The 143,861-nt window shown below is 40.6% G+C and overlaps 3 protein-coding genes across 8 annotated transcripts in view; 2 read left to right on the top strand and 1 right to left on the bottom strand.

Moving 5' to 3' along the window:
* Positions 1-26,539: 26,539 nt before the first annotated feature.
* On the bottom strand, positions 26,540-40,701 carry NTAQ1 (N-terminal glutamine amidase 1). Of its 2 annotated transcripts, XM_079796499.1 has the most exons (6): positions 40,477-40,701; positions 35,834-35,933; positions 35,081-35,131; positions 30,747-30,895; positions 29,776-29,900; positions 26,540-27,197 (listed from the first exon to the last, which is right to left on the bottom strand). In XM_079796499.1, exons 1-6 carry the CDS (start codon positions 40,563-40,565, stop codon positions 27,088-27,090), a joined length of 624 nt encoding a protein of 207 aa, XP_079652625.1. In that variant the 5' UTR covers positions 40,566-40,701; the 3' UTR covers positions 26,540-27,087. The 2 variants fall into 2 exon arrangements, with proteins under 2 accessions (XP_079652625.1, XP_079652626.1); XM_079796500.1 differs by lacking the exon at positions 35,081-35,131.
* Positions 40,702-48,117: 7,416 nt separating this feature from the next.
* Positions 48,118-103,046, top strand: ATAD2 (ATPase family AAA domain containing 2). 2 transcript variants are annotated; one of them, XM_079796262.1, is made up of 29 exons: positions 48,250-48,579; positions 56,976-57,124; positions 58,193-58,242; positions 61,223-61,388; positions 61,710-61,812; positions 62,060-62,147; positions 64,092-64,241; positions 64,845-64,962; positions 71,591-71,698; positions 72,433-72,541; positions 72,792-72,907; positions 75,729-75,903; positions 76,760-76,848; positions 84,994-85,153; positions 86,730-86,820; positions 87,433-87,747; positions 88,226-88,358; positions 88,966-89,152; positions 89,901-90,086; positions 91,412-91,547; positions 92,529-92,725; positions 93,290-93,449; positions 95,521-95,643; positions 95,769-95,912; positions 98,076-98,465; positions 100,039-100,172; positions 101,002-101,130; positions 101,805-101,856; positions 102,711-103,045. In XM_079796262.1, exons 1-28 carry the CDS (start codon positions 48,412-48,414, stop codon positions 101,847-101,849), a joined length of 4,119 nt encoding a protein of 1,372 aa, XP_079652388.1. In that variant the 5' UTR covers positions 48,250-48,411; the 3' UTR covers positions 101,850-101,856; positions 102,711-103,045. The 2 variants fall into 2 exon arrangements, with proteins under 2 accessions (XP_079652389.1, XP_079652388.1); XM_079796263.1 differs by having other exon boundaries at positions 48,118-48,579; positions 101,805-103,046.
* Positions 103,047-121,215: 18,169 nt separating this feature from the next.
* Positions 121,216-143,861, top strand: part of ZHX1 (zinc fingers and homeoboxes 1) — a 24,338-nt gene continuing 1,692 nt past the window's right edge. The window contains exons 1-5 of one of the 4 annotated variants that reach the window (XM_079795960.1): positions 121,216-121,239; positions 129,332-129,445; positions 131,143-131,209; positions 136,839-139,760; positions 143,826-143,861. The exon at positions 143,826-143,861 is cut by the window's right edge and continues 1,692 nt beyond it. In XM_079795960.1, coding sequence (XP_079652086.1) covers positions 137,064-139,757 — 2,694 coding nt within the window. In that variant the 5' untranslated portion in view covers positions 121,216-121,239; positions 129,332-129,445; positions 131,143-131,209; positions 136,839-137,063 and the 3' untranslated portion in view covers positions 139,758-139,760; positions 143,826-143,861. Of the gene's footprint in view, positions 121,240-121,453; positions 121,835-129,331; positions 129,446-131,142; positions 131,210-136,838; positions 139,761-143,825 lie in introns of those variants that run through there. The other 3 variants (XM_079795961.1, XM_079795962.1, XM_079795959.1) reach the window with 3 other exon arrangements.

Below are 143,861 nucleotides of genomic sequence, written 5' to 3'. Positions count from 1 at the left end.
ATGACATCTTAAACTAGACTGGGTTCTCACTCAACGCTGTTCCTTTGAGCAGATGGATCCGTCTCGTGGGAGGGCCAGTGGCAGAAATTTCACGGTGTCAGTTGTGCGGTGACATTTGTTTCATGATGGTCAATTTTATATTGAAGTGGCTCAGAGCAGATATTTTAGGTGAGCTGGGTTTACACTGCAAAACTCAACACAAGCACGGGCTTTGCTTGGCGGTGGTGAAGTAAGGCAACGAGTGTGTATTGCATTATTGCCACAGCTGTCATCTTTTGTGGATTCAAAAACTTTTTCACAACGAGCTTGCTATTAACACAGGCTCCTTGTTCCCGTTGTTTTTGTGGGCGAAGAGAAAGAGTTTGGAATTTCATTTGTCTGAGCAAGGGGTATGATGTACAAGAAGGTCAATCATTTCAAGACGTGTTCAACGGTATATCATCCTTAGCGCTCAATACAGAGTTTATCATAAAATATGCACCTGAGTTTATATTTTTCTGCCAGGCTGTAGGGCAAAATGTCTTCCTATGCAAATACTCTATTTTATGTGTGAATTTTTTAAACTGTAATTTTATGTGTGAATTTTTTTTCTAACTAAACTATATCATCAGTTTCTATGTCGACATCTGTTGTTTTGTGTGTGTTTTTAATCTGTTTCCAACTCTCTGAGTCTGTGAACCATCCCTCTGACTGGATGCTGGCCTAAAATCCTATTAGTGTTTAAACAGACCTCAGAGATACCCTGAACCTCCAGGCAAATGCAGACCCGTGACTCTGATATATCTTGGGCCCTTGGTGTCTTCAACAAACAAGATTGTAATCCCTCTAAATTCGTTTTCTGTAGATGCTTTCTTCTCTGTTTTGTTAAGGAAAGTAAACCCTCCATGGTTTTCCAAGGGAAGGAAAGTCTTACCCCAGACTTCAGTGCTGGAAGGGAGGTTAGAGATGTTGAAGTCTGGTCCTCCCTTTGCCTCAGCCCCCCTGGTACTCAGTGACAGACCTGACCATAAACCTGGGATGTTCTGAGGCCTTGACCTTTCTGTGTGGCTGGAGACACGTGAAACCAACATGAGTCTTCTCAAGACCTTCACTGAGGAAGGCAAGCATGAGGGTCCAGTGTTAGGCATCTGGCTGTTACTTTTCCAAACATTTTAAGTCCCTGGTTCTTCCTGGAGAAATTCAGGAGCCACTTAAAATTTTTACAGACCTCTAACTCTGTTGTGAGTACAGCATTCTAATGAGTGCAACCTGCTGGCCACAAAGTAAGCAGCATGTTTTGGCAAATTCATTGTCCCTGGGTACTTGCATTTTAATTATAAAAGTGGCCCTAAGACAGATCATAGCTGAGCAGTCAGCTTGCCTTCTAGAAACTGAAGTTCTGATGATTGCCAAGCAGGCGTTTCCTCTCTCCTTAAACTAAGAGGTATATCTGGTACATTTAGTCCACCCCCTCCACCTCCCTGTCCTCTGGTGCCTGCTGTGGAGCCCATCCTGGGAGCCTCTATCCCCGTGGAAGTTTGCTCTCTGCTAAACCTCATCTCTACTAAGCAAGGGGGGGTTGTTCCATGAGGCAGCAAGGAGCAAGGAACCACAATATTCAAGTCTTTGTCTGCTGGACATTTTTCAAAGTGTCCTTGAACTCAACTCAGCAAACAAAACTTCCTGAAAAACCTCTCAAAACTTAGGCCCTGCTCCATTTGGCCAAAAATGGATGGCTGCTCCAAAACTCTGAACTTTCTTGAAACTCCATCTGCTACAACATTACTTCTGGAGTTTGAACGTGACTTTTTCTGTCTTCGAGTATAGAAACGTTTGTTTAATTAACGATACACAAGTCTGTTAAGCAGAAGGCTCCAAGCGGTGTTCTACACTTGAGAACTCCTGGCGCCATCTTTATTCTACCAAGTGCCAATCACCCTGGCTCAAGGGGGAATATTCAAGTCCATGTCCTGAGCTTAGACACTTTTCTTTTTTAATGACAAATAGTACAGGGGGTTGAACATTGTAACTAAAAGGATAAGGTTAGATCAATTACATGCAAAGATGTTCATTTAATATCGTGTGAGCTGAGTCCATCTGTATAAATTATTTGCACCCTTTTCTTGCATGATGAACTGACTTTTTTATAGTTTGTACCAGACGGTGGCATATTTTTGTAAAACTTTTTGACACTGAATTGCAATAAATGTTTTTCCAACAACACACACTGGTGCATTTTTGGTATGTATCAATTCAAGTTGGCTTTTTATCATACTGAGTGTGTTTATCTTTTGCCTTGCTAGGCTTATACGCCTTCTCCCAGAAACTTCTCATTGTTGTAAAATTTCTAGGAATACATAGGAAAAGAAGCTCGCTGCTGGGTACCAACCTGAGTCAATAATACAGCATTATGCTTACATGGGATATTTCTACTTGCTGTTTGTATAGTACAAAGATTAGGGAATAATGAACTTTCAAGTCGATATCCATTTACTCACCAACATCTAATGAATAACTACTATATGCTAGACTCTGCCAGGCACTCGGAATAGGAAGATGAACAAGACTCAGATGGTCCCTGCCTTAATGGAATTTAGGTTCTAGTGAGAAAGACAACAAAAACAAATAGGAAAAAATTAAAATTTGTAGTAAGTTCTATGAAGGGAATAAAGAAGGGGCTGAGGCCTGAAAAGTGAGAAGGACTTGGCCCTAGAAAAACAAGGGCATGAGCATTCCAGAAAGAGGAAATGGCTTGTGCAAGGTGCAGATCATGGCCCTGCCAGACAGAGACCACACTTACCCCTGTCTCAATCTCCTCAACTCCAAGATGATGATAATCACTCATTTCTTATGGTTGTGGGGGTCAAGTGAACTAGTACATGTAAAGTACTTGGAGCCAGGCATATGATATGGGTTCAATTTACATCAACAATTATTATTCCCTGAGTCTGAAAAGGGGGTAAAAATTACACTGTGTTCTAAGTTGGGTGTGATTTGCTCAGGTGACTTACTTGTGGGTAACTGTCTCGGTACATTCACTCTGGAACGTACCCTGATCCTGCCACTAACTCTCCACCACAAAATGACATAAGATGTTCATGAGAGGTAATTTTTTTAAATTTCCACCAGGATCACAAAATTTCACCATTTCAGAAATAGGCCATGCATTCTTTGCTCAGGCTGTTCCAACGTGCCTAGAATGCTGTTCCCCTCCCCTCTGTCTGGTAAGCTTCTATTGCTTGTAGGGCCACCTCCTTGCTGAAGCCTCCTCCAAGTAAATCTAATCTCACATAACATTCTAATCCTTTTTGTGGCTGTGTCTAGTACCTAGCACAGTGCCAGCGCAGAATGAATGAATAAACCACACATCATATATTCATTAAATGCTTTTAAAGTCTCAGTTATAACCACACACTTACCTTTGGCTAGAATGAGAATCAGCATGAGTTTATGTATATAGCTCCTCAGTTAAAAACTAATAGTAGTTGATAAAGTAACAAGTGTAGAGACTCAGTATTCATTAAAGTTTCTTTTAAGTGCAACCAAGTCTTTACAAGTCTAGTAAATTTTCATACAAAATAAGAGGGCCTTCTTTTACTGTTTGAAAAACTCAAGTTGAACAAACCAAAGTTTCTTAAAAAAAAAAAAGTCCTTTAACAAACTTAGTAAAAATTCCTTTAAAAATTTTAAAGCTGCAATTATAAATCTAATGAGTTTGCTTTTTTTTATAAGCACTTCAAATACCTGCTCAGAGAAGCTTTAACCCTAATAAGTAAAACACTCCCAAATAAAATTCATAATTTATAAATTTAATAGCTTAAGCATAAATATATCTCTAATTTTCTTTAAAAAAAAACCTCTAACAAGGTAAAATTAGTAAAAGTATTATACCTTTCCACTTAAAATCACATCTTACACTAATTATTATTTTAAATGGACATAAATCATGCAGCTGTGGTAGGCAGAACAATGGCTACTGAAGATGGCCACATCCTACTCCCCAGAGCCTGTGAATGTTAGGTTACATGGGAAAGGGGAAGTGCAGGGGTGATTAAAGTGGGCACTTTGAGATGGGGAGATCAGCCCGGCCTATCTGGGACGGCCCAATGCAATCACAGGGTCCTTAAAAGTGGAAGAGGGAGGCAGAACGGTTTAAGTGATGCAATGTGAAAAGGACTCATCCCACCATTGCTCCCTTTGAAGATGGAGAAAGGGGACCACGAACCAAGGAATGAGAGCAACATCTGGAATCTGGAAAGCGCAAAGGCAAGGACACGGCTTTCCCCTAGAGCCACAGAAAGGAACGCAGCCCGCCCAACACCTTGACCTAAGTCCAGTGAGATCCTTGTCAGACTTCTGAACTTCTCGTGCATTTGTGTTCTTTCAAGCTACTAAATTCCATGGTAATTTGTCACAGCGTAACAGGCAACCAAGACAGTGAATCTGACAGATTCTGCAGGGTGCCCAGCAACCCATCTCTACAAAGCTTTTCTCTATCTATTCAAATTTCCTTTCAGACAAATTCCCACTGGCCAGAGCTCTGTAGACACATGATAGATAGATAGATAGATAGATAGATAGATAGATAGATAGATAGATAGATGACTGATAGATAGATGGATGATAGATAGGGATAAACATGCTGTTGATTCTATTTCTCTAGAGAACCCTGACCAATATGAGCTCCTAGAAAGAGAACAAGGGCAAGGACAGGCTAGAGGAAGGCTTCAGAGGGCGGAAGGGAACACAAGAAAAACCAGAGGGAGAGCAGAATCCAGTGGCTGTAGGAGGCCGTCAGCCAACTACCACATCCTGAGAAATCACATTTGGCAGATGCCAAAGAGTAAGTACATCCAAACAGTCCTCTTAAGCCACATGCAAGTGTTTGAGTGGCTCCCCTTCTTCGTACTTTTCAAACTTGCATTCAATTGTTTTGTTTACGTCTAACTATTCAGTTTTTCTTTATTGCAAAACTATTCCCAGGAGCCCTGTTCCCTTCAAAGAGGCAGCACAGCACGGCACGGCGATCAAGGGCACAGAATCGAAGGGGCCAGTGAAGGCGGAGGCAGAGGCTGACGTTACGCACCACAAGCCAGGAACCCCACGTCCTGCCAACAACTACCAGGAGGTGGAAGAGGCCGGGAAAGACTGCCCTACGGGCTTCAGAGGGAGCATGGTCTGCTGGCACCTTGATTTTGGACTTCTGATCTCTCGAACAGAGAATACATCTCTGTTGTTTTAGGCCACCAGGACTGTGGTCATTTGTTACGGCAGCCCTAGGAAATACTATCCTACGCCACAGTTTGGGGACTTAAAACAGCAGTAATTTGTTATTTGCCCTGATTCTGTGGCAATTGGGGTTGGGCTCAGTGAGGTAGTTCTGCTGGCCTTGCTTGTGTGTGGTCATTCATGTAGCTGCAACGACCTGGTGGCTCGCCTAAAGCTAGAGTGGCTAACATGGCCTCACTCGCATGTCCCAGCCGTGGTGCTGGCTGCCCCTTTTCATGTGGTCTCTTGTCCCTCAGTGGTGTAGCTTGGTGATCCTTATGTGGTGGAGGCCACATTCTAAGAGGCTAAGCTGGAAGCTGCAAGGCTGCAGGAGGCTTCATCTGAACGCATACAACGTAAGTGCTGCCACGTTCGTTAGTCAAAGCAGGTCACACGGCAGCCCAGCTTCGCAGAGGAGGGAGGTAACCTCAGGCTCTTGATGGGAGGAGCTGCAAAACACTGGGCCATTTTAATCTGTTACAGCATCCAACAGAAAAAGTAATCCTATCCTCTTCAATCTTCACATATTTAAGCAGAAGTCTTGTCATTCCCAGCTAAAAAAAAATACCCATTTTACTGGCAGAGAAACTGAGACCAGATTAAATTGACTCCTTCAAAAAAAAAAAAAGAGCAAAGGCTCTGAAGCCAACCTGCCTGGGGTCAAACCCTACTCCGCCACTTCCTACTTGTATTGGACACTGTGCCAAACCTTGACACCCCTTATGCCCCTTATCTGTAAAACGAGGATGATGACAGTGCCTGCATCGCAGAACTGCTGTGAGGAGTAATAGGGTTGACGCAGTTCATGTGATTAAATACACTTTGTGTGGTGAGAGCAGTGGTTAACACATAGTAAACTTGACAAAAACATTTCTTACATGGATCACAAGTCCACTTTCCATTTTATTTTTGCATCATGTGCTCTAGGCAGAAAAACCATGTAAAAATCACTGTCTATAAAAAGAAGCATAGTGAGTAAATCCATGACCCCCTCAAATTGTTTAAACCAGTGAGTGGTCTCTGACCATCCCATCAGTAAATAATTTTTAAGCATAAACCCAATATTTGTATATTTATTTATCTATGCAGTATTAACTAATTATTAACTAAATATTAACTAATATTTCAAAGCATAATGAACACTTAAGAGTCATTATTAGTAGTGATAAATATAAATCCACATTTCAAATAGTTGTGATCATTTTGAACTTGCTGGCCAATTTTTGGTCAGATCTCATTAGCTTATCATTCACACCGCAGCCAATGAGGAGGCGAGCTACAGATCGGATCTGAGCGAGACCTTATAAAATAAACCAGGCTGAGGCTTGGGTACTGGGGTGAGACTGCTAATAACCAATAGGAGCTGAAAAGCTGCTGCAGAATTTGACCTGAAGGTCATCAAGAAAGCCGTTCCCATGGAAGCCCCAGGAAGAGCCAGATAAGATTGGGAGCCAATACTGAAAAAAAAATTTTTTTTTCATGTTTACACCCCAAACTGAGATTTCCCAGTAAGCTAGTTAGAGCCATCATATTTAAGAAACCTACACATTAATGGGGAAGAGGCAGGTATATAAACCAATTAATTTTCATATTCTATAATCAGGTATACATGAGTTTCAGCAGAGACACAATAATACTTAACTTATATCGAATAGACTTTTCTGTGTTTCAATTTCCTCATCTGTAAAATGGGAATAATACCAGCACTGACCTCATAGGATGGTTGGTTGAATTAAATGAGCTATTTTCTAGAAAACTGTGCCTGGTGCAGAAGAAATAGGACACGTGTTAGTGTTCAATACTGTAGTTATTATTGTTACTTTTATATTGAATAGGTAGGCACTGTGCTTGATTAACCCAACAATCCTAGGAAAGTGTACTATTTCTTATTCCCAAGTTACAGAAGAGGGAAGTGGGCACAGCAGCAGAGGGATTCAAAATTAGCCTGTCTACATCCAGAGTCTGGGGAGCGTAGGGGTTAAGAGTGGCCAATTTTGCTGGGCACTTCCGGGAATGCGAAGGCGAAAGTACTTTTTCCAAAACAGCAACCGATAAAATGGTAGTCCTAAAATAACTTGCAACCCAAAAGCCCGGCTCCACGCTTTTTTAAAACATTTGCATGAATTCTTCACTCCTGTCACAATTAGAAAAGACAGAAATTCATCATGAGGCCCTGGGCATGCAGCTGTGAGCTCGCTGGCCGGTGCCACTGGCCCATCCTGACGTGTTGGTCCTTCAACCCCACAGCCCGCTCTCCCACAGGAAGCTGTGTCCTGCTCCTCGGCCCAGGGCCTGGTTTGGTTTTGGATGCCATTCCCTCCCAAGAGGAATTTCAGGTCCTCAAAGTGTAGCCTGGGCAGGCTATGCCTGCTCTCCGTGTTTATATAACCATCCATCCCAGCTCCCAAACAAGGGATGCTGGTGATGAGTAATTACAGGCTGGCTGGCCCGTCACAGGGGAAAGAAAACACGGGTAATAGCTCCATCTGCCTGTGAAATCCAATCTCTCTCTAGAATCCCAAGAAAGCTCCTGGAAAAGGAAGCACCCGGCCAGGTCCCCTAGCACCACCATTCAAAACATCAATTTTTATTAAATTAACAGAATTTGGCTGCCCCCAAACTAAGCATGACTATGGCCTCATGAATGACATCATCACATCTGGGTAGCATTTTGTTAAATGGAGTGCCTCCTATAAAGTCCCCAGCCATATCAATAGCTCCTAAACGTGTTCTTGAATCAAGAACAGTTAGAGTTCAACTTGAGAAGCATAAAAAAAGGCATGTTCGCTAATCCTTATTTGTGCATCAATCAGGATTTCAGACACCAAAACCATGCTTCTCTTTCACACACTAATAAATTGTGCGTTCCTGCCCACTGTTCTCATGGGGGGAGGAGAAGGTTCCAGTGAAAGGAGTTAACGCAGAATTAGGTAGACAGGGGGCAAGGGGTAGAAGAAGGAAGAATCCTGGAGCTAGCTGAACCCATACCAGCTGTTAATTCAACTGCATTTTATCAATTCTAAGATGAACATTCTTTTCACACATTTATATACATATATAATTTTTTAATTGATTTCAGAGAGAGATAGAAACATCAATGATGAGAGAGAATCATTGATCGGCTGTCTCCTGCACGCCCCACACCGGGGATGGAGCTTGCAACCCGGGCATGTGCCCTGATCAGGGATCAAACCGTGACCTCCTGGTTCATAGGTTGACGCTCAACCACTGAGCCATGCAGGCCAGGCCTCTTTTCACTTTCAATGCTTGAATTCAGACTGCATCTTACAATCCATGGCATCTTAGATTCAATGAAACACAGACTCATGATTGAAACACATGTAGCCCATCAATCCTACTCTTAAGTCTCCCCCTGATCGGTCCCCTCCTCTCCTTCTCCACTGCTTTCTCCTCAACCAGAGCCCTCAGCATCGCTTGCCTGGAAGTTTGCAAGAGGTGCATAACCTGTCTCCCTGACTCCTTATAATTCTCAGACCAGAAATAAAAATCATAGTGGTATCCAATTCACATTTCCTAAACTGGTATTCCATGGAATACTTCCCTGGGAGGTATTAATGAGCCTGTCATGATGGAAGACCTCTGTGGTCCCATAACTTTGGGAAACTCAGCATAGTATATCCTCACCCTGTGTAACACTGCCTATGGATTGTTCAGGGACTTTTTAAAAATGTGTTTTCAAAAAAAAAATTATATGTTCAAAAGAAAATATCAGACAACTTTACGGAAGCAAAAGATAGACCAAGTAAACATGTCAAATCTATATGCATTTTTTGTCACACAAATTTATTTGGGACTAAATGTTGATCAGAGCAATAACCTGAAAACTTTGAAGTGTGATCACATTCCTTGTTAAGAGAAGCTAATATAATACATGTTTTCAAGTGGCCTTTAAAATCTAGGGGGAAAATTGTGTTAACTTTACCAAGGGGCAAATGTATTCTAAAGAAAAAAAGGATCTTTCTTCCTGCCATTGAAATATAGCTTCCCAGCATTTCTGGAAAAGCTACCAACAAAGACAAAAAATTAGGTTTCAAAGTAGTCATTTTGTGGATGAAGGTAGAAACCTACAATCTTTCCTTCGCCACATTTCATATTTAAACCTTCTATTTTTAACCTGATGGTGGGATTCATGGCTAATGCTTATGAGATCTGTGTCTAGACAGTTGAGAAAAACAGGAAATGAGTTACATTGTTGTAGCTTTAGAGAATTTAACCTTTTGTCTTCTAGCTCCAAGCTCTGCTTGGAGAGAGAGAGAAAAAAAAAAAGCCTCTCTCCTGAGAATTTCAGGGCATTTAAGGAACTATAATCATCCAGGGCCTCTTCAGGGAGCAGAGATGGCTATTTTGGTGGAAAGGAAAATAGAACATGGGTTTACTGTGCTTGGACCATAAAATGAGCGTGGCCATTTGGAGGACCAGGTTTACTGTCTGCTTTTGAATTCTAAGTATGTGCTTGCAGCTCTCTCTGATCATGTGCGCAAGGGCGGGACAGCCGGAGAAGGCACGCTCCCTCTGTGCTGGATGCACAGTTCGATGCTGCAGGACTTCAGATGTCCCGCAGGCGCACAGTAAAGAGAAGCAGCTGGCATTTATGGAACGCTTTCTATGGGCCAGGATTGAGGTCAGCGTGTCGCATATATTATCTCATTCAATCCCTGCAACAACCCAAAGGTGTGGTTAGGGTTATCACTCCCATGTCACCCATGAAGAAATGGAAGCACACAGAAGTTTAAGGAACCTCACAAGAGGAGCAGAACTGGCATTTGAACCCAAATCAAAAAAAATTCTAGAACCTCTGCTAAACTGGCATGCTCTACTGTTGTAGAGCTGTTGTCAAGATTAAATGAAACGATGTATGCAATAAACTTATCACAATTGCTAGCCCATAATAAGCCTCATAATTACTGCTGTTATTTACATGTGTAAGTAAAATAATGCTGCCCTTCAGTATTAAGTAGATGCTGGGACTCATCCCCCTGTTGTAAGATACACAGCACTTAGTGCTCCTAAGAAGCTATCAAATTGAAGCAAATTGAATAGTGGGGATCTGACAACCTCCGCTATCTGAATCATAACATAAAACTGAAAGCAAACAAGTCCTATTGACTCTGCAATATTGTAATGAACCTGTTCTCTTTGTTTTGGAAGACAAACAGAAGCCTGCTTAATGATACATGTGCATTTACCTTTTTTTCATTTATTGCATTCATTTATTCATTCCCTTCCATTCATGTATTCATTCTTTCAACAGATATTTATCATGTACCTACAGTCTGCAAGACAATGAGCCGAGTGCAAGAGAAATAATAATGAACAACAACAAACAAAAAGTGCCCGACTGGTGTGGCTCAGTGGTTGAGCATTGACCTATGAACCAGGAGATCTTGGATCGATTCCCGGTCAGGGCACAAGTCTGGGTTGCAGGCTCGAACCCTAGTCGGGGGCTGCCTCAGGGTTTGCAGGAGGCAGCTGATTAATGATTCACTCTCATCATTGATGTTTCTATCTCTCCCTCTCCCTCTCGGAAACAAAAAAAAAAATTTTAAAGAACAAACAAAATGTAAAAAGTTAAACAATTTGAAAAATCAACAATTTTTCTCAGATCCATTAGAAAAGTGAAGACACAGGGCAAAGGGTTGCCCTGAAAATTGAAGAGACAGATAGACAGACACAGAGAATCATAAATGACCAGAGCAGCAATCAGGAACTGGGGTAAGAAAACTTGACCAATCACTGATGAATTGCTACAGCTCAGCGTACACATGTCTGAGAGACACAAACTTTAGGAGGCGCTAGTCACCTTCCGGTGAGTTTTACCCCCAGGGGTAGTATCAGGTCCTCAAAATGACTGGAGAAATATCAGCTCCTGCTTCCAGAAAGAGAGGGAAAAAGAACTCACCCATTTTAAACACATCAGAGCACCCAGTTCTTCTAAACAAGGCCTGCCCTCAGGAGAAACTATTACAGAGCTTAAAGTGAAGTGTTATCAGAGCCTAACATCCCTGGAGGCAGGGAAATACCCATCTCCAGGCTCCTCCAGCTGCTCTGCTTCACCGAGCAGGGTGGGTACATACTGAGAAGCGCTGAAGTTCAGAGACTAGGGTCCCAGGCTCCCCAAAAGACAGATCTAATCACAGGATCATAAAATGCTTCCCCTCGCCCCCTCACATTGCATTTACCTTAAAATGAATGTATGCACCATGGCTTTTTATACAGATACATATTGAAATAAATGCATACATTTGTCTATATACAGATATTTCTTGTCCACTGAGAAGACCTAAAAGCAATGATGCTCCAGGAGCAATGAGCACACCCAGCACCAAGATCTTGATTTTAAATCCATTCTCCAATAAAAGAAACTAGTGATTTGGGCGGGGGGGGGGGGGGCGGGGGGGGAATGTTGCTTCCAAGGTCAGGGCAAGGAAAGTACAGGAAGTGCCCCCCCCAAAAAAAAAAAAGAAAGAAAGCACTAAGTTAAATAAGCCAGTCGGAGAAAGATAAATATCACATGATCTCACTCATTTGTGGAATATAATGAACAACATAAACTGATGAACAAAAAATAGATCCAGAGACAGAGAAGCATCAATCAGACCATTAAACCTCAGAGGGAAGGTAGGGGAGGGTGGAGTAAGGGGGAGAGAAATCAACCAAAGGACTTGTATGCATGCATATAAGCCTAACCCAGTAGTCGGCAAACTCATTAGTCAACAGAGCCAAATATCAACAGTACAACGATTGAAATTTCTTTTGAGAGCCAAATTTTTTAAAACTTAAACTTCTTCTAACGCCACTTCTTCAAAACAGACTCACCCAGGCTGTGGTATTTTGTGGAAGAGCCACACTCAAGGGGCCAAAGAGCTGCATGTGGCTTGAGAGCCGCAGTTTGCCAACCACGGGCCTAACCAATGGACACAGACAACAGGGGGGTGAGGGCATGAGTGGGGGAGATAGGGGGAGTAATGGAATAAGGACACATATGTAACACCTTAATCAATAAAGAAATTTTTTTAAAAAAAGAAAGCACTCAAGAATGATGGGGCATGTTGAAAGGATACAGGAGCCAACCTGATTAAGTTCCCAAGGGGCCCACCTTCTCATCATTTGCCCCAACAAACCCAGGGAGGGCAGAACTAAATCCCACCCTCGGTAATCCACTGTCACAGGACACTCTAGGCAGTTCTCTTTGCCACAAACTATAGGAACTATTTTTCAAGCTCAATCCATAGTCCTAAGGAAGTCCCCATCACACACTGTCAGGGGAGGGCAAGCACCCCAGCCTTTCCCCTGGGCAGCGAGGGAGGAGTCACAACATGCCATGCTCTCTCCAGTAGCATCGCCCCACCTCCCACCCCTGCTTGTGTATTAAGTCTAAGTCTGGCTTCAGGGCAGGAGGGGATGAGGAGGGGGGAGGGGCGCCAAGCCTTCAACAACAGGTTCAGGAGAGTGCCCTGTTGTAGTGGATGCTGTGGTCTCTGCCCAGATCTGCCCTCAAGACTGAGGCCCACATTGCCTCCGTGCACCTCTGAAATTGCTCTAAGCTGGAGAAAACTACCTCACCCAAGGTCATGTCCCCTTCCCAGGGGCAAGGTGCATCCACGACTGGTCGGTCCATGTAGAGGTCTAACGACCCGGCCTCCTTGCCTCAATAGGGGACAACTCTGCAAAACCACCTCAGCTCCAAAGCTAATGGAGGGCCTTAGTGGTGACTGCGTTGAAGTTCAGCCAGCCCAGTCCTACTTCCTTTGTTCTCCCACAGGTGCTGATCCCCAAACACTCCCGAATAAACCCCCTTACACAAGTCTCCATCAGAGAGTCTCTTCCTGGGAACCTGGCTTCTAACACTTGGTGTATTCCAAAGATGATGGTCAGTCTCACTCTCACTTTAGAATCTGATAACTACTGAATTGGTACCCGAGTCAACATTGAGGGGAAAGAAGTCCCACTTAGCACCATGTTATATTTATGAGAGTAACAACCAAAGAGAAATTGATTAATACATCATGGCAAAACAGCTTCATGAAATATCAAGTATCCAGCAAAAACTGTAAACATTTTATAGCAAAAAATTCCAGGAAAATGACCATGATCTAATTAATATTAAGAGAACACAAAATTGATTCCGGATTGGGGAATAAAGCAACAAAGAACATCTTTGGAGAAATTTGAATATATTAGATAATATTGTTGCATCAATGCTAAATTTCTTGGACATGATCATAATATGGTCAGGCAGAAATGTCTTTTGTTTTTAAGAAATCCTGCTGAAGTACAGGTAAAATCTTGTGATGCCTGCAACTTGTTTTCAAAGGGTTCAGCAAACAATCATGAGCAAGAGAGAGAGAGGGGGAGGGAGAGGGAGAAGGAAAGGAAGGAGAGAGAGAGAGACCAAAGAGCAAGAATATTCACTGCCTAGTGATCTTATTCCCATTCCTGTGCTAAATGCTCCCCCTTGTGTACCAACAGAGCAGAATGCAGTCATCAAAATGCATTTAAAAACTCCCCTGCACAGTGGGAATGCAAGATGCCAAGATTTAAAGGAGGCCATCAAAGTGTGGCATGTTTTAATGTATTCTTTCCCAATCCCCAACCAACAGTGTAGCTCACGTCATCCCCCAGTTTGCTCTCCATGATGTCAAACTCTGACCTTCAGTTCTGGTGGAGGGAGGGCAGGGTTGGCAAAGGGGCGGGGAGAAGAGTACCGACAGCCTTGCCTGTGAAGGGCACAGGCTCCGGAGTCAAAGAGATCAGGGGCTGAATCCCACTTTGTCCACTTATTGGCTGGGCGACCTCTTGGAGCATCAGCTTCCTCAGGAGTGAAGCAGGAATGATAACAGTACCTCTATGAAAGGGTAACTGGGAGGATTAAATGAGACCATGCAGACCAAGACACAGCATAGGGAGTGCCCCTGGTCTAATTAGAGTTCAATAAGCATTAATCAATTATTATGACCTATTAGCCCCTTAATAGGTCATAATAATTGGAGGAGGCTTCGAAACAAGTTCCTTAGTAGTCCTAGTGCCTTGTAGAGCATAATTTGAAAAATACTTTCCTAGAATATCTGATCTGTAGATTTTACTCTTTGGTGAGAATCCATCCAGTGTTTTTTGGACAAAACTATTACTAATGACATATTAAAGACAAAAAATAAATTTAAAATTACCCTTCAGGGATACATGCTCTGAGAGGATTATTTCATTGGATTTATCTTCCCTCATAAGTGATTTCCAAGAAAATAGACTCTTTGAGTTCTCCACCAATTTTGCTGCTCAACATTGTGTCTCCTCTGGGTCTTCAGCTTTTGACACTCTAATCATGGTCTCCTCCAGGCAGTCACTCTCACACCCATATCAAGATGCCCCCCGCAACCTGCCAACCACAGTGCAAGGACACTCCACGCCTGCCCTTTAAGAGCTTGCCACCAAAGCCCCCTTTTCCCTACAAGAGTAAGCCCTAATTCTCACCTGGTGGTTCAAGGCTCTCGGGTACTGAAGAAACCTGCATGCCAAGATAGGCCACCCATTTCTGTGCTAGGTGCTCACTTCTATATCCACCATGTTCCTCAGTCTCGAGACCAGCATGAGAAGTAAGGCCCTGATTTCGCCTTTGCTCTTATTCCAGTGTGTCTGGATCTATGATGATGTGGTCCTTCTGGAGTCAGACCCATGTACAAATCCCATTCCTCTATGTATTAATTGCATTCCTTTGGAAAAGTCGCCCATGCCTGTTTTCCCATCTGAAAAACAGAGATAATCATAATCCCTACCTCATAGGGTTGTTGTGAGGATAATAACTTTATACACAACAAGTAGCTTTGAGTAGTGCCTGGTCCAAAATGAGTGCTATCCTTATGGGTTCCCACAAGTTGTTATTTTCAGATTCTTAAAAGAAATCGAGAAGTAGCTACTAAGGTTTTTCTCCCTTTGCATGAGCTTGTGGACTTTCTGAACCTTTCTGCACCCAAACTGCAGCCCAAAGCCACATATGGCCCAGAAATACACCCCTTACCAGCACACACAGCTCCTGGGCTGTTTAAAGCTCTCACTCTTACTCACAGCACCGAAACCAAAGGTGAGAACTGTTGAACAAACAGCTAAGAGCAGTATAACAGAAAAATAACTTGGGGCATTTTTTCTCAATCCTCAGTCTCTCCTCACCTGAACATTACCTTCAAGTTCTGTCAGTGTGGCCCTGGCCGATGTGGCTCAGTTGAGTTGAGCATCCTTCTGTGTACCAGAAGATTGCCGGTTCGATTCCCAGTTGGATCTCCAGTAAGGGGTGTGCAGGAGGAAGCTGATTGATGTTTCTCTTTCACATTGATATTTCTCTCCTCCCCCCCCCACGCCCCCACTTCTCTCTCTCTCTAAAAATTAATTTAAAATCTTAAAAAGTTCTGTCCGTGTGTATCACACATCCTGGCTTTTCCTGCTGCTCAGTGCAACTTGAACTGCACACAGCCTCTGAAGCTGTACCTGTAAAAAACTGTGTTTGTTAAAAAAAAAAATTAAGTTGTGTGGGTAAATGTGTGAGGGGAAGGTGTGATTTATTCACTTTTTACTTCAATCCTATTTTTAATAAGTAATATATCCACAGGGCTCACAACTCTTAAACACACAGACGAACATGCAATGACATTTTCCTCCCCTCTCTGACCTCAGCTCCCCAGTTGTCTCCAGGGGCAACCAATGTTACCAGTTTCTTTGGGATATTGGATATTCTTTTAGATATTCTATATAAATACAAGCAAATACATTTATATTATTTCTCTTTGTGTGTATGTATAAGAGATATGGTAGCTTTATCCTTTTTTATTTTTGTTTTTTATTGAATTTATTTGGGTGACTCGGGTTAATAAAATTATATAGATTTCAGATGCAGAATTCTATAATACATCATCTGTACAGTTTTGTGTGTTCGCCACCCAAAGTCAAGTCTCCTTCCATCACCATTTATCCCCCTGTACCCTCTTCTACTTCCCTCCCATTTCTCTTTTAATACGCACTCTCTCACTTCCTTTCTAAACTTAACTTTACTAACTACTTAGCACATGCAAAAGAATCTAGCATAAGCTTAAGATGAGAGAATAAAAACGTCACTAGTTAGCTTAAGAAATATAACCTTCTTCATTTATTTTCATAGTTTTATATTTTCTTCTCCAGTTGTATCATAATTCATTCCATCATTTCCCATGGAGGACCCCCTAGGTGATTTCCAATCTTTTGTTATCCACAATCCTATATTGACTAACCCTGTTTGTCCATCATCCTACATATGTGCAGTGTATTCATAAGATCCAGTCCTACATGGGAATTACTAGATCAAAGGGTATGGTCATAGGTCACTTTTAGAGTTAAATATCTGGATTTCCCTCCATAGAGATAGCACCAAATTGATTTGTTCATTTTTATGTTGCCAAAAAGCCTCGAGGTTCAATAGCTGGCAGTCATTTAAGTGACAGAGCTAAGAGGATTTGGAAAACAGAAAGGATCTCTTTAAAATGATATTTATTGGGTTGTACACTTGAAACCTGTATGGTTTTGCAAACCAATGTCATTCACAATAAATTCAATTTTAAAAAATTACATTTCAAAAATAAGCACTATCTTTTTTTTTTTTCTTTTCTTTTTAACCATGAGGTAATCATATCAAACAACTCCTGGCTTCTTCAGGAATTGTTTGACTTGGTGAAGAGTCCAAATATATGCTTTTATTCTGGTTTAATTCCTACAAGGATTGATATTGCTCGGAACTGCCAGAAGAATTCTTTCCTGTTATGAGGTAATTATTGAATCAAGTTCCGCAATACTCTTTTGCAACTTTGTTTACTCTAAAATGCCTAATGCCTTAGATATTTAAGATGTGTATCTTGGGTTCCAAGTTTTGAAATAAAAATCCCGGCCATATGTAAGATCACTCGACACACAAAGGCATTAGGAATAAGCAGGGTGGTTATGTACTGAAGTGCTTGTCCGGTAATATAGCCACTGTCGGATTATAGGAAACTCTGAAAGGGAACGTCACAGCCCCCGAATCTGGCGTTGAAGACTCAGTAACTCAATACAGTGAGTGAGAGTGACATTCCCAAAGCCAACGTTGCTTCTGATCATGAGCCTATTCACAGCCAAGGAAGTGAGTCCATGTGCTGGTGGTGCCCCGGACGCCCTCTGGTCTGACCATGTCCCCGTGACCTAGAGTAGCTGGTCGTCTGGATGGCAGAATGCATGGCCCATGGAGGCTGAGGCACAGCACCTGCTTGGGGACACCACCGGTGACACCGGGGTTCTGTCCTATAGGATATGCTTTGAGCCAGTGACGGTGCTGCCAGAATTCATGGGTCTGGGCACCGAGGGACAGCAGCCAGGCATCTCTGGCTGCTAAACGCACTGACCCCTCTCCAAATGTTTGCTTCCCTTCTCGGTGACTTTGAACCAAATCCCCTTCAACTTCAAGTAGCAAGAGTGACTTCTGCGATCTGCAACTGAAGTCCCAACGGTGTGCTTCTGAATTAGCATCTCTCAGGGAGGGGTCTGAGCATCTGGTTTTTTGTTGTTTGTTTGTTTGTTTGTTTAAACAAACTCTCCAGTGAATCTCAAATTCGCAAAGTTTGAAGTTCACTGATGAACGGTTCTTTGCAGTAACTACAAGGTAGGTTACTTCGGGTGAATAGCTTTAAAGGACACTTCGCCCAGGCCACGGGGAAGCTGGATGCTCCACTCCTGCTCCACAATAGGGAGCACCTCTCTAGTGATGGGAATTTGACTCAGAATGTGTGTGTGCGCGCGTGTGTGTGTGTGTGTGTGTGTCTCTGTGTGTGTGTCTCTCTGTGTGTGTGTGTGTGTGTGTGTGTATGTGTGAGTGATGGGGGAAGGGCGACTCTGGGAACTGGGTAAAATGAATGAAGGCAACTGGACCAAGACTGGGATGACCTGGATTCAAATCCTGCCTCACTAGCTATGTGGCTTTGGGTAAGTTATTTTAATTCACTGTGCCTTGATTTCCCCACCTGTAACATGAAGAGAATCTTACATTGTTGTTTTGAGGACTAAGCAGGTTAATACATAAAAAGGGTTAGAAGGGCTATCTAGCATATATTAGTGCTAGCTACTTAAAAACACTTTACCATTCGGAGTATAAAATATTCTCTCTTTCACACACACACATACACACACACACACACACACACACACACACACACACACGCAATCTCATTTGAACTCTTTCAAAATAACTCTTGCCTAAGCTCAATTGGTTAGAGCCGTGGTCGGCAAACTGCAGCTCGCGAGCCACATGTGGCTCTTTGGCCACTTGAGTGTGGCTCTTCCACAAAATACCACGGCCTGGGCAAGTCTGTTTTGAAGAAGTGGCGTTAGAAGTTTAAGTTTAAAAAATTTGGCTCTCAAAAGAAATTTCAATAGTTATACTGTTGAAATTTGGCTGTTGACTAATGAGTTTGCCGACCACTGGGATAGAGCATCATCTCAATATGCTGAGGTTGGGGGTTTGGTACCTGGTCAGGGCACATACAAGAATCAACCAATGACTGCATAAATAAGTAGAACAACAAATCACTCTCTCTCCCCCCTAAATAAATCAATAAATAAAAAAAATTTAAAACTCTTAAGGCAACCAAGGCCCAGAGAGGTTAAGCGAGTTCCCCAAGGTCACACAGCAATTAATTAACAAAAGCATGTCTGTAATGGGGACTAAGGACTCAAACCTGATTTTTCCTGTATTCTGAAGGCAGGGCCTAAGCCACATCTGACCCCAAGGACGTCACACAGAGCTCTGCACCCTGTGGGCCTTGAGAGGGAGGTGACTCGTCCATCACCCATAGTTCTAGAAATGGTGTGTGCTAGAACAGTGTGGCTGTGTTGACATATTGCCCCTCAATTTCTTCTTAATGTTCTTCCCCGAAATTGCTCTAAAACTCCAGGTCCCCATGGAAACCTCAGGAAAGACTGCCTGCTGACTCTAAGTGAAATTCAAATTCTATGACTGCTTCCTTGATAACAAATGGATGTTATTAAAAGCCTGGCCCCAACAGACGCCTGCTGTAGCTCATGGCAAAAGCCACATTTTCCTTGGACTGCGAGGCGGAAAGAGACAGTTCACTCCCTAGCGCTAGGCTACTGTAAGCTTGGAGGGAAGGGCGGAGAGGTAACCTGAGCCCCAGCTGTCACAATCACACACAGGACCGGGTGCTTTCCATACATGTTCACGACAGGATGCTGGAGAGAGGTGTCCACGGAGTGTGAGTGACACTAATTAAATCAACTCGTGATCATCTCTGCTATCTGCAGAAGTCATCTGTAATGTGCTTTCCAGACCAAAAGGTGAAAGAGTGGGGCTTGGAGTTGAGGCTTGAAAGATTGCAAAAGAAACCTGTTTGGAAAAAAAAAGGACAGTGTAATCTAAAAAAAGAAACTGAATCAAAGGGATGAATTCAAAGAGCAGGAATTTAGCAGCATTTTTCCAGCATGATCCAGAGATCCAGGGGAGGGAGGCTGGATCTTCCAAATTCCTTTGGGGACAGGAACTGCTTCTGCAGTAAATACTTGAGGGCTATTTGTTGAGTACCTACTGTGTCACCCTGTGCTGGGCAGCAGCATTAGAGAGGAGAATACGGCAAAGAGAGAGTTCACAGTCTAGTGAAGGGAGATTTTTTTTTTAAAGGCTTTTAAAAAAATAAATATACAAGATAATTTCAGTTAGTGATAACTGCTATGAAGTGGGGTGGGGCGGGGGGGGGGGGAAGTAGTTAAATATCCTGATGTTGATTTGGGGCAATCAGCTTTCGATAATTGATCAGGGAAGGATTAGTTCAGTTGGAGATGAGACCTGAATGTCAGGGAGATGTCAGACACAAGAAGATATAGGAAAAAAGGGACTTATTGTTTCTGAACCCTGAATAAGGACAAAGTTCACTTGGCTTATTTCCCACAAGGCTCCTGAACCTCATGCAAAACAAGAGACATAAATGGACATTTGTTTTCAGGGTTCCTGAACATTCTGTGAAGGGCAATAATTCCACAAATATTGTGGGACACTTAGGGAGGCTTGCATAAGCATAGAGAATCTAACTTCACATGGTACATCACAAAGTCTTATTTCTAACCCAGTCAAAATACCATTACAAATGTTTGAGTGAGCACTGTATTATTTAGAGAGGGAGCACTGTATTATTTAGAAGAGAGCTGAATCAAGAGTCATCAATGATTCTGTGACTTAAAAAAACACACTTTTGCCTCTGAATGAACAGTTAGTTCCACACTATACTTTTCAGGCAGGTATGCAACTCGGCTCCACAGGATGATTCAGGAATCCAGGCTGATGGTGGCTCTGCTATTTTCAGTAAATAACTTGTGAGGTCATTCTAGTCATCACCATTCCATTCAGTAGAAAAGAGAGTAAAGATAAGAGGAGCAGGCAGGCAATGGCTTTCACAAGCCAGCCCTGTAAGTGGCCACATCTTGCCCCTTACAATGGTGAGAACCTGGTCACATGGCCATACCTAACTGCAAAGGAGACTGGGAAATGTGGCACAGCAGCCATAGACCAGTATAACTCTTTTACTCTAAAACAAGGACAGCAAATTATAGCCAAAGGGTCAACTCCTCAAACCCCCTGGTTTTCTAAACAAAGTTTTACTGGAGCACAGCCACACCCACTCATTTTCATACATTCTACAGTGGCTTTACCTGCCACAGGTAGAGTTAAACAGTCATGACAGAGACCTTAAGGCCCGCAAAGCCTAAAATATTTACTCTATAGCCCTTTATAGAAACACTAGAGGCCCAGCGCATGAAATTCGTGTGCGGGTATGGTCCCTAGGCCTGGCCTGCGATCAGGAACACCTTCCCCAGCTGCCTGCACCCACCCCCAGTTCCCCATTGACCATCGGGTGATCAGTGCCTGACAGTCGGGGGAAGGGACCGAGAGGTCGGCTGTTCCTGCCCGCTCACCAGTCCCACCCCGCTGCAGGTGGCCATCAGGTGATTGGAGCCTGCCGGCCAGGGAAAGGGACCAAAAGGTGGTGAGTGCGCCTCATAATGACTGGTCCAGCAGATGTTCTGGTCGTTCTGCCGTTATGGTCAATTTGCCTATTACCCTTTTATCATATAGGATTTGCTATCCCCTTGTCTAGGAAAAAATACAACCTAGAATGGATTCGGTGGGACAACTAGCAGTCTACACTTTCAAAATATATCTCAGAAATTGTTATAAAGACACAAGGACGCCCTAGCTGGTTTTGCTCAGTGGACAGAGCATCGTCCTGAGGACTGAAAGGTCACGGGTTCGATTCTGGTCAAGGGCACATGCCCAGATTGCAGGTTCTATCCCCAGTGTGGGGAGTGTAGGAGGCAGCCAATCAATTCTCTCTCATCATTCATGTTTCTATCTCCCCCTTCTCCCTCCCTCTCTGAAACCAATAAAAACCTATATAATAAAGAGGTGATATGCAAATTGACCCTCATGCCCTCACATCAAAAGATGGCTGCCCCCACGTTGTCACAAGATGGGCACCCCCATGTCTTCACAAGATGGCAGCCCTATGTCATCACAAGATGGCCACCACAGATGGCAGCCCCCACATTGTCACAAGATGGCCAGCAGGGGAGGGCAGTTGGGGGGGACCAGGCCTGCAGGACAGGGCAGTTGGGGGCAACCAGGCCTGTAGGGGAGAGCAGTTGGGGGGGCACCAGGCCTGCAGGGGAGGGCAGTTGTGGGTGATCGGGCTGGCAGGGGAGCAGTTAGGTGTCAATCATGCCAGCAGGGGAGCAGTTAGGGGGCGATCAGGCTGGCAGGCAGAGTGGTTAAGGGCAATCAGGCAGCCAAGCAGGCGATTGGTTAGGAGCCAGCAGTCCCAGATTGTGAGAGGGATGTCCGACTGCCAGTTTAGGCCCGACCCCCTGAGGGGTCCCAGATTGGAGAGGGTGCAGGCTGGGCTGAGGGACACCCCTCCAGTACACAAATTTCGTGCACCGGGCCTCTAGTGTGTGTGTGTGTGTGTGTGTGTACACTAAAAAATGAAATTGTTAAAAAAAAAAGACACAAGGACAAAAATATTCCTTGAAGCATTTCATGCCATATCAAAAGGCTAAAAACAACTTATAAAGAAAGGACTGTTAAATGAAGGACCTGCATACCACAGAATACTATGTAACTTTTTTAAAGAATGAGGAAGTTCAGCATGTACTGATTAAAAAAATACCCAAACATACTAACTTTAAAAAGTAAAATTCAGAACAGTTTATTTAGAATGTTACCATTTGTGGGGAGAATAGAAAAACAGAACTTGGTACAGAATAAAAAATGCTTACATGGGCATAATAGAACTCCTGGTACGATATAAATGAAACTGAAAACGGAAGTTGTTTCTTGGTAGCAAAGTCAGAAAATTGAAGGACAGAGTGGAGGGAAGTTTACTTTTCACCATATACCCTTTTATACATTTGAATTTGTACAATGTGTATGTACCATCTATTTTCCAAGTAATTAATTAAAAATTATCCTGGCCCATGTGGCTCAGTGATTGTCAACCCATGCACCCAGTCAGGGTTTGATACCCAGTCAGGGCCACGACCGGGTTGCAGGCTCGATCCCAGTGGGGGGGTGTGCAGGGGGCAGCGGATCAATGATTCTCATCATTGATGTTTCTCTCCCTCTCCTTTCCTCTCTCTGAAATCAACAAAAATATTTTAAGAAATTAAATGGAGAAAAACCACAACCACATACACAAAGGAGTTTGTCATTATGTCCATCCTAATCAACCCCTCTTCTGAAAGGCATAATCTTTCTTAAAAGGCATGGCAATGTCTTCAATCAGGAAGTCAGTGCTGACTAGGGAAGCACTTTATATTTCTATATTTGCATCCCTGTTACACTGTATGTCAGATGTTCAGATATACTTTATTTCTCTTATTTTCATAGTCAACTTACACATTGTATTTCAGCCCCCTGCTTTCTTGAAAGTCCCTCTTTCCAGGCAGTATTTATTCAGTTCACTCACATATCCTACCTAATATAGACAAATATGCAAATTGACCGTACCTTCGCTATGCCCGCGATTGGCCAGGAGGCGCGGGGGGGCGGGACTCGGGGTGGCCAGGGTGGCCGATTGGGCCGGCGGGATGCTGAGCTCGTGTTGCCAGTGATAGCTCGAGCTCAGCGTCTGCGCCATGGCTGTGCTGCGGCACAGAAGGGGCCTCTGGGGCAGCGAGCTCACGTCCCACCGCGAACCATTAAAAGCCGGGGAGCTGGGTGCCTGTCCGCTCAGGCACCAGGCCTTTCAGAAGCCTCCGGCGCGCTGGACGCTTCTGAAAGGCCTGGTGCATCAGCGGACAGATACCCAGCTCCCCTGCGATCGAAAGCAAAAGCGTGTAGGGGACCCTACACGTGCATGATTCAATCATGCACTGGGCCTCTAGTGTTGAATATAAAAAGAAACAAATCTGACCTCAGAGAAAAATTAAGCACAGAAAGACAAAAGTAAAAGTTCCTAAGTCTGATAAAATAAACAACTTTGTAGAAAAATCCTGTAAAGGAACCAACCCACCTTTCAGTTCAAACTGACAGTGATCCAATTCACACACGCTGAAGAGAGAAGGGAACCCACAGGTTTACGTCACTGAATAGCTCAATAGTTGGAATTGGCTTGAAACACAGACAGATCTGGGCACTCGGAAATGTCCTTGGAGCTATGGCTCTGCTCTCAGTACTGCCGGGTTGCACTCTGCAGTCTGGCCCATGTCTGTGGCAGCAAGATGCCCACAGAGTCCCAAACCCCCAGGTCCCTAGCTTAGCAATCCTGATGGAGAGAGAATGTCTCTCTCTGAACTCAGCACAGCACATCTGGAGAAGACTGTACCAGGTCATTCTTAGACTTGTCCAAGGCTGTGTTCCAAGCCTGGCCCAGTTTAGGCTCTATGTCTTTACCTATAGGCCCCCAGAACGACATGAAATGTGCAAAGAGGGGTTCCCCAAAGGGCACTGTAGGAGTGCTAAGTAAAAAGAAGCAATAGCCCTAACTGGTTTGGCTTAGTGGATAGAGCATTGGCCTGCGGACTCATGGGTCCCAGGTTCGATTCCGGTCAAGGGCATGTACCTTGGTTGTGCACATCCCAGTGAGGGGTGTGCAGGAGGCAGCTGATTGATGTTTCTCTCTCATTGATGTTTCGAACTCTCTATATCCTCTCCCTTCCTCTCTCAAAAAAATCAATAAAATATTTTTTTAAAAAAAAAAAGAAGCAATAAATGTCCTCTATTGCTACTCACAAGTTAAGACTATGGCCCCTGGATATATTAACAGGCTTAAAATGATACACCTTGCTCCTCCCTTGGTTAGGAGGCAGGGTTTTTCACCTTCAAAGCAAGGTAGCAGAGAAGGTCAAACTACCACACACACACTGATGTGTCTGCACTGGACATAATTTTGAATACCATAGAGAAAGCCTGCTTATACTCTAGCAAAAAAGGAAAAAGGCAATTTGTACATCAGATGACCATCCTTTGGTCCTTCTGAAAACATTTCGTTCAGGACCAAGTATTTCCATGGTGCAGCCTGCCAAATTTTATCTTCTTCACTTTGGCCACATTTAAAGGTCAACAAGATATACAAGTTAGAGGTCTATATTTAGCTCTAAATTATAAAATAACTTAAGAGGTTGTATTTGTATTCCTCTTACAAACATTCATTCCCTTTCTCCCAGAAGCTTCCTGGTCAGCTGAACCCAATGGATACCTGATATTTCCTTAGATTGGTTGATCCTTGAGTAAATCATTTCAGTTGTCCTTCCATAGCACAAGGCAGGAAGTTTATATTAAACTAGTGACCCGGTGCACAAAATTCGTGCACATTAAAAAGAGATTAATTAGAGGAAATAATTTAATATTGCTATTTGCCCTTTCTCTATAATAGAAGTGTCAGAGATTAAAGAAAATTAGTAAAATGTATATGAAAACCTTCCTCCTGTCAGAGTCTGGGCACACCACGGGACCCAGAGTCAAGTCCCCGCCCACCCACATGCACCTCAAAATCATGTAAGACCCAGACCCGGCCACACACACCCCCCGCATTGGGCAAGATCCAGACCCAGCCAGTCCCACCCTTGTCAAGCCCTGCCGGACAGGGGGCATAGCCTCAGGTCCCCTGGCCCGGCGCCAGGATGGGGGGCATGGCCTGAGGTCCCCCAGCCCAGACCAGGGCAGGAGGCGTGCCTTGAGGTCCTCCATCAAGCCCCGCCAGGTGGGGGACATGGCCTGAGATCCCCTGTCAAGCCCCACTGGGTGGAGGACATGGCCTGAGGTCCCCCGTCAAGCCCCGCCGGTCGGGGGGCATGGCCTCAGGTCCCCTGGCCTGGCACTTGGGCAGGGGGTGCGGCCTGAGGTCCTCCAGCCTGACGCCAGGGCAGGGGGCGCTGCCTGAGGTCCCCTGTCAAGCCCCACGGGGGCGGGGGAGGGCGTAGCCTCAGGTCCCTGCTGATTGCTCGTTAAGGCTCCTAATGGGAACTTGGCCTCAGCTGTGGGTGCAGCCATCTTTGTGATGGAGTGATGGTCAATTAGCATATTCCCTCTTTATTAGATAAGATTAAAGTTTTTTTTAAATATATTTTATTGATTTTTTACAGAGAGGAAGAGAGAGGGATAGAGAGTTAGAAACATCGATGAGAGAGAAACATCGATCAGCTGCCTCTTGCACACCCCCTACTGGGGATGTGCCCGCAACCAAGGTACATGTCCCTGACCGGAATCGAACCTGGGACCCTTGAGTTCGCAGGCCGATGCTCTATCCACTGAGCTAAACGGGTTTCGGCGATTAAAGTTTTTTAATAAGCAGAAAACTCATTTAAGATCAAAAGCTTGGGTATCCTTGCTTTAAGAAATTACTTATTTTTTTACAGGAGAATCAGGAAAACATGAATGAGGGCCGCCGCTATATGCTGGGTTAACGAAACAACTTTTATTTGGAATTATATGATGAAAGCCAAATTTCTAACACATCTTCAAGAAGGAAGATTGGTAAATGTATTTTTTTTTAATTTTTTTTTTTTTAGGCTAGTCAAGTGAAGCAGTAGGAGTGGAGAAGGAACAAAGAAATCTGTAACTGGCTGTGATCAATTAGTTGTAAGACACCACTGCACTCAGACCAGCCGGTAAATGTATTTTAAAGCCACAGTTCCCATCTACAAATCAGAATATTCTTTGGCATCTCTCAGGTCATCAAAAATGACACAAAATCTTTAAAGTCAAAATTAATTTTAAATAAATTTTATTTTTTTAAAAAAACAACACATACAAATAGGCCAAACTACATTCAAACCTGAGCAAGCTGTCATCTTTTTAAAGAACTTAGGAGTCCAAAAAGACTAATACTTACTGCTGATTCAGCTCACAGTATCAGCCCTCTTCAAGCAGCCACACAGTCACAAACATCATCTGGCCACCTTTCACGGGTACTAGAGACCCACAGTGCAGTGAGCCACACAGCCCTGCCCGCCAGGAGCTTACAGGGTAGCTGGAGAAGAACGCAACATCCAGAACAGACACGAAGTCTACACTCTATCACAAGGAAAGCAATCACTGGCATACGTCATCACATGTTTTAACCAATGAGCCGTTAGGACTCTCTTGGCAAACATACACGACATCTCGTTTCAACCTGACACATGGAAAGAAAAACGTTTTTCTGTTTTTGCTCACTCACGTTGCAAGTGAAATGACTTAAAAGAAGAAAACACAGTTGCAAACCAAATGTACCAGGAGGTTGACTGTTCGTGTCCCCGCACTGCTCCATGGTTCTACGTCCGGTGTCAAGTTCAGCAGCTTTGACTGCCAAAACGATGTACGAACTCAGACAGCGAGTACACAGCTCCCCACCCCACCTTGGGGTCCATACTGATAAAATCATTCAGGTTCATTTTGGAATCTAAAAAAGGACATGAGAGAAATGTCCACTGAAAACACAGTTTTGGTTTAACAGCAATAAAACCACCCAGAAGACCAAAAGTAGGGGGATTTATTCAAATGGATAAAGAGTTCAATATCACTGCTGTGGTATTCTTGTCGCAGATGTGAAACCTTGATCTACTCAGGACAAAACATCACACAAACCCAAACTGAGGGATACCCTACAAAATAACTGACCAGTACTCTTCCAAAGTTTAAAAGTTACAGCAGAAAGAAAGAATTTGTCACAGATTGAAGGAGACCAAGGAGAAATGACAATGAAACCTACTAGCCTGGACCAGAAAAAACATCAGTGGGAAAACTTGCAAAACGTAAATGACGTCTCTAAGTTCATAGCATTACGTCAATATTTTATCAATTGTATCATTTTCTTGGTTTTAATGATTATACTATGGTTTACTCGGAATCTGAGTAAAGCGTATATAGGAACTTTGTTCTATTTTAGCAAATTCTCTAGAAGTCTAAAGTTATTTAAAACTGAACAGTTAATTCCATTGTGTAATGGTTAGCACTCTGGACTCTAAAACTAAACAGTTAAATGGGGGGAAAAATGCATGAATAACCAAACTGCCAATTTACAGGGAATTCAGAGGACACAAAAGAGACACCATTAGGAAAATCCAGACTGTTTCTTCAGCAAATAAATTACAAGAAAATAAAAGAACTGCAAAAAGAATCTGTATATTTAAAAAGCCCATCCTTACAACGAAAACAACTAGATCATCAGCAAAACCAGTAGTTTCACTGAAGTCATCAGAAAGCTGGGGATGCAGGGTGGCCAAGTGCCCCGAAATAAAGCAAAGATCGGAGCCTCCAAGGAGAGATGGGCAAAAGCTCTTGCTTACCTGGAATAGACACCAGGCCCCATGTAAGTCAGAGAGCAGGTCAGCTAACATTTTTAACAAATTGCTAATGGAAACCTCAACTTCTGAAATATAATAGGATTTGTTTTCTAGGCCCTTTAATATAATTAAGTAAAAAATTATTACTATCTTCAGGTATTCTTACTTAAAAATATCAATAGCCCAGCTGGTGTGGCTCAGTGGTTGAATATCAACCTATGAACCAAGAGATCATGCTTTGGGCTTGATCCCCAGTGCAGGAGGCAGCCAAGTGATAATTCTCTTTCATCACTGATGTTTCTACTTTATCCCTCTCCCTTCCTTACTCTCTAAAAGTCAATAAAAACATTTTTTTTAAAGTGTGTATAGCATTAAAAAAAACAAAAAAGACACCTCCTCCCCCCATAAAAAAAACCTTTCTTAAGCACCGTGTGCTGACCCTATCACTTTCTAGCCACGCACCTTAGGCAAAGGGTTCATGCATCTATCCAATGTGGAAAATAAAGCTGAACTCGTTGAGTTGTGGTGGAAAATAAATTAATATGTAAAGGGAATGCACAAAGCCTGACACAAAGCATCACTTATTACAGGAGAGTAGTCATCAAACCCTAAGGAATGACTCAAAGACCATCAGGGCTGATGAGGTGGTATTTCCCGAACGTCTACTATGCACAAGGCTCTGAGTTCACATCCATGAGATGGGAAGCTGCTGAAGCACATTGCCCCAGACCACGCCCCCTACAGCAGGTTGTCCAAGACTGAAAGGTAGACCTGTGAAGCCCTCGCCTAGCCAAGGATCGGTCCCAATTCCGATGCTGAGCCGGGAAAGCAGGCTGGTAGACCAAAAAGCGATCCCGGTATCAATTTTTTAAATTACGAGAGCTTCTCACAGAGACCCTCAAAAATCAGAGTTTGATTCCTCTCTTAGTTCCCGCCCTTCGCATATGCCAACTATGTTCCTACTTTCTTCCTTGCTGAACTCTGGATGCTTCTGCTCCCTTTTTCTGGCTGTTGCACAGCTTACAGAGCGCTTTCCACAGACAGTATCACCCATGTGAGGGGATGACCTCACCAATCAATGGCAAGGTTGTGAATTACTCTCAGCCATTAATGATGTTTCCACTCATGTGAATGCCAAGCAATAGTAATAGGGTGAAGAACTCTTCATCTACTCAAATCTCAAGGAATTATTAACTGGACTGATGCCTAAAAGCACATAAACCGGATGAGTGGGACAATAAAACCTGCGAGCTCTCCCCTCCTCCTAATGCAGATTTTGTTCTAGCGCCAGGGATCTGACACTTCATCCATCACAAGGATGCACTGGTGATTTTTTCCACCAGAACGTGAAACCCTACCACAGCAAGGTGCTACTAGCCCCAGTGTTAAATGGCACAAACATGCAGCTCTCCTAAAGGCCAGTGTGCCAGCAATAAGTACCTCCAATATTCTAGCAGGTGGCGCGGTCTACTCCCAACACTTTTCCTCTCCCATGAGGCCTTATGCCTTCCAGTCCTGTTCTCTGTGCCTCAATTTCTGAAGCTAATAAAAACACAGAACCACACTTCCTCTTCTTATCTCTTTACCCCTCAGAGGGTTTACCCAGAAAGCAATGAGATTTTTGTCCCTGATTAGGGGAAAAGGCTGATGTGCACAGGGACTGGAAATGCCTCCAAGGACGCGTGTTTGGCTCACCTCCAGTTTGAATGCAGGGATACGAGGGGGGAGGTTCTCTCCAGTTCCCACTGGAATCTTTCATGTGAGATCGGTCAGAAGCGAAGTTCTTCAAGTAAGAATCGGCGCGGATAACTCTAAATTTCCTGCAGATAAATCAGCATTAATTTACCACAGTTGAAATGAATCACAGTTGAAATTCTAACTCAATTTTTATAAAGACTCATTTTCTATGACATGCACAAAACTAAGCAGGCATTTTGCCCTGACTGGTTTGGCTCAGTGGATGGAGTGTCGGCCTGCGAACTGAAAGGTCCCAGGTTCGATTCCGGTCAAGGGCATGTACCTTGGTTGCGGGCACATCCTCAGTGGGAGGTGTGCAGGAGGCAGCTGATCGGTGTTTCTCTCTCATCGATGTTTCTAACTCTCTATCCCTCTCCCTTCCACTCTGTAAAAAATCAATAAAATATATATTTTTTAAAAAACTAAGCAGGCATTTTTGTACTATTAGTAATATGCAAATATGTGTGTGGCTTGTTAACTCTTAAAGAAGCCATGAGAAATGATCAAATGAAATCCAGAACTACAAAGGCACGAAATACATCTGGTATTGGAGGCAAAACACATTATTTTCAGGTGCTTCCATGACGGCCTTCTCAATTTTGGCATCATAAGGCATCCTATCCCCACACCACACACACCCCACCACCCCCTCAAAAACAAGAGTATGAGGGAAATCCCCCAAATGACTAAGAAAATGTTTGAGATCTTATCACACACATTTTTAAAAGACTGCCAACCTTTTATACAATGGACAAACTTTAAAACATTTTGAATCTTCTGTGTAGCACATCATTCTCAAATATCAACTCAATGGTGATGCCAAGATAAGCAATCTTTACTAAGCAAATGCAAAAAGAAACAAACCAACTCTATATAATTGTCAAGGTCTCACGTCAGAAAGTAGGAAAATTCATCCTGAATTTCCTCACCTTCTAAACTGGGGATGGATGTCCTCATCGGACTTAAAGGCATCTTCCACATAAGCATCAAAGAGGCAGGGAAATGGCAGGACAGTGTCGAGATCATAAATGAAGCTCTGTCCTCCACTTGAAACATGAAGCAAAACAACATGGTAATCCTGGAGGTAAAAGTTGCCCAAGTTAACCAAGTTACTCTATGATGGTGAATTCCAAGGCTGTCTGAGATATAATGCATACATAGCCCCAAGAGCAGACACAAGATGAATACAGCCCTCTTTATAAGAGCAAAATAAAATAAAGCAAACACAAAATCCTGAAAACAGACCAAATGTCCAGTGACACGGTAGACAGTGGAAATGTTCATATATATCAGAAACTCTTTGACCCAGCAATTTTACCTCGAGGAATCCACCCTAGAGAGAAATGGCAATACACAAGTAATGATATATATATATATATATATATATATATATATATATATATATATATATATATAATCTCTGCAGCACTGTTTATAATAGTGGAAATTCAGAAAAAAACAAAAGCCCACCATGAGGGGTAAGGTTAATAAACGATGACGCATGCAGCCATAGGATGGAGTAGCTGTTAAAAAGATTTTGGTAAATTTATGTGGAAAACAGAAAAATGTCCATGTTATATAGCTGGGTGGAAGAAGCAAATTGCAGAATATGCATAATATATTCTTTTAAAAAAGTTTATGTGGATACACATGCATTCAGAAGTACATATACATGCATATGAACACAGAGGATAGAGTCTGCAAGAATATCCTCCCACCTCTTAACAAAGGGAACTGTTTTATACTAGATTGGTAGCTAAAGGAAAGAAAAATGTTGGCTTTTGTTTTTGCTTTTGGTTTTGTTTTGTTTTAATCAGCTAAAACCTCATGTGTAACCATTAAGGAATAAAGAGAGCTTTGTGTGCACAGCTCGGACACTGTACGTGAATCCTCACTCTCACTCCCTGACACCAGGCACTGCTGGAAGGAATGTCAGGGTGATTATCAAGGAACATGAGGGCAGTCCAGTGCGTTGAGTTCTTCGAAGCAAAAACACTATCACAGAGAACAGCACTGCGAGATTAAAAGTTCAGTCATCTATATAATAAAACCCTAATATGCAAATCAACCAAATGGCGGAACAACCGGCAGAACGACCAGTAGCTATGACGCGCACTGACCACCAGGGGGCAGACGCTCAACGCAGGAGCTGCTCCCTGGTGGTCAGTGCGCTCCCACAGGGGGAGCAGCACTCAGCCAGAAGTCGGCTTATGGCTGGCAAGCACAGTGGCAGTGGCAGGAGACTCTCCCACCTCCACTGCAGGCGGGCGGTAAGGAGCAAGGGGTCCCAGACTGCGAGGGGGCACAGGCTGGGCTGAGAGACACCCCCTTCTCCCCCGAGTGCACCAATTTCATGCACCAGGCCTCTAGTATTAGGATAACATTCATAATATCATCTTACTTTTCTAGTACTTCAGAGCTTATAAAGCATTTTCTCAAATGTTATTTCATTTGACTCTGTGAGGTGGGAAAGGTAATTCACTTATTGAGACTCGCGATGTTGTACCGTTGGAGCCTGAAGTGCTTCCTCTGGCTCCAGTTCTATCTTAGGAAAGCAGAAATAGCTTCAGGAATGGATGCTCATTCCCTGTACTCCGCTCTTAATGCATCTGACCCTCCAGGTTTAAACGAAGAGTGCCTCCCCCATAACAGTCCAGTTTCCTTTCCCTGCGCTTGTTCATCTTATTCTCCCTCCCCCCCCCCCCGCCCCGCCATCTGAGGCAACCTTCCCCACGGTTCTCTCCACACCCATCACTCAAGCTCCAACTCAAAGGCTCTCTTCCTGTAAGTCCATGTTGTTGTTTTAATCTTCTCCCATCCCCTGCCAGAAGCAGTCTCTGCCGTATCCAAAATCTGTTTCTCAAGGCGTTGGTAGTATAGTGGTGAGCACAGCTACCTTCTAAAAATCTGTTTCTCTCTTGACATCTTAACATCTTAACTCGTGTTATGGTTGTTTTGCAGTACACACTCCCTTCCCTATCATTTGTGGGAAACTGTGCTGTTGAAATATAGATACAGAGGCAAGAAAGACAGCTCCTCACCCTCAGGGAGTTCTCAGAGAAGCGAGTGGGAAACACAAGTCAATGGTTGCAGGAGGCAGGGGAGCAAGCAGTAAGGGCATTCTGAAGTTTGCTCGCCTACTCGAGCCCTTCCACTTACCAGCCTCAGTTACCCTTTTATAAAATGAAGGTTAATATAGCATGTGCTTCAGAGTATACCGGGAGAACGAATGAGATTATGTATGTAAATGCCTTTTTATTTTATTTACTTATTTACTTATTTATTGGTAAAGGCTTTTAAAAAGAGGAACATGACCATAGGTCCTCGCCCTGCAAGTTACCTAAGATGGGAAGCAAGACCCTGATTCAAAATCAGCTGAGCGGGTCATTAATGAGGATGGTCATAAATGAGATGGACCGTCTGCAACAGGGGTTATGCGGTGTCGCTAACAACAATACTAGCAACTACCGCTTATCGAGCACAGCACCAGGCACTGTACCGAATACCTGGATAATACTTCTGCATTACCTCCTCGAAGCCTCCCAAACCCACTGACCTGAGAGGACACTGAAAAAAGAGGGTACATAACACGTCCAGTTTGCAGCCATCAACGAGAGACTGGGGCTTCACCCCACTGTGTCTGACTCTAAATCCGAGCCCCTGACCCAACACCCAACACTGCTGGATTTGGGCTTCAGTGTCAGAGCCGCACATCACCCGCTGGGGAACGGAGTGAAAACGTGAGCTCGGTGAAGCCAAGGACTTTAGCCTGTTTTGTGCCTGACATATAATAGGTACCCAATAAATATATGTTAAATGAAGCCAATTCAAATGATATCTTATTTTAAATAAATACCAGAAACTACATGTTCGTTGAATTATCATGAATGGCCCTAACTGGTTTGGCTCAGTGGAGAGAGCACTGGCCTGCGGACTGAAGGGTCCCAGGTTCGATTCCAGTCAAGGGCATGTACCTTGGTTGCGGGCACATCCCCAGAGGAGATGTGCAGGAGGCAGCTGATCAATGTTTCTCTCTCACCGATGTTTCTAACTCTCTCTCCCTCGCCCTTCCTCTCTGTAAAAAAAAAATCAATAAAATATATTTTTAAAAATTATCATGAATGGAGTTTTTCTTTTACTTTATCTTCATGGTTACTAGCATAAACAATTCTGTTCTTCACGGGGCCAGGTTAAGGTGACGCACGATGTGCACTGGAAAGGACCCAGGCCTGAGACCCAGTTCTGCACTGATCAGCTAGATGACCTTGAGCTACTCGCTTTGCCTTTCTGGGCTTGTTTCACCTGAAAAATGAAGGGGCTGGAACAGATGTGTTTTTCCAACACCAGTCACGTACACGCAGGAGTTTGCTAAAAACGCTAATTCCTAAATCCTTCTCTAGATCAACTACATCAGAAATTTGTACAGTATTTTTTTAATATATTTTTATTGATTTCAAAGAGGAAGGGAGAGGGAGAGAGAGATAGAGACATCAATGATGAGAGAGAATCACTGATCAGCTACCTCCTGCATGCCCCCTATTGGGGATCGAGCCCGCAACCCGGCATGTGCCCTTCACCGGAATCAAACCTGGGATCCTTCAGTCACCAGGCTGACGCTCTATCCACTGAGCCAAACCAGCCAGGGCTGTACAGTACTTTTAACAGTTTTCAGATAATTTTCATGTGCAGCTGGACTAGATATTTCTAAAGTCCTTCCCAGTGCTGAAAGGATAAGAGTCTGGGAGATAACAAATATATCTGCCACACAGACCATTTAAATTCATTCCTGTAATGCCTTAGGCAGTGTGGCTCCGTGGATAGAGCCCAAAGACTGAAGGGTCCTAGGTTTGATTCTGATCAAGGGCATGTACTTCGGTTGCAGGCTTGATCCCTGGCCCTGGTCAAGACACATGCGGAAGACAACGAATTGATGTGTCTCTCACATTGATGTTTTTCTCTCGCTGTCTCTCCCTCTCCCTTCCACTCTCTCTAAAAATCAATGGCAAAAATATCCTCAGATGCGGATTAATAAGAACAACAAAACAAACAAAAAATAAAATCATTCCTGTAATAATTTCAAAATTAAAATAAACATGGCTATAAGGGTTTCTACCTTAGGCCAACTAACATCTATTCTCAAAAGTCAATTTATAATTAGCCTTTCTCTACTGCCCTATCCTTTCTGCTCTACCAAAACTTAAAGGGCCCTCAGGGATCACCATACTAATAGTGCATCAGACACTCTCTGTGTTGACCATCTTACCCAAATCACAGGCCCATCTCCAGGTCTTGCCTGCTGTTTCCAGATAGGAATCTACAAAAACAATAAATTGCATAAGCCACCCTTTTAGCTAAACCACCACTAAATTCTTCAAAGCAACACATACACGAAAAATAAAATATTTCTAAGCAACCAACAATCCAGGTGAAAGAATGAATGGGTAAGAAATCCAAATACTACTTCTAAGTGTCCTTAAAAATGAAAAAGCAAAAATTAATTATACGATGGTCCTTGGAGAGTAGAGACCTGAATGAGGAATCAGAAGGCCTGGCAGGTTCAAGTCTTGCTTTCCCACTTCATTATTCATGAAACCTCCCTGAGTCTCTATTTCCTCACCTATAAAACGGAGACAGCTGTCTGAAACTGCCTAGTTCACAGGATTCCCATTAGGATCAAATGAGGCGATCCTTGCAAACCTGCTTTACAAAATAGGAAGGACTTACTTTTATTTAATACTCCATATATGTTCATTGTAGTTCTACTTAAACTCCTAGAGAAAAGGAATTTCATCTGTGTGAACACACCATCACATATTTCCCTACCTACAAATGAGAAACTAAACTCTCCTAACTCAACTGTACCCTAGAAGGTAAAAAAAATCTCATCCACAAACAAATGTTAAGATGCTGCTGTATTTTACAAAGCACATTTTAAAATAGTATTAAACCAACTCTCTATTTAGCATCTAATGTCCTAAATCTCTTGTTTTCTTTCTGCAGTCACTCACCAACTTACCATCTTCCTCTCATTCGATATGAAGACAGCATAGCATTCTTCTAAGGGATACTGGTCGTGGTTTTTGATGTATTCACAGAGCTTCCAAATATTTTCTTCACTGGAATAAAATAATTATCTAATCAGTATAATTAAGCAAGAACACTCTGTGTCTTTCAAATCTGAACAAAAGACTGATGATGACATGAAACAGTTGGAAGAGACCTTAAACGCCATCTCATCCGACAAGTCGCAAACATTTGAACCTCCTCTAAAACATCCCAACCAGCTGTTATCCAGCCTATACTGTGTGGACCCTCTGCAGACACAGAGCTCATTACCTCCCCCAGCAGTGTGTGTGTATAGAGGCATTTTATAACTGATAAAAAGCTGCATCAATATTCTATAAGCCCTGGCCAGTAGCTCATCTGGTTAGAATGTCATCCCAATATGCCAAGGTTGTGGGTTCGATCTCTGCTCAGGATATATATAAGAGGCAATCAGTGAATGCATAAGTAAGTGGAACAACAAATCAATGTCTCTCTCTTTCTATTTCTCTCCCTCCCTTTCTCTCTCTCTCTAAAAATCAATTAAAAAATAGAATGTCTAATATTCTATAAGCATTGGGTCCAGGGATGTGAGATACAGTTGGAATTCCAACTCAGACACTTAAAAAGTAAGAAACTTTAAACATCCTGAGCTGAGATGAACATCCTTTCTTGTCTGTAAAATGGGCATAATCACATTATATTAGAAATACTCAATACATCTTAGTAAGATGTATACCAGTTGCCTGCTCCTTAAGGAATGGGACAGGGTGGGTGTGTGGGGTGGCAGGGCTCCTGCGTGGAAAGGATCAGGGCAGTGATGTGATATGTCCAGGAATTCTTTGGAGGGAAGCCCCTGTGAGTGTGATTCCCCAAGTCCCTCTGGTACGGAGGAAGTCCTGACTTACAAAACATTCTTTCTCATACTGAATTGAAATCTACTTTCCTATACCTCTGCCCCAGATAAAACTCCCTTCTACAGGAGAGGCCTTTAACTATCTGCAGCAGCGGTCAGAGCCGCCTAAGTAACGCAATGCCCAGTGCGTCCAACCAAGCCACACTAGCGGCCACAGTCACACTCCTGCCCAGGCACGCACAGCCCCTGCTGGCAGTACCCTCAGGTCAGCTCTTGGGCTCCTTTCTCCAGGGAGCCACACAGTGCCTTTGCTCAAAACGAACCACACCAACACTCTGTTCACGCACGTGACTCAATCTGTCAAAGCCGAACTTCCAGCCACCTACACCATGCTACCCAAAAACAAAGCAAGGCCCAAGCGGCTTGGAGGGCTGTCACCATTTTATGGAAATAAACACTTTTTTTATTCACGAGTCTTGCCCTTGTCTACCTGTCTCAATGCTACGTAAGACTGGGCTTAAAGCACCGAAGTTGAGCTTCTGTGTTTTTCTCCTGTGATTTTGTTTTTAACTAAAATACCTAAGAAACCTTATGGAAAAAGAGGTGGTAGAGGTAACAGCAGGAGATTGTTACTAACTACTTCCATAGGCTATGACGTATGGAGCAATAAACATGTACTGTTTCAATGGGACATATAACATGTAGTATCTAACATTGTTAAAAATCTGGATGTTTTGAGACCAAGTTTTGAAAAGACATTTGTCTGTCTTGCCTATAGACATTTTGGAGAGTTGGCCACAAACATCTTCAAGAGCCTGTGATATACAAAACGCTATGCTAAGTGCTTGGAAGATCTGATAAATCAGAGCTTACAGACAGTGAGAGGAGACATACAGATCCATAAATAAGCAAGCATCCAAGGCCATGAAAGATGCATAGAGAAAGCACAGAAGAGGGAATCACTAACTCTAAGGGATAAGGGAAGATGGAGGAACAGGTCAGTTGTTTTTTCTTGTTTGTTCCCCTTAACCTCCTCCCACGGATGTGCACAGAATGCAAAAAGTTCATGAATCCATATGTACCATAAGCAATACTCGTAGGCTGAACACACATGTGGTTTGGACATATTTGGCCTAATTTTTCAAATACGTGTGAATGTTACACAGGAGAAACAAATTTAAGAGATACTGAACTTATAGTCCATTTCTATTGTCCTTTTTCTTTCAAGAGTGCAATTAATATCATGTAGGAGGATTTCATGAAACTTGTGATGTTAATAAAACTAAGGGCCTTATATACTGGGAAACACTGGGATGGAAAGAGCCCTTGATTTAATGTGAGTCCTGGCACCCACTTAACTGGTTTAGAAAAAAGTGGGGAGTGATGATAATTTCTCAACCTGTCGGTTGATTATTTTGGCAGCAGAAAAGCTAACAAAGCAGCATTAGGGCCAAGATTCTGCAAGGAAGGATTGCTCGTGATGGGTTTAGTCAGAGAAGCACGCAGAAAGGTAAAATGCTCCACAAACCACACAGTGCCACACAGAAACTGGCCACCACTGGTATCAGGAAGCTGGGTCTTAAAGATAAGCAGCATCTGAGGGAAGCTAACCGAAGTGGAGGTGGCATTTATTTCAAGTCAGAAGAACCCACAGGAGCAAAGGCAGTAAGGTACACCTGCCGGATGTGTTCCAACAGGACAAAGCACTGGTTCTCAATCAGAGGCGATCTGACCCCCCAGGGGAATTTGGCAATGCCTGCAGACATTTTCATGGTCACAAATCGGGAGGGGATGCTACGGGTCTCTATGGAGTACAGGCCAGGGATGCGGCTACATTTCCTACAACACACAGGACAGCCGCCACAACAACGATTTAACGCATTCAAGGTATCAAAGGCGCCAAGGTGCGAAACCCTGAAGTACAGCAGAGAAGGCAGGTTCAAAATGAGATCTGAGGAACAGGCAGTGACCAGATCTTAGAGGACTTGCTCTGCTCAAGGGGCCGGCTTTGGCCCTAACCGGTTTGGCTCAGTGGATAGAGCGTCAGCCTGCGGACTGAAGGGTCCCGAGTTCAATTCCGGTCAAGGGCAAGTACCTTGGTTGCGGGCACATCCCCAGTAGGGGGAGTGCAGGAGGCAGATGACTGATGTTTCTATCTCATCGATGTTTCTAACTCTCTATCCCTCTCCCTTCCTCTCTGTAAAAAATCAATAAAACATATTTTTTTTTAAAAAATCCTGCACTACACACTCCAAATGCCTAATACACATTTACTGAATGAATGAATGAATGAATGAAACAATGAATAGACATTAGGGATAAGAACTAATAAGATTTAGGTGAGAGCAGGGCAGACAAAAAGTGTAGTAGTTAAGCATGGACTCCAGCATTACAGGTTCGTTTCAGGACTACCACGTGCTAGATATGTCATCTTGGGCAAACAACAGGCTTCTCTGTGGCTCATCTTTTTCATTTAAAAAATTAGGAAAATGATAATAAGCAGAACCTGTGTCCATGGATGAAAGAACTTGGCACCGGGCCTGACATGTAGTCAGAGCTGAACAAATTGTTAAGCTTTTGGTGGCACCAGATTAGTGACCAGCTGAAAGAGGGAACAGTAGTTTCAGATGGCCCTAAGGCAGTGGTTCTCAACCCTTTAATACAGTTCCTCATGTTGTGGTGACCCCCAACCCCACAGGTTGAGAACCGCTGCTGTAGAGCCTAAGACCACCGGAAAACACAGATATTTACATTACGATTCATTAACAGTAGCAAAATTACAGTTATGAAGTAGCAACGAAAATAATTTTATGGTTGGGGGTCACCACAACATGAGGAACTGTATTAAAGGGTAGCGGCATTAGAAAGGTTGAGAACCACTGCCCTAAGGTTTCACAATTGTTTAGGGACTGAAGTGGGGAGAGTCATACAGGCAAGGGAAGGGTAGGTGTGGGAGTCAAAGGACCAAGGTAGGCGTGGTCATTCAGCCACAGAGGTGGCCGTGGACAGGGGCACAATATGTAGAGTCCAGAGCCAAATTCTACATATAAATCCCCATTCCTTACTCACAAGCAATGTGGCGTTAGGCATGTTACTTCAGTGTTCTCATCTTTAAAATGGGTATGACAATGGGTACCTACCGCCAGGGTAATTGTGGGACTTCAATGAATTCGTTTACATAGACCACTCAGCACAATGCTTGGCATATAGCAAGTGCTATGTAAGTATAACCATTATTATAATGGCAACAGGGTGGTTACGATCATGGTTTTTGGTACAAGAGGGTCTGAATTGGATTCCGGGCTGCTATTAATTGGGTGACCCTAGGAAAGTTATTGCAAAATCTCTGTGCCTGCATTGTCTTCCAAAATTAAAACGACCTTCACATCAGTGTGAAACCACACCGGTTTCGGCAGAGTAATTTCCAAAAGGCTCTCTGCGTTCCACCCTCCAGCTCCAACTCCCCTGCCTTGCCCTCAAGCACTGAAATCTGCTGAGAAATGTCCAAGCCAAGAGCGCCCAGCAGAAGTAATGCGCCCCCGACCCTACCATTCCCCGAGAAATCCGTCCTTCCCCACCCCCACCCAGAGACCACGTTCTACCAGGAGACGAGGCTACCATTCCCACGGCCTCCTCCCGCCAAACCAGAAAACCCGCCAGTCGGGGCCCAGAGCACCCCGGGAAGGGGCCGGGCGGAGGCGGGGCCCGGCTGCAGCGGAGCAAGCCTGGGAGATACTGGGGGCTGCGCCCGCGCCCCTCACCAGTAGCAGCTGTTGTAGACACAGGCGTCCCGCGGGGGGCTGGCCGGCTGGTACTGGGCGGCTGCAGCGGTGGGGACATCCCCATCCATGGTGGCTTGGACCAGGGCACGGGCTTGAGGCGGGCGACTAGTAGATTAGCCCCGCAGGCGGGCTTCGGGGACGGAGCTGGCTTGCAGCAGTCCGCTCGGGTTCCCCTGCTGCGGTGGGCGGGGCCTGCGGCCGCTGGTGCAGTTCCGAGCGGTGGAGCCTGGGATGGGTGGGCGGGGCCTGGGTGGAGCCTGGGGGTGAGTGGGCGGGGTCTGGGTGGAGTCTGGGGGTGAGTGGGCGAGGTCTGGATGGAGCCGGGGGTGAGTGGGCGGGGTCTGGGTGGAGCCTGGAGTGGGTGGGCGGGGTTTGGGTGGAGCCAGGGGTGAGTAGGCGGGGTCTGGGTGGAGCCTTGTGGGCGGAGCCTGGGCGGAGCTGGCGGCGCAGTTTCTCCCGCGCACCGCCCAGGGGGTGGGCCTAGGGGCTGGGTGGACGGGCCCAGGGCAGCCCCGAGGGCGCGACACGTGTGGGGCCGGGGCAACGTGGGCGGGATCGGGGTGGGGTGAGCGGCCTGAGTTTCCTGCGAGGAAGACTGCGCGATTCTAGAAGGAGCCGGGCCCGGTGGGAGGGGCCAGGAGCGGGCCAGGCGGCGCGGGTTCCGGGTGGCCGGCGGGGATCCGGTTAGGTGCGGGAGAAGAGGTCACCGACCGCGACCTGGAGAGGAGCCTGGGGGCGCTTGGAGTCGGTAAGCCGCCAGGCCCTGGACGACGCTTCGTGAGGCCCCACGAGGAGCCTGAGCCCTTCATCCCGGGCCGGGTTGCCAGCTGTGGAGGAACCGGCTGAGATGCGGAGGGCTCCGTGTGTGCGAGTGAAATAACGGAAACTTCTGTGTGAAAAACACGCTTTAGCACTTGGAGTCCGCGGGAGCCCGAAGGAAGAAGGGGGCGGTGCGGGGGTTAATTCCAAACGGTCCCGTGCTCACTGAGCGACACCGGTCCGGCAAGAAAGGTGTTTATTTGGGGGCCTTTCGTGGTTTAACAAAGCCCATCTCATGCCAAATGGACTTCATTGCAAATTGTTGGAAGAATTAATTGATTGTTGGGTTACAGTACAAACAATATAATTTTATTCCAATAAAGCAGCTGGCCCAGTTGTGTGGGTTTTTTTTTAAATCCCCACCTGAGGATATTTTTTCCATTGATTTCTAGACAAAGTGAAATGGGGGAGAGGGAGAGAGAGAAACATCGACATGAGAGAGACACATGGATGGGTTGCCTCCTGCACGTGCCCAGGGCTGGGAACCCCCAACCGGTATGTGCACTTGACTGGGAATCGAACCCACGACCCCTTGGGTCCACAGGCCAGCGCTCTAACCACTGAGCAACCCGGCCAGGACTGGCCCAGTTTTGTTATCATGACTCTACTCATTTAGTTAAAAGTCAAGGCAGAAAAACTGTTTATCAGATTAACACTTTAGGGTGAGCAGCAGAAACCATGATCTCAAGGGATCAGAAGCAGAGCTGGCCTCTCAGGCCTCCTTTCTCCCCGTGTCGGCCAGTTCCTCCGTGCTCGGCTCCACGCTCAGGTGGCTACGCTTGGTGCCGTGGGAGGATGGCCGCCGGCAGCCCCATATTCACATTTTCCAGGCTTGGCAACCCCAGTGGAAAGAAAACTTCCTTTTCCTCAGAGCAACCACACAGAGGGACTTGTCCCTTGACTTTTTTACATTTCTGTACTGCTTGAAATTTCCTCATGTATTAGTTTTTAGGACATTTTTATTAAACCAAATATATAAGCATTGATATAAAGAGCTGCATGGACATACTGTTGCTCACTTCATTGATGCCCAACTGTCTGTTGCACATTAGTTTGTTTTCAGATCCTACTATTATAAATAAAGCTGCAGTCAACATCTTGACACATAAATCTTGGTCCATGGCTCTGATTATCATGTTAGGATGGAGTCCTAGAGATACAGTTCCTGGGTCAAAGGTTTTTAATATTTTCCAGGTTTGTTTTCTTTTTAAATATGTTTTTATTGATTTTTGAGAGGGGGGGAAGGGCGGGAAGGAAAGAGAGAAACAGAAAAACATGTATTGGCTGCCTCCTGCACACTGCACACACCCCAACTCTGGGGACCTAGCCCACAACCCTGGCATGTGCCCTGACTGGGAATCAAACTGGTGACCTTTTGGTGCATGGGACAACGCTCAACCACTGAGCCACACCAGCCAGGGCTCCAGGTTTCTTAATACATGTCGTTATATTGGTTTTAAGAAATGAGCCCATGCTCTAGCTGGTGTGGTTCAGTGGATAGAGCATCGGCCTGCGGACTGAAAAGTCCCGGTTTGATTCCAGTCAAGGGCACATGCCCGGGTTGCGGGCTCAATCCCCAGTAGGGGACATGCAATTCTCTCTCATCATTGGTGTTTCTATCTCTCCCTCTCCCTTCCTCTCTGAAATCAATAAAAATATTTTTTTAAAAAAATAAATGACCCCATACCTCAATATCACATTGAGTACTATTATTACTTTTAAAACCAAAAATATTTGTATAAAACTGGCATTTCCGTTGTTATTTTAGTTTGCATTTAACAGATTACTACTTTCCTGTACTAAAAGGGAAAATTTTAATATAAAGCAGAAAATCCTAAGAACAGCAATGTACTATGGGAACTCTGAAGGGAGCACCCTCACCATTGGGGTCAATATTGGGCTGGGTTGGAGCACAATACTATTATTGCTCATCTTACTTAGAATGGGGTGGGAGGGAGGCAATAGTCCCAGACCCCTCTGCCATGGACCAGTTGGTGACTGTGGTATTAGGGAAGGCTAACTAATGATTTCCCTTTTGTGGAAAATCAGTAAGATTAGCTGCAAAGTTTAAGTAAGGTCAGATTTGCTGAAAAGAAATCCATGTGCACATTCCTGAAAGAAATCCATGTGCAAACTGATGTTTACTTTCCAACTTTGTTACCAAAAGAGAGAGACCCACCTATGACCTCATCTCAAATGAGGTAATGGAATTTTGATTAGCTCTTACCTCAGCCCTCTTTTCTGCCACACTTAAGGAAAACAATAACAACAACAACAAACTTGACCCTGTTTGAGTCAGGCGGTGTGGGAAAGAACCTCAGTTTCCATCGCCCCTTCTTTGCCTAAATCGGGTCACTCCTATCTGCAATAGCTGAAGACTGTGGAAAAGGAAAGAAGTACTACTTGCCAAAGGCCAGTTCTAGGCCAGCTCTTTAAGTTTCCTAAGGCTGCTGTCACAAATGACCACAAACTAGGTGCGGGAAAAGCACACAAATTAATCCTCAATTCAGGAGGCCAAAAGTGTGAAATCAAGGTGTCAGCAGGGTTGGTTCCTTCTGGAGGTTCTGAGGGAGAATCCTTCCATACCTCCCTCCTACTGGTGGTTGCTGGCAATCCTTGGTGTTTCTTGGTTTAACGATGTATCACTCCAATTTCCGCCTCCATCTTCACGTTACCTTTGCTTAGTGTCTCTGTTGTGTCAAATCTCCCTCTCTTTTATGACACCAATCACTGGGTTTTTAGGGCCCACCATAAATCCAGGCTGATCTCTTATCAAGATCTTTAATTACGCCCTAACCGGTTTGGCTCCGTGGATAGAGCATCGGCCTGCGGACTGAAAGGTCCCAGGTTCGATTCAGGTCAAGGGCATGTACCTTGGTTGCGGGCACATCCCCGGTAGGAGGTGTGCAGGAGGCAGCTGATCGATGTTTCTCTCTCATCAATGTTTCTGACTCTCTATCCCTCTCCCTTCCTCTCTGTAAAAAATCAATAAAATATATATTTTTTTAAAAAAGATCTTTAATTACATCTGCAAAGACCATATTTCCAAATAAGGTCATATTTACAGGTACTAAAGTTTATAACTTAGACATATCCTTTTAGGGTACATGAATCAACCTGCTGCACCAACTGAAGGCTGAAGCAAGTGTGGTAATCCTTAATATTGTGGGAGAGAGAATAAAGGGATAGGAAAACCCTTTGGCTGGCTCTGTCTATGGTTGTTCTGAAATTTCTATTTCTTTGCTTTTTTTAAAAGAACTAAAATGACTGCTATAATTTCCGTGGAAGGCAATTTGATACTATCTAACAAAATCACAAAGTCATATGCCTTTTGGGTGGAAGCCCTTTGTATACATTGTTATCTATATATATAAAAGGCTAATATGCTAAGTGTCCAACTGTCCAACTGGTTGCTATGATGTGCACTGACCACCAGGGGGCAGATGCTCAATGCAGGAGCTGCCGTGACGCGCACTAGCACTGCGGACCTGGTGCCTACAAAGCAACACTTGGCTTCCCCCAAGTGGGACACAGGCCCTGCCACCACCCCAGAGAGACACACCACCAAATTGCAGCCAATGCTACCGACACCCCATGGCGCAAAATGCGGCCCACAGACCAGACCAGCCTGGAAATGGTCACTGTGTGCGCTGGGTAATGATGTCACATAGCAACGCCCAGCTTCCTCAACCTAGCAACAACTAGCCTCCTTGCAGTTTCTTCAGCCCAGGAACATGACTTGCTTTATAGCCAGGTCCAAACATTTCACACTGTAACCAAATGTCTGTGAAGCATTTTCGCATGCCTCATCTCATTTGATCCTCACAGAAGTCCTGGAGTAGGTAGATAGGAGACTTGGTGGAATCCTATTTTCTTTTCATTAGCCCGAAAACGGAGATTTAGAAAACTTAGAAACTTGACCCAACTGAAAAGAAGTAAGAAATGGTGGACCTTGAAAATGACTTCATATTTTCTCACTGCGCAGTATATAGTCAAACACTGCTGCAGTTAAATATTTTACCCTTTGTTCTCACTGCGTGATCTACAGTAATAATCTGCTTCATGTTGATATTTACTGCTGTGTTGCTGACAATTACCTGAAAGACAAGTTGGGGTGCTTCACTGGGCTGGAAAAAGTTCAGCTACATCAGAAAGCAGGACTAATTAAGCAAGTTTATTCTACATATATACAAGCTGACTTGTGCATGCGCAATACCTATAAAGCTCTCGCTGGCACCAATTGCACGCGTGTGTTTCAATCTGTCATTGTCGATCGTGAATTTGGTTGACACTTCTATTATAGAGAAAGGGCGAATAGCGATATTAAAGTATTTCTTCTAATTAATTTCCTGTCAATGTGCACAAATCCGTGCACTGGGCCACTATTTGAATATTCATAAAGAAAAGTGAACATGTCAGAAGGGTAGACTATTTGACTTTAAATATGATTCTTTCCTCTTCCATTTATATTTGATAAGCAGCCATTTAAAGCTTTTTTAATTATAAAATTAATACATAGTCAATGCAAAATCATAATAATTGAGAAAAGTGCAAAGAAACTACACAACAACCATTTATATTACTATGCAGAAATTAACCATTCACATTTTGTTGTAGTTTCTTCTAGGCTTTTTCCAATGCAAATATACACATATCGTTGTGTGTTTTTTTTAAGATGGAACTCTATGATCCTATTAACAATTTACAATGTATTGTACAAATATAATTTTCCATATAATTAAAACTTTCCATATAATTAACAGTTACATTCATACTTTTTAATGATTGTATAACGTTTCTTTTTTGTTATTGTTAATCCTCACCTGAGGATATTTTTCAATTGATTTTTAGAGAGAGTGGAAGGAAGGGAGACAGAGAGAGAGAAACATCAATGTGAGAGACACACATCGACTGTGGCCAGGCACTGAGCCTGCAACCGAGGGACCCTCCAGTCTGGGCTGACACTCTATCCACTGAGCCAAACCAGCTAGGGCATCACATTCTTTTTAAGTGAGGCCTCACTGAGGGACATTACAGTTGTTTTCAGTTTTTGACATTATGAACAATTCATAAATATCTTTTTTAGATATGCATTTTTTAAAATTTATTTTTCAATCACAGTTTACATTCAATACTTATTTTGTATTAATTTCAGGTATTGAAAACTTTTTAAAGGTAAAATTTCAAGTGTAGAATATATAATAATTCTGTATCTTAAATGTGCATCAAAAGGAATTGCTAATATTGGCTCCAGACTTGCTTTAGCCATAGCCTTCTCCATCTAAGTGTAGCTTCATCTTTTCATTAGCTCAAACAAAAAGCCATGCAAACAAAAGACCAAACTTTGCAGTCATCCATGATTCCTCTCTTTCTCTAATGCTGAAATCCAATTAACCAGAAAATTCACTTTGCTCTTTCTTTCCAATATACCCATAATTTGACCATTTTCCATGATCTCCACTGCTCTCACACTATGTCACCATCATCTCTTGCCTGGGTAACTGCAGTGTCCTCCTAACTAGGTTTGCCATATTTAGCAAATAAAAATATAGGACACTCCATTAAAATTGAAGTTCAGATAAACAACAATTTTTCTTAGTATAAGTATGTCCCAAATATTGCCTTCTCCATGCTGGAGCCAAAGGGATTCTTTTAAAAAGTCAGAATAAGTCACTTCTCTGTTCAAAATCCTGTGATGTCTTTTCATTTCACTTATAAAAAAAAAAACAAAAAAAAAAAAACAGCTGAGGTCCACAGCCCTGCAGGATCTGCTATTAGCTGCTCTTTCCTTTTTGATCCTCCCTATCCTCCCCTTTCCTTTGCTTGCACTTCTATTATCTGGGTCAGACTTACTCTCATCACCCTGTTTAAAAATGCACTTTCTTTCCCTTTCCCTACTTTATATTTCTGTGACCACCTTTTTTTTTTTTTTTTTTTTTTTTTTTTTACAAATCATTTAGTTTGTCTTTCTCCTTCCACCAGAATTGAAGTTGTATGAGGGCATTTTTGCTTTTTGTTCACTGCTGCATCCTCGGTGCTTAGCATAGTGCCCAGCACATAATAGATGCTCAATAAATATTTAATAAATGTCGGAATTAAGTAAATGTAGTTAGCCGCATCAATAAATAGCTTTTGTTTCTGTTTCACTAGAACACTCACATTCTGATCATTCAGCATGTTATCTATTTCAAAGTAGTCAAGTAACTGCTGTAATCTTAAAGAAGCCTTTCCCCCGGGGTAATTCTATAACAGTAACATTTATAATTGTAGACACGGTTCTGAAGTATAGTAATATCTTATAACTTTAGGTATTATTATTACAGTTAGTTTAAAGAGGAAAATTAAGACCCGGAGAGGTGAGTAATTTGCTTAAGATCGTGCACGTGGGATATGGCAGTTTTGGGTAGGGAACCTGCGCTTTTAACTCCCTTTCTGTTTGCTTTTGAACTTGTTCAGGTTAAGCTATCAATAAAAAAAAAAAAAAAACAAAACAAAAACCTCTTGTGGATTCAAGCCCAAACTCAACAAAGGCCAAGCGCTTCATCCCCTCCGGGCAAGGGCTCCACATTTTGCATTTGCAGCCCGCACGGAGGAAGCTGGAGGCAGGTGTCCTAAGGGGCGGGCCGAAGTCGCCGGGGCCGCCGCCAACCAATCAGAGCGAGCGGCAGCCTCCCTTCCCCCTCAGACAGCCTCGCGCCAAAATTCCAAACGGGACGGCGCGCCGCTACCCGCCGTCTCCCTCCGCCGAGACCCGCGAACCGGAACTATGTAAGGAAACTAAGGCAGCGTTCTCCCGCCACGGTCCGCTCAGGGCCTCAGTACTGTGGGTGCGGGTTCTCCTCCACCTTGTCCGAAGTCCTTCGCTCCACAGACCGGGAGGAGAGTTTGGAGCCCGCCGCGGTAGGGGGCGGCGTGGGCGGGACCGGCGGCGGAGGGATCCCCGACGCGCGCGCTGCCGTCGCGGGCACCGAGCTAGTGGCGCCAGAATTCAGAGCGCGGAAGAGCCTGGGCGCCCGCTGCCCGCCGCTCGGACCCCGCCGCCCGCCGCTCGGACCCACCGCCCGCCGCCCACGCCGGGGCCCGGGCCGAGAGAAGATGGTGGTCCTCCGCAGCAGTCTGGAGCTGCACGGCCACTCCGCCGCTTCGGCCACGAGCTCCCTGGACCTGTCCAGCGAGTTCCTCAGCTTGGAACGCATCGGCCGGAGGCGGCTGCGCTCGGCCCGCGCCGCTGAGCAGTCCGCCGTCCCCGCGGCCGCCGTGGGAGTGAGTACCGGCCTGGGGCGGGCCCCCGGGGCCGGGCCGGAGGGACTGCTCGCGGCTCGCTGCTCGGGTGGGGCCCCGGGGGGTGGGCGGCGCGGCCGGGTGACAGTTGGGGGGCGGGGGAGGCCGTTGGGAGGAGTGCTGTCGAGGGCGGGTAAAATGGAAGGCTCCTTCAGACCGGAGCCCCACGGGGTGTGGGTCGGGTGAAGAGACCGGGCTGCCAGGAAACGGGCCAAGCCGTGACGACCCACTTTTACGCCAGAGGAAGCCGAAGCCCTCCGGAGCTGAAGTGCAGTTGAGGGGGCGAGCCTTACTTAGTTTGGGGGGCTGCCCCCCCCCCCCCCCCCCACCTCACACACTTTGCCCAGGCTCCCGCCCTAGGTTCGCATCCGTCGAGTCCAAGACGCAGGTCCTGACAGTGACCTGTACGCACAGGGAAGGTGTTGGGGGCCGCGGGGATAGGAGGATTGTCAGGCCGGTTCCCTGACCTCCATTTACGATCCGGAGAGGTTCCGTAATCAGAGCGCGGTGCCTAAGTGCCAGGTTGCATAATGTGCAGGGATGGAGACCAACATTTCACGCACAGCCGCGTCACTCGAGCCTCGGAACCGCTCGGTGAGCGCGGGGGAGTTAGAATGTGTGTACCCGGCCGATGAAGAAACTGACTCCCGAAGGTAACCAGTGAATGGCAGCTCCCCGGTGGGGGCTTGGGTCCCTCAGCCTCCCAAACCCTTCCTGTTGCAGCGCGCTGCAGTTCCCGGCAGCGTCTGTAGGGAAGTTTCCGAGGGCTGGGAGCAGTCGATGCTCCTTTGAAAGAAAGACGGGCTTCTCCTTCGAGGGAGAGTCCCCTCCACGCCCCGCCCCTGCAGAAGGCACAGGTGGAGGGGACCGCATTCGCCAAAGGTTGGCGAAGTGGAGGAAGCAGCACCAGGGGAATGAAGGCGGCGGGGAGTCTAGGTCTGTTGGGGGGGGGGGGGGTGCGGGGAGAGTAGGGCCAGAGAGAGGGTTAGGAGCTGCAAGTGGGAATGAGAGACCCAGCGGAGGTGGGGGCGAAGGGGGAGGGACAGAACGTGGTGTTGGGGGCGTTCACTGTCTGAAATGCGGTGTCAGTTTCTGTGGCAGATGCTGCATCTACAGCAGGGCAGTGGAAGAGCTCCTGTCCCATCTCTGAGATTGTGGTTCTGAAACGATTATAAAAACGATTTCCTGACTTTCAGGGTCTGTTTCTCCAGCGTGTGCAGAAGCTGGTAGAGATCTGGGGAGGCCAGACTCTTTATTTCTGCACTGAACTCAACCTGTGTTCAAAAAAAGTAATTATTTCAGTAGATAATGTATGGAATGTTTATCATTTTGAGGACAATGCTGGATCCTGTGACTGCAATAATGTATTGAGTACTGGCTAAATAACCTAGGTGCTTAGAACAGCTGTTATTTTGAATCTCAACTTACCAGTAATCAGATTCCTACATGTTAAAAGGTGATACCCACCACCTGGGTAGTGTGAATTGAATGTGATCATGCATGTAAGGAGATTACCTGAACACTTGGCATGTACTGTAGTGAGGACTCTGTCTTTGCAGTTCCTCAGGCCAAAAGCCTTGGAGTCATCCTTGACTCCTCTTTCATTTTATATTAGCAAGTTTTGTTGGCTTGCTTTCACCATGCATTCAGACCACTTCTCAGCTCCTTCTCATTATTGCCATGCTGATTCAAGACATTGTTGCCTGGATTATTAAAATAGGTTCTTGACTGGCCTCCCTGTTTTCCACCCTTATGTACATATGTGTTGTGGATTGTGCTTGCTCTAACAGAACTTGGTCTAGCAAAGGAGACCTAACAGCAAAACGTATACAGAGACTGTTTGCCATAAATGTCATTTCTGTGACGTGGTGGTTGAGCAATTAGCACTCAGCTAGCTGTTGTAGGGTAGGAAGGATTTTTTTCCAGGCCTGGCTTATATCTTTTTGAGACATAGTATTCCTCGCTTTTATAAATCCTCTGTGGACCAAGTGAGCATGGGATTGGATCAAAATAAATGGATAATCCTGAAGAGCGGTGTATTCATGTTGACAAAGCCCACCAATACCAAATAAGAAACATACCTTTGTGATTAGACTATTTTCTAATTTGGGGACAATCAATGCATTTGATTAAATTATAGCTTGCCCTTTTTTTGGCATTTATCATGTATTTCAGAAGCTTAACACCCTGGTTTTATTTGGGTCTAATAGTATTTTTTAGCCTCCTCAACCAGTCATTGATAGAGTATTTCTTAAGGTAAGTTACTTTTAAAGATGGTTAAATTTATTCATATTCATTAACTTGGATTTTTTTTTCCATCTAATCTCAGAGGCTGACCTTATCTTTAAATTCTGAAGGTACCTGCCTATAGTCATCTATTTATTAACCACATTCTACATTTAAATTTTATATATATATACACACACACATATAATATTGTTTTTTACTTCAGAGAGAGAAAGGGAGAAAAAGATCATCAGTGACGAGAGAGAATCATCAATCAGCTGTCTCCTGCACGACTCCTACTGGGGATTGAGCCTACAACCTGGGCATGTGCCCTGACTGCAAGTCAAACTGTGACCTCCTGGTTCATGGGTCGACACTCAACCATTGAGCCACACTGGCTGGGCCCTCATTCTATGGTTTGAATATGATCTCACTCAACTGGGCTTAAGGATTTTTTCTCCTGATTTGTATGGATTCTCTGAACTTTTTGTTTTAATTTTTTAAACTTTTGCTTATATTTACCAACTTTATGAGTTTGGATGCCCCCTCTGGTTTCCTTTTCCTTCAGAGTTAGACTAGCCATTGTCTATTTCTATGCTTTCACAGGTCTGGGCTCTCATTTATTAGATTTAGGGTTGTTTCTGACACTGAAGACTCAGTTAAGGATGGATAGTAAAGCGTTTGTTTGGTGGTGATTGTACGTTACTTCTGGATTGTGTTTATGTACACTTTTTATTCTCTAAGTTAGGTAAAGTAAAACATGCTATAGCCTGTGGAAGATACTGTATTTTCATTGTATATTTATTTAAAAGTTGGAAAAGATATTCTAAACTCGACTTTGATGTGTACAACATATGGGGGATTTTTTAAAAACTTGTAATAGACTTACAATCTAACAATATATTTTTCCTCTTTTAACACTTTTAAAGAATTATCAGTGCTCTCAATAATTAAGTAGGTTTTAGCCAAAGAATAAATGAGGGCATTACATCTCCAGGATTATTAGTTTTCAGATTATATTTTCTCTTTGTTTTTTACTTCTTAGGGAAACTTTTTCTGGTACTGCATGTTGTAAAAATGTAAAAAATAGAAAGTGAAAGTCCCCATTTTTATCATTCAGTGTTAATTGCCATTATGAGTTGGCTTTTAACTTACCTCTTGAGAATTATTTTGATTTAATAATTGCGCTAGTTTTCTTTGGACATCAAATGTACATAATTTATCTATGACACACAAAAATTGCAGATAACCTAATTGTGATATATTAAGCAATTTGTTAAATGCATTCATGTAATGGGTAGAATACTATTGATTCATTTAAAAAGATTTTAGAATAATATTTCACAACATGGGAAAATGTTTGTATTACTAGAAGAGTTACAAAACATAAATAGGATTATCCCAATTTTTAAATGAATATTTTTGCATAGGAAAAGAATGCTGTGTACACCAAAAGGTTAATGTGTGTTATCTGTGATTGCTGCTTTCACTTCACATAATGTCTTTTATAAGAAACATTTTTGAAAGTTACTGATATTTTAAAATTCTCCCATGTGTACCTCTAGCTGATTAACCCAAAACCTGTTTTTATTTTTTTCCTGCACATAAGGAGAGCCCGTGCTTATTTAGGAAGGATGGACTAAGCCACTCACTACACAAATGAAAGGTTCACTTATGCCATGTTTCTCAAGGAATCTTTTTTCCTATGGAAAGATACTTATTATCCCTAAGAATATGGTGACATTTACTTTCTTTTTTGTTAAAATACAGATATATAAAATTTACCATTTTAACCATTTTTTTTAATGTACAGCTTATAGCATTAGTATAGTCACATTGTTCTGCAACCATCACCACTATCCATCTCCAGAATTTTTTCATCTTCAAAAACTCTGTACCAATTAAACATTAACTCCCCATTCTTCCCTCCTCCCAGCCTCTGGTAACCGCCATTCTATGTTCTGTCTCTATGAATTTGATGACTCTAGGAGCCTCAAATAAATATTGTCCCCAAAAAATGCTTATTTTACTGTTTTCTTCTGAGTTTCAAAAAAAAAAAATTTAGCTCTATATTCTATTGTACATTTAATTTTTTTTTTTTTTATTTTAGAGAGGAAGGGAGAGGGAGAAAGAGATAGAAATATCAATGATGAGAGAGAATCATTGATCAGCTGCCTCCTGCACGCCCCATACTGGGGATCGAGCCCACAACTGGGCATGTGCCCTTGACTGGAATCTAACCTGGGATCCTTCAGTCTGCAGGGGGAGGCTCTATCCACTGAGCTAAATCAGCTAGGTCTATATTCTGTTGTACATTTTTAAACTGCTAAATTTCTCCCACCCCAGTTGGTTTAAAGAGTTACAATGGAGATCATTTCTATCATCTTTTAATGTCATCATTAAAAAATAAAACTATTGCCCTAGTCGGTTTGGCTCAATGAATAGAGCGTCGGCCTTTGGACTTGAAAGGTCCCAGGTTCGATTCTGGTCAAGGGCACATGCCCGGGTTGCAGGCTTGATCCCCAGCTGGGGGCATGCAGGAGGCAGCCAAACAATGATTCTCTGTCATCATTGATGTTTCTTTCTCTCCCTCTCCCTTCCTCTCTGAAATCAATAAAAATATATTAAAAAAAATAAAACTAAAACTATTACAAGTATCCACTGGAATTTAAAAACCATAGTTATTTAATACCTGTCTTAAGAACATTAAAATAATACATGAATAAGCTTTCTTAGCAGTCACAAATTTTATCTTGACTCTTTATCCCCTCTTGTAATTTGCATTTCCAATCCACTTAATCCACAGCATTTTATCTTGATATATTTTTATGCTTTAAATTTGTTTATATATTTGTAAAACAAAATTTGAACTTTTTTCCTACTTTTCTATGCTCACAAGGCTCCGATATAAAATTTTTGTGTATTGAATTATAATTACTATTCAACTGAACAAAACAACATAAACATTTTGATTAACATGATTAAGCATGGGAAGTAAGATTTCATTAGGATTTCATGTGTGAAATCCTGCCCACCCAATTCATGTATCTGTAGATAAATTTTATTGCTATAGACAGTGTTTGACATCAGTTCCATTGTTTTTATAATTTTAAGCACTGAAAACATTCATACAAATAAGTAGAATGTAATGAAAGAAGTTTGCTTAGCAGTGCCATCCAGTTTTTCTGGCTTTTCATGCCAAAAATCATTTGCCAAAATTTATTTTTAATGGTCTCTTAGCTTATTTAGGTCTTTTTTCAATTTTGTTGAAAACAAAGAATTGGAAACCACTTTAACAAAGGTAAGGATTTTGTTGCTTAGCTTAGTCATTCAATTACTTAACACCTACCCTAGTGTTTTCTTTGTTTGGCTTTGTGAAGGTTTGTAATGCCTGAAGGCAGTCCACAATAGTAAGATTCAAAATGAGAGAGAGATAGGACTCTGGGTAAATGAAAGAGGGTGCCTTGTTAGTTAAGGTTGCCTTCTCAGGCAAGTCAGTTTTAAGAAAAAGTACCTGTGGAAGTTGAGAATCTGGAAATATTCTCCTCAAATTTTCCTTGGAAAGTCTTATATTACCTTACACCCATCAAGATGTAGGTGTTTGTTTTAAAAATAATACACTTACCTAAAAGTGTAGGTATCATTTTTTTCAAACATCCTTAAATATAGGGATAGGTAAAAGTAGGTTTACAGTTGTGAGTACACAGAATAGTTTATTATTATTTATTAATTATTGTATAATTTATTTGTATTACAACTGTAAACCTACTTTTGCCCACCCATGTATCATATAAAAGTACACTGATAAAAGTGCTAACAAATCATACATATGACTTAGTATTTTACTAAGTATTTTCCCAGTTCTTACACAAATCCTTGTGGTATACATATCTTTATTTTGTGAACCAATCAATATTCTGGCCCAAACAAAATCAAATGACAAAATGTCTCAATAAAATGAAATAATTGGGTAAAGCCTGTGGGGGCAGGGAGGATTAATTTTTAAACACTTCCTGGTTTTTCAACCTTATCAATTTTCAGAGTAGTAAGGCATCTATCCTATCTAATAAAAGAGTAATATGCAAATTAACCATCACTCATCTATACCCACAAGCCACGCCCACCAGCCAGTCAGGAGTGAATATGCAAATTAACCCAACCAAGATGGCTGCGGCCACGGAGCAAGCAGGAGTCTTGGGTTTCCCCGGTGATGGAGGAAGCCAAGCTTTTCGCACACCCTGGCCGGCCCAGGCCTCCACTCAAGGCTACAAAGTTTCAATTATGGAAGATAAATCCCAACAAAAAAGGCTGCGGCCCCGGAGCAAGCAGGAGGCTTGGCTCTGCTCAAGGCTACAAAGTGTCAATTATAGAAGATAAATAAACCCCAGATACCAGGGCCTCCGGCTTTGGTCTACGGGGGCGTGGCCGGCCTGCAAACCACCACAGGCCCCTCACCCAGGCTGCTCCATGCCCCAAGGGAACCCCCACCCTGATCCGGGACATACTTCAGGGCAAACCAGCTGGCCCCCACCTGTGCACCAGGCCTCTATCCTATCTAATAAAAGAGTAATATGCAAATTGACCATCACTCCAACAGAAGATGGCTGCCACAAGATGGCCAGCAGGGGAGGGCACTTGAGAGGGACCAGGCCTGCAAGGGAGGGCAGTTGTGGGCGATCAGACCAGCAGGGGAGGGCAGTTGGGGGCGATCAAGCCTGCAGGGGAGGGCAGTTGGGGGCGACTGAGCCTGCGGGGAAGGGCAGTTGGGGGGGACCCAGGCCTGCAGGGGAGGGCAGTTAGGGGCAAACAGGCTGGCAGGGGAGCAGTTAGGCATCAATCAGGCTGGCAGAGGAGTGGTTAGGGGGTGATTAGGCTGTCAGGCAGAAGCAATCTGGAAGGCAGGCAGGTGAGCAGTTGGGAGCCAGCAGTCCTGGATTGTGGGAGGGATGTCCCAGATTGGAGAGGGTGCAGGCTGGGCTGAGGGAGACACACACCCCATGTGCACGAATTTCGTGCACTGGGCCTCTAGTATATATATAACGACCGGTCGCTATGATGCGCACTGACCACAAGGGGGAAGATGCTCAATGCAGGAGCTGCCCCCTGGTGGTCAGTGCACTCCCACAGCAGGAGTGCCACTCACCTGACCAGCGGGTACCAGACATAGGGCTCATGGCTGGCCACCGCAGCCCGGAGACCACAGCGGAGCGGCGGCAGGTGCAGTGGGGCTGGGATGAGCAGGAGTGGCAGGCGGTGTTGGACTGCCGGTTTCGGCCTGCTCCCCACAGACTATGCTGAGGGACCCCACCAGTGCACGAATCCATGCACCAAGCCTCTACTTTGTAGAGTTGTTAGGTACTTTTGCCTTCTAATGTAAAAGTATCCTTTATACATGAGGTGCATATGAACTTTTGAATAGTTTATGATAGAAGCTCTGTAGCTCATGAAGTCTATTGTGCAAAAAATAGTTACATAAAACTCTGGTTTTTATAATAGATTAATATACCTAAGCAGTCTTTGAATTCAGTTGTTGCATTATCTGGGTGAAATAGGTAACTCCTTTTTGTCTTTCAAGCCAAAATTATAATTCTGATTGTCTAGTTATTTTAAGATTGCTCAGTGATTGCATGACAGACAGCGGTGTGTGTGTATCTTTCCAATTTCTGTAGCCTTAAAAAAAGCAGTACTTAGTGTTATGAACTATCACAACTTTTTTTTTCAGTGATGGAAAACTTCTGTCTAAACTACTCACTGTGAAATAGAACTATAAGTCTCAATAATAAGTCTTGCCATAGCTGGTTTGGCTCAGTGGAGAGCGCATCGGCCTGCGGATTTTTGATCCCCAGTAGGTGCATGCAGGAGGCAGCTGATCAATGATTCCCTCTCACCATTGATGTTTCTCTCTCTCTCCTCCCTTCCTCTATGAAATCAATAAAAATATATATATTTTAAAATTCATGTCTTACATTAGCCATTTCATAGACATTGCTGATATCATAAAATCATTCTAGATACTGTTGGGAAAATACAAAAATGATTCTGCACAAAAAGCAGTTGTACAAACTTGTAATCAGAGAACACTCTTGGAGTAGTTTAACTTGGGAATTTTGACTAAATAAACACTTAGATGGCCTTCTTAATTTTTCTTGAAGGATGGGTCTTCAGTTAAGGAAGTTGAAACCTACCACCGGAAACGTGTTTTAAGGACTTTGAGAAAAAATGCACAGAATTCTTCAGATTCTAGTTTTGATAAGAATATGGAAGTAACGGAGAAACATGCTAATGGCAGGCATTTTACAAGGTAATACAAGTTTTCCAAATGCTAATTCAGAATAGTTTTAAAGTAACATTTTAGGATTTGCATTTAATTTTTAAGTGTATTCTTGACTGCTCATCAAGATTCCAGGGTTATAAAATGTCATTTATAAATAGATTTATTGAAATACACCCAAGCCCATTCATTCTGTTTATGATTGCTTTCCTCCTTCAAAGCTAGAGTTGTGTGAATGTTTGTGATAGAGACTATATGCACACGAGCCTAAAATATTTACTATCTAAGAAACAGCTTACCAACTGCTATAAGGGGAAAAGTGCTCCCCTTCCTCGGTAGGCAAAAAGGAAAGGAAAAGTAAAACACCCCTTCAATCATTGTGTCCCTAGTATCTAATTGGAACCTAGTTTATAAAAATAGACCTACATGGTATGGAAGGAGGGGCTCTTCTTATGAAAAGTCTATGAGCCTGTTTCACAACAGGTTTCTCAGACTTTGTTAGCCATCCTATATAATAAAAGCCTAATATGCTAAGTGTCCAGTCGTCCGGTCGTCCATTCACCAATCAAAGCATAATATGCTAGTGATATGCTAAGGCCGCTCAACCGCTCACTATGATGTGCACTGACCACCAAGGGGCCAGACACTCCAACCAGTAGGTTAGCTTGCTGCTGGGGTTCAGCCGATGGGGACTGAGCGAAACAGGCCAGACACAACCTGGAGCCCTCCCACAGTCCCGCCCGGCTGGCCAACCTCCTGCGTTCTGCCCCGATCGTGCACCGGTGGGGTCCCTTGGCCTGGCCTGCGCCCTCTCACAATCTGGGACCCCTCGGGGGATGTTGGAGAGCCAGTTTTGGCCCGATCCCGCAGGCCAGGCCGAGGGACCTCACTAGTGCACGAATTCATGCACTAGGCCTCTAGTAATTTATGTAAGCATAAATATTTTCAAGCTATTTTTTTTAGTGTTTGTAGGTTTTTATGTATCTACAGTTACTTACTCTCCAAGCTGATTTAAATTTTTGTCCTACTTTGTATATTATGAAATAGAGGATTTAAAATTATGTCAATTATTTTGAATTATTTAATTTTTTTCAATAGGCAGTTGGCCAGACAGCAGGCTGATAAAAAAAAAGAAGAGTGCAAAGAAGGTAAGTAATGTTAAAGGCATTTTTTGATGTTGTTAATTCTTACCTAAGATATTTTTCCATTGAATTTAGATAGAGTGGGAGAAATGGAGGGAGAGAGGGAGAGAAAGAGAGAGGAAAACATCGGTGTGAAAGGGATACATTGATCAGTTGCCTCCCACACTCACCCCAACCAGGGCCAGGGAACAACCCAGGTATGTGCCCTTGACCAGGAATTGAACCTGAGATCCTTCGGAGTGAAGGCCAACTCTCTAATTATTGGGCAACACTGGCCAGGACTAAAGGCATTTTGAATGTTTAAAAAACATGATGTTTTGTTTATAGGTGCATTGCAATACATACAATAAACTTCCCTTATTTAAAGTATAGTTTGTTTGATTTTGACAAAAGTATATGCTGTGACATCACCACAATAAGGTAGTGAAGATAACCATCACCCCCCCCCCAGATTTTCTCAGATCCCTTTATCCCTCCTGACCCCCCAACCTTCTCCATGCCCTCTATCCCCCAAAGTTCCTGAGTATCCACCAATCTGCTTTTTATCACTATCAATTCATTTGCATTTTCTAGCATACTCTACTTATAATTTTATAATTCTATAAGTAGAATTATATAGTATGCATTCTTTTACGGTCTGGGTACACAGCATAATTACTTTGAGAATCATCTATGTTGTTGCCTTTGTTGCTGAGCAGTTTTCCATTATATAAATACTAGAGGCCCGATGCACAAAATTCATGCAAGAGTAGGCCTTCCTTCCCTCAGCTGCCAGTATGGGCTTCCCTCTGGCCGCAAGCACGCACCCGGGACCTGGGCTTCCCTCACAGCCCCAGCTTCGTCCGGAAGGTCGTCCCGAAGGACGTCCGGTCTAATTAGCATATTACGCTTTTATTATTATAGATACCACAATTTGTCCTGTCCCATCCCCCCACCCCACCAGTTTTATTGTGATATAATCCTATATAATAAAAGCCTAGGTGGAGTCATGCGATGTTGTCACAAGATGGCCGCTGCAACGACATCAAAAGATTCCCTCCACAAGATGGCCGGCAGGGGAGGGAAGTTGTGGGTGATCAGGCTGGCAGGGGAGGGCAGTTGGGGGCAACCAGGCCGGCAGGGGAGCCGTTAGGCGTCAATCAGGCCGGCAGGGGAGTGGTTAGGGGGTGATCAGGCTGGCAGGCAGAAGCAGTTAGGGGCAATCAGGCAGGCAGGCAGGTGAGCCGTTAGGAGCCAGCAGTCCCAGATTGTGAGAGGGATGTCCAACTGCTCTCTAGAGCAGAGGTCCGCTCTAGAGGGATGTCCGATGAATGATGAATCGGGCCTAAATCGGCAGTCAGACATCCCCCGAGGGGTCCCAGATTGGAGAGGGTGCAGGCTGGGTTGAGGGACATCACCCTCCACCGTGCACGAATTTCATGCACCAGGCCTCTAGTTGACATATAATGATGTATAAGTTTAAAGTGTTAAAGGAATATTGATTTGATACTCCTATATATTGTAAAATGATTACTAAAATAGCTTAGCTGACACCTGCATCTTGTCACATGATTACTATTTCTTTATTGTGGTGAGAATATTTAACATCTACTCTCTTAACAACTATCAAGTATGTATTACAGTATCATTAACTATAATCACTCTGCTGTAGATCCTCAGAACTTACTCATAGCTAGAAATTTGTACTCTCTGACCAACATCTCTCTTTAACCTTTACCATCCAGCCCTTGGCAACCAGCATTTTTGTCTCTTGCTATGAGTTTAGCTTTTTTAGATTCCACATATAAGTGATATCATGTGGTATTCCTCTTTTTCCATCTAACATATTTCACTTAGCATAATGCTCTCAAAGTTCATCTGTGTTATTGCAAATGGCAAGATGTCCTTCTTTCTTATAATAGTTCATTGTGTGTATACAGCAGGTCCTCGAATAATGTCATTTTGTTTAATGTCGTTTCTTTTTTAATATTTTTATTGATATTTAGAGAGAGAGGAAGGGAGAGAGAGAGAAACATTGATTGGCTGCCTCCTGCAGGCCCCCTACCAGAGATGGAACTTGAAACCTGGGCATGTACCCTGATTGGGAGTCAAACCGGCAACCTTTTGGTGCACAGGACAATGCAGAACCAACTGAGCCACACTATTCAGGGCTAACCTCATCTCTTACATCTCTTATAACATTGATGAGATGCTGTAGGAACTTAATTCTTTAAATTAATTAGCCTAATGTAAAATTGATTTCATTATGTGTCATTTTGCTTAAAGTCACAGAACCTATTTAGAAGAGTGTTACGTGAGGACTAATTATATTCCCCTTCTTTTTTGTTGTTGTTGTTTGTTAATCCTTACCTGAGAATATTTTTTCACTGACTTTTAGAGAGTGGAAGGGAAGGGGGGAGAGAGAGAGAGAAACACATCCATGTGAAAGAGACACATCGATTAGTTGCTTCCCACATACACCCTGACTGGGCTGGGGATCAAACCTGCAACCCAGGTACGTGCCCTTGACTGGGAATCGAACCTGAGATACTTCAGTACACAGGCTGACCCTCTAACCACTGAGCACACTAGCCAGCGCTCCATGTCTTCTTTATCCATTCATCCATTGATGGGCAGTTAGGTTGTTTCCCACAATTTCTTTCTTTCTCTCTCTCTCCCTCCCCCCCCCCCCCCCACCCAATTTCTTTATTCATCTTTCGTTGGATGTTTGGGTTGTTTTCAGTTTGGTGCTAGCACAAAACAGCTTTGAACATTTGTGTACAAGTCATTGTGTTATATATATCTTTCCTTTTCTCTTGAGAATGGAATGGCTGGACTATATGATAAGAGTATGTTGTAACTTCATTTTTGTTTTCTAATATTTTAATAAAGGCTAAGTTCAAGATACTATAATTCTGTTATGTGAAAGTGTAGCTGTTCAGTCGTTTATTTTAGAGTTCTTTTTAAAGTGCTATTTCTACTTATTTTCATGTATTCATCTATGAAGACAAAGTAATTCCAGTTACTCGGTCATTGAGGACTAGAAACATTGTTCAGACTCCAGAACACTTGCATGAAGAGAATGGTGATGTTGAAGTTCGCCGCAGTTGTAGGATTAGAAGTCGTTACAGTAGTGTGAACCAGTCTGTGCTATTTGATAAACTTATAACAAAGTAAGTGAAAATTATTTAGATCAAGATGATTTAGGTGATAAAAACTTTTTGTTGGGGAGGGGTCAGAAATTTTGACTAGCCTGAATATTTAATACATTTAGTTTATGTTAAGCATAAAGGAGAATGATTACTAGAGGACTTTATAATAATTCTGTATACATATTTAAATTATTTTTGAAAATATAAAAAATACACAAGTAAATTAAGAAATAGAGATATTTAAAATGCTAGTACTCAAAGAATACAATGGAAGGAAAATTAAGTTTTTTAAAATGCAATATTTTACAGTGTTAGCTTATATTTATATAAATTTTTTTTAAGCACTGCTGAAGCTGTACTTCAAAAAATGGATGACATGAAGAAGATGCGTAGACGGCGAATGAGAGGACTAGAAGACTTGACAGTGTTTAATGAAACAGAAGAAGTAAATATATTTTCCATCAAGGGGATGATTTGATAATCTTTAACCTTTTCTATAATACCTATCCATTTTTTTTGGTTAAATTGATCATCGTTTTATTCAGCATTTGTTTGATTAGTCACTAGTTATTGCTGCAGTTGTAAGAGTTTATGGCTGTAAATATATTTATTTTAAGCAACATTGGAAGGTCCTATTGAATTTTTTAAATAAGTGTACTAAATGTTAATGGCTTTTATTTAAATGTTTTTAGGGGAATCTTAATATGTACACAAGAGGAAAACAAAAAAGTATTCAAAGAACTGATGAAGAAACAACTGATAATCAAGAAGGCAGTGTGGGTTAGTCTTTTCTCTTGTTCTATCCCTGAGTTTGAATATTAGTACTTTTATTTAGTAGAATGTAGCCTTTTTATTCAGAAGCTGTGACTTTTATGGTAGTTTGGGAGAGATCAGAGTAGTGGTCATAATTTAAAAGAAAAAAGTGAGGGCAGGGAGAGCTTAAAGGATAGTATGTTTTGTTTGGGAAAGTATTTGAAATCAACTATTCTAAAGCAACTGGTTTTCTTGTGTAATACAAGATAACACATATCTACAGATAACATATTTACCTATTTTTAATTTTTAAAAGAAATTATTAAAATTTTGCTATTCTGTTTAGGACTTATTACTATACTCTGTTAGAAATTTTCTTGAGTGAAAACCAGTTGTCGGAAATGCATTTTAAATGTTTGGTGTTTAAATGATCATAAGTAGATTATTTGAGTTATTCTCTTATTTGAGTTATGTAACTCAGTGACAGCCAGAAAGGCTGAAGGGAATGTCCAAACTGAAATTTAAAAGGCAAAAAGCTAAGTAAGGAGATACTTAAATTTGTCAACATGTTACATTTACTTGAAGCTTAAGTATAGTCATCTATATTTATGAAATTAGCAGTAATACCATAAACTTTAATTTGGTACCTACTGACAGTAGCCTTTTTTAATTTATTTTTAAAATTTTTATTTATTGATTTGAGAGAGAGAGAGAGAGAGAGAGAGAGAAAATGAAACACTGATTTGTTGTTCCATTTATTTATGCATTCATTGGTTGATTCTTGTATGTGACCTGAACCTGCCACCTTGGTGTATCAGGATGACAATCTTAACTGACTGAGCTACCTGGCCAGAGATAACAGTAGCCTTTAAATTTTTTCTCTAGTTCCTTTTTTCTTCCTCTAGTTGTTTTTAATTCTACAATTATTTTATCTCATTAAAAATTATTTAATGTTGTGAAAGAATTAGATTCTTTATATATATACTAGAGGCCTGATGCACGAAGATTTCGTGCAAGAATGGGCCTTCCTTCCCCTGGCTGCCGGCACCGCCTTCGCTCTGGCCAGATCCGCCTTTCTGCCTTCCCACGCTGCCCAGAGGCCCAGAGCTGCTGGGGCGGTGCAGAATGCCTGCGTCATCGCCCCCGGCTGCTTGGCACCTGCGTATGCAAATTATCCCGCCATCTTTGTTGGGTTAATTTGATTTGCATACTCACTCCTGATTGGCTGGTGGGCATTGTGAAGGTACAGTCAATTTGCATCTTTCTCTTTTATTAGTGTAGATATATATTTATTGATTTCAGAGAGGAAGGGAGAGGGAGAGAAACATCAATGATGAGAGAGAATCATTGATCGGCTGCCTCCTGCACACGCCCTACTGGGGATCAAGCCCTCAACCTGGGCAGGTGCCCTTGACCAGAATCGAAGCTGGAACCCCTCAGTCTGCAGGCCAACGCTCTATCCACCAAGCCAAAGCAGCTAGGGCAGAATTAGATTCTTTTATACAAGAAGCAATCAATGAATGCATAAATAAATGGAACAACAAATTGATGTTTCTCCTTTCTCCTCTCTCTCTGAAATCTATCAATTAAAAAAAAAATGTAAAGAAAAAATTAGATTCTTTTTATGAATACTCTAGGAGAGCCCGGCCGGTGTGGCTTGGTGGTTAAGTATCAACCTATAAACCAGGAGATCACTCTTTGATTCCCTATCAGGGCACATGCCCAAGTTATGGGTACGATCCCCAGTGGGGAATGTGCAGGAGGCCGCTGATCAATGATTCTCTCTCATCATTGATGTTTCTATCTCTCCCTCTCCCTTCCTCTTTGAAATCAATAAAAATATATTTAAAAGAAAAATAATAATCTAGAAGTAAATACATTTTAACAGAAGGGTCTCTTTCTCAGTTACCCTATGTTAAAAAGTGTTAACATTTTGGTGTGAGTATCCTAATAAATATTTTTAAATTGTAGAATCATCTGAAGAGGGTGAAGACCAAGAAGACGAAGATGATGGTGAAGATGAAGATGATGAAGATGAAGAAGATGGAGAAGAAGATAATCAGAAACGATATTATCTTAGACAGAGAAAAGCTACTGTTTACTACCAGGCTCCATTGGAAAGTAAGTGCTATTTTTTTCCCAGGAGATGTAACTTTATTACCTTTGTCTTTACTGTCCTTCCTCTTTTATTATTTTTTTAGTCTTTATTTTGCATAATACACATAGTTTTTGTCTTTCTTAACCTATCTTAAAAGTGCAATAAGTCAATTCTTCGAAAAAGAGTTAAATTTTAGTTATTACCCAAAGCAAATGAGCTGTTTTGAAATTTCATGTCTGTCTTTAATTATTTTAGATCTTACAGCTTTCTACTTAATTTGTCAGTTTATATATAGCTAGAACTGCTTATTGTTTATGTTAAAGTTGTGCCTCAATGTTTATGAGCATATACATGCAGGTCTGATAGTGAGCTGTTATCTATCAGTATAATCATAATGGTTATTTATGGCCAGTGTATGTTTGGTTGTTGGTGTATGTGCTATACATATTTTCAGTAGCAGCCCTGCAGACATAAATGATTGGAAATACGAATTGTAGAATATTCTATAGTAGATGTGTACTAATATTTTCATGGAAGGGGCAGCACCTTTGTAAGTGTTTATATGAAGAACAAAATTACCTTCAAACATATTCATATGTCATGTACATTCTAACTCCTTCTTTTAGAACCTCGTCACCAGAGAAAGCCCAACATATTTTATAGTGGCCCAGCTTCTCCTGCCAGACCAAGATATCGATTATCTTCTGCGGGACCAAGAAGTCCTTACTGCAAACGAATGAACAGGTTTGGTTTTGAAGTAGTAATTGATTTATGACAACATAATTGTGGCTATGTTACGGTAGGATTCTAGAGTCTTAGGATTGAGGATATCAGAATAGAATTCTAGAATTATATATTTGGGCAAGTAGTTAACTCTGCCTGTAGTGCTTTAATTTCTACTACCACTGACTAGTTTTTGCTTCCACTAATAGGAATTGTTAGTAACTACCATGGTAAGGTAGTTTACTCGGTTGTTCCACACTTTAATAATAGAGAGCTTCCTTTGTTTCAGTGTTTACTGTATTCCTAGCTTGGTATTAAGCATTTTACGTAGACTATTTTCTTTAATCTTTACATTAAGTTAAATATAGGTTTAATTTTATCTTCACATACTATCACAAATATATTTTCCTACGATGAAAAGCCTTCTAAGTTACATTGCTTCTAGACTTGTCATAACTCTGACCATCTTTTTCTGGATCAATCGTAAAAATTTCTTTCTTTTATATATGTAGTATTAATTTTCTCTATTTAAATTATTTGTGGGTTTCTTTTTCTTCCACATCCCAACATTTGTTGCTTGTTTTTCATATTTAAATCCAAAGAGGTAATTCTTGTTATTTCCTCTTTCTCCTAAGTAATAAAAGTTTTTCTGACCTATTAGAACTTTCTGGATAATAGTAACATTGTAGTCGTTCGTGAATGAGAGAGCTTGTTAGTGAAGACTAAAAGGGCAAGAAAAAATGACACTGGTGTGGGAAATGGCACTTTTTTCCTAATAGTAATTTGCTCAGAAGTAAGACTGAAGTCCTGTGAGAATTCCGCTATTTGAACAGTTCTTCAAAGTCTCCTCCTAGAAGCAGACTATCTGATCATGTTTTGGTCATGGAAGGCAGCACCTTTGTAGGTGCTGACAAATTTCCTGTCTTCTAGGGAAAATATAAAATAAAACTGTGTCCCTGGGTCTTTTAATTTTCAGAGTGCCAAAATCACAAGTGTACATTCTAGATTTCTTGTATCATCATTCCTTTTCTCACAACTAGAAGACCAAGAAGGCAAACTCAACCTGCCTGGCTGATCAAGATAAATTGCACTTGAAAGGAGGCCACATTGTCGATATTTTTCATAGGTTCCTTGTTAAAGACCGATATTTTGATAGTGAAATTTAATTATCTTCAGAAAAGGAGAGTAAGGCATATTGCTCCCTGGAATCCCCAACAATCATAAGGCCCAGGCAGTTCTTGGTTGCCTGACTCAAGGGACAGATCTCTCTTTGATTCAGCAGAAGTGAGAGGCTGGCAGTTACTTTGAGATTTAATTTCTTCCCTCATCTTTACTGGAAATGACATACTGGAAATAACATACTTGTTGACTGACTACCTCTACAATCACCACCTACAGTATATCTTGTAGCAGGTAGGAATTTTTTTTGCCCCTTTTGGTTCACAGAGTCTACTCTTTCTCTATATAAAGTGTCTCACATTGTTGCATAGCTCCTTGGGTGCAGGATTTTTTACCCCCTCCAATTATTTAACAAATGTTTGAGTACTACCATGTGCCAAGTACTATGGATATAAAAATGATGAAGCCAGGATTCCTGCCCTTGGATGTCACAGACTAGTGGAGGATCCTGGCACATTTAAATTAAAAGTATGAACTATGATTTACGATGTATCCTAGAGTCATATTATGTGACTTGATGACCTTCTTGGTGTTGGTTTTGATAACCCTTTAAACAGTTTTTCTTTGATCACAGCTTTATTGGGACATAATTCATATACATATAGTTTACCAATTTAAAGTATACAATTCAATAGCTTTTAATATACTCACAGAGTTGTGCAACTATTACCACAGTAAATTTATTTTATTTTTAAAATCTCATAATGTTTTTTATTTTAAAAGTGTTTATTGATTGATTTGAAAGACATAGTGAGAAACATCGATTTTATTGTCCCATTTATTTATGCATTCGTTAGTTGATTTCTTATATACTCCCTGATTGGGGGTTGAACCCACAAACCTGGTATATGGGGACAACACTCTAATCAACTGAGCTACCTGACTAGGGCCCACAATAATTTTAGAATATTTTCTTGCCTATACTCTTTAGTTATCACCCCCCACTCCCAATATTTCTATCCCCCAGCCCTAAGTCACCACCAGTCGACTTTCTGTCATTATAAATTTACCTATTTTGGGTATTTCATATAAGTGGAATCTCTTGTGACTAGCTTCTCTCACTTGTTATAACACTTTTAAGGTTCATTAGTGTAGTGGTATGTATTAGTACATCATTCCTTTCCATTGCCAAATGAGATTCTGTTGTATAAATATACCATATTTTATTTATCCATTTATCAGTTGATGAACATTTGGGTTGTTTCCACTTTTTGGCTGTTATGAATAATGCTACTGTGAACATTTGTATACAATTTTTTGTTTGGATATGTTTTCATTTCTCGTGGGCATATACCTAGAAGTGGAATTGCTGGGTCAAATGCTAACTATATTTAATGTTTTGAGGAAATGCCAGATTGTTTTTCAAATGGCTGCCTCATTTTACATTCCTAGCAGCCAGAGTTCCAGTTTCTCCGTGTCTTTCTAACACTTGGAATTACCTGGCCTTTTGAATGTAGCCCTTTAAACCTTTTTTTTTTTTACTTCCTTCACAAGGTGGTATGAACATCTCAATTTTTTTCTAACAACTTTAATGATACTTTGCTTAGCCTTTTTATTTTTTAATCAAGAGACCAGCTTCTGTTTATAGTTCATGTTCTACTACAACTACTTAGGCACAGAAACAAAGCACACATCCAAAGAATCACTTGAACATTGCTTTTAATATAATAGCAAATGGTTAAGAAAGCTTTCAACCACAGTGCGGGATTTTCCAAGGGTCTTTTGGCAACTTATCATAGCAGAGCTTCAGGAATACTGCCTTTAAGCAGGATTTTCTTCCTTCCTTATGATTGACAACCTCTAGTCATCTAAGGATTATTCTTTAGCTTGATCTGCAGTTTCTGGAACAAGCCTAGTCCCTCTGAACAAGAAGATAATATAATAACACAATTGTTTCACCAGTATTCCAAAGTACTCCTTCCTTGCTAAGGAACTACAACTGGCGACTCTAGCACTCTAGTTAGGTTTACAGTGCTTGTCCATGCCAAATTTTTCAACAGTTTTTAATAAAATGAAAAATAACGTGCACACACACACAAATATGGATTATGTAGGTTTAGAATCTTTTTTAAACTGAAATAATGGCCTTTCTTCAGTATAGAATAATTATGAAGAACCTGGACCCATGATTATGACAGCTCAGGTTGCCAGCTCAGTTCCACCACTTATTAGTGACTTTGGGAAAGTTACTTAACCTCTCTATGCTTCAGTTTTTTGATCCACACAATGGGGGTAATATCACCTATTTCAGAATATTGTGAGAATTAGATGACTTAATACATGTGAACCTTTTAAAATAGTATCTGGCACATATTAAGGGCTACATGTGATTGTTATTATAACTATACTTTAATGTTTTAAAATAATTCAGATTTGTAAGTCAAATGTTGAAAACTTTATGAAAGTCCACAAAGTCTTGTTGTTTGCTTGTAAATTTACTGGTTTGTGAAATAAACAACTGGAAATCACCAGTATAGTAGTGTATAGAATGCGGATTTTTTGAATAGACAGGCATGAGTTTTAATGCTGACGCCATCATTGACTAATTCTGATATTTTGAACAAGTTCTTTAAACTGTGAGCCACATTAGCTCTGACTGTAAAATGAGCCTACTAATAAGTACTTTTCCAAAGTTTTAATTAATATGATATGAGCCGAAACCAGTTTGGCTCAGTGGATAGAGCATCGGTCTGCGGACTCAAGGGTCCCAGGTTCGATTCCGGTCAAGGGCATGTACCTTGGTTGCGGGCACATCCCCAGTAGGGTGTGTGCAAGAGGCAGCTGATCGATGTTTCTCTCTCATCGATGTTTCTAACTCTCTATCCCTCTCTCTTCCTCTCTGTAAAAAATCAATAAAATATATTTTAAAAAAATATATGATATGAGACTAGAGGCCCGGTGCACAAAATTCGTGCACAGTTGGGGGGGGGTGTCCCTCAGCCCAGCCTGCACCCTCTCCAATCTGGGACCCCTTGGGGGATGTCCAACTGCTGGTTTAGGATGGGGCCTAAACCAGTAATCAGACATCCCTCTCACAATTCGGGACTGCTGGCTCCTAACCACTCGCCTGCCTGGCTGCCTGATTGCCCCAACCACTCTGACTGCCAGCCTTATTGACACCTAACTGCTCCCCTGCCAGCATGATTGACACCTAACCACTCCCTCGCTGGCATGATTGACACCTAACTGCCCCCCTGCCGGCCCAATCACCCCCAACTGCCCTCCCCTGCAGGCCATCTTGTGATGACATGGGTGTGAGGGTCAATTTGCATATTACCTCTTTATTATATAGGATAATATGTCAACCACTTGGTACAAGAAGCACTTAGTAAATGTTCGTCCCTTTTTTTAAATTGTGAAGTTAGTCTTAATTATATGTGAATGCATACTGAATTCACATACAATTATGTGACTACAAGTTAGAATCTCTTTATAATATTTATATATATAAAAGGCTAATATGCAAAGTGTCCCCACAGGAGTTCGATCACTCACTATGATGTGCGCTGACCACCAGGGGGTGGCACGGAATGAAGGAAGGCCCCAGCTGGCGGCTGGCAGCCGGGGAAGGGAGGCCCTGGCCGGCAGCCGGAAGGCTCAATTGGCCCTGATTGCCGGCCAGGCCTAGGGACCCTACCCTTGCTCGAATTTTGTGCACCAGGCCTCTAGTTGTGATATAAAATAGGTAAGTTTTTTATATAAAATTTCAGACTTATACTAGACTGGAGGCCCGGTGCACGAATTTGGGCACAGGTGGGGTCCCTCGGACTGGCTGTCTCGCCCAGTCCAGAGGGAGGGACTGCGGGAGGTTGGCTGTGGGAGCGCACTGACCACCAGGTTGAGCGTCTGCCTCCTGGTGGTCAGTGTGTGTCATAGCGACCGGTCGACCGGTTGTTCAGTCAACTGGTTGTAACGGTTGCTTAGGATTTTATATATATATATAGATAGTTTTAGTTTCAGGCTGATCACAAAGGTGTTCTTGGACATGTTTGGGTAGGTGGACAGTGAAGGATTATTTTCTCACTTATATCTATGTTTCCACAACCCTTTTTCCAAAACCATTGGGGCCATTTGTGCTTCACAATTCAGATTTTTGAAAGGGGATTTACAAAGGTAACATGCAACATAAACATCTCCAATGGTGTCTGGGCCAGCACTCCTTAGTCAGAGTTAATTAATTCTATAGCAGAACATATGAATAATCATAGTAAGTGGGACTAATGGAGACTGAATTGCCTTTATGACATTCCAGATCATGTTTTGCTAAATGTATAATAGAAAAGCTTGTGTTCAGAGTTTTTTAGGTACAAGATTTTGGACCTACATTATGCAGACAATAGAATAGTGAACCTTTTATATTTTTGGAAATACCTACTTAACCATGATTGCATTCTGACTCAGAAAAATCTCTAGACCTGGAGTCAATGGAATAATTAAAGGTTTTCCAGCCAGATTTTTTTTGTGTTTTTTTTTGTTTGTTTTTGTTTGGTTTTTCCCTGTGGGTCTTTTGCAGCTGTCCAAAGTAGTAGAAATGATTTAAAATTTCTTTGAATATTCGTAGCACTTGAGACCTTATTTAATATTATCAACCAGGCTAAGAATTTCATTATATTTTAATATTTTTGTGTGAGAAGATTGAGATATGGGTTTGGTAACTCATTTACATTTACACAGTGGTTAAATGGTAGTTGTGAATTTACAGTTGATGATATACTGTAGATAAAAGGCCATTTTATTTGTCCCTGTTTCCTAGCATTTTTTTAACCCTTCTTGATCCCCTCTGGTTTGCATAAAAATTCTCATGTTCTGCTTCAAAGGTTATTTGACATTTTAAAATAGGTAATTCCCTTCCAAATGTAAAATTTTATATACTATAATATTGAAAATAATTTGCTAAAATTACAGTCCCAAAGATTCTAATACCCTCTTTATCCCACCTTTCTTTGAGGGTAACTGATTTATATAAAGACCAAGAACTTAAGAGTAACTGTCTAGACCCGTGGTCGGCAAACTGCGGCTCGCGAGCCACATTCGGCTGTTTGGCCCCTTGAGTGTGGCTCTTCCACAAAATACCACAGTTTGGGCGAGTCTATTTTGAAGAAGTGGCGTTAGAAGAAGTTTAAGTTTAAAAAATTTGGCTCTCAAAAGAAATTTCAATCGTTGTACTGTTGATATTTGGCTCTGTTGACTAAGGAGTTTGCCGACCACTGGTCTAGACCGTATGCTGTCTTAGTGAACATTTGACGGTCAGCTTACCACAGCCTTTTATCTTTTTTCCCTTTCCTCTTAGTTATCCAAGTCTTTTATTTCCTTCAAAAGATTCAGCCAACAAAGCTTACTTCATTGGTTCAGCAAATGTATTAATTTTAGGATAAACCATTTTGGATTATTAGGTATTTCTGATGTTTACATCTTATGCCTTTTTCCCTGCCATTCTTCATCATGATTTTAGTTTTCTTCTTTACTTCAGGCGAAGGCATGCAATTCACAGTAGTGATTCTACTTCATCTTCCTCTTCTGAAGATGAACAGCACTTTGAGAGGCGCAGGAAAAGGAGCCGTAACAGAGCTATCAACAGGTAAATGTTATTTGAAGCCTTTTAAAACTATCACCTTTTTTTTCTTAATGGTGAGAAAACTGAATAATTTGGGAATAAGAACAGCTTGACTGATTAAAAAATTATACAACAGATTAATGTATAATAACAATGCAGCCCTAGCTGGTTTGGCTCAGTGGATAGAGCATTGGCCTGTGGACTAAAGGGTCCTGGGTTCGATTCTGGTCAAGGGCACATGGGGCGATCAGGTCGGCAGCGGGGGGCGGGGAGGGGGGCAGTTAGGGGCGACCAGGCAGGCAGGCAGGTGAGTGATTATGAGCCAGCGGTCCAGGATTGTGAAAGGGATGTCCAATTGCCGGTTTAGGCCCAATCCCAGGGACATCCTCTGAGGCCCCCTCACCCCCCGTGCCTGTGCACGAATTTCATGCACCGGGCCTCTAGTTATAATTATAATGTGTATTGATACAATCTGAATTCTCAACCATGAATTACCTTATGGTGATGCAGCTTCTTGAAAATTGGTATTTGATTATATGTCTTTAATAATAAAGCTTCAGATATAACTATTTTCTAACAAATTCTCAACCTATATAGAAAATGAGGAAACTGAAATACATAATCTTAAGATTGCTCTAGTTGAAATTTAATTTATTTTTAAATTTTTAAGAAAAATGCTTGTATTTTAACATGGCATTTGGGGGAGAAAGGTGAGTTGATGGTTTTGTTTGTATTTTTTCACATCTTTTTAAAAATAGGTGCCTGCCACTAAATTTTCGGAAAGATGAACTAAAAGGAATTTACAAAGATCGAATTAAAATTGGAGCAAGCCTTGCTGATGTTGATCCAATGCAATTCGATTCTTCAGTGAGTACTGTCCTGAAATGTATGTTTGAACTGTAATAATAGTGTTCTTTAACTTTAGTTTTAAAGGTGTATTTTTTATCAGAAAGTTTAATTTTTACAGACTTTTTTTTTAATCTTTAAACCACAACTAAGATATGTTTTAGTGTTAACTCAGTTGATTGTGTGTTGGTTGTGTATAGTTTAGGAATAGAATGACATTTTAACTTTGATTCCAAATCAAAGAATGTCTGTATTTCCCTTCCATCACCAGGTACGATTTGATAGTGTTGGTGGTCTGTCTAATCATATTGCAGCTCTAAAAGAGATGGTGGTATTTCCATTACTTTATCCAGAAGTCTTTGAAAAATTCAAAATTCAACCTCCAAGGTAATTTAATTATACATTTTATTTTAGCCAAAAATCTGCATTATGCTACTGTTGTCCAGAAAGATAATGCTTCTCTGTTGAAATATTTTAGGTCTACAATAATTTATATGTTTTTCCTGCAAGGTCCTTAGTGCTTTGAATATTTTTACTTAATGTTTAGCATAAAAAATGATTTCAAAATTGATTCTCCATGGAGAAAAAAAGATTGTCCATGGTTTTTCAAACATTGAGTGAAATTGCTTCCATACATACTTTTTTCTCATTTTTAAAATTTAGTTTAAATTTGTATCATAGTAATACATGTACATAGTTTTAAAAATTAAATTGTGCTATAAGTCTTTAAAGAAAGGTAGTGCCCTAACCGGTTTTGCTCAGTGGATAGAGCATCAACCTGTGGTCTGAAGGGTCCCAGGTTCGATTCAGGTCAAGGGCATGTACCTTGGTTGTGGGCACATCCCCAGTAGGGGGTGTGCAGGAGGCAGCTGATTGATGTTTCTCTCTCATCGATGTTTCTAACTCTCTATCCCTCTCCCTTCCTCTATAAAAAATCAATACAAATGTATTAAAAAAAGAAGAAAGAAAGGTAGTAACGCACTTCTCTATTCTCCATTTCACTTCCCACCTCCATGGAAAATTAATTTAAGTAAACTTTTAAAATTAGTAAGCTTTTTTCCTTTTGCATTGTAAAAGTTGTATACTATAAAACGATCAGTTAAAACATTGGTGAATTCAGTTTTTGTCTTTAAATTTATTTTTCAGGAATATTACTCCATCATAAAAAATTTTTAATCAGATATTAAGTAATAGCATTTCTTACAGGAAGTATTGGAACTATCTAGTTTAAGTATTTTAGTGAACTTAAAAAGGAAGAACAAACTCCCTGAATTGTTTCCTCTTTATTTTACCTTTACAACATGTATTTACTCCCATAGAAATCAAATATATGATTGTGTAAACTTGTTTTCATATACGTTCTCTTTGTATTTTAATAACTAAGTAATATTCCATTATGTGGTTGTGTCACATTTTATCTGCTTTTGCTGTTGCTAACTGTGTAGTTTTTTCCTAACTTTTCATTATCATAATGTCAATATGATGAACATCTCATTGCTTCCTCTTTGTGTGAATCCTTAATTCTTTCTTTAAGATATAGTCTCACAAATTAGATTGTTGGCTCAATAGATACATTTTTATTTTTTTAATATATTTTTATTGATTTCAGAGAGGAAGGGGGAGAGAGAGAGAGAAACATCAATGATGAGAGAGAATCATTGATCTGCTGGCTCCTTCAAGCCCCTCATAGGGATCAAGCCCAAAACCCGGCATGTGCCCTGACTAGGAATCACACTGTGACCTCCTGGTTCATAGGTCAATGCTCAACCACTGAGCCTCGCCAGCTGGGCTCAATAGATATGTTTTTAAAATCTGTACCTACCTTGGTTTTTGTACTTTGGAATCACTGTTGTTTTTTCCATTTGTTTGTTTAGTTGTTTTCTTACCATGTGCTTTGTTCTTTACATCTCTACTTGATTGCCCCTATCTTATTGTCTTTTCTTTTATATTTTATTAATTTTTAGTAGATTTCATCTGTCACTTGTGACTTTTCCCCTGCCATTCTTATTTTGTCATTTCTGTTTTTCTGGGATTTTCCTTTAAGTGTTTCTTTTCAAGGGTAGTTATTTGATGATCCAAAACTGATTATTTCATATTAGTTTGATAGACTTTAATTTATGACATGTATTTCTATTAAGAATTATGAGCCTGACTGGTGTGGCTCAGTGGTTGAGCATCAACCTCTGAACCAGGAGGTCACAGTTCAATTCCCTGTCAGGGCCACCTGTCCAGTTGCTGGTTCGATCCCCAGTAGGAGGCGTATAGGAGGCAGCTGATCAATGATTCTCTCTCATCATTGATGTTTCTCTCTCCTTCTCCCTTCCTCTCTCAAATCAATTTAAAAAATATGTTTTTTTTAAAAAGAATTATGAGTAAAGTTCATTTTAACAGAATTCTATCCTAAGAGCAACAAATAACTTTGGAACTTCGTGAAAAACAAAACAAAACAGTAGGTTACCCTATGGCAGTGGTGTCACAAAAATTATTTTAAATTATTTACACTTAGTCCCTACCACCCAACCACTGTTATTTAAGTTCTCTCTTATCTTCCTTTCCTATTTAGTTCCAATATGTTTTTTAACAAAACTTTTAGTGTTATGTTACTGAGACTGAAGCCAAAGATTATAAACTATGAAGTCTTTTTAAGTGTAACTTTTATGCAAGGAAAGGTAATATGATGAGCACAATGAATGAATAAAAGAAAATATGTTTTATACTTCATCTTAGCCGAAAGACCAAGACTCAATTAAAAGAAGATATGTTTTAAATAAAGGGTTTTATTTAGTTTCAGTATTAATTTTGTAGTATCAATATTAATTCCAAGGTTTTAAGTTGTGCTCTGTGAATTGAAATATTTCAATTGTCTCATTTACTTTTTTAAAAAAATATGTTTTTATTTATTTTAAATTGGAAGGGAGAGGGAGAGTGATAGAAACATCAATGATGAGAGAGAATCATTTATCGGCTGCCTCCTGCACTCCCCCTACTGGGGAACGAGCCCGCAATTGTGCATGTGCCCTTGACTGGAATCAAACCTGGGACCCTTCAGTCCGCAGGCCGACGCTCCACCCACTGAGCCAAACTGGCTAGGGCTCATTTACTTTTTTATTCACTAATCAAGTACACTCATGAAATTGGTTTGTAATTTTGTCTAAATAGTCTTATTTTTTGATGTAGTAATAATAAAATAATACTTATTCTTTTACAGAGGTTGTTTGTTTTATGGTCCACCTGGAACCGGAAAAACTCTGGTTGCTAGAGCACTTGCCAATGAGTGCAGTCAAGGGGATAAAAGAGTAGCATTTTTCATGAGAAAAGGTGCTGATTGTCTAAGTAAATGGGTAGGAGAGTCTGAAAGACAGCTACGATTGCTATTTGATCAGGTATGATATTAAAACTTACCTATATAGATTTTCAATCAATGTAGGTGAAAGTATGTAAGGATTAGATAAATCTTGCATTTAATTCCTTTTCATAGAGCAAAAATTCAGAAGACTTACTCCAAATATATAATTTTCCTAGATTATTTTTCTTTGTGTGTCAAGATAACACTGACCTATAAGGAATAGTTTTATAGTAAGAAGAGAAAGGAATGATTGTATCTAAGTTCTTTGGAGTCTTAGAACCTAGAAAGAGAGCGGTAGTTTCATACTTAGGGAGACAACAGTAGTAAGCTATATCTTAATAGAAGATTAGTTCATCCCTAGACTGGCTTTAATTTTATATGCCAGATTGTATTGACAACACATTGTGAGATAATACATTCTGATCTACTAAGGCATATTGTTGCAGATGCTTTTAAATCTCTTTATGGAACTCATTGAGAATTTTTGTTTTAACTTTACTGAGTTATATCTTTTTTAAACTATGGCATCGTGCTAATTATTTTCCCATCCAAATAGGAAGGGAGGTTGTATCACTTTTCTATTCTTTATCTTGTTTTGACAATTGGTCTTTTATAGATTTTTTATATGTCCCAATAACTATAGCTATACGAAATCTAAGTTATATAACCAGTAAAGTATGTTTTGAATATTTCCAGTTGAAATGCTAATAAAATTAAACTATATGTTATAATTTAGTCTGAACCCTTAAAACGTAGTTCTTGAATTTACATTTAGATTTATAACTTATAAATTTTGTAAGCAAGTTTTAATGAAATGGATTAAAATGGTTTATATTAAGTCTAATATTTGAAGTTTTTCATGATAACATGCAACCATTGGACCTCCTTTCTAGGCTTACCAGATGCGCCCATCCATTATTTTCTTTGATGAAATTGATGGTCTGGCTCCCGTACGATCAAGCAGGCAAGATCAAATTCACAGGTAAAAACTTGCTTGATGACACTTCTGCCTTTTTCCCTGTATTCTGAGCTGTATTGGTATTATATGAGCAATATAATGATTAGTTAAATGGTGAAAGAAACTTTACAAACCAGTGGTTTCCCTTTTTTTTGGGTATTAAAATCCCAATATACTATAGAGTGGAAAAAGGAAAGGCGAACCTGTTCTGGATGGCAGGGTATTCTCAAGCACAGTATTAAATTTTTGGTTACACATTTTGGCTCTCTGAGTGACACCATGGTTGTCAGCAAAAACAAATGTCTTATAGGAGGAGGCAAAAAGGGAGCCAAGAAGAAAGTGATTGACCTATTTTCTAAGAAAGACTGATATGCTGTAAAACTGCCAGCTATGTTCAACATCCTATATAATAAAGAGCTAATAATGCAAGTGGTTGTCACGCCCTCATGCCGTCACACAGTAATGGCTCAGACATTCAACGTTGGGGAGAAAGGAATAGGGACCAGCCAGGCACAAATGAGCTTGCGAGGGAGGAATGGGGACCAGCCCGGGAGGGGACAAGCTGCATAACCCAGGGTCCCGGGTGCCAGAGGCTGCGCCTGCGGCCCAGGAGAGGGACAAGCCACCCGCCCTGTGGTCCCGGGCGCCTGCGGCTGCAGCCGGCCCATACAAAGCTGGCCGGGTCCTGGGTGCCTGCGGCCAGCAAGAGGGAGGGAAGCCTGGGTCTCCAGTGCCTGCGACCAGCTGGAGGAGGGAATCCTGGATCCCTGGTGCGGGGTGAGGCAGAGGCGGTTAGGGGCGATCAGGCCAGCAAGGGAGCAATTAGGGGCGATCAGGCTGGTGGAGCAGTAAGGGGCGATCAGGCAGGCAGGCAGAGGTGGTTAGGGGTGATCAGGCAGGCAGGCAGGGGGGTTAGGGGCAATCAGGCAGGCAGGCAGGCAGGTGAGCGGTTAGGAGCCAGCGGTCCTGGATTGTGAGAGGCAGTCAGACATCCCCCGAGGGGTCCCAGATTGGAGAGGGTGCAGGCCGGGCTGAGGGACCCCCCCACACACACACACCTCAATGCATGAATTTTGTGCACCGGGTCTCTAGTAAGTAATAATGGAAAAACACGTCATGAGAATTCAAGGAACCAAAATCCCATCTGATGGTCTCAGGGGTCATGTTTTTATTTATTTTTTTATAAAATATATATTTTATTGATTTTTTTTAGAGAGGAAGGGAGAGGGATAGAGAGTTAGAAACATCTATGAGAGAGAAACATCAATCAGCTGCCTCCTGCACACACCCCCACTGGAGATCGAGCCCCACAACCAAGGTACATGCCCTTGACTGGAATTGAACCCTGGACCCTTCAGTCCGCAGGACGCTGCTCTATCCACTGAACCAAACAGGCCAGGGCAGGGAGTCATGTTTTTAAAGTGAACCTAGCTGATCTGCAGAGTGATGAGATTGCATTTAGAAAACTCAAGCAAGCTCTGGCCGGTTTGACCCTTGGGACTGAAGGGTCCTGGGTTTGATTCCGATCAAGAGCACGTATCTTGGTTGCCCCGGTCGGGGTGCATGCAGGAGGCAACCAATCCATGTGTCTTCCACATTGATGTTTCTCTCTGTCTCTTCCTCTCCCACTCTCTCTAAAAATCAATGGAAAAATATCCACTGGAGAGGATTAACTAAAAGAAAAAGAAAACTCAAGCTAATTACTGAGGACATTCAGGGCAAAAACTGCCTAATTTCCATGGCATGTATCTTACCTGTGACAAAATGTGCTCCATGGTCAAAAAATGGCAGACCATAATTAAAGCTCATGTTGTCAAGATTAGCAATGGTTATTTGCTTCATCTATTCTATGCTGGTTTTACTAAAAAAATACAACCATCAAATTTGGAAGACCTTATGCTTGGCATCAATAGGTCTGCGGGATCCGGGAGAAGATAATGGAAATCATGACCCGAGAGGTGCAGACAAATTATTCGAAAGGAAATGGTCAATACATTGATCCCAGATAGCATTGGAAAAGACATAGAAAAGGCTTGCCAATCTACTTATCTGCTCCACAATGTGTTTTTTAAAAAAATATATTTTATTGATTTTTTACAGAGAGAAAGGGAGAGGGATAGAGAGCTAGAAACATCGATGAGAGAGAAACATCGACCAGCTGCCTCCTGCACACCCCCTACTGGGGATGTGCCCGCAACCAATGTACATGCCCTTGACCGGAATCGAACCTGGGACCTTTCAGTCCGCAGACCGACGCTCTATCCACTGAGCCAAACCGGTTTCGGCGCTCCACAATGTTTTTGTTAGAAAAGTCAAATGCTGAAGAAGTCCAAGTTCAAATTGGGAAAACTCAGAGCTTTGAAGGTCGTAGTACTGGAAAAGCTATTGGGGATGAGACAGGTGTGAAAGTTAAATGAGCTAATGGATATGAGCTGCCAGTCCAAGAATCTGTTTGAAATTCAGACTTTTAATGGTGATAAGTAAAAAATACTATTTGTAATGTTGTTTTTTTAAATCTTGGTTACAAACTTAAATTCACTCTGGCCACTGAAGTAAGGCATAAGGCAAATGAGATGAGTGAGGCAAACCAATGGTAAGTGTGGGGCTGTGATGTGGAATGTGGCTGAGTGTTCAGTCATAAGAGCATAACCAGTTGTTTTTATCTCCAACCTCCTGAAGTGCAGAAGTTGACCCAGACTTGAAAAATAAGTTTTCTCTTTCTTAAATTTTATATTCAAATTTATAAATATCTTTTAAATATTGCCAACCAATTGAGATTCTTTTAAGACACTGCCTGAGCCAAATAAAATATGTCCTAGCATGACTACTACTTTAATATTCTAATACTAGCACAACTTCCTCATTTTCAGGATGGGAAAATTGAATATCCCTTGTGGTAAACTGTTTACTCAAGGGAGTACTTTTCCTTAGTGCCACTGCCTCAAGTCCCAGTTCGTTTTCAGTTTTTCAGAACTTCTTTTTAAATGAGCTTGTAGCCCTAGCTGGTTTGGCTCAGTGGGTAGAGTATCAGTCTGCGGACTGAAGGGTCCTGGGTTCAATTCTGGTCAAGGGCATATACCTTGGTTTCGGGCTTGATCCCCAGTGGGGGGCATGCAGGAGGGCAGCCAATCAATAATTCTCTCTCATCATTGATGTTTCTGTCTCTCTCTAGCTCTCCTTTCCTCTCTGAAATCAATAAAAATATATTTTAAAAAATAAAATGAGCTCGTTAATTATCTGTAATTGCTTAATTAGTTTGGGATACCCTAAAGCAAATGTTTGCATGCCTTCATGTATGCTAGTATTGTTCTTTATTGTAAATGATATAAAAGAGGAACAAGAAATAATGTAATAGGTAGGTTTTGACTCTTCTAATACTTGACAATATTTACTATATTCTGGTTGCCTTCTTTGACTTGATGCTATACAATTTCATTTGTTGCTCTGAGTAGTAAATGAAAATGTCAAGTACTATGGTAAAAAGAGTTGTCTGTATATGTCCTACCAGTAATCATACAAACTTTTTATATATGACTTTTTATATGTAGAATAAACTTAACAAGAAATTTGATGTATAAGTAATTATATCGATGCATTAGAAAATAAGATTTTAGCCTAAGAAAAAAGAGGATACAAATATAAAGTAAGTTCAATTAAAATCTTTACTGTGAATTAAAAATATTATGAGCATGTGGGCTGTTTCCAGATCTTAGCTATCCTATATAATCCTATCTAGTAAAAGAGTAATATGCAAATTGACCATCACTCCAACACACAAGATGGCTGCCCCCATGTAGTCAAAGATGGCTACCCCCCTGTGGACACAAGATGGCCACCACAAGATGGCCAGCTGGGGAAGGCAGTTGGGAGGGACCAGGCCTGCAAGGGAGGGCAGTTGGGGGCGATCAAGCCTGCAGGGGAGGGCAGTTAGGGGTAACCAGGCCGGCAGAGGAGGAAAGTTGGGGGCGACCGGGCCTGCAGGAAAGGGCAGTTGGGGGGGACCAGGCCTGCAGGGGAGGGCAGTTAGGGGTGACCAGGCCTGCAGGGGAGGGCAGTTAGGGGTGACCAGGCCTACAGGGGAGGGCAGTTAGGGGCAAACAGGCTGGCAGGGGAGCAGTTAGCATCAGTCAGGCTGGCAGGGAAATGGTTAGGGGGTGATCAGGCTGGCAGGCAGAAGCAGTTAGGGGCAATCAGGAAGGCAGGCAGGTGAGCAGTTGGGATCCAGCAGTCCTGGATTGTGAGAGGGATGTCCGACTGCCCGTTTAGGCCTGATCCAGGATCGGGCCTAAACGGGCAGTCGGACATCCCTCGAGGGGTCCCAGATTGGAGAGGGTGCAGGCTGGGCTGAGGGACCCCCCCCCCCGTGCACGAATTTCGTGCACCGGGCCTCTAGTATCCTATATAATAAAGAGCTAATATGCTAATTAGACTGGAAGGTGGAACAACCTTCCGGAATGACCTTCCAGAACGACCAGTGGGGGGGGGCGTGAGGCAGTCAGGGCTGCGAGGGCCTACGCTTGCATGAATTTCGTGCATCGCGCCTCTAGTTGTAAATAACACTGCTATGAACATATTTCTGACTGGTATTTCAGGCTTAGGATATACTCCTAGAAGTGGATTCACTGGGTCAAATGGCAGTTCCATTTTTGATTTTCTGAGGAAACCCCACACTGTTTTCCATGGTGGTGGTTTTAATTTGCATCTCTCTGATGATTAGTGACTTGGAGCATTTTTCATGTCTCTCGGCCATTTGTATGTCCTCTTTGGAAAAGTGTCTATTTAGGTCCTTTGCCCACTTTTTAATTGGATTATTTGTCTTCCTTTTGGTGAGCTGTATGAGTACTTTATATATTTTGAAAATTAACCCCTTATCAGATGTATCATTGGCAGACATGTTCTCCCATACAGTGTGTTCCCTTTTCATGTTGATGCTGGTTTCTTTTGCAGTGCAGATGTTTTCAGTTTGATGTAGTCCCATTTGTTTACTTTTTCCTTTATTTCTCTTGCCCTACGTGTTGTATCAGTGAAAATTCTGCTATGTGAGATACCTGATATATATTTTTTAATTTTTTTCTTTTTTTTAGAAAAGCAAACAATAATTTATTGACCATAGCAAACATATCACGAGGTCCCTTAGAGGTTAGGGGAAATGTGCCTGTGGGGGAAGGAAAAGGGGGAGGGAATGGCACAAACACACCCCCTGAAGAGAGAAAGCACAATTTTTAAAAAATTATATTTTTCTTGATTTCAGAGAGGAAGGGAGAGGGAGAGATAGAAACATCAATGATGAGAGAGAATCACTGACCGGCTGCCTCCTGCCTGCTCCATACTGGGGATTGAGCCAGCAACCCAGGGCATGTACCCTGACCGGGAATTGAACCGTGACCTAGTTCACAGGTCGATGCTTAACTACTGAGCCACACCAGCCAGGCTGATGTCTGATATTTTCTTTTTCTTTTTTCTTCTTCTCTTTTTTTTTTTTTTTTTTTTTTTTGATGTCTGATATTTTGCTGCCTACATTTTCTTCTAGGATTTTTATAGTTTCACAACTTATATTTAAATATTTTATCCAGTTTATTCTTGTGTATGGTGTAAGTTGGTGGTCTAGTTTCATTTTTTGCATGTACCTGTCCAATTATCCCAACACCATTTATTGAGGAGACTATCTTTACTCCATTGTATGTTCTTGCCTCCTTTGTCAAATATTAATTGAGCATAATGGCTTGGGTCAATTTCTGGGTTCTCTGTTCTGTTTCATTGATCTATATGCCTGTTCTTGTGCAAGTACCAGGCTGTTTTAATTATAGTGGCTTTGTAGTATAGTTTGATATCTGGTATTGTGATCCCTCCAACTTTGTTCTTCTTTCTCAAGATGGCTGCAGCTATTCAGGGTCTTTTTTGGTTCCATATAAGTTTTTGGAATATTTGTTTTAGATCTGTGAAATATACCATTGGTATTTTAATAGGGACTGCACTGAATCTATAGATTGTTTGGGGTAGTATGGACATGTTAATTATGTTAATTCTACCAACCCATGAACACAGTATATTCTTTCACTTGTTTATATCTTCTTCTATCTGTTTTTTCAGTGTTCTATAGTTTTCCGAGTATAAGTCTTTTATCTCCTTGGTTATGTTTTAAAAATATATATCATTATGATTTCATGATGAATTTTTTTAAAGAAAAAAATAATTACTAGCTCTGGACACTAAAAAGGTCTAGAAGCAATCACAATTCAGTAGCAATTGTACCCCTAGCACACAGATTATGGGCTCTAAATACTAGCACTATTAGGAGAGATGATAGATTGCAGAACTGAGGCAGGAAATAAGACAAGCCTGCAACATCTCGTCATGCCTGGAAGCAAGGAAGCAATCGAAGACTATTAGGTTCATATCAGAATGAAATAGGAGTCAATTTTGAAGGAGTTTTCATTGGACAAAGATGGGACGATTTGAATATAAAAAATAATAATGACTACAATAGATTGAAATGCATCAAGTACATTAAAAAGTCAGTTTATAATGATCTTTTTTAAAAAATCTAATTGGGTTTTCTGAGGTTGCTAAGACAGTGACTCATTACTCTGAAAATTGAATAAAGAGAATGAATCAAGCATTTCTTTTTCCTGTTCTATAACTATGATTCAGGCCATGAATCAGGATAATTTCATAATAGATGAATTAATGTTCTTCTTTATAGGAAAATCACAGTTAATAAAAGCAAAGGAAATTACTGAGTTAGAAAAATCAGCATTTTGCAGCCCTTTATGTAAAAGTGAGTCTCTACCTGTAGTTTTCAACTGGAGGTGACTTTGTCCCCCAGAGGACAAATGTCTGCAGACAGTTTTGATTTTCACACTTGTGGTGTGGGGAGGGGAGCACGTGGTATCTAGTAGGTGAAGACCAGGAATGCTGTTGCATCCTAGAATGCACAGGACAGCTCTCCACCACAAAGAATTCTCTGACCCAAAATGTCACTTGTGCCAAGGTTGAGAAATACTGATCTAAGCAGTAAGTAATTACCAGTGGCTGCTAAACAGTAAGGTATAAAGGTTCATAGTGAAATTTATGATAAGTAGAGTAAGCTGACAATACCTCACTTAAAAACTCAACCCACTGATCTTAAATGAGAAACTAGTATTATGTACCCCTTGAGGTATACAGTTGAAAACACATGGTATATTCCTATGAAATGTGCTATTCCAAGTAATTTAACCTGCATCTATTAAGCTTCTAGATCTAACTACAAGTTTATAGGATTCATAAATGATAAAAGACAAGTTGCGTTGACCCCATCAGGAAGCTTATCAACCCAGTTCACAATGTGGGAAGAATATTCTTTAAGACAAATGACCCAGTTTCTTCAAATAAATGGCATGGATGAAGGAAAAAAAAAGGGAGGGAATGTGATGGGAACTGGTATGGATTTGAGGGTTGTATGGCCAAGTGCAGAGTATGGATCTTGATTGAACAAATGAATAAATTAGGGGTGATTTGGTACTAGTATTAGGTCATATCAAGGAGTTACTATTATTTACATTGATGTCATAGTATCATGGGAGTGTTTAAAGTCCTTATCTTAGAAATGCATACATGATATATTTATATTAAATTATCTGCCTGAGGTTTTGATTTTTAAAGCTATCAGGTAAAGACATAGAAAAGGAATATTGTTGGTTGAAACTAGGTGATGAAGATGTGGAAATTATTTTACTGATCTCTCTCCACAATAAAATATTTAAAGTAATTAAAATTCTATGCTTTATTTATATTCTATTTTATGCTTTATATGTATTCTATTTTATTTGGGGGTTCTTTGATGATCTGTATGCAATGGAACATTTTACAATTTTAGATACTGTTTATCTGTATGGTACTTACTAGTATTTTTTTATGTTTTGTTTGCGAATTCAGGTTCCTTTGAAAAATGATGTTTTATGAAATAGCTTTCAGGATCCATTCTAAAAACCATCTATGTCTTCTATTTATTTTAATCTGTACATATTATTTAGTATGCTGTTTTACAGACATTTTGAAAATCTATTGAAAGTAGTGGGATACTCTTAAGAAAATTCATTCATGCTTAATGTATTAACCTCTTATCAAAAGAAGTGATATATTCCACTTCCAATCGATTAATCTCTTCTCTCTTATTTTTAAATTTAGTTCAATTGTTTCCACCCTGCTAGCTCTTATGGATGGATTGGACAGCAGAGGAGAAATTGTGGTCATTGGTGCTACCAACAGATTGGATTCTATTGATCCTGCTTTACGAAGGCCTGGTCGATTTGACAGAGAATTTCTTTTCAGCTTACCTGATAAAGATGTAAGAATTTAAGTAACATCACTCAAATTTTGACAAAATATGTCACCCTTATCATGAACAAATCTTAGTACAGTGAAAATTTGAAGGTTGAGTTTTGTATGTTCTGAAGCAAAGTTCTATGATTAACACCCAAATATGTATGTGTGTATTTTTAGAGAATATTACTCTATTTAAAGAAAATAAGTCAGATAATTTATTATTTCTTTTTTTAAATAATGCCTCCTTAAAAATACTCTTAAAATTCTTTCAATTTGAACACAGCCTTTGAATTTAATCATACAACTTTGTTTTGCTTCAGAACATATGGCCAAATGGACAGTCAATCCTTAGCCAATGTATTATCCTTGGCTTTTTCATGGGTACCTCCATGTTATTTTAAAGCCACTTAATCTTGCCCTAACTGGTTTGACTCAGTGGATAGAGCGTCGACCTGCAGATTGAAAGGTCCCAGGTTCGATTCTGATCAAGGGCATGTACCTTGGTTGCGGGCACATCCCCAGTGGGAGGTGTGCAGGAGGCAGCTGATCGATGTCTCTCTCTCTCATCAATGTTTCTGGCTCTCTATCCCTCTCCCTTCCTCTCTGTAAAAAATCAAAAAACAACAGCACACCACTTAATCTTTTGAAAACCAAGCAGAAAATATGGCAGAGCTGTCAGCACTCTTAAAAAAACAATTATATATATATATATATATATATGTATATATATATGTATATATATATATATATGTATATATATATGTATATATATATATATATATGGGATTTCAGAGAGGAAGGGAGAGGGAGAGAGAGGGACACATCAATGATGAAAGCAAATCATGGATCAGCCCTTCCTGCATGCCCCCCCTCCTGGGGATCGAGCCTGCAACCCGGGCATGTGCTCTGACCGGGATTCAAACCGTGACCTGGTTCCTAGGTCAACGCTCAACCACTGAGCCATGTTGGCTGGGCTAACAGTTCTTAATATGTACCAGAATGAACAATAGTTCATTAGTTATTTACTTTCTCTCATTCACATTTATATGAATGGAACTTGAGTGCTATAAATGTAAATGTGTTTAATATAAAGTTCTTAAACTTGAACAAATACTTTTTTTTTTTTTTACTATTTCATATTTTTGGTTAGGTACTAGATGCCCGGTGCACAAAATTTGTGCATTGGGGGAGGGTCCCTCAGCCTGGCCTGCGCCCTCTCCAATCCGGATCCCCTTGGGGGATGTCCGACTGCAATCAGACACACCCCTTGCAATCCAGAACCTTTGGCTCCTAACCGCTCCCCTGCCTGCCTGCCTGCCTGCCTCCCTGCTGCCTGCCTCCCTGCCTGATCGCCACTAACCCCTCTGCCTGCCTGCCTGCCTGCCTCATCGCCCCTAACTGCCTCTGCCTCAGTCCCCGCCACCATGGCTTTGTCTATAAGGATGTCCTGTCTATCCGGTCTAATTAGCATATTACTCTTTTATTAGTATAGAGTGATATCTTTAACATTTTAGATAATTAAAAGTATTTTAAAGTGAAATTCTAATCTGAATATCACTTACTTTATTATAGATGTAAAAAATTGTTTTTATTTGTAGGCTCGAAAAGAAATTCTAAAGATACACACCAGGGATTGGAATCCTAAACCACTGGACATATTTCTAGAAGAACTAGCAGAAAACTGTGTTGGTAAACATTGCTTTTAAGCATTAAAAGAAATACATGCTTTTCAAAGATATATAGTCTTACAATGTTATAGTTAAAGAAATACAAGCTTATATTTGTTTCTCATCTCTATTGTTCCCTTCCTACAAAGTTCCGGATATGAAATAGAGATATTTGACAAATTAGCTGTTGGGGATTTTGAGAGCAAAGTAGATAATAATAGGTATCTTTTGCTGTTTACAGTTTTCTAGTCATCCTGTTGAGCATTCTACATATATTTCAGGTGATTCTCACATCAGTCCTATAAAGTAGGTAACATTATCCCCATTTTACAAATGTAGAAATGGCTGACAGAGCATACATGATTCTCCACACATCTAGAAAATGACAAACTAGAATTTGAAACTTGTCTGTGATTTTAAAACTGTTGCTGTTGACCTCTATGCTATATTAGTATTTGCCTATTTCACTCACAAAATTGATTTGTTGATTGTTATCACCTCCATATTAGCCTTCTTACTCCTAAATATTTTGCTACTGTGTTGTTAGGGTGATTTTTAATTTTAACCATCGTTATGCTAATAGGATGTAGTTTACTATTCCTTTTTTTCCTCTTTTTTTTTTTGCCTTGGGTAGGATACTGTGGTGCAGATATTAAGTCAATATGCTCTGAGGCTGCTTTATGTGCTCTGCGTCGACGCTACCCACAGATCTATAACACTAGTGAGAAACTACAGTTGGATCTCTCTTCGATTACTATCTCAGCTAAAGATTTTGAGGTAGCTATGCAAAAGATGATACCAGCCTCCCAAAGAGCTGTGACATCACCTGGGCAGGCACTGTCCACCATTGTGAAACCACTCCTGCAAAGTACTGTTCACAGGATCTTAGAAGCCCTTCAGAGAGTATTTCCACATGCGGAAATCAGAACAAATAAAGCACTAGACTCCGGTATGAAATTTGATCGGTTATTTAAAGTTAATTTTCATAATCATAAAGCTAAATGTTTTATACATCTCAGAAATGTTTCTTTATACACAACATCTTGAAAGGAACTTGGTCATGCTTTGCTTGGATATTTTAAGTTTGGAATGCATTTTTATATTTACAGCAGGTCCTCAAATAACATTGATTCATTTAACATCGTTTCATTATAACAATGATGAGATGCTGTAGGAACTTAACTCTTGTTTATATCAGTTAGCTTATGGTAAAATTGTTTTTTATACATAATTTTGCTTAAAGTCACAGAACCTATTGACTGTTAAATGAGGACTTAACTGTACTTGTTATTCATATCTACACAATATCTTTGATTCTCTAAAAAATGTCATTGATGTACACTGATTTGCTAACTGAAGCACTGCATTAAAATTTGCTTTGCAATCCAGAAAAGTTACTAATGTACAATTTTTTGTTTTGTTTATAGATATTTCTTGTCCTCTGCTAGAAAGTGACTTGGCATACAGTGATGATGATGTTCCATCAGTATGTGAAAATGGTCTTCCTCAAAATTCTTTTAATAAAGCAAAAGAAAATTTTAATTTTCTTCATTTGAATAGGTACATTTCCCTTGCAAATGAATTGTGTGTGTGTGTGTGTGTGTGTGTGTAAATTCCCTAAAACTAAATGAGATAGTTGTTGAAAGATTTAAAAAATGCCAACTAATCTGCTTTCTTTTTTAAATTAAAATATCAAAAAAATTGTTCTTGCTGTTGTCACTATAATAGAAATGCCACTGCATATGTATTCTTTTTAAAAACATATATATATATACATATATATATTGATTTCAGAGAGGAAGGGAGAGGGAGAGAGAGATAGAAACATCAATGAGAGAGATCATTGATGAGCTGCCGCCTGCACCTCCCCCCACTTTCCTCACCCCACTGGGGATTGAGCCCGCAACCTGGGCGTGTACCCTGACCAGGAATTGAACTGTGACCTCCCGGTTTATAGGTAGACGCTCAGCCACGAAGACATACTGGCCAGGCTGATATTCTTAAAAATCTGTGGAAGTTATTTCCAAAACCATGTGAGTCATGCTGATATGATTGCCCAATGAAACATTAAAAATTTTTGACTATGTAAGTGCATAGTTGGTAGTTTGGGAGAAAAACTTAAACTTTATATTTTTCTAAAACATAGCTTATTACTCATTTCTTTCAGAAATGCTTGTTATCAACCTATGTCTTTTCGACCAAGAATATTGATAGTGGGAGAACCAGGATTTGGGCAAGGTTCTCATTTGGCACCAGCTGTCATCCATGCTTTGGAAAAATTTGCAGTGTATACATTAGACATTCCTGTTCTTTTTGGAATCAGTGCTACATCTCCTGAAGAAACATGTGCCCAGGTAATTCATTGTTGCCTAGATAAGCTGTAAGACAAAGGAAACTTCCAGAGACAAAAGATAGAATTGCCTCATTTTTTTCTTTTTGGTACTTTTCTTTGTTTACTGATTTGTAACTGTAGGTTTAAAAAATAAATAAAACTAAGGCATAAATTTCTTGGTCATTAAAGAATATGGGTTTAAATCCCATTTTCACCACTTATTATCTAAGTGACCTTAAGAGAGTTGTTAGATCTCTCTGCCTCATTTTCCTCATTTACAAAATGGAGATAATAGTATTTACCTTGTATGGCTGTTGTGAGAATTGTACTTGAAAGAGTGACTGCTATGTTGTAAGTACTCAGATATTATGCTGCTTCTGTTTTTGTTATATAAAAAAATTTTAATGAAAAGTTGTTTTATACTTATTTTTATATTTAACCTTGGTTACATCAGAAAATTCTTCTATATTTCTTGAGTTGTTTTCTAACTGCTTGAAACAGTTACGTTTTCTAACAATGAGACAAAACATTTATAAACAGGATTGAGGGGGAAGTTACTTATTTAGTGAGGGTTTTTTGTTTTATTTTATTTCTTCCTTATCACCCTTTATCTCCTCTATGCCCCCTTCCACCTCCACCCACCCCTCTATTTAAAAAATGTGATGGATTTATATAATTCTGAGAAGTTAAACATTGTTCCAGACTAATAAAGCTAGCATTACTGATGTGCTGATTATCTAACTGAATGTAAATCTTTTTCTCTCTACTAGATGATTCGTGAAGCTAAGAGAACAGCACCGAGTATAGTGTATATTCCTCATATCCACTTGTGGTGGGAAATAGTTGGACCAACACTCAAAGCCACATTTACCACATTATTACAGAATATTCCTTCATTTGCTCCAGTTTTACTACTTGCAACTTCTGACAAACCCCATTCTGCTTTACCAGAAGAGGTAATTTGTGTGGGGAAATTTATTATACTTAAAAAGAAAGTTATTTTTATTAAAATATAAAAATTCCAAATGCTTCAGAATGAATAAAATGATAAAAGCTTTCTTATCAAAGATAACATTGTTAACTATTTGGTATATGTGCTTGTTAGGTAGGTTGATGTATGTATATGTGTATATGTAGAGTAAGGTTACATTATAGATTATTTTTCTCTTCCATAAAGGGAATTATATATATGATGCATACAGTTCTGCAATTTGCTTTATATATTTTATGTAATCTTCAGTATATGCCTTATTCCTTTTAAGAGTAACATAGCTTTTCCCATTGTCTTGATGTACCATAATTTATTTATCCAAATCCTTGTGCATATGTATTTGGTTGTTTTCTAGGGTTCTTTTCTATTGAACTGCTACAGTGAACATTCTTGAGTTTTATTTATATATTTATTTTGCATTCTTGGGTTTTAATTTGCATAAGCATTACTATGTGGTTTCTAGCATTCGTTTCTAAAAGTGAAATAACTAGCTTAAAGAGTATGCACATTGAACACTTTTTTAAAATCCTCCCCTGAGGATATGTTTCTATTGATTTTATAGAGAGAGGAAGGGAGAGACAGAAAAACATCGATCAGCTACCTCCTGTACATGCCCCAGCCGGGAATTGAATCTGTGACCCTTTGGTGCATGGTACGATGCTCCAATCAATTGAGCCACACTAGCCAGGGCCATTGAGCATTTTTGATAGTACCAAATTACTATCCAAGCTTATGCCTATTTATTCATTATTTTAATCCTTTCCTGAGGATATTTTTTTTTCCAGAGGGAGGAGGAGGAGAAGGAGGGAAGGAAGAGACAGAGAGAGAGAGAGGGAGAAACATTGATGTGAGAGACACACATCGATTGGTTGCTTCCACACACCCCCAACTGGGGTTGGGGATGGAACCTGCAACCTAGTTACATGCCCTTTACTGAGAATTGAACCCATAAGCCTTCAGTGCGGGGGCATATGCTCTAACCATTGCGAACACAGGCCAGGATTGTTTTATTCTTATTGAAGAACCTCTCTCATATCACTTTGACCGTGAAAGTGAATTAATTGATTTTTAACAAAACCCTTTAAGTAAAATATTACCATGTCAGTTACCAGAGTCGAGTTTTAAATATCCCATTTTTTAAATTCTTAATCTGTTATATGCCTGGTTTATTCATAAATTCGGCATATATAAAAGATTTGTTTTAAAAAATATTTCTTTATTAAACAACTTAGATTGTCATTAAAATTGTGTATAATAACCTATTGTTGCACTTATTTTTATTTTTTTAAGGTGCAAGAATTATTTATCCGTGATTATGGAGAAATTTTCAATGTTCAGTTACCTGGTAAAGAAGAACGGACAAAATTTTTTGAGGATTTAATTCTAAAACAAGCTGCTAAGCCTCCTATATCAAAAAAGAAAGCAGGTTAGTTTCTATATCAAAGTTAGTATGTAATTTTGAGGAAGTGAGAATAAAACATTAGTTAATGTCTTTGCCATCTTATATTATTACAAGCTTAAAACCTCAGGCATGAGGTTGCTACCTCTATTGCTTAAAAATCTGTTTTCCATTAAAATAGACTAAAGTTCCTAAAGCCCACACAACCTTCCAAGTATAGCTTCTATCTTTGTGTACTTGGGGCATGAATTCAGTATAGCCCAAATCTGTCTTTCTAAGCCCATTTTTGGCACTTTTGTTACCTGCCTCCCTCCACCTCTTTCCTTACAAAGCATTCTGTCTTTAAACCATGCACAACATATTTCTGCCTTTTCAAATAAGTTCATTCATGCTTGCTCTCTGTCAATAATGCTTCTTTCCTCACCCCCATTTCTGCCTAAGGAACTCTTTGTTCTTCTAGTATAACTCATTTTTTCTTCCTTAACATATCTAGGCAAAATTAATTTTTTATTCTTTCATACTACTAATATGATATTACATTGATGTTGTAATTATGTCTCTTTCTCCCTTAATAATAGATTGCTAACTTATTGCGACAATACTCTCATATTCCTTTTTTTGTCCTGAGTACTCAGTACTCTTTAAACAAAACTAAACTTCTGAATATTTGAAATATACCGCAGTTTTTCATTAGTTCAAAAATTAACTAGTAAAAAATACACTTTAATAGAATATTTTTGTCCTAGAAATAATGCATTTTCAAAGTTGTAATCGCCAGTTAAATTATCTAAAAATGGAACAGAGGCAGTGGATTGGAAATTAGCATTCCAAATTATATATTACCAGTTATTGTTGGGGGAATGTATTCCATGCTAGTATTCCAAATCCTCTGATTCCTGGCAAATGTAAGGAGGATAGCCATGAAAGCCTGATACTGTGTGCTCTGAATGATTTATCACACTTGATATGATGGTAGAGTAGTAACTAAAATCTTCCATTTTTGTGAAGTTTTGCAGGCCTTGGAGGTACTCCCAGTAGCACCACCACCTGAGCCAAGACCATTGACAGCAGAAGAAGTGAAACAACTAGAAGAACAAGAAGAAAATACATTTAGAGAACTGAGGATTTTCTTAAGAAATGTTACACATAGGCTTGCTATTGATAAGCGATTCAGAATATTTACTAAACCTGTTGACCCTGATGAGGTATTGATTTAATCTTAGAATCAAATGTTTTCTAAACTATAATGCTTCTAAAGTAGAGATTATTTGAATAGTTTATGTGGTTCTCTGCCTACACTCTGAACTTGTTTTCTCTAAATGAAAACCTACCAAGAATGTCCTAAGCACATGGAAACTTCCAGAGCTATTGAATACATTATCCTTCCCTACAGAGAATAGACAACTAAATTTGTCTGCTTAACCCAAACATTCTAGAAGCAATCTGTGAATGTCTTAATGCTACATGATCTTATTCTTACATACACAGAGTGAGCTGGAGAGCAAGCTTTTACGTTTTCATTGAAGGATGGGTGGCGTTTGGTTGAGGAAAGCGATATAGGCTATTACTGGAGAGATAGTTGCCCAAGACTAAGAATAAATACAAAATAAAACCAACCTTAAAGAGAGTCAGAGTTTTCATATTAGTATATTATCATTATCTCTTATGTATTTATTCTCCCTCTCTCCTGTATTGCTTGACAAACTTTACTCAAATGTATTTTTGTTCAGAGTTAATTTAAGTGACTTGGTCATTTGCTTGAATTTTAGGTTCCTGATTATGTTACTGTAATAAAGCAACCAATGGACCTTTCATCTGTAATCAGTAAAATTGATCTCCACAAGTATCTGACTGTGAAAGACTATTTGAGTGATATTGATCTGATCTGTAGTAATGCTTTAGAATACAATCCAGATAGAGATCCTGGAGGTGAGCATTAGTGGAATGGGGGCTGCTAACTAACTTCAAGGGTTGATTTTATGCCAGGTGCTATATTGTAAACATTTTACATTCACAGTGCCATTTAGTCCTTATACCAGCCTTACCCCTTATGTTACAATGGAGGAAAATGAAGTTTTGCAAGGTTAAAGAACTTATTCAAGGTTATACTGCCCCAGTGGCAGAGGCAGAATTTGAGTGCAGTTTTCTTTCACTCTAAAATCCTTGTGTTTGTTACATAATATATTCTCTAATAAGACTCAACATTGCATAACAACTTAGCTTGTTTCCTTTGTATGTTAATATTCTTTCTCACATTGGAAAAATAAACACTCTGTAATCAAATAGGTTTGAAATAATTTTCTTGGTTATGACCATTATAATTTTTATTACAAAAGTAATACAATATTTTAAAAACTAAGTCTTCCATTTCCTTTCTTCAAAGGTGGACACTTAAGTTTGAGGATATCTTTTCAATGCATGTACCCATTCTGCCCTCACCCAATCTATTAAACATTTTATAAAGTACAGGATTTTTAAAAATTACATATTTGTTCGTATACATCAGAAGTGGGGAACCTTTTTTCTGCCAAGGGCCATTTGGGTATTTACAACATCATTCGCTTAATATAATTCACTTAGTAAAAATTTATGTTCCTTTGAAAAAAGCTCCTAGATTTATTGAATTTTGAGTCCCACCTGGGGTTGCCTTGGCAGGACCAGATCAAAGGATTTCGAGGGCCTTATACGGCCCATGGGCCAGACATTCCCCATCCCTGACGCATATAATTATGCATTCAAATATCTACATATTTGAGATAAACTTATTTCCAAAAATATTTTTTTCTCCGGTGCTTCTTTTTCTTTTTTAGCATCCTGTTCTTGTTTTATAGATGCAGTGTCCTTAACACTTTCAGTGGATAGTATAGTTTTAATAGTCTGTTTCCTATGTTAACTATCCTCTAGTACATTGGCTGCTACAGTTGTTTGTGCTTATAAATTAGATTAATTAGCATAGGGGCCTACTGAGTTTCTTCAGCAATTGAAAAGCTCACTAGTCTTCTACTTCACTTTCCCTGGGCTTTCCCAGACTTCTGGTGGTAAGCAGTGGAAACAGGCTACCAAACTGGGAATGCCCCTTAACTAGCAGGAAGGAACATTTACTGTGGAAGCAGAAGGTTTTTTCTCTTTGGCTTCTCTTTCTGTCCATGTGGCAGCCTAAAATTACTTTAGACCAGTGGTGTTCGAACTTTATGAAGTATCAATCTCCTAAAGGACTTGTTGAGATTCAGAGTTTCTGAATCTGTAGATAGAGTTAGGGCCTGAGAATTTGCATTCCTGGCAAGTTCCTCGGTGATTCTCATGCCCCCACACTTCTGAAACAAATACTCCAACTTTGCTCTGCTTTTCTTCTGGCCCAGATGCCATGTTAGAAGCCCCCTCCAACATCCCTTCTGATGTTGTAGCTATTGCTGTCATCTACATCTTGGGTGTGAACATTGCAGCCTATTGCCCTGTGAGAAGGACTGATAAAACCCATTCAATCAACCTTGTGTTCACTTATTGTCTGCTTTCTGCCTCAGCATATTCCAGTTTACAGTAGTTAGACTCAGTTTAGGATTTCTTCCAGTGTTTCTTATGTAGGGTTGCTGTTTCATTATCTTTGCTTAGTTTCTCTGTCAATGCAGTAACATTCTCTATATCTCTTCCAGATTATTTTACATTCTGTTCACTAATGACACTACTTCCTTTCTGTTTTTGTTTGTTTTGTCATTATATTTAATCTTGCTATTGATTGATACTTAGATTTTTTTTCTGATATTTCAAAAAGGTATGGATAGGACATAGCAATAAAATTTTTTTGATTTAGTCTGCCATATTGAATTAGATGTCTAGGACATTAGATTAGCACAAAGAAAAGAATTACACAATTTTTGTAACTGTTACTATTCATGATAAAACTAAAAAAAGGAATTGTAATGGCTACAATCTTAACCTAAAATGTTTATTTTTGGTAAGTTATTAAAAGGAGAAAATTTTAAATCCTTTATTCATTTTTCAGATCGTCTTATTAGGCACAGAGCCTGTGCTTTAAGAGATACTGCCTATGCAATAATTAAAGAAGAACTTGATGAAGACTTTGAGCAGCTTTGTGAAGAAATTCAGGAATCTAGAAAGAAGAGAGGTAAAAAAAATTATTTGGCATTAGAAAAAGATGCTTTTGATGTAGTGTGAGTGCTTTTAATTAATCCTTCAGGTAATTTTGAAATCTAGAAATTTATTTTGACGTTTTATGTGTCTATTTATAAGGTTGTAGCTCCTCCAAATATGCCCCATCTTATTACCATGTGATGCCAAAGCAAAATTCCACTTCTGCTGGTGATAAAAGATTGGATCCAGAGCAGAATGAAAAGCTCAAGATGCTCAATATTCCTGTGGCCTGCAGCACTCCTGGTAAGTGCACTTGGGTAATTTTTACTTATGAAATTGTAACCTTTATGCTCTTCCAATGCCATTTATTTTCTCCCTCAGTTTCCTTTATTTATATTGATTTAGTGAATTATATTGGTTTGGTTAATATTGAGGCAGCTATGCATTCTTGGAATCCAGATTGCAGTCCCAATTCATCTTCATCTAATTGTGGATTGATTTGATTTGAAACTAATTTTCATTTCCTTAAAATCCTGGTCATTTCCTATTCCTCCTTATTTTTAGGGTATACCTTTATAGGGTACCAACCCAAAGCCTGTGGATTTTCCAAAGACGTCCTTTCCTTGGCAGGCTCTTAATTCCATTTTTTGTTCTTTAAGCCCCATGAATGTGAAACTCTCAGCTCTTCATTTGTTTTCCCAGATTTAGTTGTCTTAATTCCTTAATGCCTTATTAGACACCAATGCTTTTATTTTTTTTAATTTTTTATATATATTTCTTTATTGATTTCAGAGAGGAAGGGAGAGGGAGAGAGAGATAGAAACATCAATGATGAGAGAGAATCATTGATCGGCTGCCTCCTGCACGCCCCCCACTGTGGATCGAGCCCGCAACCCAGGCATGTGCCCTTGGCTGGAATCGAAACTGGAACCCTTCAGTCCACAGGCCGACGCTCTATCCACTGAGCCAAACCAGCTAGGGTGACACCAATGCTTTTAAACAGAAATTATAAAATGTGTGTGTGTGTGTGTGTGTGTGTGTGTGTGTGTTTTACTGGGGTTGGAATTTTCCCTTATTGTATTGCATGTTTTTCCATTCTGGGATAATTGATTTGAGATAGGTAAGCCCTACTTTTGTAAAAATGGGAAGAGGCAGGAAGGAAAGGAAGGATAAGAAAGGCAAACCAGCAAGAAACCTTTACCAGAGGGTTCTCAGTCAAATAAACTCGAAGCAAGTATATATGTAGAAATTGAGGACATGAAAAATGACTTCCTTAAAACAATCCATTCCTAACTATATACCCAACAGGATTGCATGCATTATGTTTACCAAAGACACATACAAGAAATGTCCATCAACAATAGAATTGAAAATGTGGACTATTGTACAACAGTGAGAATGATTAAACTTCAACTACATTTAACAGTATAGGTGAATCTCCCAAGCATAATGTTACAGTATGGTTATATATTGTGTCTGCTCTAGGCAGAAACTTTAATCTTTGTATACCTTAGTTTCATCATCTGTAAAATGATGTTGATAATGGTAACAAACTGATCAGGTTAAAGTGAAATTTCAGTAACTTTTAGCATACATTAAGAACTTAGAAGAGTTTCTACTGTATGATAGGTATTTAAGTGTAAGCCATTTTTAATCTTGCTTTTTCTCTAGTTTATTCCTCAGACTACTGCCAAAATGTTCTTTGTAATACATGCAGCAGACAGATCATCCATTGCCCTCCTTAAAATTATTCAAGGTTTTACTTTATTATTTTTTAAAAATATTGTTTTATTGATTTCACAGAGGAAGGGAGAAGGAAAGAGAGATAGAAACATCAATGATGAGAAAGAATCATTGATCGGCTGCCTTCTGCATGCCCCACAATGGGGATGGAGCCCGAAACCCGGGCATGTGCCCTTAACCAGGAATCGAACCGTGACCTCCTGCTTCATAGGTTAATGCTCAACCACTGAGCCATACCAGCAAGGCATTATTCAAGATTTTTAAAAATATATATTTTATTGGTTTTTTTACAGATAGGAAGGGAGAGGGATAGAGAGTTAGAAACATCAATGAGAGAGAAACATCGATCAGCTGCCTCCTGCACACCCCCTATTGGGGATGTACCCACAACCAAGGTACATGCCCTTGACCGGAATCGAACCTGGGACCCTTCAGTCCACGAGCCGACACTGTCCACTGAGCCAAACCAGTTAGGGCTATTCAAGATTTTTTTTTTAATTATTCAAGGTAAAACTCAAACTCCTCAGAATGACAAGTCATTGCCCACTTCTCTGCCTTCTTGTAGTACTATATATTTCTGTTTCTATACAAACCACTCAAAACTATGGTGGTTTCTCAAACTTGCTTATCCTATTATATCTCAAGGTATTTTTCTCCCCACTTACATAGACTTTAGAAAATTGTTGAATGTTCTTTTATCCTTTTTCTTTTAATTCTCTGAAGCTCAGTTGAAGAGAAAAATCCGCAAAAAGTCGAAGTGGTACTTAGGTACCATCACAAAACGAAGGAAGATTTCACAGACAAAAGATGGCAGCCAAAATGTCACAGATGACAAAATTGAGAGTGATACAGAGGAAAATCACGATATAAGTGTAGACCACATCGAGACTGGAAACACAGGAGAGTCTTCAATGGAAGAAAATGAGATGCAGCAAAATGGCTCTGAAAGCAAAGTAGATTTGGGAAATAACTCAAGTACCTGTAGTATTGAGAATGAACTTGAATCTGGGAAGGCTGCCGCAAGTACAGAACTGAAGAAAGATAAGATCACTTGCAGTGGAGATTCTTTAAGCTCTCAAATAATAAATGTTTCTAATGAAAGTGAAGCAAAAGGTAAGTCTCAATTAAACAACTTCCTAGTTTTAAAAGATGTTTTACTCCCGAGTTCTTAAGCAACTAATTACCATCTCAATTTTGTCCTTGTCTTTTGTAGTGCAGGTGTTAATTCATTAGGAAAGATAGCATTATCTTTAATATCTTTTATTAACTATGGAGCTAATAAATTCACTGTTGCTAAAAGACTACTGTGGCATCTAATAGACCTGGATTTGAGCCCCTAGTCCATCCGCTACTTGGAAGCTTGTGACTTTGGGCAAGGTTCTTGGACCTATCAGTCTCAGTTTTCTCTTCTGCAGAATTGGGGTAGATAGCTGCGGGTAATGAGATATTTTGAGGATTGAGTAAAATAATCTAAAGCAAGAAGTGAAGGAATTTGGCTCTGTCCTTTTTTAAAAAGCTGGCAGATACCCTCATTTTTAAGCAAGATAAGCAGTTTCCTGTGGTTCTTGCTGAGTGGTGTAGAACAACTGTAACCTCCATCATTCCTCTTCATATTGTAGGTTAAGTCCAAGATTATTTATATTCTAATTCTGCTTCCAAAGTTTTTCATTGAGAATTGTCTCCATCTGGATCTTCTTGGATATTTGGCAGTAGATTTGTTTGATCTTTGGAAAAGACAAACATTATTTGGTCTTAAAAGTAAAAAGAGCAGGAATAGGGTCAACATTTTCTTTTGGTCAATGACAAATATTAAGTGAGTTAATGAGACTTTTTTTTCCCCCAGTGGCTTATATGCTGTAGGTAAATCTTTTTCAAATACTTCCTTGAAATGAGTTCCAGTGTGTTTGAGTAATCATAGCAGAAGGGGCTAGGATGCAGCCTTTCAGTGTAGATAATTTAACTGTTAATCTTCTGACTATATAATTTAGTATGTTTTGTTTGGGTTCAGAATTGTTTTATTTTTCTTTTATTATTATTGTCTTTAAAAGGACACTATTTAGTGGGACATGTACTTGTTTACATATTAAGAGATTTGGGTTTTTATCTGGGGTCTTATAACAGGTATGTTAACCTTAGAAAAGTCTCTTCACTTTTCTTGACCTCATTTTTTTAATCTATCAGTGAGTAGATTGCCCTAGATTAGGGATATGCAAACCTTTTCTGTATAGTGCCATATACGAAATATTTAGCCGCACAGTATCTGTCGCAACTACTCAAACCTGCCAGAAAAGCCACACTGACAAGCATATGTAAAATGGGAGTGGTTGTGTTCTAATAAAACTTTATTTATAATGGTAGGCCAGATTTGGTCTGTGGGTGGTTGTTTGCAACTCCTATTCTCAATTACTGAGGTTCCTTCCAGCTCTTAAATTTTGTGAGTGTTATGCCTAAGTAGAAAACAGTTGAGGATCCCCTGAAATACTCAATTTGAGAAATATTCAAATGTTCTTAATTTTTGAGTGTGTAAGTGGGATCATTTTAATCTTACAGCAGAATCAGTATACCAGACTTGGTATTTTTGTCTTAATAAATATGTCCTGCAAGTTAATCTGCCTAATATTAATTTACTTTAGGCATTATAATGTGTGTTTACCAAATAGTAACGTTATTTAATCACTCATTCTAGAAAGGTGGATTCTGCAAATGACTCGAGCTAGACATTCCCAAATAGAGCAACAGCAGCTCATCAGTGCTGAAAAGGCTTTGGAAATTCTTTCACAGCCTATACCCTCACTTGTTGTGGACCACGAGCGATTAAAAGTATGTAAATTGAAATTGTAATGCTGTCATTGTGCAGATTAGTAACATAACACACCAAAAGAGAACTGTAATAGTATTTTGTATCAATTCAGCATGTAATAAATAATGATCTTTTATGAATGGGTAAGTTTGGCATAGAATAACTTTTATAAATGTGGTGGTTGGAGGTGGCTAGTATATTGACATTATGGTTTTAACAGACTTGACTACATTATTTATCCCATAAATTGTTTTTACGACTGTTACCTATGACTCTTTTAGTTAGTTTTTACTTAGCCATAATGGCATGTTTTATGAGGTAATGACATATCCTGCTAGGGCCAGACTTGAAGAATCACAGAAATCCAATGACCATTTCAGTCGTGAGAAAAAAAACACTAAGCAAATGGAAAATCCTTCTTATAAGAAAAATAATTTTAAAGTGGTGAGGTAATTCATCATTTATGAAGTTCTTTCTCTTTTTATTTCACATAATGAAATTAGTTACTATATACTGATAGTGTAATAAAATACTCTGCAAAAATGGTGCTTTTTTCCCCTATTAATCTAGTTCATCTGTAGAGATTTATGACTAGAATTGAAATTGGCAACCTCCTCAGCTATAGTTTTTAGGATATAAGTTACCCAGGGCAGAGACTTGGATCAGAGGATGATGATAAAAGTTAACTACAGCCAAATTACAGAGCCATCATCAGAGGCTGCCATGTCGCATCAGATGACTTGGTCCGTCCTCTCTCTGGTTTATATGCTAAAAATTCCCCCAATCTTCTAAGTTAAAACATCTCAGAGAATTTATCTCTCACCTGTAAACACTTATATTTTCTTTTAGAATCTTTTGAAGACCGTTGTTAAAAAAAGTCAGAAATACAATCTTTTTCAGTTGGAAAATTTGTATGCAGTAATCAGCCAGTGTATTTATCAGCATCGCAGGGACTATGACAAAACAACACTTATTCAGGTAAACTAATCTATATAAGAAATTAACTTATTTTATAAAAATTTTTAAAGACCATTGTTTAATATATGCAAACAATGGAACTATAGTATCAGCAAATTATGGGAAAACCTTTATTTTCTGTATGTATTAATGAAGATATGTAACTCCTTTTTAAGACATTCCTATTTTTCTTTACTTGATCTTGCTTTACAGTGGGCATTAGAGTTTTAACTTTTAAAAATAGATACTGGAAAAAAGGAAATAAAAAAAGATATTGGACGATACCTATATAGTATAATATAAATATTACTGGTACCAAATATATACCTACTAGTATATGTAGTATTTAGTGTACCTACTAAAATATACTGTGGTACCTACATGGTATCATATATGTGATACTAGTACCTATAAATAGGTACATCAGTGTCTTGATTATAACTATTTGAATTTAACATAAGATGATCACATCTCAGACTCATTTGAAAGGGATTTAAATAATGAAGTCCCATCAGTGATCTCAGTTTATGTGATAGTCTTAAATACTGAACTAAATTTTTGTTTTCAATATCAGATATATACATGGGTAATAAATTCTTAAGGGTATTTACCGGGGGGAAAAAGGCAATAGAATAATGTTTCTTTAGCGTTTCCACATTGAAACTTACTACTTTTCCTTTCTACCCTTTATCTAGAAAATGGAGCAAGAGGTAGAAAACTTCATTTGTTCCAGATCCTGATGTCATGGTATCACATATTCTTTATATTCTGTTTTTACTTGGTTCACCTCTGTCATGTTCACATAACTGATGCAAGGTGAAATCCTGCATCTTTAAGAAAAATATTAAAATAGTAAATAAAAATATTTAAACTTTTAATATCTATGTACATGTGTAAGATAAATTACAGAGATAAAATACTGGGAGTTTGATGGAACAAGGCACTAGTAGTAGTAGTGCTATGGCATATCATTAGTTGAAATGTGGACGACTCAATATAAAGATAGCTAATGTTTTATAGCACTGAAGAGTAATTAGTGACATTGATATTTTTTTGTTTTAAGCACTTTTAATTTTACCCGTCCTGCAATAGTTTATTGCATCAGACTAGAAACTTAACTGTTGTATCTTTGCCATCCTTTTGTTGTCTTCAGTACCCATCTCTCATCTACCTTTAGCTTGTCCTGCTCATTCACATAAAAGCCAGTGTTCAATTCATGAGCACCCTTGACAATTTTTGGCTGCACCACAATTCTGTACCTGAATGTCAAAATAAATGCTTTTTAGATAACATTTTTATAATTCTTACTTGGGTTAATAAATTTTAAATATTTTCAGTTAAGTCTTATGATTATACACAACAAACATATTAATAAATACTTTGTTGAACAGCTTTTTAATAGCACAGAGTTTTTATATTTGAAAAATGTTTATATCCTTCTAAATTTGTGTTTAGGTTATACTCTATAGATATCTTTTATATGCAATTATATAAATATAATAAATTTTGTAATAATGATACCAAAAATATATTTCTTTCTTAAATGAATAAAACCATTCACCACCATGCACATTCTTTTTCTTTTTCTTTTTTTTTTTTAGGAGCCATTCTAATATTTGTAAAATAGCTTCTGTTGGAAACTTTAAAAAGGAGTTAGGGGATAATGATCTCAAATGAGAGATTCTGGATTCTAATAGATTCAAAGTTGAGCTGCCTTTCGTTGATTTACCTGGATATTGTATTTAAAGCATTTTAAAACCCAGTAATTCAGATACCTTAATTAAAAGATACTCTCTTAGTAATGCATAAAGCAATGCCATTCATTATAAACATCTGAGTATGTGCATATTTCTGGATTCATGCACATATACACATACATACTTATTTTTATTGAAATTTATTATAATTTATTCCAGATGCATCTTTTATAACTAGGATTTCATTTTGTATGTATAATTTCTGTAATAAATGTTAAATGTAAAAATTGTTTCTCAAATTTGTTTCTATTTCTTCATCATTTTAAATTGTCCTAAAGATAATTCAGTGCAAAACAATTATAAAATTTTGTTTTATTACTGCTTATAATTTATAATGTTGACATTGGAATGTTTATATGGTATAGGTTTTTAGGCTACAAAAACCGATGTGCTTCCTGTCCTTTTAAGACATACTGTCTACAGACATGGGAAGTAATAGGTCTACATTCCTAGATTTTCAAAACCATACTGATATAGCAAGCCTGGAATGCTTCTTTCTCATTTGTTGCTTAAAAATACAGTCAGTCTATAGTAATTAGGCAAGAAAAAGAAATAAGAGACATCCAAATGGGAAAAGAAGTAAAACTCACGGATGACATGATCTTATAAAGAGTCCACAAAGCTGAAACCGGTTTGGCTCAGTGGATAGAGCGTCGGTCTGCGGACTGAAAGGTCCCAGGTTCGATTCCGGTCAAGGGCATGTACATTGGTTGCGGGCACATCCCCGGTAGGGGGTGTGCAGGAGGCAGCTGGTCGATGTTTCTTTCTCATCGATGTTTCTAGCTCTCTATCCCTCTCCCTTCCTCTCTGTAAAAAATCAATAAAATATATTTTTTTAAAAAGTCCACAAAAATGTTAAAGCTAATAAATGAATTCAGCAAAGTGACAGGATTGAAGATCAATAGATAAAAGTCAGTTTTATTTCTAAACCTTAGCAATGAACAATACAAAAAGGAAGTTAAGAGAGGAGTGCTATTTACAGTAGCATCTAAGACAATAAAACACCTACAAATAAATTTAACCAAGGAGGGTGCAGGATTGTTGCTGAAAGAAATTAAATAAGACCTAAACAAATGGAAAGACATCCTGTATTCATGGATTGGAAGACTTAATGTTATTAAAATAGCCATATTCCCCAAAGATGTCTACAAATTTAGTGCAATGCCTATTAAAATCTCAATGCACTTTTTTGGAGAAATAGGGAAGTCAATGCTCAGTTAATAATGGAATTGCAAGGGACTTTGAATAGCTGAAACAATCTTGAAAAAGAAGAGAAAATTGGACTCACACTTCCTTCCCTATTCCAAAACTTACATTAATAAAAAAGCTACATTAATAAAACATGTGGTATTGCCATAAGGACAGATATAATAGATCAATGGAATAGACTTGAGAGTCCAGAAATAAATCCATATATCTATGGGCAATTGATTTTTGACCATGGTACCCAAGACCATTCCATGGGGAAAGAATAATCCCTTCAACAAATGGTGCTGTGAAAATTGGATATCTACATGTAAAAGAACGAGGCTGGACCTTTATTTCACACTGTATACAAAGTAATGTAATAAAATGGAACAAAGACCTAAATTTGAGAACTAGAATTAAAATTTTTAGAACACAGGACATACCTTTATGACCTTAAATTTGGCAATTATTTCTTAAATATAGCACCAAAAACACTGGCAACAAGACGAAAATTAGATAAATAGGACTTAATCAAAATGTAAAACATTTGTGCTTTTTCTAGAGATACTATCATAAAGGGCTATTTGGTTGGAACATTGTCCCCTACACCAAAAGGTTGTGGATTTAATTCCCAGTCATGGCACATACCTAGGTTGCAAATTTGATCCTTGGTCAGGGAATGTATGGGAGGCAACCAATCGATATTTCACATCTCTCTCTGTCTCTAAAATCCTATATAATAAAAGGCTAATATGCAAATTGTCCCCTCCACCGGGAGTTTGACCAGGGGTTGGAGCCAGCCAGCCAACCACCCACACCCCCCGCTGGTCCCCGCCCCCATCAACCCCCACCCCTACCCCTATCAGGGCGAGCCACTGAACCCCACCCATGCATGAATTCGTGCACTGGGCCTCTAGTAAAATAATGATAATAAGACATATCCTCAAGTGAGGATTAAAACACAACAACAGTTCCATTAATGGATGTAAATGCTTTTGATGACTTGGACTACTGATCAAATATTTTGGAAGATGCCCCTCTATTGCAATTAGTTTTTTCTGCACTGGATTTTTGGGAGGAAGATCACAAAAGTAAAGTGATCATATCAAGGTCACCTGTTATCAATGTAACATGACAATTGACCTTGATCACATGGCAGAAATAATGTTTCTCATGTTTCTCCAATGTCAAATTACTCTTTCCCTCCCTTTGGAAGATCACTGTGCACAGCCTACTTTTAAATAATGGGGAGTGATTATCTTCCTTTGCTTTTTTATTTTAACTGATTGTCTCAGGGATTCCTATAAATATGTACTGTGGTATTGTGGTTACTTCAGACTCAACATCTTCACTACCACCACCGCCCCCCATACACACACACTACTTTTTTGCACAAAATAATGCATTTGAGATTGCCCCATAATATGAGGGACTTCGTTAGGATTTGAATATAAGTTAATTATTTTTTGCTGAAGGATAATGGAGTAATAGGACATTAAGGAAAAGAGTGCTAGTTTGCCCTCTAATACCATTCTCTCATACCAGCACCCAGCTGGTATGTCTCAGTGGTTGAGTGTCAACCTATGAACCAGGAGATCAGTTTAATTCCCATTCAGGGCATGTGCCCAGGTTGGGGGCTCAACTCCATCCCCAGTAGGGGGCATGCAGGAAGCAGCCCATCAATGACTCTCTCATTGTGGCAAGAGGTGGCCATGGGACGAAGTTCTGGCCAACGAGATACAAAGGGAAGTGCACAATTTCTGGGAAAGCTCTTTGGAAGGGAAGTGGGTGAGAGCTCTTTCTGCCTTTCTGTGCTTCCTTTTCTACCTGCTGCCTGGATTGCATACATATGGGTGACTGGAACTCCAGAAGCTATCTTGGACTCTGAGATGACCTTAAAGATAGAACCCATGCCTACTTTCTCAAGTGAGAAAAATAAGGACCTTGCTCATGATAACTTCAGGGTATTGTTGTCGAAGCCCTCAACTACATCTGGACTTCTTATTTGACAGAGAAATAAACTATTTTGTTTAAACTGCTGTTGTTGGGTGGATCTCTACTATTGACAATGGAATGCAATTCTAACCAACAAAGGCATAAAGGATACATAAAGAGTTGGGGAATATTTTTGGTGCTTGGGGTCTCAAAAGGTCTTACTCAGGACTTGATTCTTATAGGAAGCAAAGCTAAATAAGGAGTCACTGAGTCCTTGAGCACACAGATGGCATGTTCAAATGGACTTGAAAGCCTTTCTTGGATGGTCTAGATCAGTGGTCAGCAAACTCATTAGTCAACAGAGCCAAATATCAACAGTACAACGATTGAAATTTCTTTTGAGAGCCGAAAACCGACTTCTGCGCATGGGCCACGAAGTTTCAATCGCACTGTACGTGCGCACCCGCACGTGGTATTTTGTGGAAGAGCCACACTCAAGGGGCCAAAGAGCCACACGTGGCTCGCGAGCCGCGGTTTGCCGACCACTGGTCTAGATAGTCTAGACCAGGCGTCCTCAAACCACGGCCCGCGGGCCACATGTGGGTGTTTTTGCCATTTTGTTTTTTTACTTCAAAATAAGATATGTGCAGTGTGCATAGGAATTTGTTCATAGTTTTTTTAAACTATAGTCCGGCCCTCCAACGGTCTGAGGGACAGTGAACTGGCCCCCTGTTTAAAAAGTTTGAGTAGCCAAAACCGGTTTGGCTCAATGGATAGAGCGTCGGCCTGCGGACTGAAGGGTCCCAGGTTCGATTCCGGTCAAGGGCATGTACCTAGGTTGCGGGCACATCCCCTGTGGGGGGTGTGCAGGAGGCGGCTGATCGATGTTTCTAACTCTCTATTCCTCTCCCTCTCTGTAAAAAATCAATAAAACATATTTTTTTTTTTAAATAAAAAGTTTGAGGACCCCTGGTCTAGACTCCAGAGAAATGACAGGCCAGAAGCAAGGCAGTCAAAAGGAAGCCCTCGGAGGCACTTTTGTAAAGGAAAGCTTAGTAAGACCCTGCTTGGTAATACAAGGCACATTAAAGATAATTACAGAGGATTAGTGGGAATATTGACAGTAATAGCAAAAAGTTGCTAATTTCAAGGATGAGTTGACTATAGTTAGAAATGTTGATTTTCAGGTAATAATGGAATGCTAGGGAGGCAGAATAGAGTTCAGTCTTTATAGTCCATATTTTGCACATAATTTTTATGGAAGGCTTAAAATGGCCACCCTAAAGATAACTTCATCCTAAGCCTTGGAACCTGTGAATGTTTCCTTCTGTGGCAAAACAAAAAAGGAGAGAGGGCCCTTTAGATGTAATTCAATTAAGGATCTTGATTATCCTGGATTATTTGTGTGGGCCCTAAATACAATCATGCATCCTATGAAAGGGAGACAGAATGAAGTTTTAGAAGAAAAGGCAATGTGACCATCAGGTCAAAGAATGGTGAAATGCAACCACAAGCCAAGGAAATCTGACAGCCACTAGGATCTGGAAGAAACAAGAACAGATTCTTCCCTAGTTCCTCCAGAGGAATGCAGCCCTGCCAACACTTTGATTTTGGCCAAGTGGTACCACTTTAGCCTCCAGAACTGAAGGAGTTACTGTCTGGAAGTAATGCTGCTGAGAAAGAACAACCCTCCCTTTGAGATGAGCCTTCCGCAGAAGATGAGGAAGAAGAAGGTTGTCATGTGCAGTTCCCACGCAGTATCTTACTTTAATTCTTAAAAGACCCTCGGAGGCAAATTCTAGTATATTTTACAAAGTAAGCGAAGGCTTGGATAGATCAGGCAATTTGCTCAATTTCACAAATAAGTGGCAGAATCAGGACTTAACTAGGTCTGTGTGATGGAAACCCATGTTCTTAACCACCTCCCCTGAACAGACACTCATATACTATTGGCATTCAACATTCTGGTATGTGCCACTGGCAGCCTCCTGCAAACATCTGTAACCCCACCTGAAGGTTTTCTCATGGTTCATACTGGATGTGAAGGGAAGGTAACATCCCCAGGAATAGCTGCCAACCAGATACAGATTGGAGTTGGTAAATGATACCCCAGCTCCTTAGCGCCTTGGGAGGGGCAACTCTGAGGTGTGTTCAACACTTTCGTCTCTGTTCTCCATTGTGGTTGAGTCCTAGGTCCCAGCACAATACCTGCCTGAACCTGCACTCTATATTAGCTCCCTTCCCTTCCCTGTCTCACTTCACTTCTCTGTTTGTACTTCTTAACATCCCTTCCCAAATAACTACTTGCTCTCACATCTTTTACTCAGGATCTACAATGGGGAGGACCCAACCTAAGAAACTTCCTTTATAACGTAAAAGTAGAAAAATATGAAATGCCCCAACAATGACTATACATTTTTTTTAGGTTTCTCAGCTATTACTGAATGTCACAAACCACTAATTTTATTGTGACAGCCTATTTTAAAATTTCTTCAATTTCAAAGATTGTCTGAATTATAGCAATGTTCAGTTACGTTTTTATTCCCGTTTTTAAGAGGAAAACTCTGGAAGCTTCAGGTTTAGGCTATGTACTAGTAATTTTAGTATGCAGAGGTTGGAAATAAAATCACTACGTTTGAGCAATCAACCCTGCCAACATCCGAGCTCTGGCTGGGAGTCAGAGAACAGCACTTAGCATGCAGTGACCGGGCTCTTGGAATACTACTACCTTCAGAGCACATGCCAAATCAAAATGATTTAAACATCCAAAATATATTGAGACTAAAACACTTAATGGATCAAAGAATGCCAAACATGGGTACCCTGCACATGCAAACATTTGTTTGCTAAAAGTATTGATTTAAAAGACAATTGTGAAACTTCAACTGGTAAAGATTGGGGGTAAAAGGGGCTCATTGCAATAGATAATGTATTCATGAAATAATTTGGAAACTGATTATGTGTGATGAATCCTAATTATAGCTATTTATTGTGGTGAATATTTAGGAAAATCAGGGTCTTAAAAAAGACACAAGCTTTTACTTTAATTATTTAAGAAGTAAAATAAGTTACCCCAATTTTATTTTGTGTAATTATTTCTTTCATACAGTTTGCTTATTTCATATTTAGGACCACAGGATATGTCTCATTGTCTTTTTTCTGTTTCTTCCTTAAATTTTTCTTAAGTCTCCTTCCCCACCCCACGAGGGAGAAAATGTAAATTACCATCACTCAAATGAATTCCCTGGTTTCTTCTGAACCTTCACCTCACAGCTGTTGCATGAAATATAATCACTAAAATACTAGTTAAATGAAAATGTCTATCCAAAATGAAAGTTTTTGAATAATCTTATGCCAAATAACCTTGTAGGAAAGGAAACAGAGACTACTACGTGTATTTTCTTTTATCTATAAATAGCTGATTTTGCCCTGCCAGGTAGCTCAGTTGGTTAAAGCATCATTCTGATACCCCAAGGTTGTGGGTTCAATTCCCAGTCAGGGCACATACAAGAATAAATTCATGAATGCATAAATAAATGGAATAACAAATCAATGTTTCTCTCATCTTCTCTCTCTCAAAAATGAATTTTTTAAAAAAGCTTTACAAAAACAGCTGATCTGAAAATATGCCAAAATGCTAATAGTGGTCAGAAAGAGGACAATGGATGGATTTTCATGTCTTTTTTTAAGTTGCTTTGGTAATGAAAATATGTTGTAAATATTTAAAAGTTGCTTTTAAGCTATAATTCTCATTTTCATTATGAAATCTGAAATAGCTAAGGACAAAAAAGATCAGAATGTACCTTCTTCCAGAGATGGAAGACGCTGACGATGCCTTGCCATACTAGCAGTCAGCAGATATGCGTCACTGCAGATTGCCCAGGACCAAACCAGAGAGGGTCGGACCTGCAATACCACCATTTGTCCACCATCCAGAACTGAAATATCATTGCTGTTATGAACACATTAACAACTGTTGGACATAGAAACTGGGACTCAAAAGAACTGTTGGCCCAGAAAGAAACTCACTATAGACTGATTCATTTGCCTCTCAGCATAACTATTATTGCTTGTCTCATTTTCGGTTCCTATAAGTGTATTCCTAGTATCACATGAGCTCACTCATCTAGGGGAAAAGATGAACAACATAGACTGAAGAACAAGAACAGCATTGATCAGACTGTCAGACCTCAGAGGGAAGGTAGGGGAGGGTGGGGACAAGGGAGATAGATCAACCAAAGGACTTGTGTGCTTGCATATGAGCCTAACCAGTGATCACGGACAACAGGGGGAGGGGGGCATGCGTGTGGGGGGGGGGTTTGGGAAGGGAACGAGGGGAGGGGGTTGATGACAAATATGTGATACCTTAATAAAGTAATTTAAAAAAAAAAAGAATGTACCTTCTTGTATATAAAGTGAAAAATTATGTCTTATCCTATCTAATAAAGAGGGAATATGCTAATTGACTGCCCCGCCTTCTAATATGGCAGCACCCACAGCCAATGAGGAAATATGCTAATTGGCTGCCCTGCCCTCAAAGATGGCTGCACCACAGCCACAAGATGGTGTCTTCCAGTCCTCTCAGGCCCCCAGCCGCCCAGGGCCGGCCAGAGGCGCAGGCAAGCCTCGGATGGCGGCTGCCCAGCCGCCCAAGGCCGCCCAAGGCTCAGGTAACCAGGGCCGGCCGAGGCAGCAGCAGAGGTGTGATGGGGCATCGCCTTCCCCTGATCACTGGGTCACCTCCCACCCCTGAGGGCTCCCAGACTGTGAGAGGGGGCAGGCTGGGCTGAGGGACCCCCCTCCAGTGCATGAATTTTCATGCACCGGGCCTCTAGTATTTTTATATTGTCCCTCAACTGTCTTTTGCAAGTACTTTCAAAAAAAAAAAATTTGTTAAATGATGAACAGAGTGAATCCAGAGACATGGAAGCATGGAACAGAGTGCAGAATCTTGGAGGAAAGGCGGGGGAGGGTGGGTGGTGGGAGGTAATCAACCAAAGAACTTGTATGCATATATGCATAACCCATGGACACAGACAATAGAGTGGTGAAGGCCTGGGGCGGGACAGGTAACTGGGGTGGGCTCGAGGGGGTCAATGGGTGAAAAGGGGGAACAATAAAGATTTTTAAAAAATACTTGTCTAGGAATATATCCTATGAAATCAGAAACACCAATCATAGAGGATACATGCACCCCTATGTTCATAGCAGCACAATTTACCATAGCTAAGATTTGGAAACAGCCTAAGTGCCCATCAGCAGATGAGTGGATTAAAAAACTGTGGTACATCCACACAATGGAATACTACGCTGCTATAAAAAAAGGAGGAACTCTTAGCATTTGCAACAGCATGGATGGACCTGGAGAGCATTATGCTAAGCGAAATAAGACAGTCGGAGAAAGATAAATATCACATGATCCCACTCATTTGTGGAATATAATGAACAACATAAACTGATGAACAAAAATAGATCCAGAGACATAGAAGCATCAAACAGACCATCCAACCTCAGAGGGAAGGCAAGGGGAGAAGGGGATGGGGGGTAAGAGATCAACCAAAGGACTTGTATGCATGCATATAAGCATAAACCCTGGATACGGTAGGGGGGTGAGGGCATGTGCTGGGGGGTGGGAACGTCTGGGGAAATGTCAATCGGGGGTGGGGGGGAAGGAGGCATACGGAATACTTTAAACAAGAATTTTTTTAAAAAAAGTTGTTAAAATGTCTGAAGATCTATCTGATCAAAAAGGTATCTGACTTTTGGGTACATGCATTACAAACCTAGCATTGTATCACCTTGCTGGCTCTAAGCTGTGACACAGGAGAGAAAGAAACGTGGAAGGTGGAGGTAGCTTACAAATTACAAATTAATGAGAAATCCAAGCAAATTGCTCTATATTTTCCATTTATAACATTCACAATTAAAATGAGATCATAGGAGTTCAATTAAAAATGACAAGACACAACACCAATATGTTATTTTGGGGGTATTTTAATTGTAGTTCTGAGGACAAGAACGAGCTGCATTGTCCAATTTATACTTGCTGAATTTCTGTATACGTGTACATACATACTATTACTGAGGTCCTACTGTATGCAAGGCATTAGGAGAGATAAAAATAAAAATGAGGTATGGTCCCTGTCCCCCAAGAAATGTATAGTACAGTAAAATTACATGTCAATGCACCTAAATTTTCTCGTACCTCAGTAAAGAATTTAGGTTTATCTTTACCATTGAAGGCACAGAAGGATGGACTGGAGGCTTCACTGTGTGGTGGGAAAGAGGGCCTGTGGAGTCAACCTAGGTTTCAATCTTGTTGAATATGTTCTCCACAAAAGATGCCTTTTGCCCAGCCAGCGTTGCTCAGTGGTTGAGCACCCACCTATGAAACAGGAGGTCATGGTTCGATTCCTGGTCAGGGCACCTGCCTGGGTTGTGGGCTCAATTCCCAGTGTGGGGCATGCAGGAGGCAGCCAATCAATGATCCTCTCTCATCATTGATGTTTCTCTATCCTTCTCCCTCCTTCTCTGAAATATATATATATATATATATCATATATGCCTTTGTTCAGGTAACAGGGTGGAGGCATTTACTGCTCACCAAAATGTTTTTGTGCTCTCCCACATTTCCTGTGACTAGTCCTGATCAAAGGGCTCTAAGCAGACGTGCTATGTGTCATTTCCAAACAAGCATTTACTAGCTGGTGGCAATCTCCCTCCCCTCTGCCTCAGCAACTTAGGAGACATATATTCCAAATGGGATAGCCTAAGGGAGAAAGCAGCCTAGATCCCTGAGTCACCATTTGGTGGGGAGTTGTCCCACAGAGGAGACCGAGAGCTAAAGAAACCTTGATGAATGAGAAATCATTGTATGTTTAGCCGAGGATATTTGTTCACAGCAGCCCAGCTTAGTCTGTTTTGACAGTCAGAGATATTATACTCACTTTATGGTTGTTGAGTCGGTGAAGGAAGACTCACTGGGAAGGCAAGACGGTGAGATCTCTTTCTTAAAAGTGACCAGAAATGGATGTCTTTCTGTGCTGATTCTCTCGACAATCAATGGAGAAGGCCTGACCAACCTCCACCCCTATCAGTCCAAGCGAATTGGCCTGTATTTTCCATTGATAGCATTCACAATTAAAATGAGATAGTGGGAGTGCAACTACATTAAAAATGACAAGACACAACACTAATATGTTATTACTGTGGTATTTTAATTGTAGCTATAAGGGCAAGAACCAATTCTGTGATCCTGAGCAAGGCAATCTTCTTGAGCCTCAGTTTCCTTGCCTGTAAAATGGAGGTGTAGTACTAATACTCATAGGATTGCTTTGAAAATGAAATTATACAGCAAAACACTTAGCTCATGGCCTGGCAGGTAGAGGTGCTTCCTAAGAGTTGTCTGTCTCCCCTAACCTTTATGTGAGGCCAGTAGTTCTCAAAACTGCCTGCATTTTAGAATCATTTGGGAAGATTTAAAAAAATAAGTGCCTCTATCCCACCTGAAACCAAACCATGAGACTCTTTGGAGGTGGGCTGCACCAGGTGCCCTGGCAAGTGTGGCTCAGTGGATAGAGTGTTGGCCTGTGCACTGAGGGTCATGGATTTGATTCCTGGTCAAGGGCACGTACCTGGAATTCCGGGCCCTGGTCAAGTGAGTGTGGGAGGCAGTCAATCAATGTGTCACTCTCACATCAGTGTTTCTCTCTCTCTCATCCTCCCTCCCTCCCTTCCACTCTGTCTGAAAATTAATGGAAAATATACCCTCAGGTGAGGATTAACAACAACTAAAAGTAAAATTTAAAAAAAAATTAAAAATGAAAGCACCAGGTAATTTTATTGTCCAGTCAAGGTTGAGAACCAATGCCTTAGATAATGTATAAACAAAGTATTTGATTACACATAATTTTAAAACAATGTCTTCATAATTTTTTTACAAGCCTTCAAAGAGCCCATAGTATGACCACTTTTTCACAGACTTAAGCTTTAAAAAAGGCTTATTTATAAATGATAGACATAGAGTCAGCAAGCAGTTACGGGGAGCTCTCAGGGACAGAGGGGCATTCCGACAGGCGGAATTGTAGACAAGCCCAGTGATGTCCCAATGGAAAGAAGAGGCTCAGATACCATTTACACTGTTTATAGTGATGACTGTTTTTGTGTTGTTATGGGCCGATTGTGTGTCCCTCAGAATTCATATGTTGACGTCCTAACCCCAGTATCTTAGAATGTGACTGTATTTAGAGACAGGATCTGTACAGAGGTGATTAAGTGAAAAGGAGGTCCTTAGGGTGGATGCTAATCCTATATAATAAAAGCCTAATATGCAAATTGTTCTCTCAACCGGGAGTTCGACTGCTCGCTATGATGTGCACTGACCACTGGGGATGGCACGGAACACGGCAGGCGTCGGGGACGCAGCACTGGCAGCCAGCATCAGGGGAGGTGCTGCCAGCCCTGATGAGCCCCAAAGAGAGTGGGACCGGAGCAGGATGGTGGAGCAGATGAGCGGGTGGTGCCAGGCCAAGGCGGGTGTGAACGGGGCCCGATCGCCCCACAGATCACCCCGCAGATGATAAAACTGTAAATACTTCATCACAAGGGAAATAAGTCAAGCACTCTGAAAGTGTTTTTACTCTTAATGCAGTATACAGGGAGACATTAGAATAAGTTAACTCCATTTATCAGTAATTGTTTTTTTCAATGTTGTTTTTATATCATGTTTTTCTTGTTTTTATATCATGTCTTTGTTATTGTTCTATCATGTTGTTATTGTTTATTTATTAATAAATTAATATATTATTTTCATATACATTTTACTAATTTTCTTTCATCTCTGACACTTCCATTATAGAGAAAGGGCAAATAGCAATATTAAAATATTTCTTCTAATTATTTTCCTTTCAATGTGCACTAATTCATGCACCAGGCCACTAGTCTATATATATATGGCTAATATGCTAAGTGTCCGACCATCCAATCGGTCACTATGACGCACACTGACCACCATGGGGCAGATGCTCAATGCAGGAGCTGCTGTGACGTGCACAGAGAAATGACACCATGGATCTGGCACCCACAAAGCAACACTTGGCTTCCCCCAAGTGGGACACAGGCCCCGCCACCACTCCAGAGCGACACCCCACCAAATTGCAGCCAATGCTGCCAAGGCCCTGTGGTGCAAAATGTGGCCCACAGACCAGACCAGCCTGAAACCGTGGCTGTGGGCGCCGGGTAATGATGTCACATAGCAACGCCCAGCTTCCTCTCCCTAGTGACGACTAGCCTCCTGGCAGTTTCTTCAGCCCAGGAACACGACTTGCTTTATAGCCAGGTGCAAACATTTCACACTGTAACCAAATGTCTGTGAAGCATTTTCCCATGCCTCATCTCATTTGATCCTCACAGAAGTCCTGGAGTAGGTAATAGGAGACTCGGTGGAATCCTATTTTCTTTTCATTAGCCAGAAAACTAAGATTTAGAATGCTTAGAAACTTGACCCGACTGAAAAGAAATGGTGGAACTTGAAAATGACTTCAGGTTTTCTCACTGCACAGAATATAGTCAAACACTGCTGCAGTTAAATATTTTACCCTTTGTTCTCCCTGCGTGATCTACAATAATATTCTGCTTCATGTTGATATTTACTGCTGTGTTGCTGACAATTATGTGAAAGACAAGTTGGGGTGCTTCACTGGGCTGGAAAAAGTTTAGCTACATCATAAAGCAGGACTAATTAAGCAAGTTTGTTCTATATCTATAAAAGGCTAAGTTGACTTGCACATGTGCGATACCTATAAAGCTTTCATTGACACCAATCTCACACGTGTGTTTCGATCTGTCATTATCAATCGTGAGTTTGGCTGACACTTCTATTATAGAGAAAGGGCAAATAGCGATATTAAAGTATTTCTTCTAATTAATTTCCTTTCGATGTGCACAAATTCGTGCACCAGGCCTCCAGTTTTATATAAGAGAGGAATTTGAACACAGACATGTGCAGAGTGAAGACACTGGGCGAAGACAACCATCTGCAAGTCAGAGAGAGAGAGAGACCTGGAACAGATCCTTCCCTACAGCCCTCAGAATGAACCAAACCTACTGACACCTTGGACTTAGAGCCCCTGGAACTCAGAGAAAAATAAATTGCTGTTGCTCAAGCCCACCCAGTCTGTCGTGCTTTATTACGGCAGCCTTAGCAAACTAATTCACTTGTGCTACAGCTGAGGCGTGAGTAGGTTTTTGGTGAGTGGGTGGGAGAAATAACCACCCTGCCTCCACTTTATCAAGAGGTGGTCAGAAAGGGGTTGGATTTTTATCAGGTCCCTGAAGTGGAGTACTTTGACTATTTGATGAGGACGTAACTTAAAATATTAGCGAAGGCTGCCTGGGTCCAGGAAATGTGAGTCACTTTGTCTGCTGGCTTACAGCCATCACCTGAAGGAACTGCCCTTGCTCACAGCCTCTACTGCCCACATAAAGCTGGCCTTCCCCCGCAACTGCCCTCTCTCCCTGCCATGGCAGACTAGACTAAGCTGAACTTGTAAGAAAGTATGTGCTGGACCAAACAGTTTCTCTCTTTAGATTTTGGAATTGGAACACTGAGAACCAGCCATTTAGCTCTAATAAACGGAGCTGAACAGCCATATTGGACTCCTGGGCTAAGGCCTCTTAGCTGGGCCAGCTTCTGAGGAATCTTACAGGCGAGTCAAGGGTGGAAAGGATGGGGTGGACCTACAGGACAAACAGTAGCTTTGGCTTCTTTAATTGAGCTAGCTTGAGTGGACTTCTGGACCACAACCAGAAGAGGGCTAACTGACACATCGCGAAATCAAGAGAGAAAATCAGAGCCAAAGTCCTGCCTGAGGGGCCACCAAAAAAGCAGCCTAATCTCTCTTCCACACGGATATAGATGTGTAAGATTTTCAGGCTGGGAAGACCCTAGCCATCATCATGGCTAATATTTGCTGGGAAATTAAGATAAGCCATAGCCCTGGCTGGGTAGCTCAGTTGGTTAGGTCATCATCCTGATATGCCAAGGTTTCGGTTTTGATCTTCGGTTTTGATCTTTGATCTTCACACACAAGAATCAACCAATAAATGGAACAACAAATCTGTGTGTGTGTCTCTCTCTTTCTCTCTCTCTCTGAAATCAATCAATCAATAATTTTTTAAAAGATCACCCAGGCCCTTTGCATGAACTATCAACCCCTTGAGATAAAGCACAATTATATTATCTTCATTTTACAGATGAGTAAAAACAGGTCAAGTAAGAAAAATACTTTTAGTCATATAGTGATTGTGATAAGTCAGTTACAAAAATGGTCACAACTGTTTGCCCTTCCTGTGCTCTCATACTTTGCAGTGTGACTTCGTAGCTGCTCCCATCAAGAAGTGGTGTCTGAGCTGGCCCTGTGACTTGCTCTGGCCAGGAGAATGTGACAGATACGACTGTGTCAGTTATGAGCCAAGGCCAAAGAGGTTTAAATGCTGCGTCTTGATTTCTTAGAACCCTGTGCATGTGAAGGAGTCCAGGCTATTCTACTGGGAGATGAGACACATATGGCTCAGTCACCCTGTGATCAATAGCCAACCACTGGAGGTGTGACCGAGGGCATCCTAGATGAACTAGCCCCTAGATAGCCAACTGCCAGATATATGAATGGGTCTCCTGGACCAGGAAGCCCCCGGACAACCCACTTGCTAAACACAGATGCATGAGTGAGTCCAGCCAAGATCAGCCAAACCTGGCTCAGGTCAACAGAACCACCAGGTGACCCACAGACCTATGAGCCACATAATAGCTTAGGCTTTTAAGCCACCGAGTTTTGGTAGGTTTGTTAGGCGGCAACAGCTGCAGACGCAGAGGATCTGGGACTTCAAGACCAGTGAATGTTTTCAAATCCTGTGCAAACTGTAGCCTGGCTAATGCTACATAAAAGTGCAGAGAATCAGCATAAAAGTGAAGTCTATAGGTCACTAACAAAAGTGTCACCAGCTGTTTGTCAAATGCAGATTCACCCTCTTATCCCAGACCTACTGAATTCAACTCCCCTGGGAGCAGGGTCTGAGAATCTACATTTTAAACAATTTCCATGCACATTATTTTAGAACTGTTGCTCTAGACTCCTCAGATAAGACTCTGAAACACAATAAAGCATTGCATTATTTCACTCTGGTATCTCTTTCTCCTTGGGTGGTCCTATAGGCTTATTTGTATGGTGAGATTTCAGGTCAAAAAAGATACATTGACACTTTTTTTTTTTCAGATGTAGTGTTGACATAGCCATTTTTTATGGAAATACAATATATACCAATGAATGAACCAAACCAGATGACGCCATAATTTCTTTTATGTGTATCGACATGACTCCTTGAATAAATACTGACAAATCAATTTTTCCTGACTCTGTAATTCTATATATACGGTCTTATGCTAGATACAGAAATAGGGGAGGAATGGAGTAGATAGGGCATTTACCAACAATATTAACTTGCCTTTACTGTTATTATCAATAACATTTTTATTTTTCCCAAAGCAAAGACTAAGAGGAATAGGAAATGACCTGGCCCTAACTTGACTTTGAGTTTGTTCAGTCTGAACTAGCTTTAGCAGTAACATTTGTTCACCTCGGAGGTAGCCATTAGAATTGTGGGAATTACAATTTCACTAGTGCTACATTCTCACCTTCACCAAACTCTAGTTAAAAGTTTAAAGTGTCTTAGTTTGATGTCGTTTTGGCTGCTCTGTATCATGCTATCATGTTTTATAGAAGACTTTTTCACCGAGAGTAGAAAAAGGAAAAATAGTAACAGAAGGAAACTACAACAAAAAGCCTGTTCCTCTTCAGCGATACCAGTGCTTAGAACTTTTGATTCAAAGTTCTTCATTTCCTATAAATATTTCTTTCAACGGTTCCAAAGGTAGAAGAGGCTCTGAATAGCCAAAGTGCTGTGCTTTTTAAAACCTGCTGGACAACTTCTCCTCTCTAACAGAGCTGAAATTTTGCCATAACCGACTGTGTATGACAAACCACAAAACATATGCATAAAAAATCTAGACCCTTCCGACTGTGCCAATCCGTGGCTAAAAACTTACTTCTGGAGCCGCGCAGCTGTTGGAATCAGTCATATTTACAATTTTTACAAATGAGTTTATTTTAATAAAAACAAGTTGCTCTGTGAGCCTGATCTCTAAACAGATTTATGTGGGCTGGCACAATCTGCTATGCGAACTATATATTCATATTGCTTAGGTCTGCAAGCAGTTTTTTGGTTTTGTTTTTTTGTGTGTTTTTTTTAGGGTGAGTCTTGCTTTGTACAAGGATACCAAATAATTGGCAGCAATCCAGCTGAGGACACTGTTCTCAGCACTGTGCTATTAAAATTGTTTTCCTGGACAGAATTGCCCTGTGGGCATGGCAATGAACCAGATAGACAGCTTATAGAGAGGAGGTGACACTATAAGCTGGTGCTAAAGTTAAAGAACTGGGAGGCTGGTGAGGAGGAGGATGGACAGGAGAAAAGGAAGAAAAAAAGAGGGAGATGAAGGAGGCAGGAGAGAGAGATGATTTATATGCACCAATCCATACCCTTAAAAGGATCTCTTTATGTATCTCTCCTTGATCTCTGGCTTGATTTTTTAAAAATATATTTTTATTGATTTTAGAGAGGAAGGGAGAGGGAGAGATGGACAGAAACATCAGTGATGAGAATCATTGACTGGCTGCCTCCTGCACGCCCCCTACTGGGGATCTAGCCTGCAACCTGAGCATGTGTCCTTGATCAGAATGGAACCAGGACCCTTCAGTCCACTGGCCGACACTCTCCACTGAGACAATCCGGCTCAGGCTGGTTTGATGTTTTTATGTTCATGTTGTTTTGCTTGTTTACTAGACAGTAATCTCCTTGAAGACAGTAATACCAGTGCTTAGAACTTTTGCCTGACTCAGCTTTGCATCCTCCACAGTGCCTGGCATAAGCTGCTGCTCAAAAATGATTGTTAAATGCAGGAACAAAAGAATGAGTTTCTGTATCTGAAGCATTTCCTTTCCTCAGAGAGGTTCTCAGTGCGCACAGTATTGCTCCCTCGGAAATATATTGAAATTCTATGGGGGGGGGGAGGGGCAGTTTTTGGCCTGTATAGTTCTCATATTGGTGTATTTATTTACATAGTGAAAAACATTGTTTTATTATTTTTACTGATATTAGTATGGCATTTTAGAATCAGTGACTTTCTCTTCATTTTTCACTTGTAGAACACTGACTTCTTGAAATTATTTGTGTAAATAGCTGGCATTATCTATGAATTTAATTCCAGGAGAGTAAAATGATGTTAAATTTTTGTTGTAAATACAGGGTGTTGAGTATGGCAGACTGAGTACTAGTACCTATGTTTATAAGACTGTTTGTTTATAAGACCATTAAGCTTCGCTTGCTTATGCTCCCACAAGTTCTAGGATTCTAAGATGAAACATACAAATAAAAAGAAGCTGGTGTGCATTGATTTCAACCATCAGGCCTTCCCTTGAAGCTACTGCATATCTTGGGATTAGTGGGGCTCAGCGGAGCTCTGCTGTCAAAGCACAGAGGGTCGGTGACTGGGCTGGGGGTGTGGGATGAATGTCAAGGCACCAGAGTTCTCGCACGTCCAGGCCCGCGAACCTGTGCAGAGTAGCTTAGAGCGTGAGTCGTGTCTCTTTGCGTTGGTTTGAACTTGAACTTTTCTTCATTTAAAAAATGATGCGGGGGTGGAGGGGAAGTGAGTGGGGAGGGCGGTGACGCCGTCTGGTTTCCCCAGAAGCCTGGGCCCCCAGCTGGGCCCCCCTCTGCGGGACTGGTTCACATGGGAGCTGTTCGGATCTGAGGACCACAGCCTGCAAAGAAAGCCTCCAGGAGAGTGACTCATGAGGGGGGAAGGAAGGGCTTTCGGGGAGCAAAGGATGCCTCCGTCTTGCAGGGCGGCTCGAAGTGAGATTGAACTAAACTTCTGGTGTTTGCGGGAAGCGCTGTGGCCAGTGGAAGCAGGGACCCTAGAGGCGAGCAGAGGCGGGGCATTGGTTGACCAGGAGCCCGGCTTCGGCTGGAATAGAGACAGGCCTCGGGGAGGCGGGGTTGTCTATTGATAGAGGGCGGGGCTTCCTCTTGCGGGGGCGGGGCTTGGACAGAACGGCCTCCGGGAAAGGGGCTCATAGTGAGTATTTCTCACGAGACGGCGGTGAAAATCGGAAGGCGGAGCGCTCAGCGGGTATGGCCGGAACTGACAGAAGGCGGGGCTGCCTTCGGGACGGACCCGGGTGGAGGCCAGGTTTCTGCGGTAGAGGGCGGAGCTACCGCCGGCCAGGGTCGGGGCCGCTGCGAGACCTGGGGAAGGCGGAGCTTCTGCGGACGGGGCGGGGCTTCTGCGGATGGGGCGGGGCTTCTGTTGACAGAGGGGCGGGGCGGCTCCTACCAGTCCGTCTGGGGCTGGTACCGGGCGTAGAGGCCGGGTGGAACCCCAGGGGTGCAGCCGGGTGCTGGAGCCGAGAGCCGGCAACGGAGCGGGGTCAGGGCGCAGAGGGCGCGCGTGCGGGCGGGCCCCGCCTCGGCCGGCTCTCCCTCTCCTCCCGCCCCTCCCCCCCAGCCGGCCGCTGAGGCGTGCGCCTCGCCGTGCTGCCTTCCGCCCCAAACCGCGGGCCCCCCACGCTCCGCGGGGCCTGCCGAGCTCCGAGGCCCTGTGAGAGCCCGCCGAGCAGTTCCGGGGGTAGGGTTCACAGGTCAGAGTTGACTCCCTGAAAAGTGCAGCCGCTTGGAAATGCAAGATGGCGGCGGCGGGGCGCTGAGAGGCGCGGCGGCCCCCGCAGGTAGCGGCGCTGCCGGTTCCGGGGCGGGCGGGCCGGGCTCCCCGGGGCCGAGGGCGGGATGGGGCAGCGCGGAGCCCGTGCCCGGCGCGCGGGCCGGGAAGGCGAACGGCGAGCGGACAGGACGGAGACGGCGGCCCCAGGGCAGAGACCCCGGGGACGAGCGCGCGCGGCGGCGGGCGGCGGGCGGACCAGGCGCTGGGCATCCAGGGGGAGGGACCGGGCCTGCCGGGGCCGGGCATCGCCGCGGGAGACCGACCTGCGCCTCCTTGGCGCCTCGGGGTCTCTGTGGGGGGAGGGCGGGGGGTGGGCTCCCTGAGGTAACCTCAGCTCCCTGCCTGCGGGAGGGCTAAGCACCCTGGAGCTGTTGAGGGGAGGCGGAGACTGGGTCTTCCGGGGGGAGGGCGCCGCAGGGGTGGGGGACCCCAGCCACACGGAGAGTCCCCGGGCAGGTCGGGAGCCCTGCCCTGGAGGGCGTGTGGCCGCCCTCGAAGTAAGGAGCGAGCCTCTTGCTGGAGCCGAGCGCACTGGCACGGGGGTCGGCGCCCCGGGAAACAAGTCGGGGAGAGCTGTACCCCACTCCAGGGGCGGCTGGGCACCCATTTCGGGCCAGGCCGTGCCCCACTTCGGGGCAGGACTCAGAGTCGAGTCCTTAAGGGCTGGATTACGTTTTGCAGAAACCCTGGGACTCGGGGCGAAGTTAATTCCGGAGAATGGAGATGGGATCTGCTCCTCGCGGAGGCAGCCGGGGAGGCTGAGCGGGGCGCCTCCGAGCCCAGGCCCAAGGGGGCAATCTCCCGGTCTGGGCGGGAATGCCGGGCGGGGAGGGAGCGGGGCTGAAGGCAGGAAAGACGAGCCCTCGGGGGTCCCTGTCCCCCTGAATACCCACCAAAGTTCTCGGCCAAGAGATTTGAAATTCTTTGTTTCCACCGCGTCTTTCCCACCTCTCCTCACTGGCCCGGCCCAGGACCCGGACACCTTGGGTACCCTGAGGTCAGTGGAGGGCCGGGCTGCAGCGAGAGGCGGGGTAGGGAGTTGGGGAGCAGAGGGGGCGGTGGGCGGAGGAGGAACAGGGGGAAGAGGGCGGCAGGGCGGGAATTCCACGGCGCTGTCCTGACATCTCACGCCAGCCCCAAAGGAAACCATGAGCCAAAAAGAAGAAGGAAAAAAACCCCACACGAAATAAATAGCCAACAACACAAAAGACAAAAATAAAGAAAACCTTGAGAAGAGGCTAATCTTTGCTTGCTGGGGGCGGGGGCGTGCAAGGAAAGGCTAGAACTGGTGCAGAAATCAGAGGTGGGGATTTCATGTAACTTGAAGGGAAGCAGCAGTTCTCTTGGAGGTGGAGAGGGTAGCAGGAAAGAGAGAAAAAAAAACCACAGGTTTGGGAAATGGAGCGGTTCCCGGGGAGGGAGGAAGGAGCAGCTTACCCCCAGGAGGAGGGGCTGTTGGTGTGGAGGGGGCGTGTGGAGGGACCCGCATAAGTGCGCCTTTAGGTGGGCTGGTATTGGTCCTCGTTTCTCAGTCTTGGTCTAAAAGCTGCAACTTGTGTTATGTGGAGCTACGTGAATTATCTTTGCTTCTGAGAAATTATCCTGGAAAAGTCGTTTGTTTTTATGCCAACAGTAAAGATGAATGAGAGTTGGTTCTAACAGAGGTATTGACTCTAGTGCATACATAGATTTTATTTCTTAAAGTAGCAATTTGGACTCGATTTTAAGCAAAAGAAATGTTGCCAAGGACAGTAAAGTGGTACAGGATGTAAAAGAAAAGGGGCTTTCATGAATATTTTTTTCCTCTCAGTTTTTCTGTTGTTACTCCAAGCATTTTAGGGCTAAGCAGACTAATTTTATGCAAAATAAAATGTAAGATTTTGGGTCCTTTCAGTATAGAGATAATAGCATTTCATGTATCAATGGGTCTTGTAAAAGAACCTCTTCAAATGCTTTATTTAGTGAACAGGATGAAAATGAGAAAAAAAGAAAACCCTGGATAACTGATGACAGCTCTGATCCATACAGATTTCTTGAGCCATTCTATTTTTAAAAGAGCTTGAACGTATTCAATGGAAATGCTTTTAGAAACCCATTTCAAGTATAAGCTCGTTTAGAGCTGCACATACATGTGCGCTCTTCTTTGGTTTCCCCAAAGTGCATGTAGCTCTAGTTTTATATTCGATTCTGAACAGATTAGGCTGGTGAACCAGAGTGGCACTGATGCCAGATGGTTTGAAAATATGCTAAGGCGGAAAGCATAAATGTGCCTGCACTGTGAACGCTCATTAGTAGATGTGTTTTCCTGATAGCAATTATTTCAATGAATTTGGAGGACAGTCCATAAATGACACACCAATTATTTCATCTTTCATGATACTTGTAAGTTCTTTTAAAGATAAATGTGAATAAAGTTTTGCAGTTATTTTTTTAAAATATGTGTTTATTGATGTCAGAGGAGGAGGGAAAGAGAGAAACATCAATGATGAGAGAGAATCATTGATCAATCGGCTGCCTCCTGCACATCCCACCCTGGGGATCAAGCCTGCAACCCAGGCATGTGCCCTGACTGGAAATCAGACTGTGACCTCCTGGTTCATAGGCCGATGCTCAAACACTGAGCCATGCTGGCCGGGCAGCAGTTATTTTATTAATGAACTTAATAGCATAGGTAAGGTGGGTTCATTTTGGAGACTTTCTCCCTTTTGTATTAAATTTCACATTAAGACTGAAAGGTGATGTTATAATGTATTATACTTTTTTTTTCGTGTAGTGTTGGTTGGGCACAATAATGTGATATTTGGGACTACTTTGCTTTAAATCAAGCATGTCAAACTCATGGTCCATGGGCCGTATGCAGCCCACAACAAATATTTTTGCGGCCCATCCAATATAATGGTATGTAAGATACGTTTTAATAAAAATTTTGTAACTTAATTTTTACAATATCCTGTTATACGTAATTATTAATAACGAACTACAATGTTCGCTAATGACTGATTACTATAATCGTGTTGCATTCATTTCCCTTATGCGCCTTACACGCAGGCGCACCATTTCTCTCCACTAATACTAGCAGCGAATATTTTAGCCGATTGCCATGTCATTAGTCTTGGACTGACTTGTTCGGTGTGTACGACAGGAAATATTTCACTTTCAGAGAACAAGAAAAATAGGTTTATTTGAGTTACGCTTATTAATTTGTGCAGTTATTCAATGTATGATAAGTTAATGTTCAAGAATGATTAATTTTTATTAAAATGTTCTATTTTATGTTAATGATTACTCATTTCCTTTAGCCCTTTGTATTCAGCATGTCTCTATCAAAATAAAACTACGTTTCTATGAAAATTGAAGCTTTTGTTTTTTTGCGGCCCACGTAAACTTAAACCTTGTTTATTTGGCCCGTGTTAGCCTTTGAGTTTGACATGCTTGCTTTAAATTATAACTTTATTCTTAAATAGAAGTACCTTTAAACTATTAAAATGATAGCAAATGTAGCTGAGGAAATAACCTTTTTAAAAATATATATTTTATTGATTTTTTACAGAGAGGAAGGGAGAGGGATAGAGAGTTAGAAACATCGATGAGAGAGAGACATCGATCAGCTGCCTCCTGCACACCAATCAAGATACATGCCCTTGACTGGAATTGAACCTGGGACCTTTCAGTCCGCAGGCCGATGCTCTATCCACTGAGCCAAACTAATTAGAGCTGAGGAAATAACCCTTTAATGTATATTGTAGCATTGTGGATTTGGGCTCAAAAGATTCTATTTGAGCCCTGACCTATTTGGCTCAGTGGATAGAACATCGGCCTTCAGACTGAAGGGTCTGGGGATCGATTCTGGTCAAGGGCATGTACCTTGGTTGCAGGCTTGATCCCCAGTAGGGGGCATATAGGAGGCAGCTGATCAGTGTTTCTCATTGATGTTTCTAACTCTATTCCTCTCACTTCCTCTCTGTAAAATCAATAAAATACACTTTTAAAAAAAGAGACTCTATTTGAATATTGACAGTGTAGTCACGAGTTAGCCAGGCTTGCATGACTGAAGCTGCTGATTAGTTTACATTTGGAGGTCTGTATTTTATACAGTTAATTTTTAAAGTAAATATTTAATATTTTTAGGTAGTTGCCATGTTTTGATCTTAAAGAATACTTAATCTTTGTAGTTTATGTCACCAGTATTCCATAATGTATTTAAGAGTATATGGATGGTCTTATACACCTTTGGTCTAAACAAATATAATGATATACTTTGAAAAATTATTACATGTGAGCAGTTTAAGAATTACATTTATTCAAGGGAGTTAAAATTGAGCAACTCATAGTTTTGCAAGATTTTTTTCAGTTTTTAGATTTAGATTTTTAAAATTGATTTTTAGGGAGAAAGAAAGGGAGAGGGAGAGAGAGAGAAACATCAATGTAAGAGTGAAACATCAATCGCTGTCTCCTCTACGAGATTGTGTGGCGCTCACAACCTGGGCATGTGCTCTGACGGGGAATCAACTAGCAACCTTTCCATTCATGGAACAATGTCCAACCAACTGAGCCACACTGGCCAGGGCTAGATTTAAATTTTTATTTACTTTTGTTGTTGTTAATCCTCGCCCAAAGATATTTTTCCATTGACTTTTAGAGAGAGGGAAAGACAGAAACATCGATGTGAGAGAAACCTATCGATTGGTTGCCTCCTGCACAAAACCAGGAAGGAACCTGCAACGAAGGTATGTGTCCTTGACCAGAATTGAACCCGGGACCCTTTGGTCCGCAGGCCGATGCGCTATCCACTGAGCCAAGCCATCTAGGGCTAGATTTAGATTTTTTTAAAACATCAAAGCTTATCTAAGAAAATTGAAACACTGATGTGGTAGACATATCATATACATATTCAGAATTTTAAGTAAAATAACTTGCCAGTCAGTTTTAGTGATTCATATTTCCCACAGGATTTCTGATTCTCTTTTTCCCCTTCCTAAAGATCTTTCTCCTTTTGGGTTATTGAGAGGAATGAATGGAGATAGAAAGATTCTGATGTTTCTAAGTAGTTCACTCATAACTATGTTTTTCTTCTATATATGTGTTTTCTTTACCTTTAATATTGTCAAAAAGAACTTTTTAAAAACTTTTCTGGGCATGGACCCTACTGGGAGTGAGGGATGGTGAAAAGAGAACAATTTATCTTCATTACTATGATAATATTTTTATATCAGAAGCTTGTTAGTGTTATGAAATACCCCTTAAAATGTGTTTAGACAAATGATTCTCCTTGAAGGTCAGAGAAAGTATGTATATGTTGGGGTGGGAGGTTATAAATTATGATTGATTCATGTCTACTTATTAAAGCCAGCTTATTCTAGCATTTGTTTGATATGCTGAAAGGTATGAAATGGAAAATTGATTATTGCCCGGGCTTTGAAAATATTTTATACTATTTTAACATTTAACAAATTTTAAACAAAGACTTCCTTTGTGCTATAAATTAGTTAATACCTAAGTAAAAGTCAGAAAATATAACTGTGGACTTATTAATGCCAGGAAATATTCTAAAGACTTTACATGTGTTATTTCCTTCAGTCCTCACAGCAACCCTATTAAATAGGTACTATTATAAGATACTGGGTATTAGAGAGAATTGTTCTAAAGTGATCCCAGTTTCAGGAACTGAAATAACATTAGGCAACTATGCTTTCCATCCAGAAGTATTGAGCAGCTCATTTGTTGCTCTTCTAGTTGCCTGGTGCCTTCACGTGTCTTGGCAACTATTCTCAAGAGACTCCCATTCGGTAAAACATCTTGCAATTACTGTATGATTTAAGAGTGGATTCAAATAGGTCACCAATTTCCTATAACATTAATAATTCATTTTGGAAAATAACCTCCCCTCTTTGGCAGCTGTTTCCTATCTTCTCCTCTAGTTGACATCCTGTAGGTGGACGGCTAAGGAGAGGTGGAACAAGGAGATACCAGGAAATGATGCTGGAATCCCAGGCTGCAGGGATAACAGGATGCTCCACTGCACTTACCAGGAAAATGCTATTTTGCTTTTCATGAAAATAGTGTAGCTATTCAGTTTAAGCTTTAACTTTACCTTAGAAGTATTTTACTGAAGGATTGGTGGGTTTACATTATTGCTTTTTTAAAATATATTTTTTTATTGATTTCAGAGAGGAAGGGAGAAGGAGAGAGAGAAACATCAATGATGAGAGAGAATCATTGATCTGCCTCCTGCATGCCCCCCACTGGGGATTGAGCCTGCCACCCAGGCATGTGCCCTGACCAGGAATCGAACCGTGACCTCTTAGTTCATAGATGCTCAACCACTGAGCCACACTTGCCGGGCTACATTATTTCTTAACTTAAGAGGGCTCTTTGTAAACTTGTATAGAATAATAGTAAGAATCAAAGGATAAGGTATTTGGGGGAAATCATCTTCCTAAATATTCATTCACTATGGTTACAGAGCTTCAGTGCTTAAAGAACAACAAAAATGTTGTTCAAAAGCATTATTTCCTGTTATTTAATAACAGAAACAATTACAGCTTTTATTAAATTTTTGGGATTGGTTTAACTTTGAGTAACATACCACATTTGGACACAAATCTGAGTTTTCAGAGAATGATTTCGCCCTGGCTGGTTTGGCTCATGGATAGAGCATGGGCCTGTGGACTGAAGGGTCCATACCTCAGTTGCAGGCTGGATACCCGGCCCTGGTCCAGACCTAGGGGGAGGCAACCTATCAATGTATCTTTCTCATATCCAGGTTTCTCTCTGTGTGTCTCTCCCCCTTGCTTCCACTCTCTCTAAAAATAAATGGGAAAATATTCTCTAGTGAAGATTGACCAAAAAAAAAACGGAGGGAGAGAGAATGATTTCCAGTTTGGTTTTAACGATTAATCAGTTTGGCACTGATTAAAAAGCCATTTGGTCTAGCTTTCTTGAAAAAATGAAATAGTTAAATACCAAGTCATTCTATTAGATACTACATGTTTAGGAGTACCAGTGGTTTATTTAAGTAGTACTGGCTTATTGCTGGCATTAATAACCCACTACATTCCACTTAATACACAGTAAATTAGGATGCAGATATCAGTAGGTTTATGTGTAAACATAGAAACATATACCTCTTTTGAACTCTTTAAGTTGTCTTTCATAACTTTTGTGTGGTAAATTTTTACAATTCCCAATTTCTCAATCTTAGCTTTCCTATTATATTCTGCATATATTCACAGTTTGAACATTTTTATTGAAAATATATCATAATAACTTGGTTGTTTTACATAATATAGAATTTTTTAAAGTGTAGTTTTCATTTTTTGTGTTTCTTACTAATATTGGGTTTGGCATTTAGATAATTCTTTTAAAGTTTCTATGAGGAAATTAATTTTTTTCAAAGTTACATTTATTTTTTAAAAAGCCAAGGCATAAACTTTAAAATTTCCAAAGACTGAATAAACAGCATCATCATCTCTAGAATAATAAAGTGAAATTACTTTTTTTGTAGGAGATGGCAGATAGGTACTTTGGACCTGTTGGTAATGATGGCCTGAGCTAAACACCTAATTTGAAGGGATACCCTTCCGTGTCAAAGCACAGAATGCTGAGGAAGCTATGGCAAGTATGTGTTCCGATGTTTTGGTAAGGTACTGAATGTGCTCACTTTAGATCCCATGACACTCTCTTTGGCTCAAGTTTTAAAAGCTTTTTTTAAATGAACACAGATATATTCCTCACACTTTTGTAAGAAATGTACATTCAAACTTTAAAAATATAGGAAGATTAGCTGCTTCAATTTAAACGGAAACAGTATCATATGTCATAATACATCTATGTGCTATATTTATAATTGATTTTTAATTGATATTTGCTGAAATCCTTTGTTTCAGGCACTATATCAGGTGCTATGGTAACAGTGGTAACAAGACAAATGAAGATCATGAGGGCAGAGACATTTCGTGTGGGGAAATAGTTCCAGAAATTTTACTGTTTTTTTGCCTATAGCCAGAAAAATGCTTCAAGAACAACTCCTGAAAATATATTTTCAATAGATAGTCTAGTAATAATAATTACTTATAATTATAAAATTAGGATATTAAAAATTAAATAATATAGGTTAAACATACCCTTATTTAAATATTCAAATATATTTTACATAATTACATGTATATTTTATTTACCTGATATATATTGCTTTTATAAGAAGCATTAGATTACATAATATATTGTTTGAAATATTTATACTTTCGTTCAATTGTTTTTTAGATGATTCCCGAAAGTACTAAGAAAGCTTACATAACCATTAATATGGTGGTTCGCTTTTAATTTTAAAAATTGATTTCTTACAAGTTGACATTACCAATCTAATTTCTATTATATTTAAAAATATTTTTTAAAATTGAATTATTATATCCTGAGGGAAATAGGTAACAACTACTATATTTTATCAAGGTGGGGGGGAATAACAGACAGATGAATGGTTTTCCAGCCTCTTGATGATAATCTCACTGGGAATCAAGAGTAGTATTCTTGTGTTAGACCATGTGTTAGACTGTGAAAGACTTAACACACCTCCTTGAGAAAAGAAGGGGAAATCTATTTCAGCAGAAAATTACTTTTGGATCATACAAACTTAAGTAACAAAGATAGGAGATTTCATTATAGTTCTAGTTTATATATCACTCTCAATATGTTACATACCTACTGACTTCCCAGGAGAAGGCAGCAAACCAGGATGTTAGTGTCCTGGAGACCTTTCAAAAAGACATTTTGCTCCTCAAATCTGGGGACAGAGCTTGCCAGAGAAATCTGTCCAGCTTGGATTCTTCCTTTAATCGTAAGCAGTATTAAGGTCAGCTTTCTCAGGTGGAAAAAAACAGGAAAGAGGATAGAGTTACTAAACCTTTAAGCCTTAATTAGCATTAACAAAGGGATCTTCTGAAATTAGATTATCTTTGGCCATAATTTCTTAAATGCTTTCATATTTGTCATATTCATTCCTGTCTATATTCATCTTAATACTTGAATTTTGGTTGTCTTGAGACCACTTTGGAAATTTACTTAATAATTCTAGGTTACAGAAAATTTAAAAAACATTTGTTGTGGGTACAAATTTGGGTTGTCAGATTTCTCATTTAATTTTAAAAAATAACTGCTGTTCCTGAATATTTTTACATTTTAGCTTTTAAAAAATGCCTTAAGTGTGTAAAGGCTAAAATTTGTTTGTTTGTTTTTTATTTAAAAATATCCTCTTAGACTTTTTTTTGACATGGTAGATATCCTTTGTTTTAATTTGATCCCATTATTCTTTGTTCCTAGTATTATTTCAGGCATTCTGTGATTTTGATGGATTTCTGACTTCTGGTTTGAATACAAACATGTACAAGTAAGTATTTTCAGCTGGCTAAACAGAACTCTGACTCAAAGAGGGAGAAGTGAAACTAAATAAAGAGTTCAAAAATTTTTCAGTGTGTGTATGAATATTTAGTCCAAAGGATTCTCAGTTTGTATATTTTAGCCACCCTAAGAACAGTTTTATTTAGTTGGTACTAGGTCAAAACTAACATGATCCTTAAAAATTATAGTTATATTCTAAATGTTCTTACTGGACCCAGAATTGGTATAAAAAACAAAGTTTGTTTTTATTCACATAAAACTTTACCAAAATAACATGCTTTTGTGGCTAACTAGGCCAATAAACTGCTATCTGTTAATCATTTAATTTGAAGTATAAGACAGCCAAAAAATAGAGGCTTGGAAAATTCAGTGTAGCTATGACTCTGCTTAATTATAAACAATGTTGGACTTTTTTTTTTTTCTTTTTAGTACTAAGCATAAAATTTGAAGCAATCCACTCACTTTTTATAGTGCATACCTTTGAGAATTTATATTTTAAACTCTTTAAAAATGTAACACCATTAAAGTATAGTTTTCTCTTGGAACAGAAATAGTGATTCCAAGTTCAAATTTGCATTTGCCTTCTTGTAAAGACTAATGCTTTGAATGAATTTATCTCCCTTGTTTCAGTCTTACATAGACCACAAATTTAGATATATACTGTGCATGCATAAAACTGATTTGTTACAATAGAATTATAGATGTTGGTAAATATTTGTTGAATATTCATTGTGCCATTTTATTAGGTAGAATGTTTGATAATCAAGGATGTTTTAATATTCTAATGACTGAGGTAATTTTATTAGTAAGGATTTTACCATTGAAAGTAATCTACCATAAAGCAAGCACAGTTGTTTTTTTATAGCTCCTCTGTAAATGAGTGTTTAGTGAAGTAAAATGTATGTTATAATATACAATACAGATATATTTTAAAGGTGGGTTTTTTCAGCAAATATTGGGGCCTTGATAGCACTGTGTTGGGCCCTGGGAAGAGCTGAACAGACATTCTTTCTGACCATGTAAGAATTGCTATTAGAACTGCCCCAAATTTTTATACTGTGATTAAATAAATTTTGCTTTCATTAAATGCTTTTCTGGAGAGAAACTTTGTTGTGATAATTTTGACGAATTGAGGATCATGAATTGATTAAGGGGCAGCCTACCTTCAAGGAAAAGAGCCAGGATGCAGCTAGGACCATGGACATTGGCTTGGCCTAGATCTACACCCTGGAGATTATGGGTGCTCTTGAGTGTTCTTAGAACCAGTCTGACTTCTCAGACCTGGGGCAGGAGCTCCAAAAAATATCTGTAATACACCTGAATGCTATACAGAAATGACCACAGAAATATTTTAATTTATTTGCAATTTTAAGGCCTTAAAATCATTGTTTGTTATATTTTATAATAAAGCAATGTTATAACAATATTAAAGAAAACTTGTAAGTACCACACACAAATTTTACCTATTTTGTGAAAATTTTATTTTTTTATATTCTCTAGTCTTTGTCCACATGTAAATGGATAATTTTTATATTTCTTAACTACTCTTTTGATTATCATTTTTTAAAATATATTTTTATTGATTTCAGAGAGAAAGGGAGAGGAAGAGAGAGATAGAAACATCAATGATGAAAGAGAATCATTGATTGGCTGCCTCCTGCACGCCCCCTACTGGGGATCGAGCCCACAACCTGGGCATGTGCCCTTGGCTGGAATAGAACCCGGGACCCTTCAGTACCCAGGCCCACACTCTATATACTGAGCCAAACCAGCTAGGGCTTGATTGATCAGTTATTTTTTCACATATTTCTCTACTGAAAGGTTAACTGAAAATAGTTTTCAAACATAATTATATTTACAATGCTGGATGCATTTAGCATATAATTTTTCCTTTATTGGCAGACTTCATTTTAATTGTGTTTTAATTGCAAAGCCACTTCACTACTCAGTTGTGCAACTGAACTCTAACCCCCTTTAACAGGTAAATAGTGTGAGGTTCCCCAAATTGATTTTTCGTTCTGTTTCCAGTTAACCTTCAAATAGAGGATAAGATGTCTGTCAGCTAACAGTGATTTCTGTATGGCAATTCCCCTGTCCCAGCCCTACTGCACTTTAATGACGAAGGAGATGAATTGGAACCACACCATAGAATTTCTTATTCTGTATTTTTACCCCTTCTCTGCTTTTTCATTCCATTTGTGTGGATTGTCAGCTGATTAAGTTCCTTGAGAGAGAGAGAGAGGAAGGGAAAGAGAATAGTACTAAATAAATAGTATTTCTTCATCTCCCAAAAGAATTTTTCAGGAACTGGAAAATAGTATTAATTAGTTACCTACTGTGTGTCAGAGTGTATGAAGCATTTTATTTTGATCAGCCTCTGAAGTAGATATTTCTATTCTTATTTTCTCCAGGGCAGCCTTCTCTGTGTCTTTTCTAGAAACCTCCTACAATGTGCTCATATAGTTCCTGATACTTCCTCTCTTGTTGCATTGATAATAGTTATTCTAGTTACTATTATTGTGTGTTTTTTGGTAGAAAAACCAGCAAGAACTTATTAACCACAGCAAAAACATACTTAGGGCAGTGAAACAAGGAAGGGCATAAGAAGGAGCAACAGGAGACCCTAAGCTGGGCTGCTTTGGCTCCTGGGAAGTCAGAGAAAAGGGGAAAAATGGGCCTTGGAGACAGGTTTAGGGGGTTAACCCAGGATGAGCTGCCACTGCCCATTGCTCCCCTGGTTGCAAGTCTCATGGGGGTCCCTTAGAGTTTAGGGGATACCTGCTGGGGGTAGGGGAGGGGTTGGAGAGGTGGAAGGGAATGTCATGGTGTGCTCCATGGAGGGATAGTGCCTCTAATTATTTACTGACTCTTCCTTGCTCAACTGCTAGTACCTGGCAGACCAGAGAATATTTGTCTTGGTCACTGCAGTATCTCTAGTGCCTAATACAGTGCCTGGCACATGATTGATATTCAACAAATAGTTGTTGGGTGAATTTGTTGAATTGGTGTTGAATTGTATGTGTTCTTTATAAATTTTGGATATTAGCCCCTTATCCTATGTATATCTTTGACTTTTTGGTATTAGTAGACCCCAATTAATGTAACCTATGATTCTAGGAGAATAGCAGTCACAAAATTGCTTACTCTCCTGTCCTTAATCTGTTCTCCTTCACTGGCAAACATATAGGTATTGCTTTTTTATACTCCTCCACTTACTTGAAGCTATTTGAGGAATTCCCTGTTTTTATTTATTTCTTTAATATATTTTTATTGATTTCAGAGAGGAAGGGAGAGGGAGAGAGAGAGATGGAAACATCAATGATGGGAGAGAATCACTGATCGGCTGCCTCCTGCACATCCCCCACTGGGGATGTGCCCTTGACCAGAATCGAACCTGGGACCCTTCAGTCCGCACGCTGATGCTCTATCCACTGCGCCAAATCAGCCAGAGCAGGGATTCCCTGTTTTCAATGACAAAAAAAAAAGATCAAACCGCTTTGTTAACACGAACAAAATAGAGGTGTCCCTATTGAATTGAATAGGGAAGATGGCATTAGCTTAGTTTATATCATTTAGTTAAGAAATAGTTTGCAATTTCAGATTTCTTTATATTACCTTTGAAATCAAAGAAATTTTATAGGAGAAAAAAAAAGAACGACACCTTTGCGAGGAGAGAATTGGATTATTGTGACTACAATGATTACTAGTTGTAATAATTGGAACTCAGGGAACAAGGGGCATTTAGTCCAACTTTCCATCTGTTGCTTAGACCTATCAAAGGCTTTGTAGTATGTATTTGAATAATCTCAGTGAGGAGGTTCTTACCACCTTCAAAGGCAGGGCGTTTTCTCTTTGGACAGCTCTGTTTCCTAAAAACGTTTCTCCCTTTCCTGAGTCAGTGTATCTCTGCATAGAGCACTGGTTTTGCTTTATAATCTTTGAAGTAAACTTTTTCTCCTCAGTTCAGCTAGGACATGGATCATGCTAGTAAATGAATAGTTCCAATTTGTGGTAGAGAATCAGACCCCTTACTCATTTTATTCATTTTTTATTTCTTGTAGACTTCAGAAGCCCATCAACTTTAATTTAGTATCAAAATTTTGAAATATTTAAATGTATTTTTATGAATATAATGCACTTTTTCTTGATGATTTAAGATCATTCCTATGAATTTCAGGTACTCTTCTCTCTGGTGATGCCCTCATGGCATGTGGAGTTTTGTAGGACTGTTTTCCTATTCATTCTTATTCAGTTAAAAAACATTTAGTGAGTCCCCACTTCCTGGCTTCTTACGTGCAAAGAAGATATAGAAATGAATGAGATTGCTAAGACAGCTCAGCTGGGAGAACTTTAGGTTAAAGATATAAAGTTCATTGGTTTGATCTAGAGTTTCAGGGGCTTTGTTATATCTCAACTAGAGGCCCGGTGCACGACATTCATGCACTTGGGGGGTAGGGGTGGGGAGGTCTCTCAGCCTGGCCTGCGCCCTCTTGTAGTCAGGGAACCCTTGGGGGATGTGAGCCTGGCTCAGGGCTTCTGGCTGAGCTGTGCTCCCCCTGTGGGAGTGCACTGACCATCAGGGAGCAGCTCCTGCACTGAGCATCTGCCCCTTGGTGGTCAGTGCACGTCGTAACGACTGGTCATTTCGCCTTTTGGTCGATTTGCATATTACCCTTTTATTATATAGGATAAAGCTATCACATAAAAAAAGAAGAAATAATGAAACACACATCTATAATAAGGACTATGTTGTGGGACAGAAATGTAATATTTCTCTACTACAACATGGTCAATACTAGACCAGAAAATAAACCGGGGAGGAGGGTGAACTATAGGCAAACAGAGAGATCATCCCACCAAGTGCACAGACATGTGCTCTGGTATAAGGGTCTGCCTGCATGGAGGGTCCCTGGCACAGCAATCATTTCTGCTGGGCTTAAAGCATATGGAAATAAGAGTCAGGAGATTGAAGTCGGCCAGGTTGTGAAGGGAACTCTGTATGGCTTCAGGAGTTTGGACTTTATTCTTACATAAATTTTAAGTTAGAAGACTGATATGATTAGATGTTTTTTATAAATTCTGGTAGCACTGTGGAAAATGATTAAGAATAGTGTTTCTAAAACTTTGATCACACATATTGTATCTTTGCTTCTTTACCATACTTGGGCATGCTTTTGGGATGATGAGATAGACCAGTAGGAGCAGGCATAACTGATGGATTGAATTTCTTATACACTTAATGGCCATAGTCTCTGAGTATCTGTGACTGCTTTTTATAGTTTTAAAGTTTCTCCCTTATTAACTGATTATCATTTCACATTGGTAATACTCTTGGCAAAGCAAACTTGTTCCCCAACATCCCTTCCAATATATAGCTAGCTGAAAAATCCAAATAAGCCTGTGGGCTGACCCATGAATATAGTGCATGACTTTCAGTGAGTTGGTTTGGAGACATCTATTTTAATTCTTAGAGGACTTTTTTCCCCTGGTTTTGATCTTATTTCAGATCTTTATAACTAAGCCATCCTACAAGTTCATATAAGTGAAATATAACTGTTATTTGTTTAAAAGATCATAATCACTCATTTAAAAACATTTTAAAATTTATTTTAATGTAGGTGATTGGAGTTGTGCTTCAAAAATTCCAGCAGTTCAACAGTATTTTATCTGCCAACAATAAATTCTTTACTTGATTGAACCATGAAAAAGCTGCTAATGAGACTTGTTGAGCATAAAAATGGACCTGAAGAACCAAAAGCCATTGTTTTCAAATGAAGAATACTGAATAGTTTTAAGCCTCAATGCTTTTTAATCACCATTGAGATTTCCCCCATAACATCAGAATGGCAAGCAGGCGAAAATCAACAACACCCTGCATGGTCCTTGCCAGTGAACAGGATCCAGACCTCGAGTTGATATCAGATTTGGATGAAGGGCCTCCTGTACTCACGCCTGTAGAAAACAGCAGAGCAGAGAGCATCTCAAGTGAGGAAGAAGTTCATGAATCTGTGGATTCTGACAATCAGCAAAATAAAAAAGTTGAAGGTGGTTATGAATGTAAATATTGTACTTTTCAAACTCCAGACCTAAATATGTTTACTTTTCATGTGGATTCAGAACATCCCAACATAGTGCTAAATTCCTCCTATGTTTGTGTTGAATGTAATTTTCTCACCAAAAGGTATGATGCACTTTCTGAGCATAATCTGAAGTACCACCCAGGAGAAGAGAATTTTAGGTTGACTATGGTGAAACGAAATAACCAGACAATCTTTGAACAAACTATAAACGATCTGACTTTTGATGGTAGTTTTGTTAAAGAGGAGAACTCAGAGCAGGCTGAATCTACAGAAGTTTCTTCTTCAGGAATTCCTATCAGTAAAACTCCCATCATGAAAATGATGAAAAATAAAGTGGAGAACAAGCGTATTACAATTCATCATAACTCAATTGAGGATGTTCCTGAAGAGAAAGAGAAGGAGATCAAACCAGACCATGAAGAAAGTGTGGAAAATCCTAGTTCTTCAGCTTCTGACTCTAATACCAGTACTTCCATTGTCAACAGAATACACCCAAATGCTGCCAGCACGGTAGTGACCCCAGCAGCAGTTCTTCCTGGACTAGCACAGGTGATAACCGCTGTGTCAGCTCAGCAGAATTCCAATTTGATTCCCAAAGTCTTAATTCCTGTTAGTAGCATTCCTACCTACAATGTTGCATTGGATAACAACCCCCTTTTGCTTAACACCTACAAAAAATTCCCTTATCCAACCATGTCAGAAATTACTGTTCTTTCCGCTCAAGCAAAATATACAGAGGAACAGATCAAGATATGGTTTTCAGCCCAACGTCTAAAACATGGTGTGAGCTGGACTCCTGAGGAAGTAGAGGAGGCAAGAAGGAAGCAGTTCAACGGAACAGTACACACTGTACCTCAGACCATAACTGTTATTCCGACACACATTTCCACAGGGAGTAATGGCTTACCATCCATTTTACAGACATGCCAAATAGTTGGTCAGCCAGGCCTGGTTCTTACACAAGTAGCTGGAACAAACACCTTGCCGGTAACAGCACCGATAGCCTTGACAGTGGCAGGGGTGCCAAATCAAAACAGTGTACAGAAAAGTCAGGCCCCTGCTGCTCAGCCTCCTGCAGAAACAAAACCACCAGCAGCAGTAGCCACAGCAGCAGCAGCAGCCACAGCAGCAGCAGCCACAGCAGCAGCAGCAACAGCAACAGCAACAGCAGCAGTCCCAACTTCTCAGCCTGTCAAACACGAAACCACACTGGCAAACCCCGATTCATTTGGCATTCGGGCAAAAAAGACTAAAGAGCAATTGGCAGAATTAAAAGTCAGCTACCTTAAAAATCAGTTTCCTAATGACTCAGAAATTAGCAGACTTATGAAAATCACAGGCTTGACAAAAGGAGAGATTAAAAAATGGTTTAGCGACACGAGGTACAATCAGAGAAATTCAAAGAGTAATCAGTGCTTACATCTCAACAATGATTCCTCCACTCCCATTATTATAGACTCCAGTGATGAAACCACGGAATCCCCAACTGCTGTTACTTCACAGCATAAACAATCCTGGAATCCTTTCCCCGACTTTACTCCCCAAAAGTTTAAAGAAAAGACAGCAGAGCAGCTCCAGGCCCTTCAGGCCAGTTTTCTCAACAACTCCGTACTGACAGATGAAGAATTAAATAGGTTAAGAGCGCAAACCAAACTGACCAGGAGAGAAATTGATGCTTGGTTTACAGAGAAGAAGAAATCAAAAGCTTTAAAGGAAGAGAAAATGGAAATAGATGAAACTAATGCAGGTAGTTCCAAAGAAGAAGCGGGAGAAACTTCTCCTGGAGATGAATCTGGTGCACCTAAGGCAGGGAGTGCAGGCAAGATATGTAAAAAAACACTTGAGCAATTGCACATGCTCAAAAGTGCATTTGTCCGAACCCAGTGGCCGTCACCAGAAGAGTATGACAAGTTGGCCAAAGAAAGCGGGCTTGCTAGACCAGACATAGTTAGTTGGTTTGGGGACACCCGTTATGCTTGGAAAAATGGAAACTTAAAATGGTACTACTACTATCAAAGCTCCAATTCGAGTGGTATGAATGGTCTGTCTTCCCTTAGGAGAAGGGGGAGAGGAAGACCCAAAGGAAGGGGAAGAGGAAGGCCGCGCGGGCGCCCTAGAGGAGGCAAGAGAATGAACAACTGGGACAGGGGGGCATCACTCATAAAATTTAAAACTGGAACTGCAATACTTAAGGATTATTACCTGAAGCACAAATTTCTTAATGAGCAAGACCTTGACGAACTTGTTAACAAATCACACATGGGCTATGAGCAGGTCAGAGAGTGGTTTGCCGAAAGACAGAGAAGATCAGAGTTAGGTGTAGAGTTATTTGAGGAAAATGAGGAGGAAGATGAAGTTATTGATGATCAGGAAGAGGATGAAGAAGAAACAGATGATAGTGACACCTGGGAACCCCCACAACATGTGAAGCGGAAGCTTTCTAAATCAGATGACTGAAATGTAAGTTTTTAATCCAAGCATATATTCATCAACCACACACATTTAGAACAGCCACCTGGTATCTGTCATCTCCACTTTTGATAGTTTTCTTAAATAGTTTTTCTTTTACCTAATAAGAGAACTAGGTACTAGGAGTATAGCCAAGAAATATATGATTAGCATGTATAGTCTGATTATTATGATTGTTCTGTTTAATATGTAGAGTTTAGTGTTTTTTACTTTGTTTTAAAGGAAAGTCACCCATTTTCAAAGAAGGGAGACTGGTGGGTATGAGGGAATACACAAATACTAAAGATAACTAAAATGTAGTTTTTGTAACCCTCCTTCACTAAAGCTTCATTTTTTGCCTATTTAAGGAAATTAAAAAACGAAAACTAAAAAGAAGGGAAAGTATACTGCAGAAAAGACTTGCCACAGGGGTGAGGATTGCTCAGTTTCAGGAAACTAGGTGAAAATGGTATCTTTTTTCTTTCATTGTATTAACCCCAAAACTATTAGATTTTTAACTAAAGTTTAAAATGCTTTATGTATTAAAAATAACTCAATATTTTTTCTATTAAAAGCCAAAGGTCTATTTTAGGCCATATATAAGTTCCATGTTTACTTGGGTGGCATCTGTTTTTAAAAACTGTAATATAAATTATTTCTGTTTTAGAGATCAAAAGGTAAACAACAAATTTGATATTAAATTAACTCAATTGCCTAAAATATATTTTCATTCTTTGATATAAAACAAACCTGCTACCAGCAAAAATGCTGTATTTAGTTAAAAATATCTCCCTGTAGTCATAAAAGTGCAAGTAAATATGCTTTAAATGTAAAGGTTTGGCATATTCCTTAAATCTTCATTCTTTTATAGGTTGGATTAATTAAAACGTCACTGTAGTTGCAAATCAGATATCTGGTTTGGAGTTAGGACTTCAATTCTTACTACCTTTGGAATTCCGTAGCATTGTTCTGTTCTTTACTCTTAGTTTTTGAGTGTTCCAGGATAAAACTGTACTTTTCAAAAACAATGCAGTTTTCATGAAATGTTTGTATATGTCTATCAGTAGTCCAAAAGCATCTTATTATCCGAAATTACTGCAGTGTTGTCAGACTGTAAGGGAGGAAACGAGGCATAGACTCTTAGGATCATATGAGCATATTTATGTATTTCCCTAGCTTTTTGCATCTCTATCCCAGCCTCTACTTTTACCCTCTCTTTTTCTGCACAGTATCTCCTTCATTCCCCCACATCTTCCTTCATGGTTTTATTTATTTTGTTATAACAATTGCTTTTAGAGAGCTTAATATGTCCCAGACACTATTCTTACTGTTTAGCAATCCTTTTCCAAGTTTTCTTTTCATTAACATTTTTTTTCAGGCAGAGAAAAAGATGAAACTAAAAATGCACCTATTTTTGAATAAATCTCATTCAGGTTATAGAACAAACTGTATTGTAGGTTATAAGTTAAATAGCTTTGTACAGCTTTATCCTGAGGCAGTCCTCCATTTCCTACTGTCAGAACTCTTCAGGACAGGCTTTCTTCTGACCCAGATACATAAAATATTTTTAACAGGCTTTTTCTTTTTTTATTGCTAGACACAAAAATGTGCACTCAGCCAAGATTAAAACAACAAAATTTTTGCCGCAATGAATTGTTGTTGTAGTAACCTCTGCAGTGATTTTTTGGGGAATTGCAGTCTTCTAAAACTAATGTGAACTTTTTATATACTTTAGTTTGACCTTACTTTAAGTTTGTGTGGATAATTATTATATTAATACTTGAATAGGTGCTATGATTAAATATTTTACACAAAGCCACAGTTTTCAAAAATTGTGTCATATATGTTATACGTGTACTTTTGTGGTACATATGCAAACTTGCCTTGCTCTTAAAATATGCAAAAGTCTAGTCCTGGCCAGTTTGGCTTAGTGCAGTGGTCGGCAAACTCATTAGTCAACAGAGCCAAATATCAACAGTACAACGATTGAAATTTCTTTTGAGAGACAAATTTTTTAAACTTAAACTTTTTCTAACGCCACTTCTTCAAAATAGACTCGCCCAGGCCGTGGTATTTTGTGGAAGAGCCACACTCAAGGGGCCAAAGAGCCGCATGTGGCTCGCGAGCCGCAGTTTTCCGACCACAGGCTTAGTGGATAGAGCGTCGACCTGTGGACTGAAGGGTCCCAGGTTCGATTCCAGTCAGGGGCACATGCCCAGGTTGCAGGATCAACGTCCGGTGGGGAGCGTGCAGGAGGCAGCCAGTCAGTGATTCTCTTTCATCGTTGATGTTTCTATCTCTCTCTCCCTCTTCCTCTCCTCTAAAATTAATAAAAATATATTTTAAAAAATATATATGCAAAAGTCTGAAATTATAAAGACATTAATTAACAAATTATTGGCTTAACAAATTAAGTTTTTATCCTACAAAAGGATTCACTGTAAGTTTCCTCTCAATAGTTACTTTTTCATTTAAATATAGTGCAACATACCAAAAAAAAGTAACCAACCCTTTCCAAAATAGTTATTGCAAAAAGTGAGATACAGTAGTACCCCTTTATCCTTCCGGGATATGTTCCAAGACCCTCACAGATAGTACCAAGCCCCTTATAAACTATGTTTTTTCCTGTATGTATGTACCTATGATAAAGTCCAATTTATAAATTAGGTACAGTAAGAGATTAACAATAACTAATAAAATAGAACAATTATAATATCCTATATAATAAAAGCCTAATATGCTAAGTGTCCAGTCATCCGGTCGGCCGTTCAACCAATCAAAGTGTAATATGCTAATATGCTAAGGCTGCTCAACCGCTCGCTATGCCGTGCACTGACCACTAGGGGGCAGACACTCTGACTGGTAAGTTAGCTTGCTGCTGGGGTCTGGCTGATCGGGACTGAGCGAGATGGGCTGGACATGCCCTGGAGCCCTCCTGTGGTCCCTCCCCAACCCCAATCGTGCACCGGTGGGGTCCCTCGGCCTGGCCTGAGTCCTCTCGCAATCTGGGACCCCTCAGAGGATGTCAGAGAGCCGGTTTCAGCCCAATCCCGCAAGCCAGGCCGAGGGACCTCACTGGTGCACGAATTCATGCACTGGGCTTCTAGTACTGTAATAAAAGTTATGTGAATGTGGTGTCTCTCTCTCTATCTGCCCCACCCTCTTTCTCTCTCTCTCTCTCTCTCTCTGATAACTGACCAGATAACCCAGAGGACTACTAAGTGGCAAATGGGCAGGTAGTATATACAGTATAGATATGCTGAACAGAGGGATAATTCACGTCCTGGGCAGGATGGAGGGAGATGATGTGAGATTTCATCACGCTGCTCAGAACAGCATGCAATTTAAAACTTATGAATTGTTTATTTCTGGAATTTTCCATTTAATATTTCTGGACTGTGGTGGACCACAAGTAACTGAAGCCACAGAAAGTGAAACCATTGATAAGGAGGATTACTATACATGTGTGTCTTTTGCACAGTCCGGCCTTGTACAGTAAGTCCTCACTTAATGTTGTCAATAGGTCTGTGACTTTAAGCGAAGTGATATATAAGGAAACCCAATTTTACCACAGGCTGATGGGTATAAGCAAAAATTAAGTTCCTGCAGCATCTCATCATGTTATAACAAAATGGTGTTAACCAATCAAAGTTATTTGAGGACTTGATGTATATAAATAGGAAAAAAAATACAAGAGTTAAGGAAAAAGAAAAAAATACAAGAGTTTAGATTTCATAGTTTATTTATTACAGACACTGACAATGAAATATATACTTCTTACTAATAATTTTAAATAAATTATTTCATATAGGTATATGCAATATAGGTAAAAATTATTACATATAGGTGAAAATGTCTTTAAGGCAAGTCTAGTATATGCAGAACACATACATAGGAATTGCACACAAAATCTACTGCATTATATATTTGGAAGTGATCTCAGTATTGCTGAGTGATTACAGAGGATGTATTTTCATGGCTAATTTGTATCATTTTTATTTCTAAAAGAGGTAAACATTAAAGTATGGTTCCCTTTAAATTTTTAGTTTTTTATTGTGTGTGTGTTTTTTTTTATAGCTGCCTAAAACGTTGGAGGAGAATCAATTCTTCAAC

Source organism: Cnephaeus nilssonii (assembly GCF_951640355.1).
Source record: "Cnephaeus nilssonii genome assembly, chromosome: 18".
Classification (NCBI taxonomy): domain Eukaryota; kingdom Metazoa; phylum Chordata; class Mammalia; order Chiroptera; family Vespertilionidae; genus Cnephaeus; species Cnephaeus nilssonii.
Note: the sequence above shows the minus strand (reverse complement) of the source record. Positions and strands in the feature narration are given on the sequence as shown.

Coding starts and splice junctions, on each gene's coding strand:
- NTAQ1 (XM_079796499.1), bottom strand. CDS start 40,565: ATGGATGGGGATGTCCCCACCGCTGCAGCCGCCCAGTACCAGCCGGCC. Junction 35,934..40,476: donor GTCTACAACAGCTGCTACTG/GTGAGGGGCGCG, acceptor ATTTTATTCCAG/TGAAGAAAATATTTGGAAGC. Junction 27,198..29,775: donor TCCCTGCATTCAAACTGGAG/GTGAGCCAAACA, acceptor GTCCTTTTTTAG/ATTCCAAAATGAACCTGAAT.
- ATAD2 (XM_079796263.1), top strand. CDS start 48,412: ATGGTGGTCCTCCGCAGCAGTCTGGAGCTGCACGGCCACTCCGCCGCT. Junction 90,087..91,411: donor ATTCTGCTTTACCAGAAGAG/GTAATTTGTGTG, acceptor TATTTTTTTAAG/GTGCAAGAATTATTTATCCG. Junction 93,450..95,520: donor TCCAGATAGAGATCCTGGAG/GTGAGCATTAGT, acceptor TTCATTTTTCAG/ATCGTCTTATTAGGCACAGA.